At 38.0% G+C, this 118,133-nt stretch overlaps 6 protein-coding genes across 9 annotated transcripts; 2 read left to right on the forward strand and 4 right to left on the reverse strand.

Moving 5' to 3' along the window:
* Positions 1 to 272: 272 nt before the first annotated feature.
* LOC107222352 lies at positions 273 to 7,129 on the reverse strand. Its single transcript, XM_046745349.1, has 11 exons — positions 6,584 to 7,129; positions 6,146 to 6,516; positions 5,832 to 6,054; positions 5,505 to 5,724; positions 5,138 to 5,434; positions 4,010 to 4,225; positions 2,526 to 3,040; positions 1,833 to 2,206; positions 1,521 to 1,743; positions 1,233 to 1,452; positions 273 to 1,144 (listed from the first exon to the last, which is right to left on the reverse strand). Exons 1-11 carry the CDS (start codon positions 7,059 to 7,061, stop codon positions 847 to 849), a joined length of 3,435 nt encoding a protein of 1,144 aa, XP_046601305.1. The 5' UTR covers positions 7,062 to 7,129; the 3' UTR covers positions 273 to 846.
* On the forward strand, positions 4,326 to 69,830 carry LOC124295532. Its single transcript, XM_046745939.1, has 4 exons — positions 4,326 to 4,527; positions 37,971 to 38,092; positions 69,294 to 69,617; positions 69,683 to 69,830. Exons 2-4 carry the CDS (start codon positions 38,078 to 38,080, stop codon positions 69,716 to 69,718), a joined length of 375 nt encoding a protein of 124 aa, XP_046601895.1. The 5' UTR covers positions 4,326 to 4,527; positions 37,971 to 38,077; the 3' UTR covers positions 69,719 to 69,830.
* On the reverse strand, positions 67,237 to 90,902 carry LOC107222353 (titin). The gene is made up of 9 exons (XM_046745935.1): positions 89,478 to 90,902; positions 73,130 to 73,474; positions 72,077 to 72,391; positions 71,858 to 72,009; positions 71,627 to 71,771; positions 71,126 to 71,416; positions 70,626 to 71,015; positions 69,826 to 70,146; positions 67,237 to 68,016 (listed from the first exon to the last, which is right to left on the reverse strand). Exons 1-9 carry the CDS (start codon positions 89,551 to 89,553, stop codon positions 67,460 to 67,462), a joined length of 2,592 nt encoding a protein of 863 aa, XP_046601891.1. The 5' UTR covers positions 89,554 to 90,902; the 3' UTR covers positions 67,237 to 67,459.
* Positions 73,376 to 116,926, forward strand: LOC107226720 (golgin subfamily A member 4-like). The gene is made up of 13 exons (XM_046745934.1): positions 73,376 to 73,515; positions 73,626 to 73,745; positions 102,162 to 102,895; positions 102,972 to 103,201; positions 103,392 to 103,567; positions 103,634 to 103,726; positions 107,154 to 107,582; positions 107,953 to 110,641; positions 110,741 to 110,836; positions 111,378 to 111,569; positions 111,855 to 112,134; positions 113,284 to 113,440; positions 115,668 to 116,926. Exons 8-12 carry the CDS (start codon positions 108,101 to 108,103, stop codon positions 113,331 to 113,333), a joined length of 3,159 nt encoding a protein of 1,052 aa, XP_046601890.1. The 5' UTR covers positions 73,376 to 73,515; positions 73,626 to 73,745; positions 102,162 to 102,895; positions 102,972 to 103,201; positions 103,392 to 103,567; positions 103,634 to 103,726; positions 107,154 to 107,582; positions 107,953 to 108,100; the 3' UTR covers positions 113,334 to 113,440; positions 115,668 to 116,926.
* On the reverse strand, positions 92,497 to 97,803 carry LOC107226721. Of its 4 annotated transcripts, XR_006905486.1 has the most exons (6): positions 97,615 to 97,803; positions 96,716 to 96,911; positions 96,412 to 96,570; positions 95,932 to 96,090; positions 94,062 to 95,681; positions 92,497 to 93,272 (listed from the first exon to the last, which is right to left on the reverse strand). XR_006905486.1 is itself a non-coding variant. In XM_015667625.2 (5 exons), exons 2-5 carry the CDS (start codon positions 96,764 to 96,766, stop codon positions 95,499 to 95,501), a joined length of 552 nt encoding a protein of 183 aa, XP_015523111.1. In that variant the 5' UTR covers positions 96,767 to 96,775; positions 97,615 to 97,803; the 3' UTR covers positions 92,497 to 95,498. The 4 variants fall into 4 exon arrangements, 3 of the variants coding, with proteins under 3 accessions (XP_015523111.1, XP_046601893.1, XP_046601894.1); XM_015667625.2 differs by having other exon boundaries at positions 92,497 to 95,681; positions 96,716 to 96,775; XM_046745937.1 differs by having other exon boundaries at positions 92,497 to 95,681.
* LOC107226719 (flagellar attachment zone protein 1-like) lies at positions 101,992 to 107,030 on the reverse strand. The gene is made up of 8 exons (XM_046745350.1): positions 106,999 to 107,030; positions 106,204 to 106,786; positions 103,762 to 106,126; positions 103,619 to 103,681; positions 103,361 to 103,543; positions 102,924 to 103,090; positions 102,800 to 102,859; positions 101,992 to 102,732 (listed from the first exon to the last, which is right to left on the reverse strand). Exons 1-8 carry the CDS (start codon positions 107,028 to 107,030, stop codon positions 101,992 to 101,994), a joined length of 4,194 nt encoding a protein of 1,397 aa, XP_046601306.1.
* Positions 116,927 to 118,133: the final 1,207 nt, after the last annotated feature.

Consider the following 118,133-nt stretch of genomic DNA (forward strand, 5'->3'; position numbering starts at 1 on the left):
AGAATCTTACCTCGTACCACGTGCAACGGTACTTAGCGCATCCAGTAGATCATCCGTGGTGACACTATTTTATTCACGTTCACGTCTTGGTCTCTCATTACCGGCAACGCGACCAGAGGCACACCGCGCGATACGGCTTCTTCCGTACTCTGGAGTCCACCCTGGTACACGAATAGCTTGATGTTGGGATGAGCTATGAAATTTTTCGGCCCATATTATAATGAGCGTTCATTTTCATCCATATGTCAAAAATGCAATCGAATAATATGAAGTTTTTGTTTTTGTTTCATCATATTTATTATTTATCCTTCAAAATTTATGAAATCTCCATCTTTCAATAGGTGTCACCATTTTTTAAAAATATTTCATACAAATTTTCTAAATTTTTACAGATTTTAGGAAGTGGTTTTTTTTCACGTTTTTCACGTTTTCATACCTCAGAAACGCTGGGACTAAAACATTCTGAAGAAAATTGGCATTTTAATTTTTAGTCACGTACTTTCACATAAAAAACTTGAAATCCAATTTGAGATATCGACATAGAATCTTGATCGAAACATCATGGAATGCCCCAAATATATTCATTTTGATGAGATTCAGTAATCCTGGCTACAAAAATTGCCAAAAATTGAACTTAAGTTATCCTTCTTACTTCGTGGATGAGGTGTGATGACGTTTGCACAACGAGCATCAAGATCAGTCTCAGTCAACTTCAGCAGAATTCGTTAATAGCTTTGAATGGAAAGTGAACTTACTGTTTCATATTCGCGTTACAGCGGAATATTTATCAAACTACCGACTTGCGTCAGCAAATGAAAATGCATTATGTAAACTGTAGCGATTAATCTAATTCCGCTTCTTACTTTTCTCGACTGTCGGGTCACTGTCTATTCTAAGACTATAAATTACATACTTATATAAAATAAATAGCGATAGGATTGATAAAATGACAAACATGGCGGAAAGAAATGCTACTATGTCCATGTCCTGACGCTGATACCACGGCTGGTCAGCGGTTGTGGAGTGTAGGTATGGAGCACCTCTGTGTCTTATCACGTGTTCCGTCCACCAAACCGCGTTCTCAAGCATATCGTAAGGTTTGTCCTTAAGCAGGGAACGCAAATTCAGCATCCTCTGCTTGTATCTTTAAAATAACAAAGGGTTCGTACATATAAATCATGGAGGAAAATGAGAACATTGATAGGGAACTCGTGAAGCCTCAAGAATCTTACCGGTCGTCACCTGCAACAGTGCGTACCGCCTCAAAGAAATCTTTCTCGTTTATGTTAGTAATTTCCAGCTTCTTAGCAACACCAACAGACTCCATTTTCCTGACATTCATGTCCTGGTCACTCATAACCGGCAATCCGATCAAAGGAACACCGTTTGAAACGGCTTCTTCTGTACTCTGAAGTCCACCCTGGTATATAAATACCTTGATGTTTGGGTGAGCTATTGGAAATAATTGAGTATATTAATTTAGTAATCTTATCCAACCGGGTTCCGTATATTTTTCTTACCGAGAACAGCCTGCTGTGGTGTCCATTTCAGGATAATCACGTTTTCCGGTATATTTGTAAGCGTATCGTCTTCAAACTTCCAAATCACTTTGTAGGGAAGCTTCGAGAACGCAATGACGATATCTTTTCGTGCTTTTTCGGGTAGCATTTTGCTATGGACGTTTGATCCAAGACTCATGTACACGAAACCCTGCGTAGCTTCGTCCAAGACCTTCTTAAGATCCTGTCAAAATAATGAGAACAGTTTCATGAAACTATGCAAGAGTATATCCACTCAAAATAATTTAGATGAATGGAATTCTCAGATTATACCTTTGGCAATGGCTTTATCTTATTTGTGACGTGAAAGCCACCAATGTCAATAACCTTCGGTACGTTCGGCTTGGCAAAAGAAATCGGCCCCTGCTGATTGACGAATATCAAGCTGATATTCTTCTCCAAGTCGTGGAGGTCCGGAATATCAATTCCTAGATATTTCTCAGCGATTTTCTGCTGTTTTGGCAAATACACGGTCCTGTGATAGTGGATGAATCTCCAACTTTGGATGAAGTTGTCCAATCTTCTCCACGGTATCCATGATGACTCGGGGAACTTCATATCCAGCTGCCAGTTTGACGGATCGGAATGCAATATTGGATTGCCGATCGCGTACTGCATGGATGTTTGCAGACTCGCACTGTGGATACCTTTGATCAAAATTACAGAGATTTCGATTTTAATCAAGGTTAGGATTTGATGTCGGAGATATAAATTTGAAAATCAGGTGAATTCGAAAAATTAACGACGGAGCCAGGAATCGAACCTGGTATCTAGAGATGCTTGACCGGAGCCTTACTCCACTAGACCTCCTAGCCGCCCCGACTCTCTTGTCGTTAATTCCTCTCATCACCAGCAAGTTCAAATTTGTTTTCTTGTGCTTGGTATGTGTGAACAGAAAGTTTTCGTCTCTTTCGTTAGGATTTTATAACGGATACAAAGTAATTACCATAAACCTGACTCACTCACCAATCATTGGGGCCTTGAATCGTGCGGCGAATGACATGAAGGCGGGGGTGAAAAACATTTGCATCAATATTAAATCGAACTTCTCGCCGCTGTTAGGATGGTACAGTTTCTTGAGATCTGGCTGCTCGAATATCTTAGTTACTTGCCTGGTTATCATCGGTACTTGAACCTTCAACCACCCAAACCAGTCGACTTTTCCTCGCATGCCTATTATATTTGGCAAACTATCTTTGTCATTGTACTGGAAACTGACATCAATTTCCGTGTAGTTTTTCAGAGTTGGATCGTTGACCGGATCCGGTGTAACCACGACAAGTTCATGACCTCGTTTGTTCAGTTCCAGTGTCAGCTTCCGAAATACGATCTGATGACTTATAGAGGCTGTAGGAAACACAGCCAATATTCTCGCTGCCTCGCCGAAGTGCCAATCACTCGCTAATAGCATAAAGACGATGAAAATAACACGGCACGACATCTTCGCACTGATGAATTCACAGACTGAATCGCGTTCCTCTCAAGATCTCGATCTCCCGAAACCAGCAGCTACTACTATCACTCCCAAAACCCAAATTGCTGGTAACATCAGTTAGCCTTGGTTTATAATAGCCGAGGGATTTTCTATCAGCGAGATATTGCAAATAGGTACAGCCCTCCTATCTGAACATCCAAATAGAAGATTTAGAGTGAGATGGCATGTATTCAGTGTATGAGATAAGTACGGAGACGTTATACGTAGGGTCGCTCTGTACACACACTGTAGATAAAAAAAAAATACGCTCACGCATTACAACTTCGCGTTTACTCTTCAGCAAACAGGGATTATTTATACAAACATTGACAGGATCCAATTATTTGGTGAGTGAAGGTCGGAGTTTTGGATTGCAATTTCCAGTGTTACGTGGTTATTTCGATGCACTTTTCGAAGCAGATTAAAATGGTGTTAATTGATTCATTTTTCCGGACCATTGGCTTGTTTTACTCAATGTCAATAAATCGTCATGAGATGAAAACGACGATATCGTTGAGGGACGTGAAGATGCACGTTATATGGGGTTGAATTTCGTCAATAGTAGGGGGATTAAACCGGGCGACACTGCAGGACTCGAGAGGTAGATAGAGAGTGAAAGGAAAAGAAATAAGCAGAGAAAATCCAAAGATAAATGCTTATAAAAACTTCTTTCGCCCTGTTCCCTACGAGGAAGTTCTGACTTCCAATGGTGACTTCGTACGCCATTATATACTCCTCCTGTCTTTTCGAATTTCCGTACAAACTTAGAAAAAAAAATAAATTGACGTCCTGTGCGATCGGCTTGGCACGAATTTCATTCAGGGCTGATCCATGGTTCAGTTTTAGTCAGTCGTTCAACCTACCGCCAACTGATCATTTGGCAAAATTGAAAAAATGCAAGTCACAGTTTCAGTAATTACACTCTGCTTCACCGTGTCCAGTCCAATCAAAAACATCACAATTCCATTCGTGTCACCTGGTAACTGTTGACTTTTCCATCATTTGTTGAAGACTTTGATGATTAAAGGATCCAGAGTAAAAATTGCTAAACGAACAGACGTTGTCACGAACGGGTCTAATTATTGTTGACTCGTTGCGCAACGCCGAAATACCTCGGGACTGGTAACATTCCGCTCGCGAATAAATCCCGATGTTTTGATTGTTCTGACGACGCCTATTTGTGAAAAAGTCACTGACAATAATAATAAAGAATATTTAAAAATTTCGGTATATATTACAGCGCATTAAAGTCTGTCGTTACACAATCTGAGCGAAAAAAAGATCTGCCACTGTGTTCAAGGCCTTCGATAAAGTTAATACAACGCTCCAGTATCCATGATCTATGATATTTTTCGCTTCTTTCTTCTCGATACTAGCAAACTTGTAGCATTAAACAGTGTCTAATTTGTACAGGACTGAAGAACTCGGTGAATTATAATGGTCTTTGATGTCGGAACGACTAACAGACTGATGACCAGAGCCAACAAGATTTGGGTAAGTGACAAATCTCTTTCAATACCAAGTCAAACCTTTCCCGCTGGTCAGACTCAGCTATTTTTCAACCAAATTTTTAATGATGCGTACGTTGACGATAGAGTGCAACGCAGTCTCGAAAAACGCCGATGCAGCGACAATAAGAGACGGTGACATCTTGATACAGGTAAAGTCACACACTCGATAGAGCTTGTTTCAAGAGTCTAATTCGTATGGGTCTCAAGTCCTGCGTTATGGACGATCACCCAATGCCAACGTACATATATTCATACGTAAATGAGAGACAATGCGCTTTTCATCAATAGGAAAAAATAGTATCGGTACGGATACGTTATTTACGATTGGCGTACAATGGATAAAGACTGATTCCGAAATTCGTGGGATCATAAAACTGGTTACTTCCTTCAACCTGATACAATCGAGCAAATATTTTGCTATCAAAGCCGACTTACGCAATTCAAGATAAGAGAATGCTGGACAGATATAATCGATTTATGACTATTAAAGATTTATTTGATGAAATTAATGACGTGGAATCGTGAAATTGGAACCTGAATATTGATTATAAAAGTGGTCTAAGTCATCGTAAGCGTGGATTGCAAGATGAGGCTAATTTCTTTTCTCTTTTTTGTTAACTGGCCGGTACCTGAAGGCTTTGATATTGTAAATAATACATTTGTAGGTTATTAGTAATACCGATATTAAAATTGTAACGGATGTAGCGGAAAGAAACGCTATTATATCCATGTCCTGACGTTGGTACCACGGATCGTTCGCGGTTGTGGAAAGGAGGTGTGGAGCGCCTCTGTGGCGTATCACGTGTTCCGTCCACCAAATCGCATTCTCGAGTGTATCGTAAGGTCTGTCTTTGATCAGGAAGCGTAAACTCAACATCCTCTGTTTGTAACTGAAATATGAATGTGAACGGTAATGTGTGTTTAGGAGAGGTTGTGCACTCAAAGCCAAGATCATCTCACCTGTCGTCAAGTGCAACGGAACGTATTGCGAGCAGAATATCGTCTGCATTCGTGTCAGTGATCTCTATGCTCTTGGCAACGCCAAGAGATACCATTTTTTTCACATTCGTATCTTGATCACCCATGATTGGTATCCCGACCAAAGGAACACCGTGTGAAATTGCCTCTTCTGTACTCTGGAGTCCGCCCTGGTATATGAAGAGCTTGATATTGTGATGAGCTAGGCAGACGTGATTGAGAATTAAAATCATGGCGAGATCTATCAATCTTACATTGCGCCTGTTACAGAAGGCGTTCATTCGTCCAATCCGCAGTGAATTTCAGTACCCAGAATTGCCTGTTGCGGCGCCCACTTCAGGATAATCACGTTGTCCGGTTTGCCTTTGAGCTGGTCATCCTCAAACTTCCATATCACCTTGTAAGGAAGCTTTGAAAACGCGGTTATGAAAGCGTCTCGTGTTTTCTCCGACAACATGTTGCTTTTGACGTTTGATCCGAGACTCATGTAAATGAAACCTTGGGAAGCTTCGTCCAGAGTCTTCTGAAGATCCTGTAATAGGAAATGAAAACACCGTATCGTTAATGAGAATTGTTGGTTCATCCACATTTTTGTGAAAAAAAAAACAACAACTATTCCATACTGTAGGCAGAGGTTTTATCGTGTCTGGCACGTGCATGCCGCCGATTTCGATAACATTCGGTACGCTCGGTTTAGCAAAAGATATCGGTCTCTGCTGATTGACAAAAATCAAACTAATGTTCTTCTCCAAATCGGCTAGATTGGATACACCAGTCCCGAGAAACTTCTCTGCCATTTCCTGTTGATTTGACAAAACTACAGTCCTCATATAGTGAATATGTTTCCAGCATTTCACGAAGTTCTTCAACCGTTCCCACAACATCCACGATGCTCCAGCCGTCTCTGTTATTCCCCAGTTCGATGGGTGTGATGACAGTATAGGATTGCCGATTCCATATTCCAAATGTATCTGCAAAGTCGTGCTCGCAATGCCTGCCATAAGCATATACGCTTACAGAAAGTTCAATTTTCGAGAGGTCATTCGGACCAAGTTACTTACCGATCACAGGAGCCTTGAATCGCTCACCAAGAGCCAAGTAGATGGGTGTAATGAATATCTCCATCAATATCAAGTCGAACTTTTCACCACTGTTCGGTTCGTACAATTTCTTCAACTCCGGATGCCCGAAAACTTGAGCGATCTGAGGGCGCATCTTTGGCTCATTTGCTAAAACCATATCGAACCAGTCGAATTTCCCCCGGTAATCAACTATGTTACCTATCAAGGTCACTTTCTCGTAAAGAAAGCTGATGTCTATCTCGGTGTAATTCTTCAAAGTTGGATCTCTGACCGGGTCCGTTGTCAAGACGACGAGTTCGTGGCCTCGTTTGTTCAATTCTAACGTCAGCTTACGGAACACGATTTGATGGCTTATCGAGGCGGTTGGAAATAGGCCCAATATTCTCGCGCCATCACCGCAATGGTAACAGCTTACCAAAATTGCGAAAACAACAAACACGTTACACTGCGACGTCATCACACTTCTGATACCAAACTCGGAAACTCACTTCGCTGAGTTACCAACGTAACTGAGCAAATTATTATCCGGATGATGGATAGACCGTCAAATCTCGACCGTAAAGTGGGAGACGCAAGTGAAGTAGCTTATCCAGTCGACTTGGATTCGTATACGTTAGCTCTACATTTAGGAATTACTGAACCGTGCATTCCGAGTATGCGAGATAACCTCGATTGTTAGTGAGCCGATAACAAAGACGTCTTTAAGCCCGTTGAAAAATAATGCAGACACAAATTAGGATATAAAGTGAAGTGACCATTAGTACGATTTTATCTGATCGAGACTTTTACCCACTTGTTAGTTCTGAATTACAGTGACTTCACTTGGTCTGGATTTGTATGATTATTGCGCCAAGCTGCCACTTGACTTTCAAAGCAATATTAACCAAATGCTGCACTAACATAATTGACTTGTCAAATAATGGATATGATCATTATTCATTATGTTGCCGAATTAGTTATCGACGGACCGTCATTGAAAGTTTGTTTTGAAACAGTTTTCGTTCGTTAAAATATCGATACCGCTCAATTAATGTGACATTTTTTCTCGACTTTAGACAATTATTGGAGAAATAAGACTCGTGGGTATAAATCGTCCTCAAGTATACTTTATTAGTTTTAGCTGACGTTTCGGTCAAAGCATGCTCGACCATCTTCATAGCGTATAATATAATTTAAAATGTTTGTACAAGGAGACTTATGAATCATTATTAAAAGGTATGAAGTTTCATCAAATGAAAATTTTATTGTTACACTTGTTCGAGTGAATTACTAAAACAAATGTTGGATTGGAGGTCATGATCGTTTGGGCAATTAAATGTGTACTTTAACGTTTAATTTACTCGATTCTAATAATTATAATCAAATTTGGTTTGATATGTTTCATTGCAAGGGTGTTTGCCTTTGATGAAAATTGTTAGAACTAAGTAAATCAAACGTTAAAGTACACATTCATTTTTCAAACGATCAAGACCTGGAATTTAACTCACGTTCACTCACTCCAACAAGTTTGATAATAAAATTTGAACTGGACGAAATATTTTGTCTTTTAATAGTAGTTCATACGTCTCCTTGTACAAACATTTTTGAATGCTTCGATCGAAAGGTCAGTTAAAATTAACAAAGTATACTTGAGGACCGTTTGCACCCACGATTTTCATTTCTTCGATACCGTTGAGGTCAGTGAAATCGGGACAAATTCGAATTAACCTGAATGATTTATTTTTAAATGACAGATAAAAATTGACAAAAAAACACTGTATCGAAAGCTCGCGATTTCTGTGGCACGAAATTGACCGAAAGTTAAAAAATTTTGATGATCCGTAGGCATACCAATGATTCACGTACTTGGAGTTTGTAATTTTGTTTTTAGCGTTGTAATGTACATCGGATGAAAAAGCGAAGGGAGTTTTTTTCTTGAAAACGAAACGGCGAAAAATCAGAGCCTATGCAGAGTTGATTTATGTTCACGGTCAAGTCGGCCGATGGTTCGGCAGCCTGGAGTTAGTAACCCTGGGTTTCCTACTCGCAAAGTAACGTATCGCACCCCCGCCTCCAGCCTCTTTGTACCCTCGTAAATTACCCCGTATATATACTGATTTTCGTTTACGAGAACTGCCAGAGGGATCCGTAAACAATCTACCTTACACTCGTATAAGTACTGCATCTCCAACAACTTATACAACCACCCTTCACTGAGGTTTTTCCTATTCAGAAGCGGAAGTAACGCACATTGCCCGAGGGAATCCATCGTTGGTAGGTATACAATTCGTGCAAAAGTTGAAGGCTTGAGGCGGACCTGCACTACGGGTTGATGTACACACGGTAGTATTTGACGTGGTATTCTGACGTTTACACGACTTCAAATGAATCCAAATTATGTCAGGTGTACGGAAAATTGAGCTGTGGTGATCATCGCATGACTTCACATAGACTCGAAATTACCTGTGGTAGCGGATTAATTCCAAGCGAATGAAACTCGGAAAGCGTTCGTCCGTTTCGCATAGTTTATTTATAATTTTTTTGAACGTGTTTGGTTATTTTCCTGATTCAGGGTGCAGCAGCGAGTGGCCTAAAAGTAGGAAAATCGCGCGATAGTCGTGATCACTTACAATTTAGTCTCGTGGATACGTACGGTTGTCGGAATCAAGTGAAACATCCCTTTCCACCGACTTCCGACTATTTCTCTTTGTCCCTGCAGTCCCCTTGTGATTTTCTCACCGCTCGGGCGCTCGTGCTGATTGCACAAGTTTTGCTCAGCTCAGCTCGATTTTCTTCGATTCCATCTCGAATATTATAAACCCCCGACACCCCGCGACGACGCGTAGAGAGAGGAGCGGACAAGAGTGGAGAAAAAGATGGAGCAATATATAGGGATGATAAGCAGCGAGGCGCGTGCCAGAAATGGCATTGGTATTCCTTTTTTTTTACCTTTTTCTTTTGTTAGCTCTCATTTTTTGTCGTTGATTCCTTTCGTTCTTTTATCCTTCTGCATCGTCTTCTTCTTCTTCTTCTTCTTCTTGTACTTTTTTTTCTTTTACATCCTTCAGAACGTTTTTACATATTTCACATTTTGTCTTTCAAGCCGTACGAGCTTTTTTTTTTTTTTTTTAACCCCCCACAAGCCTGTTTGAGAGCTGACTAGGGGAAAGAGAGACAAAAATTTTCCGTCAAATTTTTTCTTCTAATAATATATATATATATATATATGTAAGAGAAGAATGGTTTTGTTTGGGCACGTGTACGGTTATTTTTTTTTTTTTTTATCTTCTATATCTTATACTTCTTTTTTGTCAGCTACTTCTCGCTTCAAAAACATTTCTTTTTGCATTTTGTTCGACTCGACGTCGGTGTTGTTTTTTTTCTCTCTCTTTCTCTCTTTCGTCTTCTTCTTTTCTTCTTGCCTTTTTTCATATATACAAGGGCGTCAAAGCCTCTTATCTCTGGTCCTAATCGGTAATTACCAGAAGGGCGGAGGAGCGGAAGAAGGGGAGTTGGAGATTTGTGGGCACCGGTATACCGATTCTTTATTCACTCCCCACCTTTTTTTCTTTTTTGTTTTATTTTTTGTTTTGCTTTTACCTCCTCACGCTCTTTCGCTCTTATGCTTCTTTTTTCCTATTTCATCCCCCTTATTTACGCGAGACGTTAATCTCTGCGGCGTAAAGATTTCTCTCCCCTGAAATACGGAACTGTTGTAGAAAGAGGGGAAGCGAGAGAGAGGGAGAGAGCGAAAAAAGGAAAAAGGCTATCATGCCCCACGTCATTCGTTTCCAACTCTTGCATGTACATATCGAGTCAAGTTTTTCACTGCTTCGACCAATCTACCAAGTACACTTAATTTAAAAATGATTTATTATTCACCGAATATGCTGTAAAATTAATTTCGAATTCGCAGGAGAAGGAGGTTGAAAGAAATGGCATACGGAAAACTTTTGGAATGAATCGTCAGGCATTGTTCTTTTTTTTTTTTTTTCTTTTCGTAAAAAATTTAAAAAAGAATAAACAATTCTTTGTAATTCTCATATTAATGTACTTATCGAGGTATAATAACTCAATTTGTCGAATGAATCGAAAAGTAAGGAAATTATGCGAGAGTATATTTTGAAACAAGAACGTTAATATACATGTGTATGTATATAAGGGTGCAAAATATTGTGCTTGAATTTTTATGCACGGGACATGGTAGATATTTGCGAGTTGAAGTGAGCAAATGGTGAGGGAGAGAGAGCGAAGGAAAGAGAGAGAGAGAGAGGCTAAGTGGGTACCCAACCACCATCCATCATTTAAGTATGTATAATTTAGTCTGGCGGCAAGCAAGCGGGGGTTGAACACAGAGTAGGCCGGGGGTACGACGCTGGGTGCGACGTGAAGGCTCACGGATGAAAAGGGTGAAGGGTGAACTTTATCAGAACGGCATCCATTACTTAACCGAAAAAGATTAGGTGCGCCTAACTCGGAACCTCCATACAGCCTAGCTTCCCGATCCGAATAACAGAACAGTCTTGTTGGCTGTTCTCTAAGAACGACTAAAGAGTAATCGATTTATTTTTCAAACTCGATAATTTTTTACTCTCAATCGGTTTTTGGTTTTTACTACCATAAACGATGCATCGCGATGGAAATTTATGCGATTAAGGGATGATGACGCCACTCCAATTGCCAAAAAAAAAAAAAAAACCTCTTCTTCGGAGGGTTTATTTAAAGTATATTATGAAGTATGGAGAAAAAATTTTTTATCATCATTTCGGTGCAAAATTGCCGCGACAGAGCCAATCTTTGAAATCGATTTTTTTTTTTTAAACTCCTTCACGGGAGGATGAATTTCTTGCGAAGTATAAGACCTGGCATAAAAAACTGAAAATTTTGTAATCTATGGAGGTGCGTAGGATTTTTTTTTTTTGCCTAATCAAATTTTGTAGATATAATACACTTTTAAAATAATGAATCGGTTTTTAGCCAAAAAATAAGCAAGTACATTGTTTATATAAAAAAGTTTACGTTGAATAAAAAAAAAAAAAAAGGTTACACACTTCCATAGAGAATGTAATTTCGAAGCTACTGTCAAAATTTCAAATCGATCCATGCAACGGTGTTCAAGTAATCTGTCTTGAGAGTTTGAAAAACGTGTTTTCGAAAAAAAATTCGTTCAAATTTTTTTCACCATACGTCCAAACGGATATCGTTTTTATAACCCTGAAATATGGTGTAAGCAAAAAAAAGAAAAAAAGAAACAACTTGATAAAATTGTTGCGCCCGCTCTGATAAAAATTTAATTTCGAAAATTGCATATATGTATATATACGCTTCCGAAATTCCAGTCTACAAGTTTGTGTCACACGTTACTTTGCATGAGTACAACAGACGAGAATTTTCCCCTTTCCATTCTTCTATGCGTTTTCTTTTCTTTTTTCTCTTCTTGTTGATCTCCTTTTTTCCATGTTCTACTCTTTTTTTTCACCCTGACCTTGACCCTTGGCGGGCCGAAAAAACTTCTTATATGTTATGCACGACCCTTACTCACTCGCTCATTCCCCTTGTCGTGTAGTTAAAAGGGTAACAAGTCACAAGGAGACGAAGCCGAAGAAAGATTGTTCAGGTTTTGTGTTTCAACCTGCGGTGAGCTCTAAGTGTACGTCGTTATTCAAGTCAGAAGTTTTGGCTCTTTTCTTTCTACGAAAGAAATGTTGTCGATAGATTGTAAAATCATTATCATTCGTAAAGAATTTTTATCAACTACACGATTGTTTGTCAAGAAAACGGAAATTTACAAATTAACCATCGAATCATGGATTAAAAGTTTCTTGTAACTATGCACAGGCATTTTCAAATAAATAATTACCTAGCCAAAGATACCGTCGGAAAATTCATTACTGATTTAAGATTGTAAACAATAATTCTAATAATATGATGGGAAAAATTTCAGCTTGAATAATTACATATATATAATATACCTATTTTTGAAACATATCTAGGTGTGAATTTCTAAATTTCTTGCCTCGATATTTTATTCTCTCTCTTCCACCTCTTCCCTATATTTTCATCCCCTTTATCTTTTTCGCCGTACACACGTCCCGAGTTCGCTTCTCGTTCGGAATAATTTCGTTACTCCTGCTCCAAAACACCGAGAATTAATTTCATTGCTCGGCGAGAGCGTCGAGGGTAATTCGAATGTTTTAACACCGAGACCCGCCACCAGTGCTCTTCCTAAATTCTCTCCAATTTAGTTTCCTAGACTAGCCGGAGATAAAACAAAAAAGAAAAAAGAAAAAAAAAAAAAAAGCAGTAAGAATTATGCGAACACGAAGGAAATAGAAATTGCAAGAAGCAAAAACGCCGTAGCGAATAAAATTTTTCTCTTCAATTATCAGACCGAGAAACAAAAAAACTCCTCGTACCGAACAAAAATACTCTCCAAATTCACGTAACGAAATGAATATAAATTTACCAATTGTTTCTATAAGCAATTAAAAAACAAAAAAAACCACACACACACACAAGAAAATATAGAATAAAAATTTATTACTTTGTGTATATTTATACTTGAAACGTTTTTTTAGGTATAAAAATTAAAAAATTCATCCCCCTTTATTATCAATTATCGCACGTCGATAAGGTTCGAAATTCTGATAGACTCATATTCGGATTTCAGTTTAATTCGAACAAATATCATTATCGGCTTATACCGATTATTTGAGCGTAATCTCGAATTGCAAAACAGGATTGAAACAGGGCGTCGAATTGGCCGAGCGAGTGGCCGGTAGTTTGGTACTAGGATTTGTTTGTGCTCAGGTTAGCTGCGGTCACTCTTCCCGACCTTCAAATGTTTGCCAGCGCTTTCCCAAAGTGAGGCGGTAAACACTCCCACATTTTCAGGTCTCCTCCAGGGTTCGACGGGATTCGAGGCGGGCCGTTTCATTCCGCCATGCCTGTCCGCCGGCCGTCTGGGCGAGAGATTGCCAAGGGAAAACACGAGTGGCGTTCTTGCCCCGTCCTTGCCATCCTGGCCATCCTGGCCATCCTCGACCTCAAATCGCCCGTAACGCAGAGTCGAGAGCATCCTCCTCCCCGATCGCCGCCGCGCCGGCCGCAATTACCGCTGGTCAATTACCATCCCTCTTTACTTCCCCGTTTTAAACACTTTGCCGAATCTAAAAATGATTCGGAATTTCACCTAGGATTCTTCGATTTCCTTCGCAACGTCTCGAAATTGCGAAATTTTTCCCATTCTTCAAGCTGCGACAAGGCTGCGTGATTTTTTCATTTCTTTGTTTATTTTTTCTTTCGTTTTCTCAGAAATTTCAAGGGATGCCAAGAAAAGCATGAAAAAAAAGCAAATTACACACATATGTGTAACATATATATTTGATAACTTTACAAAATATGACAAGAGAAAGAAATATCTTGTAGGGTTTAAAAAAAAAAAAATTAATGTCCAGTTTTACTTCGTTAATCGAATTCTCTTACACGAATGAAAAAAAGCGAAAACAAATTCTTTCTCTCTGCGTACGGTTTATTTCTCAACGAAGATGGGGATATATAGAAATGAGCGATATTCGTTCAATTTACCTTTTTTTCTTTAAATCAGCGTGCGGAGTTTAATCAATTTGCATATTTTACGTCCACCGTTGACAGTAAAAAAAATTTATCAACGATACGATGAAAAATCAAGGGAAAAAAAATACAGCGCTGGAAATCCCTCGGGAATGAACCCGACTATCACTTATCCTAACTATCCCATCGCAGACCCAACAAGGGACTGACTTTTATCCTGAAATCGGGGAACCGGATCGAGGTTGAAACCAATAGAGTAAATTTAAAAAAAAAAAAGACTAAACAAAAAAAAAAAAAGGTAGGAAAACAGGAAATGGAAATAAAATGTATGAAAATTGGTTAAAAGTACCTAGAATACATAAATTGTGCAATTCACCCTTATTCGTTAGGTACTTATAAAAAGCGAGTAAAAGAATAAACGATGCAGAAAATTATAAACGGAAACTAAAAGGGAGAATTTATACATAACAGGTAATTTTTTTGTTTCTTTTTTAATTCAGAACAAAATTATTGTACCAACATACGTATGGGGAATTCTATGCAACGTCTGGACCTCACCAATCTTGATTTTGTGCAAACTTTTTCTGCGATTCTTCCAACTCTGAAACGTTACCCTGAATTTTTCATGTCAGTGGTTTATTATTCATAAATATTGCAAGGAATTTTGAGAAGGACCTTTGTCAAAATTCTCTAACAATTCTTAAAAATTCTTAAAAACATTTCAAGACTGTCCTCGTGATGGGTCGACTTTTTTCGGTTTTTCTTTTTATCACTGTTAAACGTTTCTATCGACGAAAACATTATTCAAACAGTCTGAAAATTTCACGAAAAAATTCTCAAAACTTCTATTTTTCACTTAGAATATTTGAAAATCGGTTTCATTATGAAGTTGATACAAGAAAGTTCAATTTACATAAAAATAGACAAAAATCGCTCTATATTGGAACCGGTCTAGAAATGTTCCAAGTGAAAAACAGAAGTGTTGACAATTTTTCCGGAATCTTCAGGCCTTGCAACCGATGTTTTAGTTGAGCGTAAAAATTGAAAGTGCTGGAAAAAAAATGGAAAAAACAAATCGACACATCATAGGCCTGGTCTTGAAACGTTTGGAATAGAAAATAAAGTTCCTGAGAATTTTAAGAAAGGTCCTTTCTAAAATCACTTTAAATATTTGTATAGAATTCAGTAGTTCAATAAAAAATCTGAGAAAATTCAGGGTACTTTTTCAGAGTCGGGACAATTGCAGAAATTTTTTTAAACAAGATCAGAAATTATCACGGTCAGACGTTGGTCGATTTCGCATGGAATTCCCCATGTATACGTTATATATTTCATTACATTGACAAATCGCTTACCTCCGTTGAATTCAAAGGAGAAAGAAAAAGGAAAAATGTTGCATAGGGGGAGAGAGAGAGAAAGAAAATGAGGTAGCTATAATCCTCGAATCTTCACCGAATTGGAGATCATGATATGGTCGAAGTTGCACTCGGATTTCTCAGCTCTGAAAGCAGCTGCTGACGCCGAATGAATCAAAGAGGTGCAGAGCTCGACGAGCATTCGAGAACCGCGAGTTTCTTCTCCTTCTTCTTCTTCTTCGTCTACTTTTTATTTCTGCCGTTTCTCGTGTTCCTCTCCGAATTCAGCTGTTTCTTTATCTTCGAAACCGTTTCGCGTTCTTTAGTCGGTTCGAGCTTCGTTTACCGATATCACCACGTGTACGGATAATTGCACCTAGCCACCGCCGGTCAGATAAGAAGAGCGACTCCGCTGATCGGGAGGAAGAGAGAATTGGGAAGGCCAGGCGGAATGGGCTTCCTAAGACATCGAATACCACTCCTTGCTGCAAACTCTTGCTGTTTGCTAATCTAAATTGCGACCCGAAAATCCAACCGAGCGCCCGGCATATCCTCTCGTCTGCGTCGTCAGCGATTCTTGTTTCTGATCCTTTCCTCGATTTCGTCCTTGTTGAGAAGAAAAATTCAAGGAGAATTTTTTTCCCTCTTAATTCAACCAAAGTTACAGAAAAAAACCTTTCGATGCGACAGCTCGACACATTTTGGTTTTCTTTCTTTCTTATGTTTTTTTTTTGTTTTTAAATTTCTTGTTTTTCCATCGCTCTCGAAATTTCGAATTAGCCGAAACGGTAGGAGGGTATTCGCACTTTACTCCGGATCTCCCTCCTCTTCGTTTTTCATCTTGTCTCTCAACCCCTGCAGGTACACGTGAAAAAAACAAAAAAAAAAAAAAAAAACAGCTCGAGTAAGATAAAGAGAGCGGAAGACCGTCCTGAACGCGCGTTTTTCCCCATTGGGAACGGTAAAGAGAGAAGAGACGAAGAAAATAAAAAGAAACAAGGATAAGAAAGGTGGAAGGTGAGAGGCGAGGAAGGTAAAAAAGCAAAGCAAAATAAAAGCAAAAAGAAAAAAAGGCTACCGGAGAATGGAGCGTCGTCCTAATCTCTTTTTATTGGCTGTAACTGGCTGTGACTCGCGGCCGTGACTCGAAACCCTAAACACCGTCATCTCCTCTCCTCTCCTCTCCTCTCTTCTCCTCTCCTCTCCTCTCCACTCTTCTTCCGCTATTGCTTCCGCGTGTGGCGAAGGACCCCTCGGATATATCCCGCTCGCATCCCTCGTCATCCCTCTTCGTCCTTTGCGCCCATCTTATACCCCGAGACGTTTCAATACCACCGCCAAGCTCGCCGTTCCTTCCGAGCCCTTCGACGCCATTTCGTATTCCAGCCACCTATAACGCCTCTCACACTGCTCGCGAATCTCCGCGAAAACAAATTTTTTCTTTCCGGGACTGTCTCCGTCTCTCCGTTTCTCTCTCTCTCTCTTTTTTTTTTTTTACTTCCTATTTTTCACCCTGCGCGTGTTGATCTTTATTTCTATTTTTATTTTTATTTTTTGGTTTGCTTTTCACTTTTTTTTTGTTTTTATCTTATTCGTCTTTTTTTTCGTACATGTGATATTCGCGACAGGCACGCACATCTGGCTACACGGTTATACGAAGCGATGGAGAAAAAAAACCTCACGAGTCGCATCCGCATTCTATGGGAAATTTTTATTTTACCTGCAAGTCGGAAAGTTGGCGATTTTTTTTAACGAAACTCGCGATTCAAATCATTTTACACAGTATTTACGTGAAATTATACAGACGGTGGTTTTTTATCATACACGCTCATCGAATATTCAAAATAAAGTAAATGAAAAGTAAACTGGAAGAACGGTTCTTTTCGCGATGCTTTTCATCGCCATAAAAATGAATGAGTCCGTCGGTCTGTCTGACAAATTTTGGCGATGATCTCGAAAACGGCCGAGTGAAGAATCTGAAACTCACAGGACTTGGGAGGCAAATGAAAAAAGTTTTTAAAAATTAAATAAAAAATAAAAGGTTAGAAATTTTATTTCTAATGAACATATAATCTGGGAAAAACATAATCGTTGATTTAGAAAAACCGGAAGTCTAAATTGAACAGGACATGGCAGTTTTTCATGCCCATCATTTGATTGTAAAATCCTGTAAGTTCCTAATTTTTTCAACCAGTTTATTTCGGGCAGTTCGACGTTTTTGTAAAAAATCAATTTTTCGGACCCTAGAGATTCGTTGAAATGAGAAAAAAGTGATTTTCTTGCATCACCGAAGCTGATGAAAAGTAAAAGGAAATAAAAGATACCGGATCACCGAATCACTCATCTTCGTGTATTAGTTTTCATAACTAATAAATAATAGTTTGTCAAAGCGATGTGACGTTTTCTGCGTAATCGTAACCATCCAACGAGAGGTTAAAAAAAGAAACGTATAACTGGTAAAAGAGAAATACATACATAAACCGTAGCTTGCAATCAAATAATAAGAGAAAGAAAAAGAAAAAAAAAACAAGTAAATTCGTACACGTATAACATCGGGAAGTTGATCAAGGGCGCGCAGCAAAAAAAAAAAAAAGAAAAGAGAACGAAGAACCGAGTCGGCCACGAGGGGTGGAAAAAGGCAAGGGAAAGAGAAAAGGAGTAAAAAAGAGTAGAACAGCAGTTATATACGCGTCTCGCGGAGCGTTAATTAAAAAGGCAATCACTGCCGGAGTCCGGTGCGCTATGGCGATGAAAGGGGTTCTAATATATCAGACGGGGGTGGAGGGGGATGCAGCCGGCGGAAGGACGAGTGTCGTTTTGAATTTACATATGCAATTCGTAGCGTTATAACGTCGATTTTCACATTTTTCTATTAACTGACATTTTCTTTTTGTTGTGCTTTTATTTTTTTTTACAAAGTTTCATAATCAACCAGGTATGCCAATGGAAATTTTGATCATTCGAGACTCGTGTATAATTCGATGCCGTGAGAAGATCAATATTCGAAGAAATTGAATTCTCGGATAGAAAGGACGAGGGAAGAAGCAATCATCGTTGCGAAATAAAAATAAATTATAAAAAATTGAAAAAAAAAAATCAAATCAACTTCTCTCTCTCAAGAAATCAACATCGTGGCCAATTGATTTTCACTCTGCAGAGTTCAATTATACGTCACAGTATACGTATATAATAATAATAATGATAATGATAATAATAATAACAGCAACAACAGAAATAATTTCCCGTTGAACCGAGCGTAAAGTGCAAAAAGGGTTGAAAGAGAGAAATCAGTAAAGTAAAGGGAGAAGGTAAGAGAATGGGAATCAATTTTAGAATTTTCATACAGATATATACGTGCATACGTACAAATTGTATTTGAAACGTCATGAATCAATTAAATCGCATGACAAATGTTTCTCTACAATTTGATGCGTTTAATTTTTTTTTTCTTTTTTTCTTTTTTTTTTTTTGCGGTTCGTTTCCTTTCATATCTCTTTTTTTCAAACCTTTTAGTGGAAAAAAAGGTATCAAATGGTAATAAATTAAAAATTATTTTTAACCGGCACGTATGTATGGGTATAGTTTATTTTTACCCGAGAGCTTTTATCAATTCATCTCTTCTCTATCTCTCTCTCTCTCTCTCTTGCCTCACCTTTTTCACTTCATCTGTATTCACAACTTCTCGCGTATAAATTAATTTCAGGCACATGTAACACAAGTGTAATCTGCGAACTCGATCTACGCGGATTAATGGACTTTTAATATCAGGCATCCTCTCGCGATTCCGACACTCGCTTCACGGCCGGCTCTAAGCTAAATATAATACACTCGCGATATCTTTTGCTTGCTCTGTATAAACACCGTCTATTCTATTCCCAGCTGCCTCACACGCACCTTTGTAATTATTCTGTCTACAACGTTATACTTGTTATGCGATACAAAACTAATGCGAATATAATTTCGTCCCGCTGTTGGTGTAACACAGAATTGATATATGTTTTGGAGAATTAGACGTATTATATGTAACCTTGGGTCGATAATAAAAACTCGAGGTGTTTCAAACTTGTAATGAAATTCACAATCGTACATCATTATAACCTTTGTGTTACGGTAATATATTTATGAATATCTGGAAAATAACTGATCCATCGTAATAAATTACACGTCTTAACTCCGTTCGTTATTGCACGAGGAATATTTTTAAAATTCGCCTCATGTGTATTTAACGCATGGAATTTTACAAACGTGGTCTAGATTTAGTTGTTTTTTTTTTTTTTTTTTTTTTTTCACCACCTGTTGTAAACGTAGTAGGCAATGATACGAAAAGTATTTATATACAGTGGAGAAGAACAATGTGTTTTTCATTCACTCAATCTAGAACAGCGATTGTCTAATATATTTTTTTTATTTTTTTTTTTTTTTTATTGTAATTGATTGATTTCTACTCTTTTACGTTTTTCGTTTGTTTTCAAAAACTTGCATCGAACGATAAAGAAACTCTGCGGATAGCGAGGAAAAACGTTGAACAGTTTTAACGAATACCAAAGAAGATCGCAATTTTTTTTTCTATTCAATATACTCGATACGTTGTTGTTGTAGGGATTTTTTCATTTTTTTTATTTTTTTTTTTTTTTTTTGAAAAATGTTTGAATTTTACTTCCGTTTCTTTTACCCCCTCATAAATACGAAATTTATTCAAACATAAATATCAGCTTGTATTCTTCTCAAATAAAAATTTACAATTCAATTTTCATACGTTATCAGAAGAAAAAGAAAAAAAATAAAATAAAATAAAAATACAATCCCCGGTTGAAACAACAAATTGAAAAGGACGAAAAACGACGCGTCCTTCGTCCTGACGAAAAATTCGGCTTAAAATCTTTCGGAAGAAAAGGTGGGGGGAAAATAAAAAAAAAAAAAATGAAAAAAATGTAGAAAGATGAAGAGGCGGATGAGGAGGGGGTGGGGCTCACTCGAAGTAACAATATGAAGGGAGGACGCGTCGCGTTTGCGGTTATCCAGATACCGAAGAGGCGGCATTGGCACTATTTCTTGCGCTCCATGACCGCCGGGGCAGCATTTCTGTGTAGTCGAGGGTTTACCAAGATATGAGAAGGGCGGAGCGAACTCGACCGGAAACCGCGGCGGGCTGCCGGGTTTCCCTCGGGGAAAACGGTGCAAAAAACCGGGTAGCGTTTGTGTTTTTCCCATTTTGCTAGTGTGCGAGTTAAACTCACCCGGCTGACATCGCGAATTATTATATAACGTCGCATCATCGAACTTGCTGGAATAAATATTATTTTTGCTACCATTCGGCAGTCGGCGAATTTCTATTGATATTGCATTACCCGCGCTATTTCACGAGCTATTTGACCAACGTCCAAATATGTTGAAATTTTAATCGGTTTTACGATTTCGTTGAAAATTAATCTGTAATAGAATGGAAATTTTAAAGGTATGTGTGTGGAAGAAATTTTATCTATCTCTCTCTCTCACTCTCTCTCTTGACCCAACCCTTCCGAGAAATAATTAATATTATTTTCATCCGTTTAATGTTATTCTTCGTTATTATACTTACGACGAATAATTAAATTAGGCACGTAATTGAATCAAACTTCATATTTACGGTATCGTATTTATCGCATTCTTATACGTGTAATATATATATATATATAATATTGTGAAAGGCAGAATTTTAATTAGATTCGGGTAAGCCTAACCGCAGACAAAAAACGAAAAACACAACGTAAATGAAAAAGGAAAACGAAACCGTACACGCAATGAAATTCATTACACGGTGAGGGTAATCCATAAAAAAAAAAAAAAAAAGATGAAGAAGAAAAACCGATGAAAAAGGTACAAAGCCAAGTAAGAATGTTAGACGGAAACAGAGAGCAAGCGAAAAAAAAAACGGGCAAAAAACACCGAAGCTGTAATGAAGGTCAGCGAAAAATGAGAAGAAGGGTGAATGAACAAACTTGGTCCAATTGGCTTGAACTTTACATGTAGATACACGTTATTTACGTGCGTATATGTATGCATATTACATTCGTATCTGTTTCCAGGGATAACTCTTGGATATACGAAGCAGATACAAACGGGGTGAAGAGATAGAATGGGGGGGGAGGATGGCGTCATATTTTAGCGTGTTCAGGTGCGGCAATCTCGGTGGTTTGGTTGGGACTTTCTATTTCGCTTGGAAAGTTCGGTTTAATTGGGTCGACGTCGATCGTTGTAATGAGAAAAGTTCCCTCTCGCTTCGGGGGTGGTGGAGGGGATGGCAAGGAAAACTCTTCTCTCTTTCGCGACTTTGCCCGGTTTCCTACAAGCCTGCCCTCGCATCCCTTGGGGATACAGCAACGTCCGTTCCACACTACAGATCGTTCGTGCAAGATAAGAAAAACTGTCGGCAAGTTGCTCGATTATCGAACGATTTCGCAATAATGAAGAATCGGCAAACCGTTGTGTAAGAAAATCGAGGAACGATGGAAAAAACCTTGATACTTTACTTTGCGTTGTCGAATAATAGAAGCGACGTAATTTTTAAATTGAAATTAATGTTTATTGATAATTTTTTTTCAACGAATTTTTTTTTTTTCGTTACAAATTTTGTCGATAAAAACAAAAGAAAGAATGAAGAACAAATGTCGAGAATGATACTGGGAATATAGATTTGTGACGAAAGATCGTTTTGTACCGAATTGCCGGAAGCAATTTTTTTAACTAATTTTAACAATTATTGATTACTCTTAAAAGTTCAGGTCACAGCCATTTGATATAATTGTTTCAAACTTCTCGTTGATTCGATTTTAGACCACGGCTGATTTTTGTATCACATTTACAACGAAAATCGAAAGACAAAAGGGTTATTGGGAGGAAGAAAGAAAGAAAAGGAAGGAAGGAAGGTAAAAGGAAAGCCTAATTTCACAGTTGAAAATTTAATGCCGCTTTTTATACCTCGTTTCCTCTATTAGCGTCGAAAATAGTCGCGAGTCTGCTGGGAAAATGAATTATTAATTAGATATCGCAAAGGAAACACCGCCGCGGGACTCGAGGCGCACTATCTCTGGCTTCTCTCTCTCTCTCTCTCTCTCTCTCGAGCGTAAACAGAACGCAAAGTTTGTTACAAGATAAGGTTTGTCTTCTGAGAAGTCATCGCACATACGAAAATAATTTACATCCAATGTCATTTAATTTCATCAGAATCAAACCTTGGGAAAACGTGTCAAAGGCGTTTTAATTCAGAAATTGTTTTTTAGTCTAATTCTGATTTCGCTTTTTAAAGATCCGCAGAGTGGTTTGAAACAATTTTAATCAACATTTATTATGTTTGAATCATTTTGAACAAATACGAATGATTGTTGAAAGAATTCTGAACAATCTTCATAAAACTTTAGTATTTTTTTTTTTATCCATTGCAAAAATTCTTGAATCCTGTTTAGCAAGTTAAAAGTGAGAAGGAAAATTTTTTTTATCTTGCCAAGTGATTTTCAAAATTTTTCAGCGGCTTTGATCGATTGGAAGGATTTTTTTTTGATTTTTGAAAGGTTCGAAAAATTTTGCTTAAAATTGACAGAAAATCGAGACGAAAACGAAAATTTGAATTATTCTTTGTTCCTTAGATTCATTCTTAACGTGACCGTGGAATGAAATCGATTATAAACGACGTTTTCAAGCAAAAATAAATTGAATAACGCGCCTGTCTGAAATTGTTTCTTTTCTCGTTTTTCTTCCAACGAGAACTCCACGATTATTACTTTCCGCACGAGCCTGATTTCCTACAACGTTCGCAAGCTCCACGTTTTTCGTATTCGACACCCGCATCGTCCTTTGGAACACGGAGCTATTAGCGAGTCCTGCAGAGAACTATACATACATACATACATACCTACATGTAACGTACAGTGGCAGGTACAGCACTACAGATAGCGATAGTACAGGCTATTTGCTTTGCCTCGAGGGTGCAGGTTTGAATTTCGCTGCCGCGTTGGCGCTAATAACACCAAGGATGATGATACCTGTAATCGGACACATCGTGATCCGAATTCGAAACTGCTCTTTGAGTTACCTCCGAACAAGCAGCCCCAGCCAGGCGATCCAACGATGCAGTGTATTGCTTCATCCGGCAGGAATACCGGCTATCCTACTACATGCTGCTCGCTTGCGACAGGATTAAACGAAGCCAATGGAGGAAAAAAGGATGACAAAAAGACGAGCGGAACGTTAAAGGAGCTGAGTTGGATCTGGAGTTTCGAAAGAGAACGAAGCTCGGGACAATCATCAAGGTTTCGTAGAGAAACGGGCAATTGTCTCGCCGTTTTCTAACCGCGAACAATGAAACAGTCTGCACTAGTTCAGATATGTCCCAAACGGTCAAGATTGACCGGCGAATCTGAAATTCAAGAAGAACGCGCTGTTGTCAGCTTCTGTAAAACATCACGTCGATCTTACTCAATCCGATGTTGAATTTTTTGCATGACCAGTAAATTCGAGGAGCTATCGGACTCGTGAAATCGCAAATCACTCTTGATTAGGTGCGAACACTAAGAAATTGCGTAAAATCAGTTTCAAATCATTTGGTATCGCTCGAAACTACTTTGAAATCGTTTGAAACTCGTTGAAATAAATTTAGAACCATTTATAATCGTTTTCAACGGACTTTCACCCGCTTGAAATCGTTCTGAAGTGATTTGAAACCGTTTGAAATCGCTTTAAAACAGTTCGAAACCGTTAGGAACTTGATCCGCGGATGAATGGCCCTTCTACGTAAATTGTTCCATAGCAGCCCACAACTACCAATATTGATCAATCTTGGCACCGGCACTTTTCACAGCGGCATGAAATACCGTGAATGAGACCATGAGCGTGATGATCCGAACACAACGTCAGTCGAGTCAGGATGGAATGGTGCATACAACATGGACACCAGCGGTAATTCAAACATTTTACGAGCAGACTAGGAATCTCATATATATATACACAATAAATGGTGGAAATGCAGGGTGCATAGGTGGTCGAACGAACGTTCGCTGGCACAGCAAGTGCTCCGCACTGCATGGCCATATCTCTTTGTTTAGAGCCGAGGCTGGACGACAGGACGTTTGTCACGCGTCGCGGTACCGTTGACGTTCGGTGGTCATGCGGGGCATCGATTCGCCGGGTTTCGCCTGCTGCAGGTTTCGGTATACGGTGCCAATTTTGGTGCCAATTTGGGCACCAATTTCGGCGCCAGGTTACCCGTAAACAAAGTTTCGACCACCGCCCGAATTAATAGCACTCTCTCTACCTCTCCCTCTCCCTCTTTTGCCCATCCGCTCTTCCCCAAACCCAACGCTCTCTGCGTAAGTACACTCCGTCCACACATTCAAACATCACAGTTTACACACGTTGAACCCAGGTGCGCATTTCAAATGTCGAAAATCGGAATGAGTTCACCATCGAATGGACGTTGGAAACGTTTTTTACGTTTGCATTGAGGCACCAATCGTCAACAAGTTGATTTCACGTTGGGAATATGGTTTGTACCGGCTTGAAGATTGGTTTCTTCAGAATGGTTAGATGCGAGTTCAGCCTTGGACTCGATGAAGCAAGTCTTCTGTATTTTGAAAGCGCATAATGGACTTGGAGATGATCGTCAGTTGTAAAATGTTTGCTGGATATAAGTTGAATGGTGTGTCAGACGAAATTGGAATTGGTCATTATTTTTATTCTTCATCACGAATCAAGTGTAAAACTAATTTCAAGCCTTACGAATTAATCTACCAGACTTGGAGGAAATTGAAATGAAGAAACTGGATTCAAATAACTTCAACTCTGGTTGTGAACCTCTTCGATTGCAGATAATAATCAATATCACCGGACATTCGTCCGTTGAAAAACACTGCGTGATAATCTCAAAATTGGAAGAAAAGCAGGAAAGCAATTTCTGTGGTGGATTATATCTCCGCATCTTGGTTATCCTTCCGCGTCTCGCTAAAGCGAGGAAGTAGGAAGGAAAGAAGCCTGGAGGGTTGGGGCCTTCAGTGATTGCGAGGATCACTTGATTCTCCTTTCAGTAAAGTTTCGCCATGGCGTTACTAGCTTAGGCGAGGAAATGAATACTTAAGTTGGTGAAATCCACCGGGCGGAAATGCAGCTAAAGAGGAACGAGGAGGCAACGCGAAACTGAGCCGAGGGAGCTGAAAGGTAAGGCCCCAGTTGGCAGCTGGTAACGAATGCAAAGTTATGGAACAAGTAATTAGCCGCGAGGCAAAGTCAAGTCGAGCCAGGCTAATCAAGCTCCAGCCGCTTTTCCTGTGACCATGTAACCGATCCGCTACCTTTCATTCCGAGACTACCGAATATATTAACCCTTGACAATCACTGTGCATTATACAAGTGACTCTACCTCTCAATTTTGGATTATACATCACTTTATGGGTGGAACCACGGCCAGAGACGAATCAAAACTCAAGGCTTATCTCATCAAACGCAAAACTTATGCAGGCTACCTTGTAAAGCGACTGTTTTGACAGACCCTTGGAGCTCGGGGAGAGTGGAAAGTAACCGAAAAGTTATGTTCAACTTTCTTTACCTACTGATGAATTGATGTAAGGTTACGCGGAATCAGGTTAGGATAAAAGTTTGTTGAATTCACTTAGTGTATAAGTGTGAAGTCTCTTGAGTCACCTCAAATGGTTTTAACCTATCATTTGAAATGGTCTCAAGTCGTCCAAAGTCATTTCAAGGCTTTGAAATGAACGAAGACGTTCTAAGTGGCTTCAAATTTTCTAATGTGTTCTTGTTTTTTATTATTCAATTCTTCGAAGTAATCTCAACTCAATAGCAGACGAATCATGACCTTTTCAAGTCGTTTGCAATTATTGTATACTCAATGTAAATTTATCCGGCGTTATTTTGTAGTCACTTACGAGATGTCATTTGAAGTTATGTGAAAGCCTGAGTGGTTCATGAAGTTGTAAATTTTTAGATTTCGTTGGGTAATCTCAACCTCGTTTGCCTTGTCAAACTGAATAAAAAATCTGCATCCTGTCAGCGTTTCAAAAAACCACCTAAAAGTGTCACACCACATTCAACTTCGAAACGTTCAGAAAACTTGAAGCAAAATTGTCGCACGACTGTGCAAACAGTTTTCTTCATCTCTTGCCTTCGCTGAGCGCATTATGAAGTATAGTGCAAGCATCCAACCGTCCACGACGTAGATTATACCGAAAGTTTGAGAGTTGGTCTGCAGCGAGTAGACAGATAAAAGCCCTGGCAAACAAGCGTAAGCTCACACCTTTTGACCCCAGGAAAGTTTCGTCCAAGTGTTGTGGGTACGGTTAGATTATGGAAGGTAAAAGGTAAGGAGAAGTATCTCATATGGGTTTTCAATTAAACATGTGCCCACCAAAAAGCAAGAAACACTGGTTCAACAAGTCACCAGAATGGCGCTCATAAGCAATCAGGGTTCAATCTGATCGGTGCTTTCCCGCTACTTTATGGACATGGTCTAATATCATATCTGTTTTAGGAATTTTTTTTTTTTTTCAAGAAAATGAAAACAGTTGGAGCAATTTGAGCTTGAGGGCTTTATTATATCTGTAGTTTCAGAAACAGTTTAGAATTTTTTCATTGACATTAATGACCGGTGAACATTCGGAGATGGAAGGACTATTCGAGACGATTTCTATTTTACGGTAACCCAACAGTGAAGAGCCCGTGTTCCGGCACTGCATAGCGACTGCCATCGACCTGCCATGCATCATCAATACCTAATCCATGCAGTGCGCTACCCACTGCACAGCTCGAATAATTACCAACCCCGCGACAACGCGGAGCCCAGTCCTCGATGCTCGGGTTCCTGTAACTACCTTGTATATCGGTAATTCGAATCCTGTTGTTACGGCCGCGGAGTACACCAGATACACGCTTCCGGACTGCGCGAGACCAACTCCAAATCCCAAATGTCCTTCACTCCCTGATGCCAAGGCCGTCTATTTGTGTAATACGACGTGGCGACATCGAGTTACTCCCATTCGGATCACGAATGGTCCTGGCCGACTTATGGCAAGGATTTCGATTTTATTCTCGGAGATTCTTAGCGAGGAACGTGATTTGATCCCACTTCAAACGATCTGACTCGTACATTTTACCTCAGATCATTACGTATTCCATTTACATTTCGGTTTATTTACAGATCTACGTTTCAAATGAACCTAACCGATTTCTGAAAAGGATTCCGATTTTGTTACCGGTCATTCTGAGTTCGGAACACATTTTCGTGCCACTCTATGATTCGATGGACTTTCAAACAGTTTAAATCGTTTTAAACGTGTTTCGAACATTTCCAACAACTTATCAAGGATTCCAAAAGATTTCATCAGATTCCAAGTTCATTCCATTAGTTGGTAATACTCGAACCAAGTTTCAACGATTTTAAGTACGGAATTTATTAAGTTTGGAGTGATTTTGACGAATTTTAATTTCATTTTCAAACCATTTTAATCAATTTTCAATCGGTTTGAGGTATCTTAACTTTCAACTTGATGTTCAATAGATCGTTAAAAATATTCGCTAGGTTTCAAGATGTTTCATAATCAACCGCATGTCTCAATTCGCTTTTAAACAATTTCAATTTCAAACGATTTTCAATCTAATGGATTTCCGAGAAAGATTCGTCCTGAATCAAGGATGACTAGGACAACAACAATACTTGATGAAGCTTCTGAAGTGAGGTGACGAAAAAAGGTGTCGAACGAGATTGCGTAACAAGTTGGATGTAACGATCCTTAAATCCCGCGTCAAACTCAAGTGCTTTTTTATCCACCCACCAGCCGTCTGCGGACTTCTTCTCAAGCCTCTCTGTGTGCGTGCTAAGCTTCGATACAGCGACCGAAAATCCACCTCTTGACTTTTGGACGAGTATCGCATGGTGTTGGCTCGGATTTCAGTCGGTAAAAAAGTATACATCGCAACATCGAACGCTCGGAAACACACTCTGGGTTCTGATATCAAGGCAAGCGCAAAAACTATGTCACATTAGGTAACTTGCGATATGATACAAGCTGGTCTCAAGAATATCGAAAGCCCCATAAAATTGAATTGTATATTTGAAATCGACGTTTCGTATCATTAGAAATAATATTTAGACACGAGACTGAAACGAGAATGAAAATTGTCGGTCCTCGTATAACCAAGCTTCAACCATCTGATGAATATTAAAATTTACTTTTATTTATATGCGAATAATTTTCATACAATTATCCTGACGAAAATTTCACGAGTACGTGTATGAGATGTTAGCCTGTTCTTATTGATATTCTGCTTCTACTACTATAAAATTTTTTAGAAATCTGGTGATTTTATGAGATTGAAATGTGGTCTTTGAATTTTGAAAAAAAAAAAAAATTGACGAAATATCGAGGGTAAAAAGTATCCGCTTCATTCTACCTTCCGCATTTCCTCAAGTTCTTCGCGTGAATAGGGTTTCTTTTTTTTTTTTTGTTACGGGATTCACTCATCGCTTTTATTGGGATCTTCCGCTCATCTCTCCCACCGTTCTGGAGGTGGACGTCGGATGGAAAAAAAAATCCACTATCTTTCGTGGAAAATTCTATTTACGCCGCGTTAGTCTGGGGCAGCTAACCTTTTCCCAAACGGCAATGCGTCGCCCATACATGTACCTTTATATATATATATATGTATGTATACATACACACACCTAACCTGTGAATATATATATATATTCACCTGGCTACTACTCCCTGCAACTCCCTGATGGTCTCCTGAGACTTGATCTCTCCAAAGGTTCGGCGTCTCTTCTCTTCTCTTCTCTTATATCTACAATACAAACGTGTTGCGAATAGGAGCTTGAAAGCTGAAACCCCTCTCCCCTCCCCGTGTGAAAAACAAATGAAAAATCGAACAGAAAAGGATGCAATAAATGGGTAAGCCGAAGAATTTGCGAATCGTAGAACGAATCGAGAGACACGGTAGACAGTAAAATTGCATGTCATTTTTCAATACAATTTCGAGTATAAGAGGAGAGAGAAAAAAAATTGTTTTATGAACGCGTCTTGGATCCAAACGAGTTTTTGGCCGTTGAAGTAATAGCTAGAAAGCGGAGAAATTAATAACGATAAGAAAGAAAAAATTGCACTTGGTGTATAAATACTAAAATTATTTTCCAATCTCTTGACGTCGATAATTACATGAAATACTTGCGATTTGAACAACCCCGTGCAACGAATAAATATGCGAAGATAAAAAAAACAAAAAAAAAAAATGAAACGAGCAGAAGCTTTGACTTGGCGCACTTCTTTTTCTTCTTTCCCGTAATCGTTGACGTGTACCCTCATTAAGCTTTTCGTACAAAGCGAGCTGGTGTCGCGCTAAAAATATATAAATTACTTGTCGCGGTAACGGTTGATAATTAGTAAGAACCCCACCGCAAGCAAGAGAGAGAGAGTAAGAGAAAAAAAAGAGGTGAAACAATTTAAAAAGGAAATAAAAATACAGGAGAGAATTATGTTTATACGTATGTCAGAGAGAAAGAGAGAGAAAGAGAGGGGGGAGGGGGGGGATAATGAAACATAAAAAAAAAAAAAAAAACACCTCCAGGGCTGGAGGGGAAGGAAAATATTTTTGCTTTGCATCGTGTACGCACCTCTCGCTAATTAACTCCAACTCGTTATGTTTATATACTGCACGAACCTGTTTCCGGGCCCCATTCATAACCATTTAGTGCAATTAAATGTACTCTAACTAAATAGACATGAATGACGCTGTGTTTTAACACTCAAATCTAACACGCGTATCAGTTTTTTTTTTTTTCTTCTTCTCTTTTCTTTTACCAGGATATGATTAGTAGCCGTACGCGTAAAACATGACCATGTTCTTTTTTCCTAATTTTTTTTTTTTTTGTACCTACTTGTGTCACATTTTTTGTCGTGTCAGAGATCGTGGCACCGTCAAGCTATCTTGTCATGGTGTGATTTACCTTACAGTGTTTCAGTTTTAATTCTAGATGGTATTTTTTTTGTTTTGTTTTTTTATGAAATTTAAACCGAGATAATTTCACGCAAAGTTTAGATTAAATTTCAAACGTTGTGAAGCGATTTTAAATGTTTGAGATATTTCAATTCGGCTGAAGGAAACTTCAACACTAATTCAGAATCATTTTGAACTATACGGATTCACGATATTCAAGTTCGCAAGGATTTCAAAACGATATTCTTAAAAATCTGTTTGCAAAATTTAGTCAAGAAGATACAGTTTTTTGCATTTGTTTCTGAATTTCACAAGAGAGACAGAAACTTTTCTCTCATGTTGATTTTTTCCAAATCCTCGTAATGCAAAAGAAAAAAATGAAAAATGTTTAAACTCTTCGGCTGGTATCAAAACGAAAAAATTCTGTACGATCGGTAATCAGGAAATGATCTATTTCTCTGAGATATTTACGTGCGGGTAAATTTTCTACGCGAAATTGACTCCTCGGCTCGTCGTTTTTGACATTGGCACAGTTTTTACGATCGGGTTGAGACGAGTTGCCTCGTAGCTCTCGTTTCTCGGGATAGAGTTGTTGCTCCCGGTTTACGCGATGATTAGAAACACCAGTTTACAGTCTCTCTCTCTCTCTCTCTCTCTCTCTCTCTCTCTCTCTCTCTCTCTCTCTCTCTCTCTCTCTCTCTCTCTCTCTGTACATTTACCTCTGTTTTTAAAGGAGAAAAATACAGCCCGAGTCGTGTACTTTACACGTCTGGCAGCCGGAGAGAGGAGTTCAGCCAGCTTCCGACTATTCGCCTTCTTTTATGCACCGCGAGCTTTTCATTGCTTTCCCACCATCCGTCGAGGCAAGACGTCCGAAAATAACGTGGATTCATGATCTCGGATCTTCGCGCGTCGGTCCGAAGCATCGGAATTAAAAACACACACACACACACATAGGGTAGAATTTCGAATCAAGTAAAAAGAGTGATAACAAGAAGGAAGGAATTAAAAAATAGACAGGCTCACCTATCGGTGAAATGTAAATAAATTCAACGTTATTCAAGGTTTTTTTCAATCGCTCGTGTTTTCCTCTCTCGTTTTTTTTTTTTTTTTTTCTTTCTTATTTTCCTTACTTCTCTTCTCGATACTTTTATTGGAGTACGCTTTCGTTGCGAGAGATGAATGAAAAACACCGCCCGCTGCAACGTCGGTCGATTAACTTCACGGTGGTCCAGATGCAACGTAGTCGTTCGATTTTTCGTACGACGACGCGGATGGATAGGAGAAGAAAAAACGCATCACAAATAGCTTGCACACAACCCTCTGTGATATGAAATCGATTCGTGGATCAAATTTTTTTATTTATTTTTTTTTCATCTTACTTCTCGTCACGTTTATTGGGGTGTATATTTTTCCTCGTTAGGATTACATATTTCTTTTTAACCTTTTTTCTTCATCTCTTTGTTTGAGAACATCCGTTTTTTGCCGTTTCTTGCGTTGATTCGTTTTTTTTTTTTTTTTTGCATTACACGGAAAAATAGAGTTTTACAGAAGCTAGCGGCAGTGCGTGAGGATATTTTTAAAACTTTGTAACCCATAAAACGACGGGGTAAAACGCGACTTGTAAGTTTACACGTCGCTTGTACATTATCGATTCAATCGTAAATAATAAATCGCAATCGTAAAAGTGTGATAAGGATATCGACAAAGTTGTGAATAATTTTCTTCACTCTTGAATGTAAGAAACTGTATAATTCAAGAAAAGTAATCCTGGGAAAGATTATCACTCAAATTATAAAGCGAACAAATGTACAACGAAAGAAGAAAGTTGGTAGTAAAGTTTTCTGTTTTTTTTTTTTTTTATTAATATTCTTCCTCTCGCATAAATTATTCTCCAACAAAGTTTTTCACCTTTTACTACAATTGTTTCGACAAACTCTCCAATTCTTTGCAATCTATTATTATTGTGCATATTGACATGATAATGGTAATAAAATATTTCAGCGTTTTAATTTATACTTTGCATTGTTGAAAAATTAGTCGCGGGTTTGTTTTCAACTGTATTTATACGTGTAAATTTGTACAAAAATTAATGGCGGAAAGAAGATGTAAAAAAATTAAACAGAATTTCATACCGCATAAGTAAATGTAAAATAACACACATCAAACGAATCGACGGTACGAAAATTGTTGGAAATTATTTCCGTAGAGAACAACTTTGAAAGAGGGGATGAAATACAAAATGCTCTTTACGTATCCGTACACGTTATATATAATATATATACTATGCTTCTATATGCATACGTCGATTTTGGCATTATGTATATATACGACTGGTACGTACAGCTATAAAATACACACGCAGAGGAGCCATAAATAGAAAATCGAATCATCCGAAGGGGTCGCAGGGTTGAAAGACTTTTTTCGGTTTATCCGGTGAAGGCTGCGCGGGTCTTTTCCGAGCTACGTAAACCAGCTCGATCCTGGATTTGTTATTTAGTACATGTAGATATATACAGATGTATAGGGCATTCCGTGCCAAATTGAGGATTGTCTCTTCAACGTACGTTAGTTGCAACGAATTCAAAGGAGGGCACCCAAATGGTGCGTGTGTGTGTGTGTTACGAATTGACGATCGTTTGAAGATTAGGAACAATTGCCGCTGGCACATGTTTGAAATAGAATAATGGTATCCGAGGGCTTTAAAATCGTTAATCCCAAATCTGGATTTGTAGACAGAAATTTGAATTGAATATTATTCTTATTCTTTTTCTCTACTAACTTGGAACCTGCAGTGTGAGAATGCGAAGTTCGAGGACTGGCCAGTCTTAAGCCGCTTGTTTCAGCGTAGGTATAGACTATTATAGAAAACAGGTAATCCTACAGGAGAATAGCTAGCAGCATGAAAGTCGTTATTATACATTATGTAGACTTTGTTGTACATTTATTGAGTACACTGTGTTGTACATTTAAGAGAGAGAGAGAGAGAGAGAGAGATCGATCAATTGATCTTTATTATTAATGCCTTGGCAAGCAGTTAGCAAATACGAGTTTACTAATGATCAAAGTCGATATAAAGTGAAATGCAGTAGAAATTATACAAGTAGGAAATGGAAATTATAGAACAGTGGGGATATGCGTCATATGAAGAATTGAGTAACTAAAGAGAGAGAGAGAGAGAGAGGGAGAGAGAGAGATTAATTTGTTGATTTATTCCTTATGCCATGCCTTTGGCAATAGAAAAATACTAGAATTAAAATACAAGAAGTTGGAGTCAAGTGAAACATAAAATAAATAAAAATGAGAGAGACAGAGAGGAGGGGTGAGGGGGGGGGGGACGAGTATCTTCATCCCTAGCAGCGTGTTGGTTTGGATCTGCAAATACGGTGAGCCGTTTCCGTTCGTTTGTGTATATCAGCTGGCCTCAACTCTCTTCTCCTCACATCTATATACATATGCATACATATAATACGCATGTATGTACAAACGTACATCATACGCAGTATCGGCTTTGGCCGGGATGCCACCGAGCTGCTCTTCGCCATTTCTAAAGCCCAAAGCCCAGAACCCAAACCCGGAAACCATCTCCAGCCGCGTTACGCGTCAATTGCTTTACCGAATGTCGAAATGTCAAATCATTTCGACAAGATCCTTATAGCAGGTAAACATTGTGTGAGTATAGATATATATACAACGATTTTGCATATATTTTATACCATATTTACGACACCATAGACAATTATATTCTAGATAAGGATGAGAAAAAAAAAAAAAAAATATCGCAAGTAATATTACGGATAATATATATATATATATATATATTGTATATAATAACCTCACGTCGATATATCGGTGATTGGAAGGAATTTTTTAATTTTATTTTCTCCCTTTTTAACGAATAACCAATAATCTCACCCTTGGTCAGTCGTTGTAATACGATATAACGTTACGCGGCATGATTTTTCCTCGCTTATACGTATACGATAAAATATACATAAAAGAGTATCGAAGGTGTTCGTCGAAGCTTGTAAAATTAGGGGTGCAGGACAACGCGTGATGCACACGTACATACACATCACACACGCACGTTCGTAAATAAAGAAAGATATGAACGCGTGCGGATGTGTATATAAAAGCTGGGGTTAACTCGGAGTCGGTGAACCGTGCGGCGAAGGGGTGAGTCCGGTGTCCTGAAGGTGCGTACATTGCGGTTTCGACCTGAACTCGGCGCCGAGTCTAAGGGAGGTGGTCCAATAAACGGGACTTATACGCGCCGCGGGAAAGGATTCCCGGACCAAATCAACAGGCCCCGCCCGCGACTCGCGGGATAAATAATTGCGATAAGTAATATAACCGTTGGTGTGCGTAAGGTCGAGGGGTGAATTGGGCGCGAGAGAGGGGGAGGGAAAAAATTTCGACCCTTTGAAGAGGGCAGCGCTTCGCGAAAGCAGTGAAAGGATAAACGTTAGTAATATTATTTATATATATATATATATATATATATATATATATATATATATATATATATATATATATATATATATATATATAGAAGGAAGAGAGTTGCGATTATCTTGTGTGCGAAATGAATTTCGGAATAAAACGAAGCCGATGGTGATTCTCCCTCTTCTTCCTCTTCTTCTTCTACTTCTTTATGTTCTTGTACACACACTTTTTTTTTTTTTTTTTTGTTTTCTCACCCCTCTTGATATCTACTCATATAGTAGCAGGTCAGCTCAGTCACGTATTATTGGGGATAACTCGGATACTCGAGGAAAATTGAGAGGAACCCCGATGGTCGGATGAATTTTATCTGAAATTCTTTTATTAGGTAGGGGAACGAATCGTTTACTTTTGTTCAATTAAGGATTTGTTTCTTCGTTCGCTCATTATTTGATGTGTTGTTGTTTTTGTTTTCTTATTTAAACACAGTTTTTCTTGTCCGAAATTTTACGGTAGGAATAATGGCACAGAAGACTGTTTCGCATCATCACCACTTCGGATATAGTATGAGGGGTGAATGGGGGCTCGAGTGAGAAGTTACACAGCAGGCACTTACCCAGAGGCTAGTCAAATTTCACCGAAAATAGTTTGTCTTGGGGTTTTAGGGATCGGTGATCACGAATCTGACATCTAAATATCGAAATTTTCAACGGTGTATCCAGCATGACCGATTAAATTTCGAATTATGATAAACAAAACGGATTATTGAGACCCAAGGTTCGAGAGTGAAAAATTAAGATGTTAGATATCGTCATGCGGTTTGATTCTAAATTGAAATGGAGGGAAAACGTTTCTTTTCCGATTCAAAACGATCCTTGAATCTCCCTTGTGAAACTATTTCCGTGTCCTCGATCCGCTTTCGAGAATGTCAGAGCAGATTAATGGAGACCGAACACCCTGTATAGATCCGAGCCGAATACGCACCCCCAGGGACGAGGTGAGATACGTCGATGAGAGAATCTGCCTAGTCGTCTGTGCGGCTTCACCGACGTCAGGCCCTGTTTAGTGTGTATTCGGATCGGCTTGTCAAACGCTTCACCTGCACGCTTTCTTCCCCCTCCCACCTTCGACATCCTCAACTCCGTCACTGGGAATTTATCTCGGAATTTTTGCCTCTTCAGTTTTTTTTTTTCTTTTTTTTTTTATTTTTCTACCGTCACTGCCTTTGCAGATTTTTTTCCCCCACTCAACGAGTCCATCTCTTCTGTCAACAGTTCTTATGGCGAGTCACTAGACGGTGAAATATGCGAATAAGGGTCAATTTTTGGGATCTACGATACGAGTGTAATGTTAGTGTTGTATGAAAAGAAGTACTGCATCGATATTTTGATAGCGAATTTATTCATAGGAATCCAGAGTCATTATCAGAATATTTATTTTTTATCTGTTTATTTTAAAGAATAAAAAAACAAAAATAAAAAATAGAAACAAGAAAGCAGTTGTTGCAGGTTTTTTTTATTTATTTATTTATTTACTATTCGTACAGAATTAAACTTCGGTTTTTCTAACTCGAACCCAAATAATAATGTTGAATTGAGAAAATACGTCCCATAGAGGCTGGTTAATAAAAAATCGATACTCAATTTTATTGAAATAAATATTCGAATAAGAAAAAGCGTTTGAGTGAATGTATAGAAAATGGTATACTGAATAAATGAATCATTTTTTTTTAAATTTATTTTATTCAAACAATTTCGAAGCGATTTGAAACGAAGCATCGACACGAAATAACTTTCTCGTACGTAATATCAATATTTTCAATTTATATATTTTCATACAAATCTCCATAGTTTCCATAAAATCTACGACTGTCTCGTAGTAAAAATTTATAAAAAGTATCGATTCCGGAGGACTTTCAAAAATAGAACGACAAGTTAACAAGCTGCGGGAAGTTACCGAGCGTTGGAAACTCGGGGGTTTCGGCTTATACCCCGAGGCGCATAATTTATATCGAGAATTTGGAAAAGCGGCGTTAAGCGACCTCGTCAGATCGGCTCAGCCATTAGACGGGGCAAAATTGGCGAAGGGGGCCGACGCAGTTTGGGATCCCGAACTCAGTTAGCGGGGTGACAAATCGGGCAATCAGCTGCGGTGATGAAGTCTTCGATCTCAGTGCCCCGGCATCCGGGCAGATCGTCCCTCGCTTCCGTTCTCCCCCAGAATTTATCTTTTTCCCTTTTGCCACTTTTTTTTTTCCGTCCACGTCTTCTTTTTCCTTTTTCCCTTCAGCTAGTTGGCCGTATTTTTTTCCCCCCCGACCCCCCTCCTCTACTTCTTCTCCTCATTATTATTTTATCTTCTACTTTTTTTTTTCTTCTCTTCTTCTTCTTCTTTTCTTCTCCGGGATCGTCACGCCGTTCCTGTTTTCACAGATCTTTGGCAGGAATCGTTTTTAAAAATCATCCGCTCGATTAGCCTCGCAGCTCTTCTCACTTCGGAGTTTCGCCGCATCGCTGCTGCAGAGAGCACAAAGGGGTGGTGAAACTTCTCACCTACCCTCCTCAAGCTCAGAGTTTTCACATACCTACCACTTATTTTTATCGGGCGTTTTATCGCCAGTCGAATCGACGCATCCTGAAACCTATCCGATGTTTTGATTACCGATTTTTCCAACCCTCTTCTCGTTCGCAAAATACATTTGCAGTCTTTTCAACATATTTTTTACTCACGATTACTCATCTGTGATTCATATTTTGAGCTTGAGATGTCGAGGAAAATCAATCGTTTCGAAAATTATACTTTATTTGTTACGATTTTTCGAATATCAACAACTTTTTTCACGCAGAATCTGTTAATACAGGAATCCTAAATTTTAAACTAATTCTTATTGAAAAATTAGGGAATTATTGTTGAGTAATTTTGAACCGATTCGGTGAGTTGAGCCGGTTGAAAATCAAAAATTTCCTACGAATACGCAGGCAGACGTATGACAATGCTAAATGGACTTATTCGCCACGTTATTATTCTTCGTCTTCTTCATCTTTCAGGAAAATCTGATGCATGCGGAAGACAGAAGGGACGGATCACGCCCTCAACCTCCCTTTACCATCATAATTCATCCCTGCTTCTCGTGTCTCTTTTACATTCTTCTTCGATGCGACGCACCAAGGTAAGAGGATATATTAATTTTCACTTCCTTTTGTTTCATGCCTGTATTATGTATATTATTTACGGCTATGCATATACCTACGTATGTATGATATACATAAGCCCCGGTTATATTGGAGGAGGCATAAATCATAATCGTAAGTCACCCGATCGCCGCGCCCCATCGTTTTATCGTCTTATCTTATACCCTCCATCGAATTTTGCCCCCGGTTCTCTAGTTTTTTTTTTTTTTTTCGTATTCTTCTTCTTCTTCTTCCTCTTCTTCTTCTTCTTCTTCTTCTTTTTCTTCTTCTGATGTCTTGGCCTCTATTTTTCACCTCCAATCTCCGCTTCTTATTAAACGTGCATTCACCACAATACCTGTATAAATTCACTTCGAAAATGAACGAGGTGATAAATTGGAGCGAAAAAAAATCCGGTCCTTCAGGCTCGCATTTTTACATCGAAAATGAAAAAAAAGTACTCGCCAAATTTTGAAACTGTTTTTAGGATAAAAACGAAAAAGAGGGCAAGCTCCTTTTTGAGACTCTCGTCTTTGTTATCGATTCAATATTTCTTTTTGAAAAATTTATCGTAGAATTAAAAATGATGAAAGTTTCCAACACCGTGTGGGATAAAAATGTATACTATTAGCACCACGTTTCGTAAAATAAAAAAAAAAAAATAAAAAGTAAAATAAAAACTTGGAGACTTAGTGATTTAGGAAGAAGTGGTGCAAAATAAGAGAGTATATCACCAACGTGTATATATATATATCTAGGTGGATAGTGGGAGTGAGAAATATGGAGCGAAAAATAGAGATACCGGAAGCGAGCGGAGGGTTGTTTGAAAATTTTTTATGAAGTGGTAAATATACGTCATACATACATTACACGTATTCAAACAGCGTGAAATCGAGCTCACCAATGTAAAAAACTAGAGCCGGAAAAGCTCAAATGTTAAGCATGAATCCCTTCGAAATTGTGACGTTATCCACCGTACTGAGAGAAAGAAATTCGTTCGAGGTATTCGCGGGATTTTCATTTGGAAGAGAAAAAAGAAACACAAAAATGAAGAAACAAATCAAAATATTCAGACATTTTATATATAATCAGATTCGACAAAAAAAAGATAAATGGAATTCGATCCGCGCAGCAGCGATCCTGTAAAATATTATTACAAAGAAAAAAGAAGAAGAAGAAAAAACAACAAAAAACAACACCTTGATTTTTTCTCAATTTCTCAACGACGCGACCCATCGTCGCGAAATTCGGTGTTCGCGAATTGCGATTTGGGCCGCACGTGTGCCCGGAATTATAATCCGTATAGAAGAGAATTTTAGTATTATACCTCTACCCCTTTTGCGAAGGTTGACGTTCTATTATATCTATGCGGCAATACGAATGCGGCTCGCGCTTATACGGAATCGGTGTTATCGTGTAAGTGGGATATGTAAGGGAGACCGGAAATAGACGTGCGGAACGAAAATTTCAACCCTCTACACGTCTATAAATACATATTCCACCTCACGCCGGTAGCCGATACGAGAAATCGTTTCACCCCTGGTTCCTAGTTTTCAAATATAAAAACGTGCGATTCGAGTTACCATTAAATTTTGTCTTTTCGGTACTCTCTGCAGAATAAAAAAAAAGAAAAAAAAAAAATTAAACGATGATGCCAAAAATTTGCATGCACTGGTACAAGAATCCCTTTTTAACCCCAATTTCGTACTTTTTCAAGTACAAAAACCTGCGATTCGAGTTGTCCCTGAATTCAGTATTTTCGGTACCATGTCGAGCGAGAAGAAAGAGGAAAGAAATGAAACGACAACGCGAAAAATTGTCATGTACAAAAACGTAACAGTATAACTAGAGAGAGGTTTCTAATTAGTCCGCTGGTTTCCACCCTCCGTAAGAAGGGATGATCTGATCCACGTGACCGAGTCAAGGGTGGCCCAGGTGTCTCTGGGTCTGTTCCCAAGGGGGTGGCAAACAAACTTGTCGTCACGCAGTCGCCGTGCAGAGAAGAGGGGAAGAACGAGCGAAAAGCGCGAGCGAAATCGTGTTCGAAAACTTACCCTAACCGGATTAACCATCGCGGGCCAATTCAGTTATCTCTTCCCCCCTTTCTCCCTCTCTCTTTCACTCTCTCTTTTCGTCTTTCGCTTGCCCTCCTTTGCTCTCTCCTCGGGTTAAGTCACCGAATTACAACGCCGCTCTGCTTCCCTTATGTACATCTATGTATATATATATAACAAATATATGTGTATATGTATAAGAATGTACACGGCTCGTGACGTTCCCTATTTTCCACCAGGTCGAATTTCATCGCGCCCCCTCTTTGACTCGGAAGAAAATTTCGCCCCTCGTACCGAGAATCGAAATTCTGACCCCCACCGCTCCTTGAAAAAACGTTGCCGCTAATACGCTCAAATTCGTATTCATACTTGTATAAAATTGCATTTCAATTATCTGCACACTATTTTAATTTAGTGTATTACATGTATATTATGGACAAGGTTAGAAGAGAATTTTCCTTTTTTAGCTTTTCATAACTAGGAAAAATTTCAATTGCTGTATAAGTGGTACTTTGAGATTCCGGGCGAATGATTGTTAGTCGTTGTAATACTAACGGTTTTAATATTTTTTAAATTACAATCAAATGTAATACAATTTACTATTCACTGCGTGATTATAGTTGTCCGTACTTGTATACATTATGGTTTTCACGATATTAGAATATTACCGTAGTTATTATTATTTTTATAGTTACGTAAGACCTTAGTGTAGATTTATTTTTGCCGGGGAAATTAAATTATCGCAATTCAGTTGGGAGAAAAAAAAAGAAAAATAGCAAAAGCAACAACGGTGAAAAAAGAATATTACAAGACGTGCTAGATTTTTTTATGTGACACAGTTACGATACTCTTTCACATTTTTTTCCCTAGTTTTATAATATTTCTCGCGCGTGTGTGTGTGCGTGTGTCTGTAGTGAAAAATTGCTGTTTAGTCGAGTGGTGTGACGTAGCGGGTGTAATAGCATAACTACTAAAAATCTCAGTGTAGCTGGTATAATTCAGAGAGCTATAAGCACCCGTAAGAACGATGTAAGCACGCTTGTGCCTCGGCGATTCGAGGGTAGGTTACAAGGGCTTCGGGGGTGGGTATAATAATTTATTCCATCTTAGCTCGGTTGGGATCTGATTTTCAATTTGTGCCCCGGAGCCAGCGGCTTCTCTCATACTCTGCACCACGTGTCAAGGAGAGTGTTTGGATCCTTCCGCCTTCCTCTTCCTCTTCCTCTTCACCTGATTGAGCACCATCTACATGTAAATCTAATATAAACCCTCGGCCTCACACCCCTATTTACTTACTTACTTACTTACTCAGTTACTTCCTTAGACTCTTTAGCGATTTTTCTGAAAATTGAGTAACAAAACAGAACATTTTCAATAAATTTCGTTTCAATTTATCCCCCTTCCTTCATCTTCTTCTTCTTCTTTTCTACGTGTATTTTTCTTCTCCTTTTTTAACCTCCTTGTCATTCTGTGTTTGAGTTGTGCCAATTGTCGTCACCGCGGGTCTTACCGTATTTAGTAGAACGAAAAACGGTGAAATAAAAAACTTAAACAAACAGACGAAAATTAGAGAGACAAAAAAAAAATAACAATACTATTTATTCATTTGCACATAAATTCCTTGATCGAACGTACATGCCGTGCAGTTCACCATCGATTTTGTCTTATTATAGGTAGTCTGTGCGCAAGTTCATACCGCAGTTCAGGGGTAAAAGCAAACGTTACGAAAAATAAACACACGTATATGAAATAAACCAGAGGAATGCGGGGAGGTTTTTTTTTTTTTTCTCGCGTATTTAGAAACATGTGCTGAATCAATACATATATTTACACGTACACATAACCATGCAAATATTATTTATTAGACGTATGTACCGCGACAAAACGGCTTAAGTTAACGCTATAGAAAAAATAGGTATATATATACTTAGATATTACCTCGGCAACTGATATCGACAGCTCTCCAGGTGCTATCCAAGCTGGTCTGCCTATTTATATTGAAATAATATTGGAATTGCATATATTTTCATGCTTATATACATATATATATACACATATAGGTGTGTATATAAACACCGCATACGTGCATAACTGGAATGCAACGGAATAATGAAATTTTTGAATGAATTATATATACTCGATATACGATTGATAATATTTGGATAGGATGGCGGAGGAATTAAATATAAACTATGAAGGGGTGTTAAATTTGAAAAATTTAGATGTGAAATTTAAAATTTTTTTTTATTCTTGTTTTCCCTCGAATGCTCTAGATTGAAAATCTGGCTTGCGATGACGATAAAATTATGTTTGATGAATACTTCGAGGTAAAATCTGGAGTGTTCAATTTACACGGAGGAATATTTTAAGTTTTATTACGGTCTATAATTTTTTTCAGCCGTCACTTTTTTTTTTCTCGTCAAATTTACGTAATTCGGTATCATTTTGTTCGATTTTAACCTCTGATTATTCGATTCGTGTTAATTGGTATTACTTGTTATTATACGATTACTGTTGCTTTTTGCGTATGTTTAAGAATTTAATTCACGGAAGCTAACTAACAATGGGATGGAATTCGTGTCAGGTATTACATATTATGCGTATGGATTTACAATGCGTAACTGATGTATACGGAAATACAGTCGCGTATGAAAGCAGCGCACGCGTGTTTTTACTCTTTCATATTCAGACCTGCCAATAACATTGAAACGTCGGAAATTGATCTGTGCATTTTGACTGACGTGTATTTCACAGGTATTAAACATACAGTGTATACATTGTATACATGTATACATATATTTATATGAACATACGTATGTACTTCATTCCTTTTCAGCGCGTATATCCATCAACACGTCATCTATTATACTTACAGACAATATATATATATATATATATATATATATATATATATATATATATATATATATATATATATATGTATATATATATATATATATATGTATATATATATGTATGTATAAAAACTGCGAATCGATCGGTTGTCAAAATTTAGCTTCTAAGAATCTAAACGAAGACAAATATTTTTAGAAATTTTGCACGGATTGCAATTTCTTCTTCTTCTTCTTTTATTTCCGGCAAATTTTACACCGTGTATGAGTGATCAGTAGATGATAATCAGTGAATGCGTTTTCAGAACGGTCTTTTGATTCGCTTTTTGAAAAACAAATTAATCCTTTTTTTCTTTGACATCCGATCTGTTAATTTCAAACTCATTTTATTCGCACATTTTTCCTTTCGTTTTTTACCGAGGTTAAATCAGTACCTACCTACAAAAATCGAAGATGAAAAATGTCATTCCGATGAAACTCGGCGATTAAAATTATTTGCCTACGAATACGAAGGTTTTTTTTTTTTAATCAACTTTGGAAGAAAAATAAATCTATGTAACAACGTTATTGTAAAAATTGCAAAGAGAAGAAGAGCGAAAATAGTGTAAAAGAAAAACAACGCAAACATTGAAATAATTTTTTTTTTTTAAATCGCAAATGAAGGGCGGAAAGGAAATAAGAAAAAAAAAAATACCGTTAAACATCGTTTCATACGCTTGAGAGTGGTTCAAATCGCACAAAAATAACGGAATTAATCGCGAGTTTTTCACCCGGTTAAATAAATTGTGAGCTACGCCCATCGGAGGTGGAATAATGAAAAACCTTCGGTACTTATATAGGGACAGTTTCGAGTGAAGGAGGATAGCGGAGGAAAATCCTGTAGAAGAAAAACTCGGGGTGCGAAAACAGCTGACGCTTACACATCTCCAAGTTTCGTTCTGCTACCCCGTCCTAACAGCCCACCCTTTGCTCTACCATCCTGTCCTATCCCACCTCCTTCTTCGTTCACAAGCCTACTTCGCTCCCTCAAACAATCCCCCACCACCAACACCGCCACCACCTTCAAGACCTCTCCGTTTCCACGGATTATTTTAATCCCATCCGGTTACCCGACCAACTCTAACCCCCATTTTCTCCAACCCTGCAGATCAACGCGACGCTACAAATAATTCCTGTGTCATTCGATAATTCTCTTTTCGTACACTGAGAAAAATGTCATTGGTTACACTAACTAGAAAAATTCAGTCAAACAGGTATCGTTAAAAAAAAATGTTTTAATATTGTTGGAATTACGAAAAACGAGGTACGCGTGACCATTTTGCGCTATTATCGATCCTTTTTTTAGTAATTGCAAGGCAAAATCAGTCTGTGAGGTTTACTCTACTTTTTTAGTCAAATAAGGCTTTAAAGTCAATTTATTCCTGCACAAGCATTAAGTTATATATATATCGACGATTCATTCCCACTCGGCAAAGCTTATTTTTACTTTTTTTTTTCAACCCTTCAAATACCAAAATTTTTTTCTGTTTTCTTCTCATCTTCTGATAGAGAGGTTAAATCTGACATTAACAATATTTGACGAATATATTATTGGAAAGATTTGTCGATGATATTGGGCTGAGGAAAAAAAATGGAGCAAGATTTTCGAAATTCACGTTATTAACCATTTCACATTGCATATTTTTAGGAATACTTTTCAAACGGGGTTTATATTTATTCTATGAACGACAAATAATATCCGACAATGATTTGTAATAATTATTCTCCAAATTGGCGCGATATTTCCAGAAATAAAAATTTATAAAAATTTTACCCGATTTTCGAGGATACCATTTTTTTTTTTTTTTTTTTTCATATCAACTTTCCGATTTTTCTTTTCCCTTTAGAGGGTTAAATCTACGCCGATAATCAAGCGCATTATCGTTCATCAATTGAGCAAAAGTCTTTGAGAGCAAAGAAAATTAAGCTTCTCCGAAAATTTTGATACACAAAATCTGTTTTCAGTCAAAAACCGAGGTTTGTATGATAAAAATTTGATTATCCGTGTAAGTGTTTTCTCTATCTCTCTGATTGCGTGTTTAAAAATTTTACAATCGATAAAAATTATCTGCACGCCACTCTCGCAGACGCTAAGAATAATTTTTATCAACGTATACGAATTTGAAAATTCGTACAACATCCCGTGGATTCAATCCCAGCAATTTTAAGCGTCAAGTGTACACTTATAAAACGGAGAGAGAATACAAATATAATCTCAACGGGTGGAAAAAAAAAAGGTGAACCCAGACTGAAAAGAAAGGGACTGAAAATAAGTGTAAAAAAAAATTTAAAAAAAAAAATGAAAAAGAAAAAAAAGAATAATAATAATAATAAAATAAAATTAAGCCCCGAGGAGAACGAAAAATGGGACGTGAGGACGATAGATAGCGACGCCGGTCTCGAGACGGTCCGTTTATTTCTCTCGCGGGTTGCCGTAATTAAGCTTGCGTGAATTATTCTCGAGAATGGGGTATAAGAGCACAGAGAGAGAGAGAGAGAGAGAGAGAGAGAGAATTTCGGAGAGTGCAAGAGTGGCTTGTAAGCAGTAGAAGTCCCTGGCAAAAACAGATAGACATGCGGTGTAACAACTGTCTCAACTATTCCTCCCCTTATTCGTTTTACCCGGCACATATTTGCCAAGAGAATTATAGAAAATTTATCACGTGCGTGATATATGTATAGGAGTATGTTATTATTGTTATATTTCCCTAGCCTAGGTCACATTTCTCATCAAATTACCCAATTATTCGAATGTTAGAACGAATGTGTAACACCTGAGGCCAACGTGTCTTACCTAGCTTCGATATATAATTACAATTATAGGCGGAAATAGGGTAACGTTGTTTGTCGACCGAATATGGTGAAAATTAGATGAGATAATGGAATTCATGCAAAAATCTCGCGATGTTGTTAAAATAGAAATGAATTGCCTATTTATTTTTTTTTTTTTTTTGTACAGTGAAATTTGTTTCCTCCGCCATTATTAATTATTAAAAAATATTCCAATCACACCTATTGAAACCGTAATTATAACAATTGTGTAATAAACTTTAACCCGATATTATTACGTTAAAAAACTCCATCCGTTGAAGATTGATGATGACCGGTGAAAACGCGATGAAAAGGGTGAAAAAAAAAAACGGGGGATTTCTTGAGGGTGTGGATGAAGAAAAAAAAACGAAAAAATGAAAAACATTTCTGCCAGATTTCATTTTCACTTCGTAATTTCGCACTCCGGACGTTTTTCCGGTGTTTGTCGCGATTCTCGGGGCGCGGCGTGTTTGGCGAAAAAAAAAAAGGGGTTCTCTTCGCGCGCGGAGGGGGATGAATTTCTCCGTAGGAGCCGTCCTCAATCTCTTTCAAGGTCATCCGTCTTCCCCACGCAACTCCTCTCGGTGGGTGATGCCGAATGACGGGGATGATGGGGGAGGGGGACGTGAATACAAAGGTCTTTGAGGGGCCCACCCCCGCTTATCACCCCGGCTCTGTCAGGGTGAGAGTGAGTCTACGCCTCGGTTATACGCGGCTCGAGAGGCGTCTTTGGAGAGGGAGGGGGAGTACACGTCGAATGATGGATGCGAACCTTCCCCGTTTCTCAAACAGCCGCGGAGGATCCCACGTCACTTAAACCCCCGACACCCCTTAAACCATTGCGTTTGCCTTGCGTTTCCTTGCGTTTCCTTGCGTTTCCTTGCGCCGTCGTCACTCTTCAAAGTAAGGTACGGATAACGTATCGAACCACTGCAGCGGAAACGCCTGGATCAATTTCTCGTGTTATTATTACCGTTTATTTATTCATTCTTATCCTTGTCGGATTCGAGGATTATCCTCGAAGATTTTAGTACGTGTATACCTGCGTATGCCTGACTCTAATCTTCTACGATTTTAAGGAGAAATTTCGGGTGAAATTTTGATAATACGGTGTATTTCGTTTTTCAAGTGACTATAAAAATAGATGCGATCGAAAATATCTTTCAACAAGATTTAGATTACTGTACCTCGTATTGTATGTTTTGAAAGAAAAAAATATCAATCTTCTGCGATGAATGTGTAGCCGCATTGCACACTGAAAATTTTCTGCCAATAATTCCTTTTCGCGTACACTTTGATCACAGAAGATTGACATTTTTTTTTTTTTTCTCTGAACATATATATATGCTAACGAAAATGTTACGTATTTTTTCGGCTTTTGATGCGTTTACTAATTATTTATTACTTTAATTTGAATTTTAGTTCCGTAGTTATATTGTTATTAATAGTAAATTAACTTTCTGTTGAAAGGAATTTTTGATCACCTTTTTTATATAGTCATATCAAAAACGAAAAACTCGCTGTTGTCAAAATTTCACCGAAGTCCCCCTTTAACTGTCATGTTTTTTAAATACTTTTTGAATAGAGAAAAATTCTCAGTATATTTTACAAATTTTTGCGTCGAACGGTTCTCGAGTTACGAATTTTTCGATGCAGAGAATATTATTTTTCCCCCCGCCATGTATTCTTTACCAGCTGCTGTAACTTTTGAGCTAATCAGTTATATCACATCGATTAACGTTTTTTTTTTTTTTTTTTTTGTTAAAATCTTTTTTTTTTTTCAACAACTTTTTAAACTGGCAACAGACGTTTGTAAAGAATGCGTGAATCGCAGTTCTTAGACTCAAATCTGTAATCGTATACACAGAATGACGTGCGAATCGAAAATATTTATCCACAAATCACGTTTTATTTGAAAAATAAATGTTTCGTTCTGTGTTTTGAATATTATTAGACCTAATATACACGCCCCGTGGATTCCTTAGAAATCCGAGCATGCAACATCGGAGAGAGTGGCGGATTCGTTGAAACGAGAAAAGCAGAATTCGAGTACTTCCGCTTTTCCTCTTCGTCTTTTTCCTCTTATTCTTTTTCTTTTCCTTACTTTGCATTGCTTTATATACTACGTGCCGGCATTATGCGAGCGACGGAAAGAGAGAAAGGAAATAAATCCGCGTATCTGCAAAGCAGCCATTCATCCCCTCGCCTCTCAGAACTGCTCTCGCATTTATTTACGCGGGCTGCTAAGTCGCGAGTCACGTTCTGCGTATAATTATCATGGTGAATTTGCGGAGGAGTCAAAACTCGCGCTAATTCGTTTTAAAATACAAACCTAATCGGACCAACCAAAAGCCTTCTCGACGGTTTACAAATTTATATCTTGTCATATTTTTTTACGTGCTGCTCCCTTATCTCCAGCGTTCTTATTTTATTAAAAAACCTTGCACCGATCAGACGTTTTTCTCGAAACAAAAAACATTCCCTCATCTTTATTTTACCGCGAGTGTAAAAAAAAAAAAAATATCGACAGAATTTAAAACCAAGAATGCGAAGTTTTCGTTGCTTGAATCAAACTTCTCGTTATCAAGATTTTAACCCTTACTTTCCACCTAGGGGTGCAGACCACCACAGGCCTTTTTTCCTTAGTCAAATGAAACAAAAATAAATAAAGAAACAATAATAACAAAAAACAAAAAAAAAATATAAATTACTTCTTTCTAAATATAGCCATTTTTTTTGGCATACTTAATTTAATTTTTTACTATATTAATCACATGATTCCTTGGAGTAAACTTTCAATATGTTCTAAAAAATATTTCAAGTAAAAATGTTCGACAGTTTATTTTTTATAACAATTTTAGTCGCTGGAGTGCGAAGCAACCTATTCCGGCTTGAAGGGTTAAACTGATATTCGGATATATTCCTTGGATAGACGAATTTCGATGCTTTAACGATATTTAATCACTAAGCTTGAAGTCCCGATTAATCTCATCTCATCTCATTTCTCAGTATGTTAGATTAAAATTCTTTACGTTAACTAAAACGCGCTGCGGATATAAAATCTATAACACACCGGGAATATTACGATGATTCATCGAATGATCGCAAAATCAATTATTATAAACTTACCGATTCATTTGCAATGGAATAGGGGAGCAAAAGAAGCCCAAGTTTCAGGGGTGAATCGAAGAGGGAGAAAGAGATGGAAAGAGAGAGAGAGAGAGAGAGAGAGAGAGAGAGAGAGCGAATGAGAGAGAGAGGGAGGAAATGCGAACGGTAGATAAGGGATGGGGAGGCCAAGAGGGTGGTAGACAGATGAGAAATAAGCTGAGCATATTCCGGCTCTTATCTTGACGCGACGGGACTAAAACAAACGACTGTCGTATAAATTATCCGATGATATCTTGCCCGGGGTCCGACGTCCTCTCCTCTCCTCCCATTCTATCTCTTTCTAGATCCGTCCTTCTCTAACTAAGTCTGACAATCAGCCTGAAACGCGAAACGATACAATTTGCAATATTTTATAATTTATACACGGATATACTTTATTTATTGTCAATTTAAAAAAAAATTTTACCACCTTTATGCTCGTTGTATTTTTCAATTGAATAATTCGTAGCGAGAGAATAATGACGGCAACGTCTTTGTAGATAAAAAAAATTTATATTCCGTATCGAAAAGAATTTTTTCTTTTTCCTTTTCTCATTAATTGTTGTATGAAAAATAGTCTTAAGTAATGAATGAGTAAATTATGTATGCATGAACTCGAGTTAATGATTTTTGCGACAAATTTCTATATAAATTCGTTATTCGTATAGTACGGTGAATAAAAAATGATCTGTGCTTTGTTACGTTGTTTATAAGTTTAGACTCAAGTTTTTTAGATGAACAGATTTGAAACGAGATCCTGCAATTTGTCATTAAAATTTTTTATCCACTTAATCTTTCTTGCGTCATTCTTCGGACTGAAGAACGTCTATTTTTACAACGACATTTTCGCAGTGCAGGCTGACTTTGCCCCGAAATAGACAAAACAATAACGTCAGGGAAAATAGAAAGAAAAAGAAAATGAAACAAGGACGCAAAAACAAAAGTAAACAGAGGAGAAAATAGCCTCGTAAAAATTGTTGAAGCGAGAATAATTGGCACGAGTGGCACGTCGCGTCGACGAGAAATTAACCCTCGTAAAAACAAAAGCAGCAAAATATGTTGTTTTTATTTTTTTTTTTTTTTATTTTTCAACAGTTACATCTATTTCATTCGATTACAATTCTCGTATTCTTTTCTTCCGTTTGTCCTGATAAAACGGAAGTCACGTGGTACATGAAACGTTTTTCACAAACGTCAATTTCACAAAATTACGATATACCCGCGAATTTTCAATATCGCTAATTCTGAAAATCGAATTTCTTGCGTTTCTGCAATTCAGGGATTGCGAATTGCGTTATTTCGTCAAGCCTTAAATTCGAATCTCATTCGTGCTTACAGATTATCTTATTTTTCGATTCAAGACGTGCCTTACACGATTGTTAAAATATTTTCAACGATTCTCCGACTTTCCAAATTCAGCGTTATTTGCACGGATGATTCGTGCGAAAAAAAAAAAAAAAAATAAATAAAAAAAAAACGGGTAAAAGAGGCAACTAAGGCAGCCTTACCTCTCGGCAAATTTATTATTCTTGAAGGATGAGAATTCGTGAGAACCGAGAGGGGGAGGGAGCAAAAGGAAAATGAAGGTACCGCGGCAGCCGCGTGATTGAAAAATAATCATTAGGCAGTACGTGAGTGGCATCGTTGAGACGACGATCAAGGTAAATGTGCCAACCGCCCCCACCTCTTCACCCTCTACTTTTCTCTCTCAGGGGTTGCGGGAACCCACGAATACAGACAGATGCAGAGAGAGAGGGAGAGAGACGAATGAATCTATAGGCATCAGGCATTATAAGGGTGAAGGAATGAAATTGGAAGAAGTAGAAAAAGATGTCCTCGGATCTCCTCTCTGCTCCTCTACTTTCCTTTTTTCTCTCTCTCTCTCTCTCTGCATCTTTCACCGTGCGCCGGACTAACCACCCATCGATAAATTGAAAGAAGGTTTCAACCCCCGTTCTCCCCCACAATTTCCTTACCCCAGCTTATCTAATCCTCTTCGGTTTTTTTTTTTTTCTTTTTTTCTCGAACCCTCGAAGCACGCGTCTTTCTCTCTCTCTTTATCCCCTCTCTTTTGTTCTCACCGTAAATTAGCCAAAAATTTTTAATGGAATTATTTTTACGATCTCATATAATTTTTTTTAACACCTCTCCAGAAAGTGGCCAAGGTTTTTTTTCTATTTCGCTTCATTACATACGTGCAATTTGTTTTTTTTTTCTTTGTTTTCCGTTGCAGCATGGATATAGGGTATGATTTCGTTTTTTATTTTCTTTTTTTTTTTTTGGTTTTTGTAAATTCCCTGCACAACAGTTTCACATGTGTATTGAAAATATAATGAACTTATTGAATATCATTTTCATTTTGTAATCTCATTTTTAAAATTTTTTTTCAAACTATTCGTTTAAAAAAGAAAACTGGTACATCAATACTTTAACTGCTTTTTCGTTTGTTTTCTGCTCAACTTGTTCAAATTCACAATATTTTTTTTTTCTTTTTTTCTTCTTCTTAAATAAGTATGAATTCTTAAATACACGTACAGTTCATTATTTCTGGGTTAACCTACCCTGCGCGTTCTTGAAAAATCGATTTGGAGAAAACGAGGAGAGAGAGAGAAAGAAAGAAAAAGAGAGAGAGAGAGAGAGAAGAGGGAAAGGAGAGTCCAGACAACTCCTGATAGACACGGCGCTGATAACCTTCCGAGTAATCGATAACCTGATAATTAAAAAGATCACCTCTTCTCTCGTCTTTCCTTCGTTTTTCTTTCCTTTTTTTTTTATTTTTTTTTGTGTCTCTGTCTTTCTTTCTCTATTTTTCTTAACCAGCTTTCTTTTTCCAACCCTCTCTAGTCGCGAGGCAAAAACTTGCACGGATCTCATGAATCCACGAAAAGCTCTGAATTCTGCAACCTTGTTAAGAGTAATTTTATACGTATGTACCAGTCGTGAGAATATTTTATTTAAGTTGTTAGTTGTCTCAGTCTGTGCAGGCACAGTTTCGAATTTGGCTCATGAATTCGTAAAATAGGAGCACGCAAATAAATCCGCAGACCGTGCCGAGGATAAAGTAATTCAAAAAAAAAAAATGCACGAAGATGGTTGAATGGGAATACAAAAAATATCGATCTCCACCCTTTGAGCCACACATTATTATGCTGAGTCGACTTTTGAAAACAAATTTTTATTCTGTGATTTTTGGGGTCGCTGATTACGAATCTGATATCAGATTTAGAAAATTTAAAAATTTAATGCGGTGGATCCAATATGGTGAACGAAAATTTCAAATTTCATCGGATTAGGTGAAAAAACTCTGTGCAAAAGTTTTTGGGACCGCAGATTGGATTCGTCGTAGTGAATTTTCAAAATTTGTTTTCAGATTCGTAATTAGTCACCCCATAAACTTATAATTTATGTGAAATATGTATACGTGTAAAAGGGTACATTTTTCGGGAATGAATTATTCCTTCAATTTTCACGATTTTTTCCAATCAATCTGTTTCTAACAATAATAATTTACATTATATCGCAACAATTACTCTCGCGTATCGAAAATCTATCAGTATACTATCAGAAATACGAAAAAACAGCAAAAAAATATATTTTCAAGGTTCTCTGTATATACAAGCAAAAAAAAAAAAATTAATACAAAATAGATGGTAAGAATACTCGACACTATATAACTCAAAGGTTCAATAAAAGAATCTGCAGCTCGCGATCGATTGTTAAAAATTTTCGATATTCTTCTTCTTCCCTGCAAGAAAGTGAAAGAAAAAAAATCTCGCTCAAAAATTTCTCACAATCAGACTCAAATTATTTCAGAGGAAAAATTACAAATGCAATGATCGAAAGTTTTCTCCAAGTAAATATATTTCAAATATTTCGTGAAATAAACTCCATCGTTTACAAATGTTTCAACACCGTGCAAAAAATATGAGGGATTTCAAACTGCACGGACTTACAACAAAAAAAAAAAAAAAAGAAAAAAAAAATGATTAGCGAGTCAATTTAAAATGAATGGGCAGAGTAATAATAGTAGACAAAGAAACGAATTCTCTCCGGACTTTTGCGCTTCGCCGACTATATTCATTCCTGTACATTATTCGCCACTTTACCGGAGTTTGCGGTGGGTATAAATGACGCCGTAGAAGGGCGGGGGGGAGTGCGCTATTGGAATATTAGCAATTCCGCAGACAAAAGGTAATTTATTAGGGGTCGATTATGAGAACGATTAGCCTCCCCCTCCCCCCCCCCCCACCCCCACCCATCCCCTTCCTCACACCCCCGATAATTCCTGTATAACTTTAGCCGCAGACGGAGAATTATCTCCGCAGCTCTCGAGAGAATTATTTCATCAAATCCGTTCATTCATTCGTTCGTTCGTTCGTTCGTTCCTTCGATTCTCGCGGATCGTTTTTTTTTTTTTTTTTTTTTTTTTTTCTCACGCTCAATTCGCGCCTTATGTGTTTCAATTAATGGGATTGAATACATTTCTCCAAATCCTCCTGCAAATCTCAGACAATTTTGTATCCTCGTTTCAAACGAACCAAGTAAATTACTCGTGTTATTATTGAGTTAAGTTGGATCGCACGGATCGCAGTTCTCATTGTCACGACTGGACTCTTTATCTTTTATTTTCTTGCATTCTCGATTCGCAATTTGTTTTTGCAAATTTTGTTTTTTTTTTTTACCTTTTTTAGTTCTGCTTTCTAAACATAAAAAAAAATTTGTATACAAAATTTTGTTAAAGACTGACGAAAGCACGAGGAATCTTTTTTTTTTCGAAAATTTCAATGGAAATACACGTTTCGTTTGCAATGTCGTATATCTATGTACCTACCATTCGTGACTTGTGCAAATTGGTCCGTAAAGCACGCGCCAACAACGCGTTACGCTATGTTTAGATCGATCGCACGTGTTTAAAGCTAATGGTTCTTGAGTGTCAAGTAGTCAAGTGACGCAGTAATTATAGATACTATAGGTATACATATATATGTATATAATATATTCCTGTATATTGTAGGCAGCCTTGAATGTGTCAGAATCAATCTAAGGGCACTGTAGATAGAATATGGATACCGCCTATATATATATATATATATATATATATATATATGTAATGTGTATACATAAACATACATATATATGTACACCTTATACCTTGGGTGTCTTACGGCGTCGCGTTGGCGTCCCTCCTTAAACCAATAACAGTTCTCGATCCTTGAACGGTTTTCAATGTATCACTGCACCCCGGCCCTTTCGCGTCTGTACAAACTTTGGTAAACATTTTGCGACCAATTATTGAACAAGCTCGAAGTTCTGTTTGCCAAAGTTCTCGTATTGATGAACGGATTTAAGCCGGAGGTTGGTACGGTATATGGGTATATCAGTCTGCGGCGTGTATTCGCGTTCAATTGATGAAAGTTGAATTTCGATTGGAATGGAAAAAGTTTTGTCAACGACTGGGCAATGAACGTTGATGTTCAACGAATTTCAATTCGTTCGTACAATTCTAAAGGAGAATCGTTTCTTCGATTAGCGATAGTTTATATTTTATAAATTTTTTAAAGTACGGATCGAAAAATGATTTGAGAAATAAAATTAAATAGCTTTTGGAATTTTTTTTTCAAGCTGCAAGATCATGTCCGTAAGTTTTATCGAATATAATTTTCGCCGACGAGAAAATCAGATACTTGTATTTACGTATGGACTAAAAGTTGTGTTTGATTGTTAACAAAATTTCAGTCCAATTCGTATACTTGACATAATAATTTGACAGTGTGAATAAAAATAAGAAACTACGCTACATGTACTTGAAAATTGAGCGGAAAGGGAAAATTTACAGAAAGATTATAAATTTGCAGAAACACGTCGGAAATACAATTTTTCATTCGTTCAGATTCGTACAGATCTGTATACACTGATGACTCTAAATGTATCGAGAATGACCAAAAGTAATCGATTTTTCTCCGATTAATGTAGTAGAATCGATCATTTGTCAAATTCGATTATTATCAATCATTGCATTCCTTATTGGATACCTATTTGATATAACAAGTGAAAGGTTAATGAATATTTTCACCTGAAATTAAAAAATATTCTGAATGACAGTATAAATTATCAAAAAAAAAAAAAAAAAATACTAAATGATCAATTAATAATTGTTACCTATTCGGTATAGAATCGCGTTCGATCATTTTTAAAATATGTATATTCTAGTGAAAAACTGCCCGAGTCGCGTAAAAGAAAAAAAAAAAACGAAGAAAACATATTCGCAGGGGTTACGGAATTAAAAGGGAAAGACGGTAAGAAAAGGTCAAGTAATCAAAAGAGCCAAGGAACGGAGGTCAGGCCAGTTAATGTCAGAAAACAAGCGTGATCCACACCCCGTAAAGACAGAGACACGAGCGATAGAGATTAGGGGGCAAGGGAGGGGGGATAAAAGGGGAATGAGGGATGATGGTTAGACGCTAAGTGGCAGTTATCGAGCGAATCTCGGTTCTAATCGGGGCTAGAAGCTCAGGGGGTGCTGGATGGCGTGTGGCTTCCGTCCAGAAATGTCCGTACGAATAGGGGCAACCCTTGTCGACGAGGGGGTCGCGTGACGTGGTCCAAGAAGAGTAACACCACTCGAACCCCGAGGGTCACAATAACGCCGCGATGCGACGTTGAAGCTGGGAGGCGGAAATAAGAGAAGGGAAATGAAAGAATTAGGGGCGGAAAACGAGCAGAAAGTGGGAGAGGGGAGCAAAAATCAAGGATCCGGAATAGAGAAGCTGCAGAACGTCTCCGATATGACGAGATAACTTATAACGAGACAACAAGGATCGACGATTCTTTTCTCTCTGATTCTATTCTTATTCTCATACTCGTCGATCTATTTTTAGATTTATTTTTTAATTTTTTATTTTTTTTTCCTATCCTTTCTCAGTGCGCAAGAGGCTTTTAGCCTCTTCCAGTCTTTTTCCCTTATTAAATTATTGTAATGATGTTGGTTCTTTTTTTCTTTTTCTTCTTTTTATCCTGTTTCTCCTCACTGGATATTCTTATTACGACTGGTAGGTTTGAACAGGTATACATAGTTATTCAATTATATTTCTGCAGGATACGATACTATCGGTTTCTTGACTTTTTATTTTCTTCTTCTCTTAGTAATCCGAGTAACTTTACTATTTATTACCTGGCAACGGATCTCTTACGACTTCGTTTTTCATTGTTTTCACCCTCTCAGTTACATTAAATTACAAAATTTTATTATTGTATTTCAGTAAGATAGTTTCTTTATTTTCTTGTCATTTGTTCATTTATTTTTTTCACTGTCAAGTTTATCAATAACATTTTCTTCCTTTTCATTTTTGTCGTTGTTGAAGTAAAGGAAAAATTTTTACCAATCAATGTAACATACTTTTATAATATCCCAGTCAAACCGAGTCTATTAGTATGAATTATTTCACGTCTGTAATTTTGTTATTTATGTTACTGTTATTCAATGAAACTACATCGAAACATCGAACAAAATGTCTAAAAATTAACGACGAATTCAGTTCATATAGTTAAAAATAAAAGACGTACCTTTTCACAAAAGGTGTCGTAGTTTAGTCGGTCACGCTCATTTTCTATTTGAATTTCCCAACAGGGTTCGTCAATATTATTAAAACTTGTTCGAACAATAATCAGGACAAGAACAATGAGGCTGCACAATTTCTTCGCTCTGCTTGACCAAGCGTTATAACGAATGTTAACAGATGTACGTTTGATAACCGACTGCCTGATTGAGCTTAGTCGCGGGAAAAAAAATCTTTCAGACAACAAAACAAAATCTTTCTCTTTGTTTATTCTTAAGTTGTAGTATTAATTTTGCCACTGGCTGGCTACAGTCGATTCCGCCCGAGCTGCCAACGTCCTCTGGTCACCAGGGGTGGTGGGGGGATGAGGCGGCGCCACCGTCGCGACGCTAAGCATCTTAACCGGATTGCGTGAGTAGCGGCGGCTAGCACTTAGCGGATTACTCGGTACAGAACTAGCTTTCGGGTTCTCTGAGCTGCTGTAGTTCACCGATGCGACGCTTTGTTCGACTCCGAGATACGAAGATCGCGTGAATTTTTGCCAGAATTTTAAAACCAAGTACTTTTGTAATTTTTTACCGCTCCTCAGACGGTACGAAAGAAAACTTCAATCTCATCGTGCTGAAAGAATATCTCGCAGCTGATTTACGGGTGAGTTCTTCGCGGGTTGTCATTATATATTGACGACTGAAATTTTGAGGGTCCAAAATGAAAAGAAAAATTATCACTTCGAGCGCAATATATAAATATATTTTTTTTTCGATTGTTAAATGATTGTACAATTTTTATACCGATATGGAGTTTGGTTTTCTTTTCTAACGAGATCCACGGAATTCATCCAGTTTCAATAGTATAGTATGTGGTTTATGGTCTGCACAACTGATTTCTAATTTTCGAATAATCTTTAATTCAACTGATATTCAAAGTAAAACATTACGACACGCGATCGGTTGCTTTATTGTTACGAGTTGTTTTGTTGTTTTTTTTTTGTTTTTTTTTGTCGTTTTCTCATATAATTTTTCGACAAACAATTATACTGTCAAACGAACCGTGATAATGAATGTAAATGTTTGGATATACATGCCCTATATATATATCAATATCCAGGTACATATATATCAATGTCTATTTGAATATTAGCACTCTGCAAAACTCGAATTCGCTACCCGATTTTAATTGCCGTTTGTATTCGCATCATCAAATCGACGCACTCGTACGTAAAATAACGTTATATTTGTAAATCTATATTATTTATGTTATACATAGGTAAATAATATTTTAGATTTTTGCTAGACAGCAGGCAGTGTCGGATGATCGCTAGTCGATGAAACGTTTCGTAATTAATATTGAATATTTTTATGGTAGATTTAATAGGAACTGGGAAATAAGTTTCAAAATTTTTGTTCAATTTCAGAAACAATGATTTGCAAAATTAAAACATTCCAAGCTTCAACTTTCTTGCATTTTAATTTCAATGTTACAATTTGTTATCATTTACATTGTTTTTTTAACCCCTCCCAAAAAAGTTACAACCGCTTATTTTCTTTTATTTCTTTATCGATATACGATCTTTCAGTTGTTCTTCGATTGCGACTTGCTGATTTTTTCACAACGAATTTCTAACCTACGAAATAAAAGTAAATTATAAAACACTCGATTCAACGATGTGCGAACCTCCAAGGCTGCGAAAACTTCACGCCATTCAGAGTCGTCGGGATCTCGCGATGGCTGCTTTTGTCGGCATATTGAGCTCGGCGTCCTTTTATCTCTTTGTTGCTCGGCCGCGAAAAAAAGCCTACAAGGATTACTACGAGTTAGTAAAATTGATACCTTACACTCAATTGACGATTTCTCTCAGTTTCTATTCTAAAAATTGTGCACGATTCTATTCATTTTATCGTGAATTCGTTTCAGATTTTACGTAGCATCAATTTTGCATATATTATTATCGCTGTTTTTGTTTGCTTGCATATGCTTACCCAAAAAACGTGCAATTTTTATAATTTCTGTCGTTCTACGAAACTTTATTTGTGTTTATTTCACCAAGCAATCGTCAACAAATCTGTTACAAGTACGGTGAAAAATTATTCTGGAATCTTTGAGTAAATTTTATGCAACCTCTCAGCAGGAAGCAATATTTTTTTTTTACCTTCTCTACGGACTTAATTTATTTCGTAAACTTTGAAATTATTCATTTTTTTTTTTTTTTTTATTTCTCGAAATCAGATCCTTTGATCCGATGAAGAGTTTTGAAGCGATGAGGGAAGGCGGGTGGCTGCAATCGTTCGGTCCAACAGAAGACAAGACAAGTGATTGAATTAGAGGAAAAACGGAGGACAGCAAAAAATAATAAACAAGTAAAGAAAAAAAAAAGAAAAATATATAGAGGGACAAAATAAAATGAAGCTGAAAAAGTTTTAAATACCGAATTTAAATTTTATACTTATTTTACTTTTATCTTGTAATAACGTTGCGTGTCTGAGGCATATTACGGCTGGATTTAATACGTGGGGCTCGTTGATATAACCGCAGACCCTAGAGGTAGATTTACGCGATGCGTTTCGCCACCGTGAGCCGCCTTTGATCGTATAAATCGCATGATAACGCGCATAAACATATACGGTGTACGTATACAAGCGTGGGTAAAACAGGTATCTGCAGTTATTGTACGTACGATAGACGTACGTGAACGATACGTTGTAAAAAGTGAACCTGAACGGCTGAATGTATCTTTGAAAACGTCGATTAAAAGGAGAAGTAAAAGAAGAAAAAAAAAAAAAAATGTACAGGTACATAAATATATATATTCATAAACGTATAATTCAAATTACAAGAGGTGAATTTTACGCCTCCGTTATATGCATTATACGTATATTGCCTACGGTTTGTCCATTGTCTTTTACGAACATCGATATTCCAATATATTTCTTACATGTGAAAGTATAATTTCACATCGTGTCAAATCATAGTAATAATGTTTTGAAAGTATTCAGCGTGTAATTTATTACACTATTTATTTTGTAAATTTTATAAAATATATAAGAAAGAACGCGATAAATTACAAAATCACAAATCATCAGGTGTACTAGGTCAGAAATCATAAAATCTACTCTGTAGTGAACTAAACGAATTTTGATCTCGTATATCTGATGATTCTTGCTTTTGTAATTTATTGCGTGATTTATTACATATATTATCGAATTTAAAAGGTAAATCGCGTAATAAATTACATGCTGAACTCTTTGAAAACATTTTATGATTTAACACGCGAACATTTTCATTACGGTACCCTTAAACCATTTTTTTTTTTTTTTTTTTTATTTCTCGACGCGATGCGATTAATTCTACAAAAAGTAGCAAGTTTCGGGTATTTTTATTTCTTTGTTATCTCTATTTTTTAAATTAATAACGCATTAATCAGAGAACCACGCGTTCAAAAAATTTCTGCGAAATTTCACAAGTGTATTCGAGTTATGCGTTAGTGGAATCGATGATAGTTAATACAGACCGTTCAAAATTGATGTTAACTTAATATTGGGAAACTGATTTTTCGCACAGCAAGATTTTTCAGCAGGTCTGCAAGTGAATAAAAAAAAAAAAGAAACGTGGCTTTCACAAAAATCATCGTCAATGTGAAAAAAAAAATATTGTAGTGAAAATATGAGCGATATTCTCAATCGACACTATCAATGTAACAAGTTATTGATCGGTCTCGAACGTCGAGGAAAAACAGCGTAAAAAAAAACAAAACATGAACAACAATTGTTTCAAATGCCCGGGAAACATATCCAAGCGCTGAAAATAATGGGATAGAAAATTATTCTTGTCAATGCGTCCGCGGATACGTATCCGGGATTGAAATAAATCCGGACGTCGGATTCGGGATTCAGGTTTCTGGTTTCTGATTCGTTTAATGCATATTATACGTATCTCCGCGCGTAGTCCCTCAACATTTCTACACATGTATATTCGTGTTCGAGTCTAACTATATCGTAAAAAAGATGTCTGTGGGTAACCGTTGAAAGCCGATGGCGTGTCTGGCACATCGTAAAGCTTCAAGGGACTGACGAAATCTTCCCGCTGTGGCATGCCTGCAGGATTCAACGACGTCGGTAAATGTTACCCAACTAACCACCCCCCCCCCCCCCTTACGCCCCCTTGTATTCCCTCTTCTCAGCTAAAGACAGGGGGGGGGGGGGGGTGAGGAGGAGGAAATCCCATCAAACTGCACAGTTTTATATATATATATATATATACGTTACAGTTGTTCAGTCTGTTCGATTTTTCCAATTTTCTGTCAGAGTGTATTTTATTTATTTGTTTATTTATTTTTTTGATTTCGTTTTCCACATTATTTTCAGATTTGTAGAATAAATTTACTCACCGCGATTCGCGTCTACAGTTTGTGCTGTTCGGACTTGTTTCGCACGCGATTCGTTTTTTAAATTATTTCTTTGAATGTGGTTCCGGACGGTTTTTTATTTTTCTTTTTGCTTTCTCTCCGAAACTGAATTGTAGAAAAAGACGTTATCGAATGGATAACAATCTCATTTTTTTTTTTTTTCTCTTTGTTGTGAATATGGGTAACGAAATTCAGGTTAAAGAAAATAAATCTACGGTAATAACTGCATTTCAGAAAAAATAAATGTAATCTGAATTTTAGAAATCTCATGTTTTATGGTCATTATTGTTTTATCGTTATTATTATCGGTCTTTTGATTATTCATAATTCATGAAACGATTTTTATCGGTTTTTCTTTTTCAACTTTGAATTTCCGAAACGACGTTTTATTTCTCCTACTTTATTTCATTATTGATTTGAATCTGGTTTGAAATACCTGCAACACCTTGCAATAATACAAATTCCACACCCTAGTTTTGCGGCGACATCTCGTTTCGGAAACTTCGTTTCCTGTGTAACCTTACCGGCTGCTACACAGCTGTATAAACGCCGCTGTTACACATACGTATATCGCATTACACGCACACACACGCACACATAAAGTATGCGGGACAAGTTTTAATCAAGTTTAGAAAATTAGCACAAAACCGCGCCCCGCAGCTACGCAACGGAACGCTGATCTATACAAGCGGCAGCATTATACCCAGCTTGCAAAAGCTTTCGAGAGTTGCTTGTCTGTATATATATTTTATATATATACACATTCATGTACATGTAATACATCCGCGAACAGGTAAGCCAACTCGATAAGTGGCGGAAATCGACAAGTTTCAGGGGCCAAATATTCCCAAACTTTTTCACTGTCTGTTCGCGGTTCCAAAAATAAAAAACTATCACGAAGCTTACACTCTTGTGCCGTCTGATGTATTTGAATAAAAAAATAATGGTGTAGTTGTTGAAAATGATATTGTATGTGGGGATTTTGTTGAAAATTTTTTTCTCCAATTTTCCCAAATCTGAAACAGTACCCTGAATTTTTTCACTTTTTTTTTTATTCAACTGATCTATTATTTATGGATATTGAGAGTGCTTTTGAAAATGAATTTTTTAAGATTCTCAACAAATTCTCAATAACTGTATTCTTTTTTTGACCAAACATTTCAAAACCTGGCCCATGATGGGCCGATTTATTTTTCGATTTTTTCAATCAACTAAAACATTGCTTTAACGATCTGAAAATTCACGAAAAATTCTCAATACTTCCAGAAATGTTCCAAATCGAAAATGGAAGTTTTCGGAATTTTTTGGGAATTTTCAGACCGTTTGAACAATCTTTGAGTTGACCGAAAAAATTGAAAGTACTGAAAAAAAAATGTGAAACGTGAAATCAATTCCCGATATACTGCCTTAAAAAAATGTTGCAATTTCAATAGAAAGATTTGTTCTATTTTCTAAATTCCTTAATTGAAGCTTGGATATTTTGATAAATAATTATTTCGAATTGGTCAATAAAGGTTTTCTATCTTTGAGAAACGGAAAACCTCGTGGATTTTCAGTAAGCGATGAATTTCGGTATAAAAATTCCCTTTCCAACTTTTATAAAAACAATTCTTTTTTCCATGTCCAAGATACAGAATGTTTCGCGATCATCAATCGTTCCGACAGTTTAAGGGAAGAATCGAAAACGAATTGGCGTTCAAGTAGAACGAAATTCTCATACGATCAGGGTCGATTAAGCGTTGATCGAATTGGCATGAAACACCCGATACATAAACATAAAGCGCAGCTTTCGCGGGGGGTGAAAATTGGGAAAAGCCCTCGGAGCATCTATAAGCTGCAAGGGAGGGTAAAACAGACGTTGATCAGATCTGGAGGTATTTTTTCTTTCGTCCCCCAATTTTTTTCCCACCTCTTCGTCTCATTTTTCTCCTTCCTGGTTTTTTTTTGCTCCTTTTATTTTCCTTTTTCTCTTCTTCTTCTTCTTCTTCTTCTTCTTCTTGTTCTTCTTCCGCTCCCTCCTTCTCCCCCCTCCTTTTTCATTCGTGGCTTTTCAAGGTGCTCGAAGCGTAAAATTGCCGGTTGGAACGTATTAAAGCTAACTCTATCTGCCCCTCGGGAGTTCCTCGCCTCTCTCCCTTCGCAATTCGGATTTCACCCCCTCTTATTCTCTCCTTTTCTCTCTCTCTCTCTCTCTCTCTCTCTCGATCTTTCTTGCTCATCTCTCGTAGAAGCCGCCTGCCGACCGTGAAAGGCTCAATTTTAGTGAACTTTTGACAAGACGTGAATCATCTCGAGTAATGCCGAATATGTGGGCAGCGATGCGATGGAGAAGCAGTCCAACAAACTCGGTCGAATAATACCTTGAATAACCGCCAAAATTCAGGGGTGAAAAAAAATGTAAGCTTCTGAAAGAAACAAATCGAACGACGAAAGAGAGAATTTCACGACGAGATGAAAAAATTCAAAATTCAACATTTTGCCTGCGTAATTTTCAAATCGAAAAACTATTTATAGCTGTGCAATTTATTCGTCAGTTTGATTATTATCTTCAGAAATTAAATAATAATCTTAATTTTTTAACTTTTCAACCTGACGTGATAAAAATTAATTATAATACAGATTTCGTGTTTTCTTAAATTTCTTTTTTCTCCCGAATATTCGCTCGTATTCTTTCATTTCGCATTCCTTACCTATAAATTTTCAACTCGCAGGATTATTTTTACACAATTTTTTATGAATATAATATACGTCTACATAATACCTGCAGATTAAACGTTTTAAAGGGGATAATAAATTAATACTCATCCGACTCGATTGAGCCACCTGTAATTTTTCGAATATTATACGTCCTACAAAGTATTAGATATTTTGTAAGCATCGCTTATATATTACGCCATATTGTGATCCAGCTTCCGTTGCAGTAAGTCTCGTTATTACCAAGCGGTTTAAAAATATCCCAGACGTTATACTCGTATATACGCATAATAATATCTGACTTATCGTTAAAATTGTAGGCATTCTCCTCCATTATCTCGTAATATTTATCTACGTGATACACGCGTTTAATATCCGTAGATAATATAATGTAATCCTCGTTCATTATATACTCGCTTCACTAATTGCGATGAGCAAAAATTTCTCCTCCCTATTTTCTGAAATCAATTTTTCTACGTTTACATAATTCGTTTCTCCTACTGAATTTTTTTCTAATTATTCCATCACAAGTTCGTGAAACATGGAATATCGGACGTAGCAAAGAGCGGAATGGATTAAAAGAAACACAAAACTTTGTTCGATTCTCTCCAGGGAAAATTGATAAATTTAAACTAAGGAAAAAACAAAGTCTTACGCAAATCATTATTCCTATTAAAAAAATTAACGGTGAAATGTAATTTTATCACATTCTAGCCTTGTCGGAAAGTCACGCGTACATTCAATTATTATTCTCATTACGCAAATGTGAAAGTGAAGAAAAATAAATAAAATTTAATTTTTTTATTCAGGTAGTTCGTAATTTTTGTTTTTCTTTCCCAAAGATTATTTTACCCGAGATACGAAATCGCGATTATGTTTATCATTACTGTGATACCGAGCGGAATACGTTGCCATAATATTCTGCATTAAAAACAGGGAATCACAGACGCAGAGAGAGGCGCGTTGAACAACATCCGGTCTATTAAATGCCCATTCATTTGCATACCAATGCATAATAATTAGTGGTAAACTAGAGTCACAGGGGATCGGAAATTGCGGGGGTTCGAAGCTGCAGAGAGATAATGACTTGCTGTGTTGTCGCCACAGCTGATCACAAATGTTGAACTACGGTATTTTTTCCTCTCCAACTTTCCGGCTGTTCTCTTTTTATTCATTACGTATTTTAAAACGGCCGAACGCGTTGCGCGTTAAATTTTTGCCACGCGTCTCAACTTCTTCGAACAATACCTTCTTTTTTACTTAATTTTGTTGGAATTTTTTCTTTTTTTTTTTTCTTGCTCTCATCGAGAGAAAAATTTGAGAGAAGGAGAGCAGAGTGGCTGTACTTTATACAGGACGCACACGGGAACGGAAACGGAAACGGAACCGGGGGAAAACAAAAACTTCTTAGCGAAGAAGAAAAAGTTGAAATAAAGATGAAGAGAGGTGAACGGAATAAAATTTACGACTTACGGTGAAAAAATTATTACACTCTTTTAAAAGAAACAGTTTTATTGTTATTTTTATTTTCTTGTTGAAATTACGAGACCCGATCGAGCTTCTTTTTTTACTATTTTTTTTTTTTTTTTTTTTTTGCGAAATATCGTTTTAACTGGCTTATATCAGGTACTGTTGATACTATTTTAATATCAACGTATTGCGGACGTAGGCAGAAATCGCTTCGTGTGGAAGTTTGGAATAGCGGAACGACGAAATGGATATTTGTGACTCTCATTCTCTCTCTCTCTCTCTCTCTCTCTCTCTCCCTATACGTAGCGGCTTTCAAGAGAGGAAAATGGCGCTTTAAATGGTATGCAAAACAACGCGTACACGCCGCCCAAACCCGGATGGATATGAATGGCCCAATTCCGAAACCTGCTACGTTTTATGCGCGGATGTGTGGGTGTATTTATACATATATTCAGCCATTCCGCAGCCTTCGCTGCTACGAATGAACGAACGAATGAACGGTACCTTCAACTCACCGGATAAATTCACCTTCAAGGGGTGAAATTCTCCCCGCGAATCGTCCTTTATACCTGCGCCAGCATGATAATAAGGCGGAACGTATTTTTATTTTTCCCGGCAATTGGGTTCCAGCTATTATGTTCTTGTACTTTTTGCATATTTCGTGGTTTTTCGTCTCTCTCTCTCTCTTTTGTAATACTTTTTTTTTTTTTTATATCCTCGTTTCTCTGTTTTCAGAGAGAAAAGGAAGTTATTGTAAGCACCCTGAAAATGAAAGGTTGAGTTCAGCTGAGATTTTGAAGTTGATCGGTGATTCGCTACTTTTTGAATTATTGAAATAACAAAAATCCTAAAACTTAAAACGAGTGGTGATATATCTTGAGAATGGATGAATGAAACGTAAGATTTTTTAGGTCACTGATCACTGGTTTTGTAAAGTCAGATTTACAAAATTTAAATTTGTAGTATTGAATATGCTAAAAATAAAAACTGAAAACACTTTTGTGCCGCGGATCACGAAACTGAGGTCAGATCAACGAAATCCAAAATGGGGAATCCAATAAAATCTAAAAAGATTTGGATTTTGGTAGAAATTATTAGGCGGAGGTTTTCAGGCTTACCGATAACGAATCCAACGTCAGAATTACAAAATTTCTAATAATGGATCCATTATTGTCGTTCGAAATAAAAAAAAAAAAAAAAAACGTATTCACATTTTCATGTATTATGATACCTGATGGCTTTTAAATCGTTGATTACGAATCTTAATTTCTAGTTGGAAATTCGAATTGGATATTGATATTTTATTTTTCCTTTGAACTTGGAACCTGCAGTTTGAAAACAGAAAGTTCGAAGGCTGGCTCACCGTCAGCTTCAAGCCGCTTGTTATTATTAATATTACTATTATCACAGTTCGAAACGATTTTTTTAAACGGAGAGTTCAAAGGTTAGCTAATGGTCAGCCCAAGCCCACTTGTTTCCACCTATTTCCAATCATCTTTACGTGAAACGCCAATATCTGTTCAGAATTCTTATGAGATGTATTTGCAATTTTTATCAAGGCAAAAAGAAAATTTTCACAAAATTTAAACGCAACATTTTTTTCACTTTGTGTTATCAGGAATTCGTATTTCGAATTTGATACTTATGAAGCCGAGATCCCGCAATAAAATGCCTTATATACGTATACGGTAATTTAAACCGTTCAGCGAAACGTCGTTTATAATACTTCTCTTCACTTACCTTGGTGAATTTTCATCCAAGTACCTAGATGTAAAGTTTACCGCCGAGCCGTCTCTGAATTCCTGTAACTCCAACGGCGTTTCAGCCTCTCTGCTGTTATCATTTCGCGAATAAATACAATTGAAGGATCATTCCGTAAGTGGTTGAAAAGGAATTTAAAAAATTAACTGTTATAATGTATTTGAAGATTGTTTTAGTTATCTCAACACGATGCGATTTATTAATTACTTTAATTTTGTTGTTGTTGTTGTTGTTATTATTATTATTATTATTATCATTATTGTCTATGTACAAACATTGATATACATTTTTCGTATTTTTCATTTTTGATTCAACAACAGATTTGTCTCATTTTTTTTTTTTTTTTTTTGTTAGTTTCTTTTTTTTTTTTATTACACAGTCAAATAAACATAATATATACACACGATATGTGTCAACGATATCGACGAGAAACATTACCAAACAATATACAATTATAACACACGTATACAGTTTTCGTCTGCTTTTAAAATCCCCTGTAATTATCGTTGTTAAGAAAATAATATACAAATAATGAAGGGTATAGAAATTTGGTAATATAACTACGATGACGATGGTATTATATAGAACTTTCCTGAACGCGGGAACTCCGCGTGCAGATATTATCGTGATTACGGACGACGGGAAGGGTGTTGGGACGAAGGGGGCTAATTAGGGGGTTTCCTGGGGGCGAAGGGCGCTCCGTGAAACCCTCGGAGTATATCCACGAGTCCTTGCCGTGGAGGACGGAGGACGGCGATGAGGGATAACCGAAACGCTCGATGTTCGAGGGGAAGTTTTTTATCCGTTCCGGTTTCGCCGCGTACGTCGGCTCGAAGATGTCCGGCCGACGGTCGACCTTTATCGGGATAACGTCGGGCTCCTCGTCCTGCGAGGGGTCCTGGAGGTCCTGCGGCCTCGGATCCCGCGGCGGCCGCTTCTCGTCCTTACGCAACTCGCTGTATTCCCGTACCTCCCTATCCGCATCCTGCGGGACCTTCGCCAGGCGCGACGGGTGGCTGCGACGATACAGCGTCAACGTCACACCGACGACCAGGATGCACGCCGCCGTTACACCACCGGCGAAACACGCCACCAGCAGGCTGTAGTCCTTCTTGTTTTCCGAGGAATCTCGACCTGCCGTTGGGGAAACAGAAAACGCGTCGGATCGAGAGAACGGCGAAGGGGGTGGAGATTTTTTAAATCGAGGGATCAAAGTGACGGGGTTTCAAAGACGCGATTTTCGAGAATGTGGAATAGTCGGAATGTCGGAACGTCGCAATGTATGGGACCTTTGGTACCTTTTCATGGTTCTACATTTTTAAACCTCAAACTCGAAAAACGAGACTCCCATTCGATGCTTTTACAAAGTTAGAAAGGCGATGGGTGACAGTGACAGATTTTTAAAAACTCAAGTGGGAAGAATGTCGAAGTTTGGAAAAGTTGAAATATCGGAATATCCCAGGTGATAAAAAGGTCAAGATCTCGAATTTTCGAAGATTTCGAAGAAAAGAAATTTTATTTAGTACAGGATTTCACAATGTAGAAACTCAAAAACTAGTAATATCAAAGCAAGTAGTACCAATTTATGAAATCTCTGAAATTTTATAACGAATTTATTGATTTTGGCATTCTATATTTGACCTCATTCGTTTCTTGTTTGAAACGTTTCTGTAATTGGGGCTTACACATTTTTAAATTCTATGAGCCACGTTTTTTATGGTTAAATATTTGATATTACGACCCGATTCTACCGTGTGGCTAATAAACGGCTTTAGAAACATCAAAATTGTCAGCAGTTTTGCTAACTATCGAACGTTTACCAACGAATCAACGAACAAATGAGTTAAACAGACTTTTATGAAACACCAAAAGTTAGACGGATTGTAAATCTATTTGAAAACATTTGTTTACTGTTATTTAGAGTACTGATTGTTTTAGTATTAATGCTATCGTATTTGATAGCACAATACTTCAGAACAGTCTAAAGTTTAAACCACAGTTGTTTGACTTATTATCGCAAAATAGAACGTAAATATTTGAAGTAAATTAAATTCTTTTATGCTTTGTCTGAAGGCTTAATGTAACTGAAAATTCAACTTGAAGTGTTTCTCGATACTTCAAAAAATGTGTGGCGGACACGTTAATTCATTGATATTAGGAGTTCGTTAACTGGCGCATTTTTCTTGACCGAGTCCTGTTTTTCCCGCTGATAGTTTACAACCACTGCGAACTACGTAGAGTAAAAATTTAATTGGAAAATACTAACAACCAAAAAAGTTACGTTGTTTCGTTCTGAAATGCGACGAATGGCTTTGGAAGACAAAAGCACTGGCAGCCTCCGCTGTGCTGCGGTAGAACGAAAATTCAATGTAGCTAGTTTGGCTAATCCTTGTGCACTTCGTTCGTTACAGATTCATCGGATAATAGCTAACGAGCCTGCAACAGAGGCTGGTCCTGCAGGATGCAGAGAGTATCGAGGAGCAGACGAGGTTGGCAAAATGGGTGAAGAGGAGGACGAGGCCCTTGAGATTCAGGAGGCGCGTCCAGGTTCGTTAGCAGGCTTAAAGGAAGGGGAACGAGGAGGAAGAGAAGAGGATACTGTGCACACGATTCAGGAGCAGGAAGAAGGCCGAGGATCCGGACGAGGAGAGGCGAGCAGCTGGTGGCCTACGGGGCTTTTTGCCAGACCCCGCAGTGTATCTGGCGGACGTTGGACGACCCACTCGAGCTACTCGGTGAGCATGCCGAGCATGAATAACTCATGAGGATGGAAATTAAAGAGGATAAATGTACCCCGAAGGTGGAGAGGAGGACGAGGAACGTTGTCGGAAAATAAAAGCAAAACACAGACGTCGTCACATCGCCACCTCGCTTCCTCGGACCTTCACTCCGCGGGCCCTTTGAGGACTAATGGTAACGCGAAATTGAGAGACACAGACTCACCCGTCGTGTACATCGCCACCCCTTTCAACGTTATCGGCTCCAGGACAACCGGGTCGCTCTTCCCCTTGGCGTTCACCGCGTAGAGCAACAGTCTGTAGTTTCGGCCTGGTTCCAGGCCCGGCACCTCGAATATCGGACCTTGGGACCCTAGTCGGTCCGTCTGGTTCGAGGAGAATATCGTGTTCGCCCGGGAAACTGTCTCCTCGCTGTAAACCTCCAGCTCGAAACTCGTCACTGGTAAACCACCGTCGAAACCCTCGGTGCATCTCACTATCAGCCAATCAGCCTCACGCGAATCCGTACCTCTACCCTCGTCCAGTCCTGATATGGTCAAGCGACGTGGCAAGGGAAAACAGTGGTTAGTTTAGGCCGCGAGGGATCCTCGGGTGTCGAAGAGCGGGAAAGGGTCTGAAGCTTTCTGAATAGTTCAGGAAGATTTTCATACGTTTCAACCGGTTTCAACGGACATCGACCAGCTTTGGAGGCTCGCACTGATTTCAAAAGATTTCGGGTCCTTTCAATTACCTCTTCGCATACACCGTTTCGTTTACTTTTACTTATTGCTTCGAGGGTTCGGAATTCCTTGTGAAAACATTTCATACAGGGAGTAATTCAGTAATCTGTCAAGAGACTAAAAATTATGACAAGGTACGATGATGGCCACAGCTGATCTGTTTCATTAGATCAATTCGAATGATTTAATGGACTCCACTGAATAGCTGAAAACTGTAAACCTTGTTCATGGAATAACGACTGCGAGAAAAGGAGCTCTTCAACATATTTTTTAAAATGTCCCTCACCCATTCTGTAGGCGTAGGGCCCGGTGGACTGAACGGCAGTGCAATTGTGAAGCGGATAGGGTCGACCGGCAACGATGATCTGGAAGAGGCAAGGGTTCTTTTGTCTGCCAACTTGGTTCCTGGCCCAGCAGGCGATGGTCCCATAGTCCATTTCGGAAGACGGTGTGTAGTTGAGACGAGAGCCGTGCCACTGGCTGGTCAACAGTCTGACAGTCTCTACCTGCGAATAACGAGTCGACGGTACGTCGACAAGTTCACCGGAATTGTTGAATGTCCAATGAAAATTGGTCGGCGGTGGTCGTGACTGGATGCCACAGAACAGGGATATCGTCTCATGCTTCAACGCACCGACGACCTGCATCACCGATCCCTCCTTGCAGATCGGCGCGTCTGGAAGAAACGGGATTCAAATCGTTCAAAGGCGAGAAAATCGCCGTGGAGAGCACCGATAGATTTCCCGAAGTGGCCCGGTAAGATTTTACAGGGGTTTATGAACTTACACATGACCTCAAGGGTGACCGGCTCACTGGAAGACTTGCCCTCGGTGTTTGCGGCCAGGCAAGTGTAGTCGCCGGTCGAGTGGCGAGTCAGGCTTTGGAGAACTAGAGAACGATCGCTAAATATAATGCCGATCGAGACGTTCTGATGCAGTTCTTTGCCGTTCTTGAACCAAGAGAGCTTGTAGGCCTTCGGATTGGCCTTAATGTTGCATTCGAAGTAAACGTCGTCGCCCTCCTTTATGTCCCGAGCGTTGATGCTCGAGCCTATCCTTATCGTCACGATCGGCAGGTCTGCAATCAGGCGTAGTGAAAAAGAGGAATGAAAATCGAGGTCTGCATTCCGAGCGGCTGGAAACGGGAGCGGCTGAATTAGGAGTCCCGAATATCTCCCATCAAGTTGAGGGTTAATGGTTCGAGGAGTGAATGAGCTCTCGGATCGAACAACGGATCAAGTTTGCAGAGCTGGGCCGGGTGGGTTCAATTGTCGGGAATTAAACTCACAATGGATAACCAAATGCCATCTGTCCTCTAGAGCGCTGTTAGGCACTTCCGGGTTCTCAGCTCGACATGTCAGATACTTCCCGTCGTCCTCGATTGTCGGCACGTAGCTCAGGATGCTTTTCGTCACGTTTGGAAACTCTGCAAACTTTAACATCCCACCACCCCCCCAAAACTTGACTACTATTCTATTTTCACTTGAGGAACTTTGTCTCCCTAGACTCGTCTACTCACGTTTCTTGCCATGTGCTTCACCTGGTGATCTCCCTTCCACCACGTTATCACAGCCTTCGGTCTCGACCCGAAGCTGGTACAGTTTATCTCGTAGGTTCTGAACGCCGAGAGGTTCGGCTCCTTGCTGGTTATGTTGACGGCGAACGGCTTCACTGGAATGCAAAAACCAGAACGAATCATTCCTCGAACCATGGACCAGACATTTCGCCATCGACTTACGGTTCACGTTCATCACTATTTCCGTCATCAGCGGTGGCACCAGCCTGTTGTTGTTGGCCAGGCACACCAAACGAGCTCCAAAAAACTTTCTTGTTATCCTGGGTATGTCCAGGCGGTTTACAGTGACCTCGTCTTTCTCCCTGTAATAGGTGTCGTCCATCACTTCGTTGCCAAGGTACCATGTCAGCCTCGGAGATGGACTTCCACCCCAGGTCTCGCAGAACAGGGTCAAATTTGAACCCTCGTTGTATATCGGTGATACCTTTTCAATCGTTCGCCGATTCGCGTCCAGCACCACTGGCCGATCTGGCTGGACTAAGAGAGGAAAAAGTAACGATCACTTTTATCGGAAATGAAGTCGGCTAATTTTTTCACAGATCGTTGTAGGCACAGAATCTGAATTTGAAGTTATTTGAGCTTTTCCATGATAGTCCCAAAAATAAAATCTCACCCAAGGATTAGACCAAAATTTGCGCTTTATTTGATATTTTTGGTACACTTTGATCCCGGGTTATTAATTGTCAAAGAAATTTGCAAAGGACCGAAAAATTGTTTCTTCTTTTTTTCTTTTAAACAGGATATATAACTCGAGAACGAAGTGTGCTAAGAATCTGCAACAAAGTTTGAGATATAGCTTTAAATTTAAACTGTATGCCTTGTTTGAGATTTCTGTCACATTTCGTTCTTGACTCATTAATTGTGAAGCAGAATCTGAAAGGTGAGATTATCTTTTTAATTTTTTTATTTTTGGTTTCTCTGTCAGAGATACCATAAATGGGAAATAAAATGATCTGGAGTACTTGAACAAAGTTCAAAATATAGCTTAAAGCTCTAGCTACGGTTCGAGTCGTGTTTTGAGTCCCTAAAAAATTACGTTTTCGAAATACATCCAGTTGTAAAATATCCAGAGTCAGTTTTATCACTGCAAACTTGATTTAAAATATCATAGACAGCTTTGAAACTCTCTAAATGTAGATTTCAATTCTCGCGTTGAAAGAAAAATTCGCGAAATCGACACTCGCTCCTAACCGCATTTTATTAAAACCAGCTTACCGATTACGGTCAATTTGATCTTGACATTTCTAGTCGGACTGTTCTTGAAGTCTACCCTGCATCTGTAAACGCCTGCGTCAGAGGCGAGCAGATCGTCGATGACCAGCTCGGCCGGACTGGCGTTAACATTCATCAGGGCGCGGCTGCCGAAGCCGTTTGGGTCCGACCATAACTTGGCCTGATCGAAGCCTCGCCCCCGTACATCGAGGCTGTAAACCGGCTCGCCGTCAATTTTCTCATTGTACCAGAGAACCATGAAGAGAACGTCGCCTCGTGAAGAGGGGGCCACCTCGCAAGGTAGCCGGGCCTTGAAACCCGCGACCGCTGAAACCTCGGTGATGGGTACTGAAAAACGCAAGAGAAGCAACGCTCGTCAAATCCAAAAGGTAGCGATACTTGATGATTTTTTTATTTCAGGGTTTCTTGTTTTTAAAACTGAACGATGATTTGTAAGATATGCGGGCGAAAGAAAGCGTGTTTTCTAATTACTTTGCAGCATGTCGAGGATTTCGAAAAGAATTTACGAAACCTGAGACATTTTAAAAAATTCAAGAAAACTCTTAACACGGTACGAAGATTTTTGCAGAGCCCAAGATCACGTCATTGCTTTACCAAGGTTTGAATAATTTCAATCACAGCTTATAAAATTTACCATTATTTCTTTTTCTAGCATTTTAAACAATACCGCACGACGTTAAGCTACTTTAATTCCATTCTTGACTCTTTTTAATCCAATAATAACTGCTTTGCATTGATTAACTCATCAATTTCGAACACCGATTGAAAAACTTTGTAGTGATTTGATAAAGTTCCACCAACTGACACGAAAACACAAATTTCTTAGTCACGTAAAAGAATTTCAACAGATTTCGCATATTTGATAAGTGAGTAGATATATGATATCGTATAATTTACTAACAACAAGATACATTAACGGCCAAGATTAGTTTTCAACGATTCTCGAACGATTGATCATAGCAAATAAAAAAATCTCTAACAATTGCAAAGAACGAACAACGCGATCCCGAAAAAATTTTCAAGTCTCTCTGGAGCATTATTCGTCTGGTCCAAGTGGAATTCCTGCGATATCCGATGAACGGGATGTTTGAAAAGACTTGATCAATTACCAATAGTTGGTCAAGAATTTATTGAACCGATCTGAAAACGCATGGAGCCGAGTTGGTTATATTCCTGCAAATTTCAATAGCGGGAAACCGTCCTGCCGCAGGAAGTCCCAGGGGGTCTGACCTGAACTCCGGCGGTATTCCAGCGGTTTGAAATCAGGCTTCGAACGCTCGTCCCAACGGACTGTTTAAAAAACTCGGTACATGCATGTGTATAATGCATTTGAGTTGGATTGGTAGATAGGTAGTAGGTAGATAGTTGGATAGATATATAGATAGCATAGTTAGTTAGAGGGATAACCAGACAGATAGATAGATAGATAGATACGTGGACAGACAGATAGACGTAAACAACGAACTCGGGTAAGAGTTGGGCAGTAACTGCAAATTTCCGGTGTGTAAAAAAGAAAGCTGAAAAAGAGAAAAATCCCCGGGATTGATCTGGAATCGAAGGGGAGTGAGAAGGCTCGATTAATTTGTTCTGCCGGTCGATTTATGCCTGCCGACTGAAGCATCGATGCAGAATTTTATTGGTCCAAATCGCTCCACCTACGTGAATCAATCTTAGGTAAATCCTTCGCGAGTGATTATACTCGGGCTATTCTGCTACCTCTGATCGCCGCCTTTGGTCCCGACACCGTTTTACCGCTGTTCAGGAGTTCCGCTTCACTCTCTCTCTCTCTCTCTCTCTCACTCTTTCTCTCTCTCTCTCTCTCTATCTCTCTTTTCGCTCTCTTCTTCTCGCGCTAACCTCGACAGAGACTAATTACCCGACGGTGATTCCATTTAATTGAATTGCTAGAAGAAAGAGTCCAATTCCACCAACGCACGCCTGCCCCTGCTGGAATTTCCTCCATTGGAGTAAGAAGAGAGAGAGAGAGAAAAAAAAGGAAAAGTGGGAGAGGGAAAGAGAAGGTAGAAGGGAAAATATATATGAATTGATGATCAGGGTTGAATTGCTGGGGGTTATATTCTTTACGTTTCGTTACAAAAATCTCACAATTAAAGAAGATTTTTTGAAAACAGTTCATTCATACATCTGTACTCTGTTAGCTATTCGTTATTTTTTTTTTTTTTTTCTTGCCATTTCGTTACTTCCGCTTACCCATCATTTTGTCAATTTCTCATTTTGTCATTTGAACGGGTTATTTTTCACGTTCGACAACATCGTTTTAAGATACAAGTGCCGGTACGATTCTGTTCCTCCGGTGACTAATTATTGTTATTCAGTAAAATCAGCTCCGATGCACGATAACGCGCTGCTTATTTCGCCTACGGATTTCCGGACCACCCGGAACCGTAATTCGGAACGGGGTTGAATTTGCGAAGAGAGATAATGATCGCTCAGTCACTCGCTTGCTCGCAATTCATGCGCTTGCCGATTCGCTTTTACCTATATGTACAATACATATATCTATAATATAGAACGATATATATGTGTGTATATGTATATGTATAATATTATATACTGTATGTATATACACCTGCGTACACTGCAGACTAACCGTTTGAATTATTAATTCACTGGTAACATTCGACACGCTGTCATTTTCTGTACAATCAGATTGTTTAAATAATAATGAGATTCAAAATTATCTTCTAATTCCGCATAAAATTTATACAGGATAAATAAAAACCAAATATGATTCGTGTGGTCGAGTTCGTTGTGGGACAGTTTATTTTTTCAACTATACGTAATTCAACTATTTGACGAGTGCTTGTATATATATATACACGTCTTAAGCGTTAATTGCGAAATTTGACGTTGTGTGCACTTTTTTACTCCATTCTTTCAACAATATTCGCAGGTACCGACTTGGAAAAGAAGTCTATAAAAGATTGGGATTAAATTACGTATTTGAAAAATGTGGAAACTTACTTTTAGTTTTTCGAAAAAATAACCTTTCACCGAAATATTAAATCGTATTTGAAACGTACAAGGCTTCCCAAATGTGTATAATATATATATATATATATGTATGTATATTATATACCGGTGTACCTGCAAAATCTGTTTACCGATTGCAAACAAGCACAGAATTTGCAGTCTATGTACACGTACCTTTGCGAATAGTTTGTACATATGTATATATACGTACATACACACATGTGTGCGAGTATGAACTACCCTATTTTCAAGACTGCGGCTATCCTCTTCGGCTCGTGTATATTATTCCGTATAGTCTATATTTGTCGTAGTGTTTAAACAGGATTGAATAATTATAGCGAATAGGCAAAGCCAGCACCAAGCTATTCGCCGCGTAGTAAACGTGCCGTATTGCACATACACCGAGGCGATACGTTGTCGTAGTTTGCAGCAATCCTCTCCGCAGTAAATTCTGCACGTCGAGTAGTCGCGTGGCAAACATCATGTATTATCAAATTAATACGTGGCAAGGATGGAAGGATAAGTCTGAGAGCTGCAGGATAAACTAAACGATGGTAAAATCCTCGCTAGGGATTCACGTTAACTCTTGTATATATAAAATGCTCCGAACTACGTTGATTTTTTTTTTCTTGCATAATTTAACACACGTTTTTTGTAATACGATCGATTTAACGATCGGGACGAAAAGGTGGGGAAGTATCGAAAAGTTGAAGGAAATTATGAATATTCACGTAAGAAATAAACGGTTGAATAAATTCGCGCGAGATTCCCGAGGCCCGTTTTTTATCGCACCTGTTCATCGTCCCAACCTTACAACCGCGAAATATTTCCGCCTCACGAAGTATGTGAAATTGTGTTAATACACTGTTTACCAGGTGTGATAATCGATTTTTATGTTCAACACCAGTTTTTGCCAATTTTTACGAACTCGACGGTTGGGGAGAAGAATTATTACTGTTGAACGAAAAAAAAAAAAAAAAAACGATGCTCATCGGCAATAAAATCAATATTCAGTAAAACCGTAATGAAATAAAAAAAAAAAAAAAAGTGTTCACGTATATAAAGGCACAAAAATATAAAACAAAAAATTTTACACCGTTCTTGGTTATAAATAGAGAAAGAAACAGATGCCTCTATCGATTATACTCGTAATCAGCTAATTAGCTGCGTGTATAATTTTCAAGTAGATATAAGAAATTACTGTGAATACCGTACAAGGAAAATTGGGTAATTTTTGAAGGCGTGGAAAAAATTCATTGCGCAGCAATCGGGTCGGTAATTAATATCGGTGATTAATTATCCATTATAAGAAATCGATCAAACCGGAAAAAAGAACCCGATGGATTTTTCGAATGATTTTTAACTTGTATGGCTGGATTATGCGTACATGTGTGTATGTGTGTGTGTGTATATTCAAACGGTACAAAAAACTGTTTAACATCATTACAAATGACCGGATATACGGAGTGCATAGATCGTAAAATAAATCTGTAAAAATACGAGACGCCGACTCATTTTTTATTCATTAGTTAATTTTTTTAATCCTCATTTTTCTTCTATGCTTGCTCCATTCGTTATTCGGAATATATTGATCGTATAAGGTTGTTGATAGTGATAATGATAATAATAACGAGAAGACGGTGAAGAAGGAGAGAAATGACAGAGAGACACCGATTGCTGCAATCGTATTATAAACGGTTACGTATCAACGATCGCGTGATTTCACGTTATTTCGAAATCACCTTCGTTTTTCTTCCACGCAACAAGGTTGTATCAGTGTGTAAATATACAAACGTACGATATGGACCGATTAATTACGATACTTCAGGCTGTCGTTTTCCTCTATACCAACGATTTTTGACTTATTGAAGTTTCGGCGTAAGATCAACAATATAAATGAAAAAATCGAGGATGATGGGTAGGGAAAAAATTTATCACCAACTCGCGACGATTATTCCGTTGAATCATAGAACGAAATTCCGTCGATATAAAGAAATGTAAAATATTTATACAAGCGTATCAATAAATATTACTTACGCATACACGTTATACGTGGTTAAATCGGTAAACGAATGATTTTCGACGCTGATCCAAAATAATATAAGAGGGAATCAAGAAAAAAAAAGAAAAAAATTATCAAACGAATCGAGAAACGAAAAAAATCCGTGAGCCTGAATAACGGAAGAGCAAAGAATAATCTACCCAAGGGGGGGGGGGGGGGGGGGGGGGGGGGGATAGGGGGGGTCGATGTCGAAACGCGGTATCAGCTATTTCGTGAGAAGAAATAAGGGACACAGGCCTCGACTGTTCCTTCATCCCCATGAAGCGACCCGCGGTTTTGCAACTCAGAGATGAGGGGCGGTTTTCTCGAGTGCTTGGTCACCGGACAAAAAGCACCGTAATATAACGATCAAGCATGTGAGTCGAGGGACGGAGGGATGGAAAGGAAAGGGGGTCGAGGACCGAGGTGATAAAACCGGCGAAATCTACCTCGTGCAAACAAGTCGGCAAACAGACGAAGAAACACGCGCGAAAATGAGAATCTTTCTCCCGATGCTTGCAAAAAACGATCCAATAACGGGATTCTTTTTTATCAATAGACTTTTTGGCGATTGTGATATTACGATGAATGGTTTCATTTTTTCTTTTTATTTTATTTTATTTTTTTATTTTTTTTTTTTTTTCTTTGGTCTCTGTTTTTGTATCGTTCTTACTTCCCACTTTTCATCACCTTCGGTGTTTTGTTGGAAAAGTATTGGTTTCGGGCGAAAATCACTTTTTCTAATTTCAACGAATCTTTACGTTTTCGAACATCTAGAATCCGAAAAAGAAGTGTTTTTTTTTTTTTAGAAAAACGACCGTGGAAACGATTGGATTAAAAACTGATACCCGTGAGAAATTTTCCAATTTTTCTTTAAAAATTTTTTTCATTCGTCCGATTTCGATATCATCGCGAAAGTTTATCGGACAGAGTTTTATGACGGTAAAAACTGTAGCGTTAAAATTGTTTTTACGGCTTGTGTCTTCTTTTTTCTTTTGGTCTGGTCATTTGGTTTCGAAAGTCAAAATTCTCGGCTTTTACAGCCCAATTTTCATCTGTATCCTGAGAGAAACAAAAAATTATATTCCCAAGAACGTATCGGATTCAATGTCTTCGATAATATTTTGAAATTACTTTTTGGTACTTTCGAAACGATATTGTGTCAACTCGAACACCGAAATTATTATTTATTTTTATTTCTTTCTAATCAACAAATCGTTTTTGTACTTCTGTTTGAGTATCTTTTTATTTTCCATACCGCAGATCATCGAAAATTGTACGTTTCACTTTTCGTTTCAGAAGATAAAGACAAAAGAAAGAAAGAGAAAAAAAAAAAAAAAAAACAAGAAACAGAGCGTCGAGAAGCAGATTCGATCAATTTCGGTGGATAAAAGAAATTTTCGTTCCTTTTTAAATTCTCCCTTTCTCACCTCAGTAGCGTTCTACAAAATCGAAGTATGTATTAAGCTACGTTATTGAAAAAGCAACACGAAGTAATACAATCCTGTCAAATATCACAAGAAAATTAATCGGATGAAAACGCCGCGTCCCAAGAAAGCGCGAATATTTGCAATTTAATCTACAATATCCCGCAGCTATTCTTCAATTCTCCTCCCACACAATTTTCAGATCCCTTTTACGGGTCGGGATTTCTTCGTGTCTGTCTGCGCTACGCGTTTCAGATTAAAAGACGTTGATCGCACGAGGATGCTGCGATGACTTTCTTCTCGGCGTTGCGAAAAGGTGCGAGAAACTGGAGAAAAGGAGGAAGGGAGGAGATTCTTTATTTCGAAAAGAAGATCCTGATCCTCCTTTATTTCTTTCTCTCTTATCTCTCTTCATTCCTATTTTTCCTCTCTCTCTCTCTCCTCCCTTTATATCACCTCCTACGTTTTTTTTTTTATTTTTTTTTGTATTTTTTCTCTTGCCTACCGGCACGTTAAGGTGACCGTACAATGCTCGAGTGATTGGTGGACGGTTCTCGGATTGTCTACGGATATCGTTCGATACCAAAGCCGATTTTATCAAATATATTGGAGAATCGTTTGCGAGAAGAGGACAAAGGAAGTATGAAACGTAACAAAACATTGGTCAAAAATTTCTTACAGACAGAGAGAATATAGCGTGGAACAATATCAACATTTTTATTTTTGTTATACGTGGTTGAAAATGTTGACAGTTGGTTGCGAAAAAATTGTACGAAAATAGTGAGAAAAAGCTACGAAATGGGGAATTTTTTGGAAAAATGATAGTAAAGCACGTATCACCAATGAATAATTGTCGAAAATTCAACAACGAGTGATTTTCTTACAAATTTCTCTCAAGCCAGTATAAAAAACGATGTGCTAAAAATTTCGCAGACAGTCTGGTTCTTTTGTAAACACTGACTTGGTATTGCTTATTGAACGTAATATAAAATCTGTGTTGTTTAATGCGAATTTTAATCAGAACTGACTTATTCGAAAATCCAAACTGCTTAAAATTTGGAAACAAAGCTAAAAATGAAGCTTCAATCTTTAACCATATTTTTATTCCTGTCAAAAATCTTTCACGTATTCCAGTTTCCTGTGAATAAACTCCCAACCAGAATATGCTGAATATCTGAGACAAAAACTAAAGTTGTAGACTAAACTTCCAAGCTTTATATCGACCTTTGTTCAAAATGCTCCGTAGCATATTTCACTCCCAAGTAACGTAGTGTCGGTAAAATGAATAGAAACATTTTTCTTTTTTTCTTCCTATCTCACGTTGAAGCGGTGAAAGTACAGCTTGAGCTTTGAGCTGCGATTTAAATATTGTTAGAACGTATAAGGATCTTTCGTTCCAGAATTACAGTCAATTGTAAAGTTCGGAAATTTATTTCATCGCGGTTTCAAACTAGATTTTGGCAAAAGCTAATGCATAAAAAAAGATTTGGAGTTTCAAAATTTAACCAAGAAACTTGATACTATTACACAGGTTATCAAAACATGTGTATTTTTTCTTTCGAGTTTGTATTTAAATGAATAAATTTCGATTCTATAGGTACATCGAATAATAACCAAAATCTGTATTTATTTCTTATACAGTTTGCTTTCGTCTCTTTTACGTTGATAAATAATCACCGGTCAACGTGAATTTTTTTAAATCGCTTTTATTTAAATAAAAATAAATGCGAAAATGAAGTTTGTTTAATTGTTATTAAAAATAAATGTTTGAGAAAATGGATAAAGCGTTAGAAGAATTTAACTAAACGCAATGTCCCAGCAGATCCACTTTATATTTATGTTATTTGATACATTTCTGTTATATTGAATATAACACAATTTTTTTTTCAATTTTAACATTTAAGTGATCATTTCAACATACAATTTGTAATTTCGACCTTTTCTTTTTCTATTTAATAATACTTCAAAAAATGGTTAAAGCGACCCAAAAATTTTAGTTTCAACTTGCTGGGACATTTTTTTGTTTACATCCTTGTAATTTTTCTCAAAATGTAAAATATCGTTACCGTTTCTACAAAAGTAAACTTTATCTAATAAAGCTAGTTTTATTTTTTTTTTTTCCCCTCTCAGTTACGCGGAATAAATCAAAATTTCACATCTAAAACGAAGACTGAAAATTCCTGTTGACCGGTGTTATTGAATAAAAATGTAATAAACGAGAGAATGAGAGGCGGAGGTGCGATGCAACGGTTTAAGACTTTGTTAAGGTGCTAAAGGAGGAGGAGGAAGAGGAGGAGATATTAAGGGTCAAGTTGCAAATTTATGAGGCGGGCAAATAAATTAAACTTGTTCGTAACTTTGAAAAGGGAGGGATGGTGATGTGGAGGAGGGGCGGCGACGGGGAGGGGGGGGGGGGATGTGAGACGATGTCGGCCGTCGCAGAGCGTCGAGGTTCATTTCGAAAGAGGAGGAACCAACCGCCTCGGGAAGCAGCGTCTTAATTGCTAACGGCGGTGTCTTGTACCTTATATACTCAAGGAACTTTAAGCCTCGTTCCGACGCCACTATTATACCAACCCCCACCCCCACCCCCACACCCCCCACATACACACACACACACACACACACACAAAATCGCAATTAATGCAAGAACGTACACAGCGTCAAGAAGGAGTAATTTCACTGTAGGTTAAAATTTATACACGCGAGAGAAGCGGAGAGAAAGAGAGAGAGAGAGAGAGAGAGAGAGAGAATTGAGTTAAAGAGAAATATTTAAAGCGGAGGGGATGAATAATAATTAACGGAAAACAACAGTAACAATAATTACCATCGTCGTTGCGATTAGTCCGCGAAGATGGGCTGGGGATGGAGGGAGGGGGGAAGGGCAGAGGGCGAAGAGCCGGACGCGAATGTAACAAACTCCTCGCTGGGAATAATCAGGACGAGTTTAAGGGAGAGAAAGAACGATCCACTTTATATCACATTTTCCTTACGCCTGCAGAGAAGACGGAGGTAGTAAATTATCTTACGCCGAAGACGCCCGCGGAGCGAAATGCCTTGCCCCGCGTAAGATTCTTGATCTCCCAACATCGTCTTGCAATCGGCATTAATTAAACATCTCGGCAACTCTCGCGTTTCTTTATCTCATTTTACACAACCTCCGCTTTTCTTTGATCAGACGCGATTATATTTATCTTCTTCTTCTCGTGCTTAATCTTTGCCTCTCTTTCTCTCTCTCTCTCTCTCTCTCTCTCTCTTTCTCTCTGTTTTTAATAATTTAGCTATACGATACGAGAAATGTACGTAAAATTTAATGACGAAAACAAAAAAAAAAAAAAACATTTTGCAAACTTTCAAATTTTACCGCAAACAAAACGGGTTCTTTTTTTTTCCCTTTAATTTCTTCTTGCGTTGAATCTGACAAATTTATCCGTACACAATACGTGCGACGAAAAATGTGAGAACAAATGGAGGAAATTTTTGTACAAATTTAACTTACGGTTACCTGTATCACATTTCTATAAATCAATTCTAAATATTTCCGTTATCGTCGGTGTAAATTTCACAAAATTCATTACAAGTTTCAAGCTTTATCTTTCGTACGTCTGTCGTAACGCTATAAAATCCAAAAATCAAAGACAACAAAACAAAAAAAAAAAACAGAAACAAATTTTCCCTTCATTCGTTACACTCCGTACTTTCTCCGGCATATTTGCAAATGTAATTGCGATGAATGAATGAATTATTATTATTATTATTATTCGTCCGATTTCTTACTTATGTACATCGATACGTATACATGTAATATACGAATATGTACATAATACGCAAGCGGATGGTGCGAACTAATTTTTAATGTGCAGCCAGCAACGGGGGAGTTTTAAAAATTATATGAGGAACTACTTTGATATCAAGGATCGCGGTTTTCCGTGTAACATTCTCTGCAGTATACGTACCCACACTACGCGTATATCTGTGTTTAGGTGTGTGTATGTATATAACGAACGAAGTCGCGGTCACGCGAGTCCCTGCACTCCAATTTTTTTCCCTCTTCTCTCTGGGGTTTTTCCTTCATTCTTTGTTTATTTTTCTTTTCAACCAACATCATTATTGCTATATTGCCGTATCCACTCTGCCGCGATTACAATGTACTCCTCCACCGATTTCCTCGAACTCGTTGGAAAATCGAGGCTCAATTTTACCCAACGCTCCCGTGATCATTTTTTATTTATCACTTGGGTTTTATTATTATTATTATTTTTTTTTTTCTCTCTCCTGCCCTTTCATTCCCGATCGTTTCTCAACTTTGCAAGAGTTGACGATCTTTCGTGTGTTTCGTCCTGTTGATTTTTTGTTTCATTGCAGTTTGAAATAGAATTGGAAAGAAAAGAAAGAAAAAAAAAAGAAAACTCAAGAATCGCAATTTTTATTCGAATACAAAACGTCTCTGTCAATTTTTGCAAAGTCTCTGATAATGAGGATCCGAAAAAAGAAAATTGTGTAGCGATTATTGAACGAGAAAATTAAAAATTCAAAACGTTACGACGGATATAAATTAATACAAGCAAAGCACAAATTTTAAATCCATTCCCGCAGATCTCATAAATTTTGTACCACACATCTTGTGCAGGTAGTTTAAATACAGTTGACGAATTTATGTAATACTGCTCACAATGGCAATGATAATAACAATAGTGATAGCGATAGTAATAATGATAATAATAATAATAACAACAATGTCAATAATAGTGATAACGGACTCAGTGATAATAGTCACAATCATAATAAATGAACACACGTCGGGTTTGGAATGGAACAACGATTTTCATCGCAATGTTTACCTCAATTCGTACCAAATTGGGTAATAAAAGCACGTAACAAGGTTCGCATCACGCGATATGCACGTAAATACAGTTACGCTTGTAATGTATGTAACGTTTTATGTGGGTGAATAAATGATCGTTATATCTACATTCTACGAGAAGCAGGTTGTCGACTATATGTATACGATGCTGTACGTACAACAATCTGACAATTCTAGATCGATGCTCGGAAGAAATTTTCGAAACATGTGATTTTACATCGCAATTTTTATACTTGCTAATCGGTTTTTGATTTCCTTTTTTTTTTTTTTGTTTTTTAGAATTTGTGCCCGCATCTAATTCTCGAGATTAATTTTTACACATATTACGTAACGTAATGTATAATGTATTTTGTTATGTACGTTTTTGATTTTTTGTTTCTTTTTTCTCACGAGATGCTGCGTGATGTAACGAGAAAAAGATTTATTCGGATACAAAGAACCTTGTGAATAATTCACTGAAATTAAAGAAACATTTTCGTTTTGAGGATTTGATTGTTTTGAATATTTTTTCGCTGTCTGGAATTTCAGCATTTTTTTTTTTTTTTTCACCTGATTAAATACTGCAACGATTGAAACAAACGGTAACTCACTATTTTGAAAATTGCCGTTTTCCACTTTTGATTTCTTGAAATGCGAGGAAACCAGTGATGAAATAAAAAACGACACATTTTTTCCACATCAAGTCCCGTTGTATATTAAACTTTAAATTACACGTTACTTATGTTGGAGGTTGAAAAAAATTTGACGCACAGTTAACAGCGAAAAATAAGAAAAACAGATGAAATTTAACGATATAAATAAAATAAAATTCAGATAAATTATCTCGACTTTGAGAAGTATAATAAAGTAGGATGCTTTTTAGGTAAAATTACACCCTTCAAAGTGATCGAAAATCGTTGATCATTTGAAATTGCGGAATCGAATTTTACATACTTGTAAAAAGTAACTACGTAATACACTCGCTCTTTCTTATTCTCTATCTCTTCATCTTGCTTCTCTCTTTTCCTCTTCTTTCTTTCTTTTTCTTCTTTTTTTTTTTTCTTCTTTCCTCGTATCTCGAGATGTGCGCCTCGCAACTCTGACACTTGGCTCTCTTTGCAGAGCGAGGGTGAAATTTGATATTTGATAGGACATGCGGCCCTAGACCACATCATCCCTCAGCGAGGAGACGGTTCGGAACTTTCTGTTTTAGACCCGGAACTTCCACACTACTCGACCTAATTAAACCCCCTCAGCTCTCAAGTATTCCGCACAGATATACGTACTACAATTTATATATATATATATATATATATATGTGTGTGTGTGTGTGTGTGTGTGTGTATAACTTTCCTATACAGGATATCACGTTTCAAAAACTATGCTCAAGTATATCGAAAACAGAGCATTGAATTAAGAAAAAGTATCGTAACAAAAATTGTTGTTTGTAAAAAATGGCCCATTAAGGCCCAGCTTTTGTTTTTTTGTTTTTCAAATGGAACCTTCTATTTTTTTTATAACGGTTTCTTATTTCTCGTTGAAAAGCGAGTAAGTTTTACTTCTAGTCATTTATTGGTTTTCATCTTCGAACAAGCCCGAAAAGTTATTCGAATTTTTTTTCCATGAAATGAATGGCAATGCGTCCAAAAGACTTTTTAATTTAATGCTCAGTTTTCGATATATTTGAGCATATTTTAAAAAGCGAAAAGCAGAAGAGAAAAGAAATTAACATTAAATTACTACACTAATCTTACCCACAAATCAAACGCAAGATATTTCTCTTGATTTTTCTTTTTCCCTCTCGTCGCGTTCTTTGAATAATTTCATTAATTACGTAGAAGGATTTTTTTTTCTTCATTTTGCACATTGCTATGCTTATTTCGTGTCGAATTATCAGATTCATTGTTATCGTCTAAATATTTCTGATTCTTTTTTTTTTTTTCTTCTTCTTTAACGACGCGTTTAACGTTTACGTTTCGTTTTTCAGTTTTTCGAAATTTCCAGGATTTTTTCCGATCCGATCTTTCGTTTCGTCCTAAATTCCATCACGACTTGATTACGTATTTATAAAATCGCAACTACTTAATTCATACGCGTGTATAATACATTACGTTCTCTAATTATCATGTCAAACCGACTAACGGAATTTGAAAAATTCTCGTCGCTCTGGTGTTGCATATAAATATATGTGTGAAAAAAAAGAATATATATATATATACATGTATATAAATATGTATAGGGTAATATATTGATCGGGGTAGAAGAAGTATACGTGCCGGGAAAGGGGTTACGAATATATACAGTGTAGTTCCGGTTTCGTGGGCAGCGCAGACATTCTCTGGCCACTGCAGAGGGGGGTTACTGCTGGCTGCTGCTGTATCATAAGGCGGTTGATTTTTTCTTTTTTTTTCTCTTTTTTTTTTCATCCTTTGTGTTTCATTTGTTTTTTTTTTTTTTTATTATATCCCCATTCGGTCCCAAGTACATTAAACATATGCACAGACTCAGTGTCAAGAGCGCTTCATTTTCACTCGGAAGGGAACAAAAGTGTGAGTTCTTTTTTTCGTTTTTTTTCTTCTCGTTCTATCGCTGGTGAAAATCAAGAAGGAAGAATTTTTTAACATTTTGTAAAAAAAAAAAAAAAAAAAAAAAAAAAAAAACGTTGCCACGTCTGTAACGGAAAATCGTTGGGAATTATTTTCAGGTTTAAAAAAACGACAATATTCGTTCGCGTATAGCGAACACAAACAAAAAAAAAATGCATAGTCTTAAATATCAATATCGAATCTTGAGCGAAAATCGATAAGAATCGTCAATTTTTCTGACGAGGAAAAACAGATTGAGGGGATGAAGAAAGAAATGACGATCACCGTAACCTTCGCAACAAATTTGCAACTGTTGTAAAATTTGTACATGGTTTTGACAAAATCTCGAGAAAAATTCACTCGCCAATGTGAAGAAGAGAAAAAGTATTAAAATAACTGGATTGAAATGGTAATTGAAAGAGGTGAAAAAAAATAGTAAAATTCAACTCAAAATTATAGTAACTTAGCGCAGTTTTTTTTTTCGTTAATACGTGTGATATACGTGCATGTGCATACCTGACGTATACGTACATGTATGATAAGAGAGAGACAGATCAGAAAATGAATGAATAACTTATAAGCTAAACAGTAAAAAAGCAACAAAATCAAAGTTGGCACTAAATTAAGATAACAGGAGGGAAGAGAAAATCAACAAATGACTACAAGGATGTAAAAAAAATATATAAATATATATAAAATGTAGAAGGAAATAAAAATACAAATAAGCAGGAATGGAGGCATAGAGTTAAGATAAAATCAAATAACAAAATAGAAGAAGAAAAATAAATAGATGAATAAAAACATATATATCAAAAGATAGAGCAATTGGTATAAAAGTACAAGTAAAATCAACACAATGGTGAAAAATAAAGTGAGAGAGAGAGAGAGAGAGGGTGGGAGAGATATGTATGCAGAGGGGGTGGGAGGAGGGTTTCCCAAAGTTTCAAGTGTTCATGTTGCGGCTACACAACAACTTTTACCAAACCGCCAAGTTTTCGAACACCTTCTGCAACGCGGTTGCCACTCGGATCCCCTGCAGGAACTTTACCCCCATGTATGCTCGCTATACGTTGTACGTAAGGTGGGCATACATACACAGATAGGCATGTGCATAACTACGTATACACGTCAAGCCGGCAGATTGTTATTTGAACAATCGCTGTCATCTATTATGGAAAATCCGTATTTTTTTTCGTCGAAACTTTTTCAAACCCTGCTTTCTTTTTCAGCTTCATCCCTTTCTACCTTAGCTTTACGTTGCACAAGCGTGCGTGTGTTCACCTACGTACAACTATTTTACGGTATATAACGTAGGAATTATCGGAGGATAAAATTAATTTCCCGAATTCAAATTCTTTGCGATTCTACAAGTACGTCGAAATTCTCGAGTTTGCATTCCGGCTCAGCTGACGGAAATCGTGAGGTAAAATATTCACTACGCCGGGCTGTCGGATTGAATTTATAAAGAATAAAAAAAAATCAAGTCTGTTATCCAAGTCTCGTATATTCACTGTAAAAAAAAAAAAAAAAAAAAATCACAACTTGATTATAATGCGTAATTTGTTGCGTATAGAGATGAAAATTATTGTACAATTTTCAGTTCGTTTCTTTTTTTTTTCACATCAAACATCGTCTTTCGATTGCCGTTTTTTTTTTTAACCCTATGCACAAATACAAAAATCTGTGAAATTATTTTTAATCGAATAGTCTGTTTAAAATATAGACAAATTAGTCTCAACCTTATAAGGGAGAAAATATTTTACAAATAAACTCGTGCTTCCAAACTATTGCATTGAAAAATTAGACTCGAGTTTTTTTTTTTGTTATTATTTCAAATTTTTCTTGCGGTTTTCGAAATTGTTTATTTTTTATTCCCTGCCGTTTCTGTGTTCGCGAATTCCTGACCGTAAGTATTTTAACTATCCCTTAACGTCCTGAAGAAATTCCAAGATTCTTCTGAGAAGAGGGAAAACCGTCGGGTCTGACATTCCTACGAAGAATCGCACAGAATTTCACGAGTCAAAATTCGCGAAAATAGTGCTTGCCAAATATATAATTTTATTCTCCTCATATTTGTTCGAAAATGTGACGCAATTTTACGGACAAATAAAACAAGCGATACACGAACAAGATAAATAATTACCAGTCGGCACAAATTTGATCGAATAAATCCGAGCAAAGCGTAATAAAAAAAAAAAAAAAAATGCGAAAGTTAGAAAAACGATAAAGCGCTGGTGAAACTTGATAGATCATATTCGCTAAAAACCGGGCAATAATTCGCGGTATATTTACTACTTAAACATAAGTCTTCTTTAATTTTTTCTTTTTTTTTTCAGTCATATGATTTATTTACTTTCGCGCTGAAAATTTACTTTTTTTATTTTTAAATTCACAACAAAACGGTCTATTCCGATGGATGAAATGAATATTTAATACTTACTCGGTTGGTCGACGTCGGTTATGAGAACTTCGGCATTTGCAAAAAAAAATACGCTCACTAATAAAAGCTTCTTCATATCAATTTCACAATTAAGAACAACGACGACGACGATAATAATGAAGAGGATGAATTTATCACGTTCATTCACTCTTCACACTCGCTTAATTCTCACATACGTATATTTCACTATATTCACATCGCTAATTGCGAATTATCAATTGAACTATCATATTTATTTTGATGTAATTGGTGTTAAATTTTTTGCCACTGCATTTTGAGAAATTGACGGTTTGATTTTTTTTTTTTTTCCTCGTTTTTGTCGATTCTCTCCTCTTTGCACGTAAAATAATAAAAAAATAACTAATTTACCATGGAGAAATGATTAATTGGACTCGGCGTTTTATCACAGCATCGCTATTTCCGTCGCTGTTGTTATTACTATTATTATCATTGCTGTTGTTGCTATGATTATTCGGGCAATCTAATCAACCATCAATTAAGCAAACTTGACTGGCTGACGGCCAGGGCCCGACTTGTCACCGCGGTTTAAGCCGTTTATATGTCGCCGTGATCTTAGATCTGTGAAAAATAACACTTAAGCTCAGTTTTCATGGGGTATAAATAAATTCAGGCTTCATTCCGTATACGTAAAAAAGAACGTATCAAATTCCTCGAAGAAGAAAAAGAAACAATAAAACGAAACAAATAACACCAAATTTTCACACGTCGACGATATTTGATTTATCACCGATTTAACATTTTTTTTCAATTTCTTCTCTTTATTTGTTTCTTTTTTTTAACCCAAGCTGCTTTAACACCAAGTTATATATCTCACAACGCGCACCGATTAACAAGTACCTCGTGTATTGAATTCATTAAATACGTTCTCATACAATTACGTGTATTTATACATACATATACATACGTATATATTGTGTATATTCACACAAATATTCTACCATTCGTTTAAATTTATTCATCCCTTATCCCTCGCGTTCCTTTAATTTTTTTGAAGGGTAGAAGAACGGCGGAAGAGGTAGAAAAAAAAAAAAAAAAAAATTTTATCTTCCGCGTAAAGAGTGGTGAATTTCTATTTCTTCCAATTTATTTATTTATTTATTTTCTTCTTTTCCTTGGCACACTCGCGTGTTAAAAATTCGCAACGCCGATATATCCGGCACCGAAATCCCGAGCTGCTGCTACCACTGCTGCTGCTACTGCTGCTGCGGCTGCTGCTGCTGCGTAGCGGCAGGCAAACTGAGGGGGTTTGTTCCCGTTTCGGTTTTCCTCGGGGCATTTCGAGCTTTTCCGTCACCCTCCGGCTGGTTAACGCTCACTTTCCCTCTCCTCGACGATCGTTTCCTCTTATGCCAACCCCTTTCACCTGTCCCGTATAGCTATTTCATACGCTCATTACGCGCGGCTGAGTAGTTCTAGGGTGTTTTTTTTTTTTTATTTATTTTTTATTTTTTTTTTTTTCGTTTTTGGTTTTTGGTTTTCGAATATCCCTCCCCCTCCCCCTCCTCTCACCTTTCATTGTGCCCGAAGTGACATTAAAGTTTACTTTCTTTTTTCAAGTCCTTCAGTCGCAGCGGAATGCTCAGCGTCCCATCTCAAAAATTTCCACGTCCCAGCATTATCACAGTTTATTTAAATCTTGGATTTTGAGATCATGAAATTCCGACTTCATACACTTGATCAGCGATCCCAAAGATTTCACGAGCAACAAGTTTCGGTCGGAATCATCGAATTTTTATGGTTTTACCCGTTTCACGTACGGAGCCATATTGGATACGGAATCTTGGATTTTAGATGTTATCAAATTCTGACTATAGATTCGTGATCGGTGATCCCGAAAATCCCACGGGTAAGAAAATTCAGGCTTTTTAAGTTGCACAAGTGAGATTCGTTTTGAAATCGAAATGATTGATTAAATTTTTTCGAAAAAAAATTGATACGAAGAATTTGAGAATTTTCTTTTTTTTTTTTCTTCATCGTTGATAATTCTTTTTTGCCTGATAATCCATTGAAACAATCTTCTTGCTGCTCTTTCGAATATAACACCGGCAAATATAGAATATCAGGGAGAAATTTTAATTGTCAAATCCAAAACAACGAACGATTAAAAATAAATAATAATAATAATAATAATATATGAAATTTTTTTTTTTTGAATTCACGAAGACGAAGGAAGGAAACCATTTCTTTCATTTCCGCTGGCCTCACGCGTTCTTCCGCTTCGATTTACTATCTAGCTTTTGCGTGTTTGTTTTTTTTTTCTTCCTCCTCCTTCTTTTTCTCGTTCTTTTCATCATTCTTCAGCGATCCTCGCCTCTCTTAAGAGACCCTTTTTCCAACCTCCCTCCTAAAATTCACCCTGATGTCGGTGCGTACTTAGGACAGTATAAGCTTATACGGAACTTATATACCCGTATTCCGTCTACAGCTCGGCGATGTTTTATTAATACAAAAACAAATTGACGCAAGTGAGAGATCCCAGGTCCTATTTTATATACAATCGAGGGAATATCCTACCGCGGATGTTGAAGTCTGAGTGTGTGTGTGTGTGTGTTTTTTTTTCTCTTTTTACTCTATTTCTTTCTCTCTTCATTCTTTTTGCCCACTTTATTTTACATTTTCTCTCTGTCTTCTTATACCTACGAGGATAATAATAATATTATGAAACGCAGCATCTCGGGACGATGATGCTTTTTTATCGTCGACTCAAATTTTGTATCAAGATATACTTTATTGCGATATTTGAAAATCAGTACCTTCCGTTTTTTCACCACCGACGTGATATTTTGTATCGTTATTTTTTACCTTACGTAGCGTTGAAAGAATTAATTCTGTTGCTCTTCGTAGTTTTTTTTTAACAATCTTTAATCGTTCACAGTTCGCGAAGCGATTTTTTTATTCACGTCATTGACTCTCTAAATTTTTAACAAGATTATTAAATTTTTTTTCTTCCTTTATTCCGTTTAGCGATTTGGAAAAAGTTTCTGTTCAGCTTCAAATGTTTTTCTGCGATCGATTTATCGTTACTTTTTAATACTCAACTTGACGCCGTTGTTTAAAGAATTGATTGTTCTGTTCCAATTTTTTTTTTTTTTTTCTTTTTCTTCCAGAGTCGAACACGTTTTTGAAAACATCGCAATCGTAAAAATTGTGTGATTGAGGAGTATTTGGAAGAAAATCTTGAATTTTTTACCAAAAGAAAGGCAACTTGTTCGTTAATAAATAATGTTTAAATTAGCTTATCAAAAATCCCTTACGAATTTCTGTAGCTGCTATTACGTGGATTGAGTGATTTTTCATTTTTTTGTTTCGTTTCCAAATTCAAATTTTCACCAGTTACAGTTGCTCCAGTGTCGTCATTTTTTAATATTTGCTGAAGACAAAATTTTTTTGTATCGTACTTAACTATATTCATAATGAATTTCTCAAATATTGTTATCTTATTACCTTTTCTTCGGTTATATATATTAAAAAAAAATGTTTACAATGGTGCATTTCTTAGGTTTCCAGAGTAGTGTTACCCCTTAAATACCTTTTCAACCCTCTTCCCGGCTTACTTTTGATATATTTAAGAGGGGACGGAGGCTTAATTGTACTCTCTGCATTATATATATATAATATAATAATAATATATATAAATATATATAATATAATAATATATATAATATATACATACGTTGCGAAACGAGAAGAGCGAGAATCGTGCGACGGATTTTCATTATTCGTTGAAGATTTCTCTTTATCTCTTGTCTCTTCACTTCGTTCGTTATATTCCACCTGCCAATGTACATATTATATCTATATATAAATTCATTCCACTTTCATCTTTCTCCCAGATCCCTCTCCGTCATTTTCACTTCTCTTATACATATTTATCTCACCCCTGACTTAACGAACCAGCTTCTTGATAGCAATAAAAGTCGCATATTTCTTTTTTTCACTCTTATTTATCTTATTTCACAATACTCAATTTCTAATCATTATTGTTCCGTTCGTTTTTAATCTTGTTCACCATAAAACAGTTACGTTGAAAAAAAAAAAAAGTTCAAGACCTTCCGTCCAACTCAATTTATCCAATTTTTTTCTTCGTGTTTAAAACAATTTTCGAACCTCAGTTTTCGTTCGTAAATTCGTTCATCAATCCGTTTTTGTTCCTCTAATTCTTCTCTTTATACGTACGAATTAGCAATCAAAGCTCGAAATTCGATCTCGCCAATCTGGGGTAGGAATTTTCGCAACCTTTTTCGCCTCGGAATTCCTTAATTTTTTTCTCCCCCCCTTCCCACATTTCTCTTCATCGCTTCTTTATTATATTTATCTCCAACTTAACGGTAAGAAACGTGCCGCAGCAATGATTATTATTGTTATCATTATTATTATTATCATTATTATTGTCATCAGTATTGTTATTATTGTTGTTATACCGGAAATTCTTGTTGATCGTTTTGTTCCATTCGGAAAATCAGAGTTCCGTTTCTCCCTCCCCCCCCCCCCCCACCTCTCTTTTTCTTTCTCGTTTATTCCTCCTATTCTATTATCAACGTTCCAGTTTTTTTTCCTCCTCACCCTTCATCCAATATCCACCATTCTCCTTTTCAATGGCCAAACGGTGTACAACCTGCAGGCGATCCTCTTGTTCCTCGGCTACCAAAAAGTCCCCCTCGAGATTTCGTGGCTCGTATTTTCGAATAATTTTACGTTACGGTGCCTACAGCATACTTGCGCACATTTACACGTTTCCCATGCGCATGTGTAAGCACTATATACCAATCCCATGTAAGCCTCTCGTGTGGGAGAAACTGGGGACAGAAATCCCTGAACAGTTTCTGCTCTTCTCCTTCTCTCTCTCTCTCTCTCTCTCTCTCTCTCTCTCTCTCTCTCTCTCTCTCTCTCTCTCTCTCTCTCTCTCTCTCTCTCTCTCTCTCTCTCCCCTCTCTTTCTCTCACTCGTTGCCTCTCTCCTCTTCCGTTTTGGAACGATCCGTGATAACTACCGCGCCAAATTCCACCGGGGAAACGGAACGGTTTGTTTGTTCGTTTGTTCGTTCGATGTGAAATAATGTGTGTGAGAGAAACGGAGAGACAGAGTGAGAGAGAGAGAGAGAGAGGAACGCCGATATTACAAATCGAGGAAGTTTTAACCATCCCTCCACCCCTCCAAATCCAACCCCCCAACTCCAAACCTTCGCCACTTTCTCTGTCATCCCTTTAATCGTATATTATAGTGGATATTTCGTTACAGGGGTTATGTATACCCAATGGCGAATAAGTCATGAGTTCTGCAATTACGCGTGTTATAAAAAAAAAATTTCGGCTCACCATTATTTCGTTCTCGCTTACAAGATATTTTACATCGTTTTTTTTTTTCACCTTCAATCTGCAATGATGTTCTTAGACTGTTCGATGCTCGATTAATTTTTATTTTCATATTATTTCTTACACGTATTTATATATTAACTACAGAATGACGAACGGATGAAAAAAATAAATAGAATGAAGCACAAATTATCATACAATTGATTAACGAGGTAAAAATAACAGCAAAATTGTATAAAAACGAAATCATTGCAAAATACAGAATTTCTGCTACAATTTTTTACACGATGCATGATAATATTTAAATTTGTCACATTGGGAGCGTAGTAAAATTTTCTTTCATTACCGTACGTATCATCGATTGGTTAACCCGTTCGGTTTTTTGCGCACTATGGTTTACAATATTGATTTTTCGTTCTTCACGATTTTCTCGACATGCACTAATTGTCGAGTGTATAAAAAGGGGGGGGGGTGAAATTTTCTGTCAAATCTATAGCCGCTATACATTTTGTAGAATTATTCTCTCATTGCGATAAAAAGGGAAATTATGAAAATAAAAAATACTCGATTTCTCAAACATGTCCAAAACATCTCAAAATCATCCAAAAAGTGTCTCTTTACTCAAATAAAAGCGTTTTGAGTCAATATTTTTATTTTTTCTTGTTAGAACGTGGCTTTGATCTCTGACCTAATTGTCGGCATCGTCATCAGTTTCCCATTCCGACGAAGCTACGTCAGTGTAAACCGCGAGAATCAATACACGCTTTTCGTTTATAGTAATGGCGAACATCGTCTTGTACTCCATTCCATCCACCGTCTTCGGCAATAATTTTCTTGACGGGTACCACGATTTTTCCATTGTAAAAATACCCTGCAGACAAAAATTTATTTAATTTTTAATATTTTTATTTTTTTTTTGACCGAATTATCGGTATTCGAATTGGTAATTTAATATGTGTTTTAATATCAGTGTTTCGATTCTGAATTGGATATGAATCTTGAATAATTTTTTCGAACTTGAATTTGAATTCGCATGCGAATTAGAGTATAAGGTTTTTATTTATTATAAATCTTATTACGTCTCTATAAAAATCTTAAAATAATAAATATCATATACTCACCTTTTTCGGGGGGCAATTATTCTCGGTTATACCAATGGTTTTAAAGAAATCCCCTAACATTACTTCCTCGTTGACAAAACTGCAGATATCTTCTTTAACGTAAATACCTGCGCTAGTTTTGTAATTTCCAGCTCTACGTAAGAACGCGTCAAATTCTCCCTGAGCCCGAAGGATGAAGAAGAAGATGAATTAAATCACACGATGTTTGAGTACAAAAAAATTGAGAAACGATGGAAAAACAATTATTATTTAATTTTTCTCGGATATTTTTTTTTTTTTATTCCGTTCGTGGCGTTTTGTTAAATGGATGAAAATAATCAGAAAATTATTAGTATTAGGATTGCGTAAACGAATAATCAAAACGTTACGCGTTAATGTTGTTTTTATTTTTATGACGAATTTAAGGAAGTTAAAAAGCTGTTAGCAATCTCAATTAATTGGACTAATCCTTTCAGTGAATCCAAAATAAATTTCACTCACATACGTATCCTCTGGAAAGTCCTTGATAACACTTAAATCCAGTTTCAGGGCGTTAAACGTATCGTTCAAAAGCTCCAGCTCACAAGAGCTTGCATCAACGTCGAACCATTCTTCGTCGATTGCCTCAATCTCGCAATCTTGAATGTGGTAGAATATCCCCTGTGCGTGTATCGCAGGAATGATTATGGCAGCGGAAAAAAACCAGCAACAATAATGATAATTAAACAAGTTAGTAAATAACTGTGATGAAAATTTTAGAGAAATCATGGGTCGACTGATTAATTAATTACTGCTGTCAACTTACCTGAGTTTCCCAGCTCAGGGTTGAAAGGATGATTAATCCAAACAGGATCATTCCTGCTCCCTGTATTTATTTTACGTTTGCTTTGAATTTAATTTATTTATTTTTTTTTAAATTTCTTTCGGGGGAAATTATTTCAGATCCGTTCGTCGTTGAAAAATTTTTGGTAAAATATATTTGCCTTTACGCTTCGATATTCCTGCAGTGAAATATTTTCTTAGCTCTTGGGGTCAATTTTCGTCATTGATCAGAGTTATCGAATTTCGATCTGTTTTTGGGTAATTTTTGAAGAATGAATTATCCTAAGCCTTGACTGTGAGATTGTTTCTAATGTTTTATCATTGCAGCAACAAATGAAATTGCACTTTTTGCATACCGTTTACTAACACAGTTTGTCTGCAATTTTACTGACGATTTCAAACCGCTTCTGTCTATCAATGTTTCATTGAATCTTGATGTTTTTGTTAATTTTCTCACAGCTTCAATTTTCCTTTGTCTCGAATATAAATGCATAATTGTTGTTACGTAATCGCAAGATTGCATTACCGCTCAATCACTGAATTGCGCGAGTAGCAAGATTCGAAACTAAAAAACTGAGAGCGTTTGAGGTCGGAAAATTGTTGAATTTTCAAATGTGGAAGTTTAAAGTCGGTACAAAATCAGTAGAAAGTAAATTAGAAGGTTATAAAAATCGCAAGCAAGCCAAAATAGTATAATCCTAAAAGCGCAAAATTATTACACAACAACTAAATTGTAAAATATCGGACGATAGAAGAATCAAAAAAAAAAAATGTAAAAACTTTAAATTCGCGCACAACCACAAAACTCTTTCAAATTTCACAACTAAAATAGACAAATTACGAGGAAATATATTTATTTCAAAATTTGCAAAATCTTTATACCTAAGCCGTGAAAATTGGCCCCTCAGGCATTAAAGCACAGAATAATCCTTACTCGTAGATACACAATAACGATAAAACGTATCTTAGACACCGTAATTATTTTCGCACTTGACTCAACAAATCGCGCTTCAATAAACCGTCGATCTCGTCGTGGGCGCAGATATTTCTTACAGTGAAAAAAGTGTAGGTTGAAGGCGTGCCGCGTAGGCGTCAGTTTTTATACACCGTGAGCATCATTATCGTGGATCTCTTCCGGAAAATCCTCAATCATTTCACGACACGCGAATAAAAAAAATACAGACAAACGCATACGGATAATATCGCAGGAAATAATTCCTTTCGGTTTCGTCGCAACGCCTTCGACGTGTATGTGATCCATTACGTTATTTTCCATTTACGTTTGTCACGAATAATAATCTTGCACCGCAAATCCCCCTCCTTTACTTCCTTCGCGTATATCATGTATACGCATATGAAGCGTGTGTTTCATGGAAAAAGGGAGAAAAATTACCACCTCTCGTTTCCGGATCAGTTTTAAATCAGATTCTCCATCTCGTTACACACACGCTCGTTTTCTATATCGTGGGAACGACGAAATTATGCAACGAAAATGCTGATCACGTGTCACGATTGCGACCCAGGCTTTGATTCATTCTTATTTTTCCTTTTTTTTTTTTTTTTCTTTTGCTTCTTTTGTTCCTCGTTATTTTTTCTTTCCGCATCAGCAGTGTAATTTTTAGTTTTAAGTTGATGGAAAAGTATTTACAACACTTCGAATCATACCGTATTCATATTTTTGATTGACACTTTACAAATTTTCGTATCGCTTAAATTGGAATACCTATTTTTAATTTATTTTTTCGTTTTGTAAGCTTTAAACTGTATTTTTCAATTTTCAGCCTCTTATCTTTTTCTCCTGCAAAAATGATAAAAAACGAAAAACAATGATTTTCAAGATCAATCCAATCAGTGTGAAAAAATGTATTTCAGGCATTATTTTACTTTTAATATTATTTTTGCCCAATATAAACCGCAAAAATTGATCATAAACTCGATGAAAAATATAAATTTAACTTTTTTTTCTTCCCCGGGTCCCGATTTTTCGCTGTTGCGAGAGTTAGTTTATCACTGCAGGACATTGCAAATCGTATTTCAACGGATTACCAATCGCGACACGTCGCTGGAACGGAGGCGGATATCGGGCAGAAATTATGAATCCAAATGAACACATTTCATCGTTGCGCAGGCTGCAGCTGGATGCACGCGTCGAACATATTTAACTTTTACGACCTGCCGCCGCTGCTTTTCCTCGTTCAGGTAAAACTAATATACACACACGTGTGTGCGCACACATCCGACCACGCTTATAATGCGAGGGTGAATCTAGTCGGGTTTTTGGGGCTTGATATAATTAATCTTGTGACGTCGCGACGCGCCGCGTCATTTCAAATTAAAACGATTAAATCACAGCGTTAAATATAATGTGTATTATATATGTATACAAACACGTACGTGAGTGTCAAAATAGCGTAGATGAAATATTTATGTCGTACATAATTGAGGGCGTGGTTCAATTTTCACGTCTTAGGTATACAGATTTTGCAAATTTTTAAATAAATATACATATTTCCTCGTAATTTGTCTATTTCAGTTGTAAAATTTGAGACAGTCCTTTGATTGTGTGCGATTTTCAAGTTTTTACATTTTTTTTTTTTATTCTTCGATGATCCGCTGTATTGCAATTTAGTTGTTCTGTAATCTTGCGCCTTTAGGATTATGCAATTTTGACTAGCTCGCGATTTTTCTAACCTTCCAATTTACGTTTTACTTATCATGCAATTTTTAATTTGGCATATTTTGGTTATTCTGCAGTCTTTACACTCCCACACTTGAAAATTTAACAATTTTCCGACCTCAAACGAGCGCGGTTTTTTAGTTTCGAATCTTGCTACTCGCGCAATTCCGTGATTGAGCGGTAATGCAATCTCGTGATTATGTAATTACAATTATGCATTCATATTCGAGACAAAGGAAAATTGAAGCTGTCAGAAAAATGACAAAAACATTAAAATTCAATGAAACATTGATAGGAAGAAGCGATTTGAATATGGTCAGTAAATTTTCAACCAAACTGTGTTAACAAACAGTATACAAAAAACACAATTTCATTTGTTGCTGCAACGAGAAAATATTAGAAACAATCTCACAGTCAAGGCTTAGGATAATACATTCTTCAACAATTACCAAAAAATAGATAAGTTGAGAAAATATTTTACTACAGGAATATCGAAGCGTGAAGCGCTAATATGTTTTACCAAAAATTTTCCAACTAAAAACGGATCGGAAATAATTTCCCTCGAAAGAAATCAGTAAAAATAAATAAATTAAAAGCAAACGCAAAATAAATACAGGGAGCTGGAATGATCCTGTTTGGATTAATTATGCTTTCAACCCTGAACTAGGAAACTCTGGTAAGCCGATGGGAAAGAAGAAAAATAATACAAACAATACCCACATGAGATTTTTGATATTTTAATAACGGAGAAAAATATTTGCACTCGAAGATTGTCTTTTTCTGAATACACATTACACAACGCATTGAATTTTCAGTATTGATTGATATCAAATTTAGTACTCTCAAAATTTCATCTCATTTTGTTTTACCGCATTTTCATTCCCTCTAAGTGAAAATTAACATTACTTAAATAAAGTGAAAAATAGCAATTATAATTTGAGTGAAAGTAAAGTGACAGAATCGCTTCCTCTATCCTCTTCGAGAAACTCATAAACTTATCTGCAATGTAAAGCTTTGCAAGTGAGTATAACGATGCAGCTGGACTCCGAGTACGTAAAAGGAAAGAATAGTTAGCTGTAGTTGAGAATATTGGAACGTGGTGTATAATTATACTATAGAATTTACTTGAGAAAGAATACTTTTCTGCATCACAATCCATTTTAACGAGGTACAAGCTCCTTCTAAAGAACGGCTACTTTCTTAACCAAACTTATTGCACAATATCTCAGGTACATCGATCAAAAAGCTTAATTGCATTCCTAACGGTGGATGAATTTCATCTGACTTAAAATCCTCTTTTTCTTCACAGAACTCAGATCATCGTGTGACAATGCAACGATCATTGGTTCGAAAATTGAATAAACGGAAGCAAATAAAAAAAAAAAAAGTGCAAGTAAAAAAAGAACGAAAAGAGTATGCAATTTCAATTAATCATTCGTTAAATCGGTTCTTAAATTAATCGCTTATATTTAGCTCATAGAATTGATCGAATAACGTGAAAATCGAGCAACGAAAAATTCACCGATTACTCTGTTAAACCTGGCTCGGTGACTTTTCGCAAATTTCTCGTATACAATGTATGGATATTAGGTGGTCAGAGATAATATCACCTATCCAGATACATGTGACATTTACGGTTATAATTGGTGAGCGATCAATTTGTTTGGACAATATATGCATATCCGTACGCACGAACGTGTAGAACGATATTTGAAAATACGTAGAAGCACAGGGACAATACTGACCAGCACGAAGAGCATTCGTTCGTCCATTTAATCGGTGGCAGAACATCGTTCCGGACGCTGCGGGGAGCTTTTACGAATTTAACCATGGAAAATTCAAATACCGCACGAAATCAACCGGATAACACGCATTGTGTTTACATATATACAATATATATATATATATATAAACACGCATATATATAGATATGTGTGTATGTAATCCATGTGTATACATTTAATACCATTCGCGGTGTGGACCAAAATGCTCGCTGGCGCATTTGCTGCATGTTCTGCAACGCCACCGGATTACCACCATAGTCTATTTTAAGCTTCCGATTTTAGTGTAAACCTGCCCCCTCATACCGATGTATGCATGCCTAGAAATCCAAATCCGACCGCCATTCGCATTCGTATTTTCTTCCTCTATGTCTGTCCTCGATTTTTCGTTTGTCACTCCCCGTTTTTTTTAAGCTGCATTTCGCTCGCGGGCGGTTCACGGTATAATAAAACAGCATTAAAAAAAAACAAAACGAAACCTGCAATCTTACTTTCGCTGTTGTTGCCCAGTTGTAGAATTTCACTGATAGCTTTATTTATTTTTACAACTGCAAACAAAGTAACTCAAAATTTCAACTAGATTACGAATTTTCTGTTTGAAAAACGACGTACCTGCGTGCATATTTGAGAAGCTTTTAAAAAAAATTTTGGACACGATATAGAGGCGTAAATTAGTTATTAATTTACATTTTATTCAATTACTCGTTCAATACAATTTTTCAATTTTTTTGTCTTTGATTTTTGATGCTTCTATTTCTATTAATTTCTCAATTTATCCTACACGCTAAATCGGATTGAAAATTATCTATCATAAGTATTCGTGGCCCGTCGATTTTCCCCACAAAGAACCGCGACCTCCTGCATATTATCGTCATCATCCTGCTTCCTCTTCTTCGGGAAAAGAGTTTTCGGATTTAGGGTAGACGGACAGCAGAGTTTCTGACAGCACGGGACGTCTGCGTGTTTAACAGGAAGAGCGCAAGGTGCCGGAGCTTGGAGAGAGCTTTTTCTCTTCGACCTAACGCAGCCAGATTTCCACTTTCCATCATCTTTCTCTCCGATGGCAGAGAATCGCGGGTTCCATTTCGTCCCCGGATAATCGTCACGCTCCCCAGAGCTCCGACTCTCACCGCAAAGGACGGCGACTCCTTCGGGAACCCCGAAAGGATCGAGCTCACCACCGATCTTCATCTTCATCGTCAGGTTGTTCCTTTTCTGGGCATTCATCTCCTCCGATAGGCGTATCAGCTGGTCCTGCTCTCGCCACATGGCCTTCCGCATCTCTTGAACCTTGGCTGCTGCCTCGTTCTGCTTCTCGTTAATCTGCATTTGAAGCGCTGCTATCCTCTTATTCAGAGCTTCGTAGTCCCCGCCGATCATCTCATCGTCCGCGTCCTGCAGACCTGAACAGGGCTTGCAGACTCCGTCGGGTGAAGTAGAGTCGTCAACGTAGTCCTCCGGGTTTATGTCCTGCTTAACCATGCTCGACGTCACGAGGCAGATCCTGTCGTGGAGCTCGGCGAGCTCGGTCAATGTCAGCGTCTGGAAATATCAACTCGGAAATTTGGCAGAGGATTATGAGGAAGATGCACAAGAAGATGTTTCTCACCTTCAGCCACGATTCGGCGTCGAAAGCGTCCCCGAAGCCTACGGGCTCCTCCGCTACCTCCTGAGGATAAAGTGAAACGGATGAAAATGGTGATTGGTGAGTTTTTGAACTCGGTAATACTCACTTCGAGTTTGTCTCTGAGCGCAGCGTTCTCATTTCTCAACTTTTCTAGCTCTTCGAGGATCTTCAGAAGCCGCTGAACGTCCGCCTCAGCGTTGAATATACTCTCTGAGAGATACTGCGACTCCTTAAGCAACTCCATTATGTCTTCCGCAAATTTGTTCCTCATCACTGATGACATACGGTGAGTTTGTGAGTCAGCCATCTCCGGAGGTGATTCTCTCTCTCCCAGCACGTACTTCACGAAGTTTCGTATCCGCTGAACAGCTGATTAGTTAACACGTGAGTAAAATGAACATGGCTTTTCAACCGTTGTGAATGAAACTTTGTCACTCCAGTCGATCACTCGGCTCCAAATTTTTCTCTGGTCAGTTTCAACCCAGACAATTTCGTTCTACATGAATTTTCACTTCTTATTCTCAACAAAATCGTCATTCTTACCTCTGTCTTGATTGTTTATGTTCTTCCTGAGCTGTTCATTCGCGCTTACGTAATCACCGCAGCCCTCGCCTTGGGATCCTTGGTCTCTCTTTGCAACCGAAGCTCGCCGTTCAACTTTTGGAGTTTTTGAGGGCATTCGGGGCGGTTCCTTCTTCACTGCAGGCTTGGCAGCAGTGGGTGGGACTGAAACAGATTCGCGGTCTTAACGTGAGTACCAAAATAACGACCATCTGTATTATACTTTCTCTACATTGTTACCTTCCATTGGAATAGATCGACGAACTTTCTCAGGAAGAGGACCAGTAGTGGCAGCCACAGCAGCTGAAACATCGGAGGGTTTCGATCAGCGAACAATGAGATAAACGCGTGAGTATAATTTTGATTGGTAAATAGCTTGCAACCTTTTGGTTTGTCAACTGCTTTCTTAGAATTTTCCAACTCGGCGTTGGCCTTCGCAAGCTCGTTCTTTAGATTCTCATTATCGCTTTTTAGTTTGTCAACCTCAGACCTGAGCCTCGCATTCTCGTCCTTCATGGCGTCTAAATCCCCGCGTAGTTTGTTAAGCTCTGCTTTGAGCCCCTCAAGTTCTCCCTTCACCTTGTCGTTCTCAGCTCTCAGGGCGTCATTCTCGGATTTTAGTTTTTCCAGATCACTCTTGAGACGCGCAGCTTCCTCTTTTGCGGCCGCCAAATCATCCTTCAATTTCGAATTTTCGGCCTTCAACTTATCGTTCTCAGCTCGCAACGCGCTCAGTTCGGAATTCAATTTATCCAGATCTCCTTTGAGCTTCGAATTCTCCGCCCTTAGGGCGTCCAGGTCACCTTGTAGCTTCGCGTTTTCCGCTTTGAGTCGGTCAAGCTCCCCCTTCATCTTCTCATTCTCCGACTTCAACTTTTCGAGCTCACCATTCAGTCTCGCGTTCTCGGCTCTCACTTTGTCCAGCTCTGTTCTGAGCGCAGCTAGCTCGGCCTTGGTCGCTGCCAGTTCTTTCAAAGCCGCCTCTTTCGCCGCTTTCTCTGCTGCGAGCTCACTGTTGAGTTTGTCAATCTGACTTTTGAGCCCCTCGATCTCCTGACGAAGCTTCGCCTTTTCGTCCTCACATGCCTTGACCTTGTCTTCAAGTGTTTTCACCTTGTCTTCGAGCGTCTTCACCTTGTCTTCGAGCGCCTTGACCTTATCCTCGAGCGCCTTGACCTTTGCCTCAGCATCAATCAAATCTTTCTTCAGCTTCTCATTTTCCGCTTTTAACTTCGCGTTCTCTGATTTCGCTGCCTCAAGGTCAGCCTTGACCTTCTCCAGGTCGTTCTTCAGCCTCTCATTCTCTGTTTTAAGACCGTTGACTTCTGCTTTCAACTTCTCGTTCTCTGCCGCGAGGGCAGCACACTTTGATTTCAGCTGATTTAGCTCATTGGTCAAGTCTGCCATCCGCTTCGTCAGGTCATCCACTTCCCCTTTCAGTTTGTCCCGCTCGGCTTTGAGCTTGTCCATCTCTCCGAGTAACGCTTTGAGGTCCGACTTTAACGCTGCCAATTCCTTTAGCGCCGCTTCTTTCGCGGCTTTTTCATCTGCAAGCTGTTTTTCAAGATTTTCTATCTTGATCTTCAGATCGGCTAATTTATTAGCAAGATCTGAGTTCTCCGCTTCCAATGCCTTTATCTTCGCCTCGGCTTCGCGTAAACTGTTCTTGAGCTTCTCGTTCTCCGATTTCAAAGCGTCCAAATCATTCTTGAGCTTTTCCATCTCGCTTTTAGATGCGGCCAGATCGTTCTTCAGCTTATCAATTTCACCTTGCATTCCGTCGATCTTTTCTTTCAGCTTTTCCACTTCAGCCTGCAGCGTGTCTCTCTCTTTCTTGAGCTCGCTATTCTCTGCCTTCAACTTTTGTACTTCCTCATTTAATCGCACAATCTCACCTTTAAGCTTGGCATTCTCAGCTTTGCACCCCTCGACCTCGCTTCTGAGCTTGTCGATTTCCGCCTTAGCTGCAGCGAGCAGGTCCTTGAGCTCACTGTTTTCGGCTCTCGATTTATCCAACTCGCCCTTCACCTTGTCAAGCTCATTTTTCAGTCTTTCAATTTCGCCCTTTGCCGCGTTGAGTTCGTTGCTCATTCGCTCGTTGTCTCCTCTCAGTTTCTCGTTCTCAGCTCTACAGACCTCGAGTTCTTTCATGGCCGCTTCTTTTGCAGATCTCTCAGCAGCAAGCTCCTCTTTCAGCTTCTCCACCTGCTCCTTTGCCTTTGCTAGCTCTCTTGCTAATTCATCTTTTTCTGCCTTCAGATCGGCTATTTCTTTCTCAAGGTCGTTCATCTTCGTGTTAGCAGCGGCAAGATCGCCTCTGAGCTTCGCTAGCTCGTCTTCGAGCTCCTTAATTTTTTTCTCAAGTCCAGGAATTTTTTCGTTCTCCGCCGCGAGCTCAGCCACCTTTTTCTTAAGCTCAGCTATCTCCTTCTCAAGCTCAGCTATTCGATCCTTCAGCCGATCAATCTCGCGTTTCAGCGCCTCCTCCCGTTCGGCCGTTTCCTGTATCGTGCTCGCGACTTTGCCCAGAGCTCGAGCATGCTTGTCTCTTTCCTCCAGGATCTTAATTATCTGATCGTTCCTCTCCGAAACTACTCCCTGAACCTTACCGAGCTCTGACAACAGCTGTTCTCTCTCCAGTTCAAGGTTGTACAATTGTGGCTTGACCGATTCAATCTCACTCTGCAGCCTGTTCAATCCCAGCATATCGATCGCCGACGCTTGGAGCTCACGCAAGAGATCCGAAACCTATAAAAGTTCAAGGTTGGCTTTATACTAACCACTAGTCACCGTTAAACGCTAGTCAAAGCACAAATTCGTCTCACCTTCACGTCCCTCTTTTTGAGCTCATCCTTCATAGCTTTTACCTCGTCCATGACGGCTCTGTAGCTGACCATCATTTGATCTAGGTCAGTGCTGAGTCTCTTATTGTCCGATGTGACGTTGAACAGTTTGTTTTGGAGGTCATTGATGGCGGCATCCTTGTCCACGAGCTGCTTCCTCAGCTGAGCTATGAGTGCTTCGAGCTCCTTGATCCTGTTGAGTAGATCTGAAACGTCCATTTCCACCAGCGGTTTTTCTGGTGGTTTCACCTCCGGGAGGGTTGTTTCGACAGCGACATCAGTCGCCGTTCTTCGCCGCTCTTCACAGGCGTCCAGCAGGTCCTTTAGACGCTTGATCTCCGCACGAAGTCTCTCGATCTCCGCCTTTAGGTCATCAACGTTATCCGTCAGCTCGACCAACGTTTCTATCGAACGCTGAACCACTTTCGAAACCCGTTGGTCTGCCTCCTGTCCGCCTTCAGTTAGCTCGCGAAGCTTTGCTCGCAGACGATTCAATGCTGCACAAGATGACTCGGCCTCCGCCTCCTGGAGCCGGATCTTCAGCCCGGAAATTAACTCTCTCAATCTATAGAAGAAGAAAGACGTCGTACCTTTCAGCTTGAAAATTTTCTTACTGATTCGTGATTCTGATTTTTGGACAAGTAATTGGATACCCAAGATCTTAGTTTATTTCTAAAATCACTTATCGTTTCCGAGCTTTCCTGACTTGTAGCTCGAAATTACGAAGCTTAATCTAATCCAAAAACTTTTCATTAAAATGCCTCGCATGTAACCTACCTTCGTTTTTCACCAGCATGAGCCTCCTTCATGTTCCTCATCTTTTCGCGAAGTTTGCTGACCAGTTCGCACGGTGACTCGACATACTCGTACTCGGTTATGGTGTCCTCGAGTCCTTTAACCTTGTCCTGAAGTTCTTCGTTTTCGTTTTCCAGCCTGGCATTCTCCTCTCGAAGATGAGCAAGCAGTGGATCAGGCCTCACGATGTCGTCGTTAAGACCTGCAAGCGCGGGAATAAAATCCTGGCATTTTCTCTAGGAGTTATTCAAGACCTCGCCCGATTTATGAAATTAGAAACATCAGCCCACCGTGGGCCTGCAGCACCTGCTTCAAAGCCCTCGCCTCACTCTCAAGCTGCAGACGTTCCATCCTCCATTTCTTCATCTGGCATTTCATCGAGGTCAGTTTCCGCAGGGCGTAAGATAGGTCCGTTATTTCCGCATCCCTCCCGCCCTCTCCCAGCGGATTGTAGCTACACCCGCAGGATCCTTCGTTCGGAGGATCACCTCCCGTCATTTTCGGTGGGTCAGTGCATCCGCATTGACATGTGCGACCCGCCATCATCCCGTTTCTCGTGCTTACAGGTTAGTAGTTGGTATTTCTTTGGTTTTTAGCTTCGCATGGACAGTAGAGATGTTGGATAATTCTTGTTTTTGGTTTATCATATCATTTTCAGTATCGTTCCATTACCGACTTGTCAATTTATCATAATCATATTTTTATTATGTGCCAAATCCTAGATTTTTATCACTGTTGTTTTATAGGTTGAAGTCTTGTTGAATTTTTGTTACTCTTTTCTCACCTCGCATTATCCTTTGTTTCAATCCCTCGACCACAAAACCAACATGGCAAACTTGGACGTTTCATAACCGTAACCAAAAAAAAGATCAAAATTCTCCGTTCACCAAAAACCAGGATATTATTTGAACAGTGAATAATCATCAAAATTTTAAGCGAACAGCGTCTATGCTATAACAAACCCGTTAAATGGAACTATTGAGTGAAGCCCGACCGAAATCAAAGAAGAGGAAACATCTTGATCAGTACAAAGCGCGTCCCGTCGTCTAAAGTTGAAGCGAAAGAAAAATCTAGGATCCAAAGAATGTCCGGTGAGTGCGGACTGCACCCTGATTTAACGATGACGAGCAGTCAGGCGGTGGCAATAGCGGCATCGGCGACGCTGGGGCGGCTAAATTTGCTGATGCGGCAGGTGACCGATTGGCAGGACGAGCGTTTGGCGCTCGAGAGCAAAGTGATGCGGTTGAAATCGGCTCTGCAGAGCCTCGGCGGGAACGTCGACGAAACCCTGAAGCTGGACCCGGTGGTTGTTCGTCAGAGAGAAGAGATAGGAAGATTAAGATTGTCCGAGGATCGACTGGGGGAGGAGATCAGGCGACTGAGGGTAGCGCTCGTCGAAGCCGAGGAAGCCATCACCTGCTCGGGGGCGAAGCGGCTGAAGGACAAGATGGCGCGGGTGAGGGCAGCGGGGGCGGAGGAGAGGCGGAGGCTTAGCGAAGAAATCGAATACTTGAAGACACGCGTCAGGGAGGCGGAAGAGGACTCGTCCTGTTCGGCGTTGGGTCGGCTGCGTTCGAAGCTGAGGGAGATCTTGAATGGCGACAAGATCGTCGAACGGTTTATTTCCGACGTTGCTACCAGGGGCTGCGTCACTGTTGTCGACCTCCTGAGGGAGGCCACAAGGGTGAAGGAGACGCTCGACCAATCGATCGTCGAAAACATCTGGCTCCGCGCCGATAACCGAAGGCTGACTGCCGCCCTCGAATCGGCCACCGAGACCGGCTGCTCCGGCTACCTGGAGACCATAGAACGTCTCGGTTTTCGCGTCAAGGAACTCGAGCGGAGGAACAAAGAATTGGAGAACGATTCCCAGCTCGTTAAACGGCTCGGGGAACTCGAGGACGAGCTGAATATTAAACGGATCGAGCTCGACGATCGGGAGGCATCGATTAACGCTCTGAGAAACGAACTTCTTGGCGCTAAAACCGCGTACGAAATTAAGGCAGGGGAGTTGGCTGATATTGAATTCGACAAGGGGGAGCTGCAGAGGGTTAATGAGGAGCGTGAACAGCTCGAGCAACGAATTGGAGAACTCCAGGAACGCATCGAGGAGGCGGATTTCATCGCCAGAGGTGCGGAGGCCGTCAGAAATGAGCTGAATCGAGTCAAATCCGAGGTACTTAGCCTCGAAATTGAACGCGATGCGCTTATCGAAGATATTGAACAGATGCGAAACATCATTTCGGACCGGAACGAACAGATAGCAAGAATTTTGGAAGAAAACGAGCAGCGGGACAAAGCTAGAAAGTCTGAGATCGAAGGCGTCAGGACAAAGCTGAGAATCGCGTTGGCTGAAAAGAAAAATCTTGTTTCCGGCTGTGGAAACGTCGAAGATGAAAAGACAGGCAGAATCGGTGAAGCTAGCGGCGACTCTAAGCCTCTCGGAAAGAAAATAAGAGCACTTGAAGGGGAGCTGGTTAAACTGAAGGAGCTCTCGATGGACCCGTTGATAAAAAATCTGGGTTCGACAGTCAGGCTTGAGAGGGAGCTCGCGGTCGAAAGATCGACCAAGGAAAGTGTCATCAAAGAATCCGAGAGCTTGAGAGTGGAGAACGGTCGTCTAAGGTGTGAGAAAAATGAGCTCGAGGTAAAATTGGAGGAATTTCGAGCGCAAACTACCGAGTTCAGAAACGAACTTGTTCGGCTGGTGGAAAAGAATCAGCAGCTACTAATGGAGGTCGATGAGCTCAAGGGCATTGCGGAGAACGAAATGAGGCTGAAGAAAAAACTGGTAATACTGGAAGACGATAATGAACAGCTTAAAAAAGACATGCACGGACTGAAGTCGAACGATTCTGTTGAGATCAGAATTCAACAGCTCGATACTGAGTTGAGAAAACTGAAAACCGAACGTGAGGCGCTCAAAACTGAGTACAAAAAACTGGTATCAGCAAACGAGACGTTGAAGATTGAGCTCACAGATCGAAGAACGAGAAATGATGAGCTCGAGGAGCGGCTGAAGCTGAATTCCAGGGACTGTGACGCCCTTAGAGAAAAGTTAGCAGTGGTTGAAGAGGATCTTGATGAAGCTAAGGAAGAAATCGGCTCCTTGAGGACCAGCGCTGACCTCGTAAAGGGCGAATTCGACGATCTAAAGGCGCGAAATGAGGTGCTGGTAGCAGAGGTGAAAAAGCTGCATGCTGAGGCTGAAGAAGCGTCGAAGAAAGAGGAGGAATCCATTCGCACGAAGGAATGGGACAAGGGAACCGTGGTTATGGACTGCGGGGATTACGTGCGAGCTGACAGAGAGATGAAGTACTTTATCCACCTTCAAAGTTTGGCAGTAAAACGAGTCGCAGATTTCATCAGCTATGTAGAGGGCCAGACCAGTCTGAGGCCTGCAATGGCGACATTCTTAGAACCGACCTTCACCAACGTGATGATCCTCAATGTCGACGAAAATGTTAGGACAACCTTCAGGATGTCGCAGAAACTTTCGGAGACGATTTTCAATGCTGAGATCAGCGTCCAGCGCCTTGAAACTCTTCGAAATGAGGCCGATCACCTTAGGAAGGAACGCGACTGCCTAAATAACGGCATGGAAAAACTCAACAGCATGCTCAGCGTACGTTGAAACTTGCGGTTCAGCAGCAAATGCTTTCCAATATTTATTCACCGGTTACCCAAAAATCTAAGTTCACTCAGCATTGTTTTATCTTTGCAGAAACTGGGCCAAAACGTCTTGATGCAGTCTCCTGATCATCGTCATGTTGGGTTTTGGACAACTTCCGACACCGACATGGATCAGTGCTGGTCAAAAGTCAGTATCGCATTTACTTTCAAAGTTGAAACGATTCTTGTGAAATTTCGCTTTCAAATATTCAGATAAAAGTTTCTTTGACTTCAATAAAATTTCTCGAGATCCATCAAATTTTGTCATTGTTGTCAAAAAGTATTTGTTTTGAAGCACAACCTAATATGTTGAATATAAAAAATATTTTTTCAAATCAAATAAATTCATTTGAAAAAACCTTATTTATTTTGAACGAAAAAAGCTGTTTTCTATTGCACTGTGAGAAATGAAACGAAATTTTGTTTGCTTTGAACATATTATCGCTTTAAAATCAAAAAAGAGATTTGAAAAAAATATTTTGTTACAGTGAATAACTTTTTTTTTGAGTCAACGGATATTTAAGTCGATTGCAGTAGTTCATATAATTGAAAACTCAATTCATTGATTCGACATATTCAAATTCTCGATACAAATGATTCGTATTGAAATGAGAAAATTGTCTGACAGTTCATGAGTACGAAAAACGTATTGAAATTCAAAAAACTCTCATGAATTTTCTTCTTCCTAGTCACGCAATAACATCCCCCGCGTCGTGGTGAGCTCACAATCATGCCAAAATTCGGAGGACCAGGTTTACTATCCAACCTTCGAAACCGAGGTGCTTTCGGATTATACGGGCGAAAAATTTTGCACTATAAACAATCGAATATCGGACCTCCAGAGGGAGATTAAAGCGAAACAACAAGAAGCTGCAGAGAGGGTTTGTAGTTTTTGCCATTCTTTGAGACAGCATTGTTCCTTTGCTAGAAATAAATTTAAATACCCAAGTGGGGAACGTCTTATTTCTCTGTTATCTTCTCGTCTCTAAGAGGCACGTTGAAGGAGAAACAGATGACACGTTTGACCACATTTTTTTCGTCCTTTCTTATCTATTGCCGCTGTTCCTTTTACCCCACTTTTTGTCCCATCATCAATCAATTGATCAAAGTCTCCTCTCTCTATATATATATATTCTATACTCACAACGCGTTTGAACTTCTTTCAGCTTATCGAAATGCGAGAAACCATGCGGCAAGAACGAATGCGGCTAATGGAGATTGCGGACAGAGGTTCATCCAGCGGTGTTCACTCACCTGCTCCTTCCATCATTTTAGAAGAAATCTCGCATCAAAACGAATCGACTAACACACTCACTGGATTAAAACAACCCAGCGTGGTGCAACGAAATGCAAACGTGCTCTGTACTTCTGAAATGGCGGATGTGATTGGAAAAGCGGGAAACTCTCCACAGCCTTTCTCCTCGCGAATGGACAGTCCATTCATCAGTAAGTGAAAATCTATGTAAAAGGGAATTGAATTGAATTGAATTTCTTTTTTTCAACCCGCTCTACCGCTGTTTCTAAGTGATGAACGATAAATATTGAGTACAGTTCCTTTTTTTCCGTTTTGAATTGTTTTTTATACGTGATAAGAAGAACCGGGATTTCCAAAATTCAATTCACACAAAGTGATAGAAAAGAGAACGATACCCTTTTTCTAAATTATCGAATATTTCTCAAAGATGATTAAAATTTGAGTGACATGCAATTTGTTATATTGACCGTAAAGAGGATAATTAATTAACGCGTTCAATTAAGGCTTGTAATTATAAACACAACGACGGCGAAAAACTGAGAACCCCGTAAAATCGCGCGGATGTTGGTTTGCCGGTGCAATTATGTGCTTATACGTATTTCGCAGCAAAAAGTGGTCATTTCGGTTCGCATAGTTGATGGGCCGAAGACTGGCTCATCTATCATGTTCTACTTGACGTGAGTGAAGCAGCAGCGGGCTATTCAGCTTTTTATTTTTAAACAACGTCGGTACGCAACTTCGATCGATTTGCTCAATGCGGAGAACTAAACATTGGTTGAAAAGGCCTCAGAATTCAACGCCTCGGTGTTGCAAAAAGTAAAACTAATTGGCTAGTCTCTTGTTATTTTTACGAGTGTTAGAAGAAAAATCGTTTTACAGGTTAACGAAACCTTGTGGATGAGAATACAGCTCGAGAAATTAGTCTAACCTGAATATATTTTGAAATGAGATAGTATCTGAAATGTACAAAATAAAAATTCATACTTGTTCTCGAACTCGAGTAGAATTATTTTTTTTCTCACTACTCTATCTTTCTCTTTTTCTCACAAAAACTGAGTTTAAAGCCAATTTCTTTTTCAACCATATAAAAAAAGATCTGTAACATTTGTAAAACGTTAGAAATATTTTTTTTTTCTATTCCATTTCAAAGTCATCACTGCAGTTGTTCCCTGTTCATTTAAATCTTCGATTTCGATTCAGCTCTGAGTCGCGTTGCATGTAAGAAATATGATAACGATGTACGACATGCGGAATTTGATAGGATCTATCTTGCATTACGAGTTCAGCGCTGTAATGAAAGGAAATAAAACCGACATAGTCACTCCGTTTAATCGTTTCAGACCACATCGACCCTCTCGACCTGGTATCTAGGATCAGCGATAGCTGGTGAGGTATAACTATGGGTACCTTCAGGATGGCTCATTTCGAAAGGAAATTAATCTACCGTGAACTAGCAGAAAGGAGAACTCGCAGGAATTGCTGGAACAGCGTTTACAGGTGTGTGAAAAAATCTACTCCCAGGATTAATATCGTGATTAGGAAATAAGTGCGAATATTGCGTGGATGATATGTTGAATGCAAGTTCAAAGTGAACCTTGTAATTTCTGTAACTTGAAACGTATCGAAATTCTATTCTGATATTGATATTGATATTTATTAACCAGAAAATCTTACATTAGTAAAGTAAAATACTTAAACTCGAGTACTTTAATTTACTATATAACAATTTTTAAATATTTTCAATTATTAGGAGATATGTTGATTACTAATTCCTATGATCGATATTAGAAAAAAAAGAAAGAAAAACCGAAACAAGATCATGAACCAAAGCTTCAAGTATTTCAGTCAATCGCAGAAACAGAATTTCAAAATTTTTATTTCAACCCTAGTATCAATTGATAGTATTTTTAGGTTATCAGGTAGGCTATTAAAAACATTAACAGCTTTGATAAATCTATTTGCAGTACATATATATAGTCTTATTCATATTTGGCAACAATATGATTTTGTTTCTCGTCCTACTGTTATTACTTTTAACTTAATATGATCGTTAAAATGGAGAAAGAAGAAAAATATGCGGGTATTCTAGTTGAATTCGAGTTTCAAACGTGCTCTCATTATTTTCGTCTATCCTCTTTTCACGAAAATTAAACATACGTTGATTTTCGTCGATCACAACTTCGATTATTTATCCTAAAATTGAGATCCGAGATGCAGGCACGACTGTACTTTAATCAAATTAATTAGGAAAGTATAGAGAGACCAAAAACGTCTTGTAAACTGTTAGCATTTTATTAACAGGATCAAATTAATAAATGAGGCGAAGAACGATATCGGTTGATTTTTATAATGAAAAATTAAGCATTAATCTCCCGCTGCCCGTCGTTCTCCGGTTCATTCGATATCAATATACGGTGACAAAATTTTGTGTAAAAATTACGGTCGTCAACAATTTGTGTAACACTGAGCTCAAAGTCGGGTAATTTTCGCAGAGCGCGTCCGCCGCCTTATTATAACCTGTACCTGGACAAAAGTGTAACGAGTTTTCGTTTCGAAGCACGTCCAGACGCGTCGCAAAAGCCGGGGATAATTGTTGTGTATGGTACAGCAGGTACAAAAGAATGCTAAGTCGTAAAAAATTTCACCGAGCAGGTAGAGAAAAATATACGCGAACGAGACGGACGTAAAAACGTAGAAAGCTTGGTCAAAAAAAATTAAACAAAATAATGTAAAATTGCAAAGAGGTGAGCCGTCCGCCAGAAACGTGCCGTACCTACCACCGCTTGGATGAGAAAGGCGAGCTTTGTGTGTATTCCTCCAAACCCGCAACGTGCTCTCAACCCGCCGGCTCGTAACTGGACTTTAATTGTTCTAAATCGTCGCAATTAGAGAATGCTAGGGAAAACCCGAGGCCACCTACACAACCGAGAACTCACTGCAGCGGCCTCACTGTGCTCATCACTCGTCCCCCATAACATGCTCGTTAGGTTCTCGTGTGCGAAGGTGTGTCGAAAAACGATAAGAGCATGCGGCGGGTTTCGGTTTGTCTGTTTACTTTATTTCAGTTTGTTTTTTAACTCCCCGCTTCTCTCTGTTCAGAGTAAAAAAAAAAAGTTGTGATCACCCCGAAAATGAAAAGCTCAGTTTTTACTAGATCTCCACGTTTCAATGCCTCGAGAATAAACCCCAACCATTTTTCATTGGAGTGGAAGAAAAGTCTAAAAATATTCGAATTTTGGTAGAAATTAGTAGGAAGTTTTTTGGGTCACTGATAACGAATCCAAATTCAGAATTCCAAAATTTGTAATGCTGTACCCATTGTAATGGTTCAAAATAAAAAAGAAATGGTCATATTTCCATGTACCTGAGGGCTTTTTAATTGTTAATGGCGAATCTGAATTTGTAATTCGAAATTCGAATTGGACAATAATATTTTATTTTTTATGTGAACTTGGAACCTGCGTATGAAAATGAAAAATTAGAGAGCTGGCTTACTACCAGCCTAAGGCCGTTTGTTTACCTTAACAAAAGATAAATTTAAATGTGATAGACAAAATAATTACAAAAGATAATTCATTATAAGTATTTATCTTATAAATGATTTGAAAATCGGGTTTGATGTTATGGAAAAATTTTATCTCGGAGGTGTATTCCGATTTATTATCAATATGACAGCTTTGAATTGCATCGAATAATGAGAAAACAAAATTTGCATTATTTTCAGAAATGGATGTCGAAACGGTAACCATGAAACACAATCAACCCAGCAGCTGAGATTCGGCGACTAATTTGATGACAACATGAAGATCTGAATAAAACCAATCTTACATATTTATCTGATGAAGTTTTTTAGAACAATTTTTGTGTACGTGCTTATATATATATAGCAATATAAGTTATAGAATTTCTTAAGGACTGTTTATTTTCAAATAATAAATAAGACATTGAAACATATGTAAAACTATAAAAGATAGGTGTCTATTATATCGGGGAATACACATTAACTTCTATAGAAAAGCGACAGCGCGGCGGCAAGCCGCTGAAAACATATCAGATTTAATAATCGAATAATCACAAAATATTTAGGATATTTATCTTGAGGTGTTCTATAAGTTGGAAAACACTTTCAATTTTTTTTCGTATAATCTTACGATAACTTATAAGTTAATTCAGGCTCTATATTGATGTAATTATGCTAGAGAAAACTATATCTATAACTATATATATAACGCTAATATCAATTTAAAATTGGAAATAGAGTTGATGGCGAGCTTTTCTAGCCGCCATTTTAGTAGACCCCATTTTTTTCCGAGAACTGCAATATAAGACTAAATACTAGGATTAGTGCCTAGCTGCAAGAAATATCTTTCGGGTATTTCGAGAACGATTCTCCAACCTTCAGCTCGGCCACATAGCATTATCTTTCTAAATTATAATTTATTACAGATTTTGTTGCAAATAGTATAAACATACATGTTCTGTTCAGCGGAAGCACGTCCATGGGACTCTTGTGGACAGGGTTATCGTCCATGTGCTACTGCACGTTTCGAGAGTAATTCTCAAACCTTAATTGTTAATTCACTAATTGATAGTCCGAATAGTGTGTGCTTCCGCGGACTAAGTTCAGTTGTAATTTTGCATGTTAATGTAAAACCTTTATTAATCTAGAAAGAGAGATAAAAATTTACAAACGACAATCTAGATATAAAAATCGTTCAGCAAAGATGTTCTTGGTATCGATTAATTTTACCATTTTATATTAATACAATACACGTTTACTGAAGAGCGAAAACGATTAAATTTTACCACTTCTGCAGCTTCGCTGTATTTGAATATAAATTCTCTTGTCGACGCAACCTCTGTATGAATTCACACACCTTAGTAACTAAAATTTTTTTCGTTGAGTTAAATCACTTGATTGTTTTCATTCACTTCCATAACCAAATCACTTTCAGAATAAATGTTGTCTTTTACCACTTGAATAATTTTTTGACTAGTTATTTTGAGTCAACACCCATCCCATTTTCTTTATTATAAGTAAGCCTCATCGATTTGAAGAAATCTCACAAACCTGTACAGGACTACAGCAACACGATCCTACAAATGACCAGCTTATCAAGAGGTCAGTCATTCGAAGTTTTCAATTTTCATTTTTTGTCGTTACGTTGGGGCACCTTTGATTATTTATAATCATTGACTGGAACCCCTCAGCACACCAACATGGGGCTAACCCTTCCAACCTTGTAGCCCAAATTTTGGCGATTTTGGCAAGTGCTGATATGAATTACTCGATGCACTGATCCTAAATTAAGGGTTGGGCTCCATGAAGTTCCCGATGTTTTCGGAATTTGAAATTATGTTGAGAATTCGACATTACGTTTCCAAAGGTAATTTGTTTAAATAAATTATGAAAAACAATTGAAATTTGAAAAAAAAAACATAATCATTTCCATTAATTGTAATGGATAACAGAAAAATTACAATTGTTCCAAGTAATTGCAATTAGTAGCAAAAAAATTACAATTTTTTCAAGTAATTTTAATTGACAACAAAAAAATTACAATTATTTCGAGTAATTGTAGTTGATAATCATAAAATTACAATTGTTTATACTAACCGTAATTGATAAATCAAAATTTATAATTATTTCCCGCAATTGTAATTAGTTACTAAATATTACAGTTATTCAGAGTAATTGTAATTTACGGGTAATGAAATGACGAAAGTAATTTCTGCTGCCCAATTCTGGACAGACCTGAGTTCGGTAGGTAGAGAGTTCCAGTGTCGAGCGCCTCCGACTGCCAGGGAGTGACGAAAAGCCTCAGAATGCGGAAGGGGCAGCACAAGTTCACCTGGATTTCACAACGTGGAGGTGGAAGCTGCAGGTGCACGAAGCGAGAATAATGCGGACAAGTATGCGGGTTGCCCCGTGCGCAAGATATTGAACACTGCAATCAGGAGGAGGTACAATCGTCGGGTTAGCCTTACTTTTTCTTCAAATTTGGAGCCGAAAATTTTCGGTCTCAGATTCAATCTAAATTACCCTCACCTGACTAATTGGACCTTCAGGAACTCAGAAAACGCAGCGAAAACAGCGTAGTGGTTTGAAGACCTGAAGAGGTGATACAGAAAGAAAGAACGAAGCTTCTTAAAACTTCTAGTACATTTTAACACACATTTAAGAAGTACG

This window comes from Neodiprion lecontei, chromosome 7 (assembly GCF_021901455.1).
Source record: "Neodiprion lecontei isolate iyNeoLeco1 chromosome 7, iyNeoLeco1.1, whole genome shotgun sequence".
NCBI lineage: Eukaryota > Metazoa > Arthropoda > Insecta > Hymenoptera > Diprionidae > Neodiprion > Neodiprion lecontei.

What these genes read in the sequence shown, in the direction of transcription:
- LOC107222352 (XM_046745349.1), bottom strand. Translation starts at nt 7,061, where the DNA reads ATGACGTCGCAGTGTAACGTGTTTGTTGTTTTCGCAATTTTGGTAAGC. An exon ending in ACCACAGCAGGCTGTTCTCG is followed by an intron (nt 1,453 to 1,520) that starts GTAAGAAAAATA and finishes TATTTCCAATAG; the next exon opens with CTCACCCAAACATCAAGGTA. An exon ending in ACTGTTGCAGGTGACGACCG is followed by an intron (nt 1,145 to 1,232) that starts GTAAGATTCTTG and finishes GTTATTTTAAAG; the next exon opens with ATACAAGCAGAGGATGCTGA.
- LOC124295532 (XM_046745939.1), top strand. An exon ending in CGACCCACTCGAGCTACTCG is followed by an intron (nt 69,618 to 69,682) that starts GTGAGCATGCCG and finishes TGTACCCCGAAG; the next exon opens with GTGGAGAGGAGGACGAGGAA.
- LOC107222353 (XM_046745935.1), bottom strand. Translation starts at nt 89,553, where the DNA reads ATGAAGAAGCTTTTATTAGTGAGCGTATTTTTTTTTGCAAATGCCGAA. An exon ending in AATAGTGATGAACGTGAACC is followed by an intron (nt 72,010 to 72,076) that starts GTAAGTCGATGG and finishes TTTGCATTCCAG; the next exon opens with TGAAGCCGTTCGCCGTCAAC. An exon ending in GGTCACCCTTGAGGTCATGT is followed by an intron (nt 71,016 to 71,125) that starts GTAAGTTCATAA and finishes CGTTTCTTCCAG; the next exon opens with ACGCGCCGATCTGCAAGGAG.
- LOC107226721 (XM_015667625.2), bottom strand. Translation starts at nt 96,766, where the DNA reads ATGATCCTGTTTGGATTAATCATCCTTTCAACCCTGAGCTGGGAAACT. An exon ending in CCCTGAGCTGGGAAACTCAG is followed by an intron (nt 96,571 to 96,715) that starts GTAAGTTGACAG and finishes ATACACGCACAG; the next exon opens with GGGATATTCTACCACATTCA. An exon ending in ATAATTGCCCCCCGAAAAAG is followed by an intron (nt 95,682 to 95,931) that starts GTGAGTATATGA and finishes TTTTGTCTGCAG; the next exon opens with GGTATTTTTACAATGGAAAA.
- LOC107226719 (XM_046745350.1), bottom strand. Translation starts at nt 107,030, where the DNA reads ATGAAGGAGGCTCATGCTGGTGAAAAACGAAG. An exon ending in AGCAGTTGACAAACCAAAAG is followed by an intron (nt 103,682 to 103,761) that starts GTTGCAAGCTAT and finishes CCGATGTTTCAG; the next exon opens with CTGCTGTGGCTGCCACTACT. An exon ending in ACGCCGAATCGTGGCTGAAG is followed by an intron (nt 102,733 to 102,799) that starts GTGAGAAACATC and finishes TGATATTTCCAG; the next exon opens with ACGCTGACATTGACCGAGCT.
- LOC107226720 (XM_046745934.1), top strand. Translation starts at nt 108,101, where the DNA reads ATGTCCGGTGAGTGCGGACTGCACCCTGATTTAACGATGACGAGCAGT. An exon ending in TGGATCAGTGCTGGTCAAAA is followed by an intron (nt 110,837 to 111,377) that starts GTCAGTATCGCA and finishes TCTTCTTCCTAG; the next exon opens with TCACGCAATAACATCCCCCG. An exon ending in AACAAGAAGCTGCAGAGAGG is followed by an intron (nt 111,570 to 111,854) that starts GTTTGTAGTTTT and finishes AACTTCTTTCAG; the next exon opens with CTTATCGAAATGCGAGAAAC.